General features: G+C 41.2%; 4 protein-coding genes and 2 non-coding genes across 17 annotated transcripts in view; 2 read left to right on the top strand and 4 right to left on the bottom strand.

The window, feature by feature from the left end:
- LIPM (lipase family member M) overlaps positions 1-10,419 on the top strand; it is a 29,622-nt gene extending 19,203 nt beyond the window's left edge. For 3 of the 6 annotated variants that reach the window (XM_032491368.1, XM_032491374.1, XM_032491373.1), the window contains 7 exons: positions 271-469; positions 1,323-1,432; positions 2,866-3,002; positions 3,687-3,833; positions 5,155-5,226; positions 6,524-6,595; positions 9,492-10,419. In XM_032491368.1, coding sequence (XP_032347259.1) covers positions 271-469; positions 1,323-1,432; positions 2,866-3,002; positions 3,687-3,833; positions 5,155-5,226; positions 6,524-6,595; positions 9,492-9,761 — 1,007 coding nt within the window. In that variant the 3' untranslated portion in view covers positions 9,762-10,419. The remainder of the gene's footprint in view (positions 1-270; positions 470-1,322; positions 1,433-2,865; positions 3,003-3,686; positions 3,834-5,154; positions 5,227-6,523; positions 6,596-9,491) is intronic. The other 3 variants (XM_032491370.1, XM_032491371.1, XM_032491369.1) reach the window with 1 other exon arrangement.
- An 846-nt stretch (positions 10,420-11,265) lies between these two features.
- On the bottom strand, positions 11,266-35,525 carry ANKRD22 (ankyrin repeat domain 22). Of its 2 annotated transcripts, XM_014562024.2 has the most exons (7): positions 35,510-35,525; positions 34,198-34,386; positions 21,767-21,958; positions 18,213-18,320; positions 15,623-15,700; positions 12,378-12,476; positions 11,266-12,100 (listed from the first exon to the last, which is right to left on the bottom strand). In XM_014562024.2, the coding sequence occupies exons 2-7, from the start codon at positions 34,216-34,218 to the stop codon at positions 12,023-12,025; spliced, it is 576 nt and encodes a 191-aa protein (XP_014417510.1). In that variant the 5' UTR covers positions 34,219-34,386; positions 35,510-35,525; the 3' UTR covers positions 11,266-12,022. The 2 variants fall into 2 exon arrangements, with proteins under 2 accessions (XP_014417510.1, XP_006188050.1); XM_006187988.3 differs by lacking the exon at positions 35,510-35,525 and having other exon boundaries at positions 34,198-34,422.
- A 12,533-nt stretch (positions 35,526-48,058) lies between these two features.
- Positions 48,059-105,357, top strand: STAMBPL1 (STAM binding protein like 1). 5 transcript variants are annotated; one of them, XM_032491364.1, is made up of 11 exons: positions 48,059-48,696; positions 69,062-69,144; positions 72,995-73,212; positions 74,534-74,609; positions 76,355-76,450; positions 78,531-78,888; positions 79,933-80,057; positions 81,977-82,114; positions 86,220-86,332; positions 87,703-87,802; positions 89,093-89,412. In XM_032491364.1, the coding sequence occupies exons 2-11, from the start codon at positions 69,115-69,117 to the stop codon at positions 89,147-89,149; spliced, it is 1,311 nt and encodes a 436-aa protein (XP_032347255.1). In that variant the 5' UTR covers positions 48,059-48,696; positions 69,062-69,114; the 3' UTR covers positions 89,150-89,412. The 5 variants fall into 5 exon arrangements, with proteins under 5 accessions (XP_032347255.1, XP_032347253.1, XP_032347254.1 ...); XM_032491362.1 differs by lacking the exon at positions 48,059-48,696 and adding an exon at positions 48,996-49,039; XM_032491363.1 differs by lacking the exons at positions 48,059-48,696; positions 89,093-89,412 and adding exons at positions 49,021-49,039; positions 105,259-105,357.
- LOC116667410 lies at positions 58,328-58,433 on the bottom strand. The gene has a single exon (XR_004324292.1). It is a non-coding gene; the product is annotated as a U6 spliceosomal RNA (small nuclear RNA).
- Positions 98,282-115,411, bottom strand: ACTA2 (actin alpha 2, smooth muscle). Of its 2 annotated transcripts, XM_006187990.3 has the most exons (9): positions 115,124-115,411; positions 111,310-111,464; positions 109,438-109,566; positions 106,782-106,892; positions 104,843-104,927; positions 104,315-104,476; positions 102,637-102,828; positions 101,243-101,424; positions 98,282-98,574 (listed from the first exon to the last, which is right to left on the bottom strand). In XM_006187990.3, the coding sequence occupies exons 2-9, from the start codon at positions 111,436-111,438 to the stop codon at positions 98,431-98,433; spliced, it is 1,134 nt and encodes a 377-aa protein (XP_006188052.1). In that variant the 5' UTR covers positions 111,439-111,464; positions 115,124-115,411; the 3' UTR covers positions 98,282-98,430. The 2 variants fall into 2 exon arrangements, with proteins under 2 accessions (XP_006188052.1, XP_032347258.1); XM_032491367.1 differs by lacking the exon at positions 109,438-109,566 and having other exon boundaries at positions 98,294-98,574; positions 115,124-115,262.
- TRNAT-AGU lies at positions 110,245-110,316 on the bottom strand. Its single transcript has one exon. It is a non-coding gene; the product is annotated as a tRNA-Thr (tRNA).
- Positions 115,412-144,179: the final 28,768 nt, after the last annotated feature.

Raw genomic sequence — 144,179 nt, 5'->3', positions numbered from 1 at the left:
TAAAAATAACTACACAAAAGCAACAAGGAAAGCTCAGCTTTATTGATTCTTTCTCTGTGCCAGGCCTTGTGCCACCTGGTCCTTGTGGGCCATTTTATTTAACAAAAATCCCATTTTTCTCACAAGGAAATCAAGACACAGAAAGGCACAGGCTAGAAAGCAGCTGAATCAAGATTTGAACACTCAGTTGTCTCACTTGAAAGCTTTTGCACATTAGGGGATAATAAAGGTGCAGGACATTTCACACCTTTGAAATTCACTGTTTCGTAGGTTCCAGGCCGGTGGTGTTACTGCAGCACGGCCTGCTTGGAGATGCTGGCAACTGGATTTTCAACCTGCCCAACAACAGCCTGGGCTTCATGCTGGCGGATGCTGGTTTTGATGTGTGGCTGGGGAACAGCAGGGGAAACACCTGGTCTCGGAAGCACAAGACCCTCTCCGTAGACCAGGATGAGTTCTGGGCTTTCAGGTACACGAACGTCTTGGGTGGAGGTGGACATGACGTCTCTGGGAGAATGGAGTAAAGAATATGGCTTCTGGTATGTAGATAACTTACTTTAGTTGGCTTCTCAGTAACCTAACATATTATCCCACAATTGTCTTCATTAGCTAGTGATTCTCTGGGGGAAGTAAACTGGGTTCCCCAAGTAGAAGGCTGGGTCTGGCAAATGGGGTGAGGATGGCGTTGGTGTCAGGTGATCGAGACTGGAACAGGAGAAGTGTAGGTCCACTTCTTTGTAGGTGGATCCTGGGATTAGCTCTTCCGTGAGTGATGACAAGGGCTTGTACCCCCAGGAAGAGATAAGACCAGGCCGTATTAACACTATCAGTGGAACTAATAAGCCTTAGGGACCATCCATTTGATTAATACATCTCTCGCACTCATACAAAAGCTTTTAATGTTTTTATTTAAATTACCTATTGAATTCCACCTGCTCTTTATGAATTTCATCAGAGAAGGGCTCCTGCAGCATCTTTGACACTTTTTATATAAATGAATCTGCATGGCCCTGTGCCATTCTGCTAATAGAGTTACAGGACATGTCCACCAGGAGGTGGAGCGTGTGCTCAGTAAATGTTCACTGAAGATGGTTATTGCTCTATGGTAACATCCAGAGAAAACAGCAGTTTGCTAACAGCCTGGGACCCCAGAGGCATCCAGGCGTCACAGGTTTGAAACAAGTCCGTTCTGAGTGTTGTGAGGGCCACAGTCACCAGCTGTTGGGGCTGACAGCTTAAGGGCATGTTTGTAAACCCCGGGGGCTGCTTTTGCTTGTTTCTGATTATAATTTTTCATACAATCTTGCCTTTTCTTCTCCTAGTTATGATGAGATGGCGAGGTTTGATCTTCCTGCAGTCATAAACTTTATTTTGCGGAAAACAGGTCAAGAAAAGATCTATTATGTCGGCTATTCACAGGGCACCACCATGGGTAGGTTTAAAAAAGAAAAGCAGTTGGTATACTCAGAAGAAAGATTAGTATATGGCGCAGAGCTGTGCCTGGGAGCAGCCTTTGTACACTTCTCTCAGATCTGGCCTTATCCTCTTCAGGGCCACGAAATTCTAGTTTTTCTCTGCTTCCCTTTCTCCCTTACAACCTGCAAATGTCAGCCTAGACAGAGAGTGTACAGGCTGTTTTGAAATAGTCATATAGTATTTTAAATACAATGACCATGCCCTGGTCATTGTATGATAGCTTTTTTCCCCCAAAATCTCCAAAGAGATCGTCCCTGTACAGTGGAAATTCAGGGAATTAGTCTCTATTTTATAGATATAGAAATGGAGGCACAGACTGACTTAACCAGGGTCCCAAAACTAGTCTATGGCAAAAATAAGAGTTGGATTCCAGTTCACTGGACAACTTGCCTACTAGATTACACTGCTGTTTGGGTTCCTGAAAAGGTAGAGATCAAGGAAAACCAGCAGAACCCTGCTATCTCAATACCCATTATGTTACAGAACATGCTTGTTGTCAATAAACAAGATAATTTCTCTAATTCTTGATTTCTTGCACTGTAGAATTTTATTAAAATTATCCCATAAGAGTCTCAGAATTAAATGAGGTAAGAACCACGAAAGTCTTTAGCGAAGTGTCTTAACATATAGTTACCTCTCAATATGTATTTTCTTAAAGTCCATATTGTTGGACTGAATAATTAATTCAATAATTCTATCAGGAAATACTCATGCCAAGGCTCCACCCAAGACCTACTGAAGCAGAACATCCAGGAATGGATCTAAGTCACGTGCATTTGGAAAAGGACCCCGGGGTGATTCTGATGCTCTTGTGTAGCTAAGAATCACTGTCCTATGTGGGAGTGAGAATTGCTCAACCCACAGATCATGGCCCCCCATTCTTGATTTAGTCCTACTTCAATAAAATGTCATAGTGTCGACAGAACTGCTCCTGAAGTTCCTTCATCCATCAGAAAAATGAAACTTTTCACCTGACTAGGAAACCTTCAAGGTGGGCAATACATTGTTATGGGTTTTCCATTTCTCCGCTGGGGCATGGAAAGAGGTCCTAGGAAGTGCCTCTGCTAAGTTCAGCTACGTTTTGTAAAATTTCAGTTTCTGACTCTCTTAAGTTTTTCAGTTTAACCAGGGTGAAAAGGGTGATACACACACACACACACACACACACAAATTCAGTGAGAACCTAGTACTGGGCAGTAAATACACCAGATGTCAGAGGGAACGGAGAGGAGGTTTGCTGATACTGTTTTTCCCTGACAAGGAGCTAGTAATTTCACAGGAGAATTAAAACACAAGCACACATCATTACTGAACTATTTTGATAAAAGTAAGCATTGTATTAGTTCTAGGATATTCGATGTCCACACTGACATATTTCTTCTCTTGCAGGCTTTATTGCATTTTCCACCATGCCAGAGCTGGCTCAGAAAATAAAAATAAATTTTGCTTTAGCACCCATAGCTACTGTTAAACATGCAAAAAGTCCTGGGACCAAATTTTTGTTGCTGCCTGATATGATGATCAAGGTATGTGACTCCTCAGAAAATTCCTGTCTCTGCACAGAGTCTTCCAGCCCTATTTGCTAAGACATATACTTAAATTAGAGCCACTGCTTTTAAAAATTTTTTTTCTGTTTTTTTCTTTCTTTCTTTCTTTCTTTCTTTCTTTCTTTCTTTCTTTCTTTCTTTCTTTCTTTCTTTCTTTCTTTCTTTCTTTCTTTCTTTCTTTCTTTCTTTCTTTTTAAGTGAAACTAGTTTGTTTAGAGAGATATACACTCCATAGAGAGTGTGGTCTGTCACACTTGGAAAGGAGAGCAGCTTAGGAGATACACACTCCATAGGCAAAATGCAGGCTGTCTCAAAAGTGTGAGAGGGAGAGAGACAGAGAGCTGTGGGGTGTTTAGTTTAAAGTAAAAGCAGATACACACTCCATAGACAGTGTGGGATGTCTCAGAAGTAAGAGAAAGAGAGCAAACCCCAATGCAGGCTTGTTAGTTTTTATGGGCTTGGTAATTTCATATGCTAATGAGTAGGAGGATTATTCCACCTACTAAGCAGAAGGGGCAGGGATTTCCAGGAATTGGGCCCCGCCCACTTTTTGACCTTTTATTGTCAGCCTAGGAATTGTCATGGCGCCTGTGGGTGGACCATGCATAGAGCCACTTCTTTCTGACTATAATGTAATGATGCTTCCTTTTCACATTTTTACAGGGATTATTTGGCAAAAAAGAATTTCTGTACCAGACCAGATTTTTCAGACAGGTTTTTACTTACCTTTGTGGCCAGATAGTTATTGACCAGATTTGCAGCCGTGTCATGTTACTCCTGGGAGGATTTAACTTGAACAATATGAACATGGTAAGTGGGAGCTTCGTAAATCCTCAGGGTCCCAAAGCAAAGCTACCAGTTATTAGTCTCACTCCTTGAGGGCGAGCTAATGCCAGAGAAGACTTAGAGAAATGATGTACTCCAAGTAGTTCAGTTTTCTTCAAATCATAGTAATGTGTGGAAAATGCTTCAACGTGGGCTGAGTGAAGGTTACCATAAGGGCATTGCTCCATATTAACTTCATAGATTAGAGATGGAAGAGGTCTGAAAGCAGTTTTGCTACAGTGAGTTAACAGATGGAAAAACCTGAGTGGAACCCAGAAGTCAAAAGAGAAGAGCCATGCATCATCCATCTCTTGTTTCTACTTGGGTCCTCCTGGTTTGTAGTTCAAGTCCTTTGATGTGCTGTCTGGGAGTTTCAGTTTAGCTTAGACGTAGCTACCAGTTAGTGGGTATCCCAGTGGGTTCCACAGGAAGCAGACTCTGAGATGGAGATTCGCGTGCACTATGACTGGGAGTAATCCCCTTGGGATAACACCCAGAGAAGGGAAGGACACAGGATGGGGTAGATTAAAAATCCAGCTGTGCTGTGGTCTCAAAGGGAGCCTCCGAAGATCCAGTAGGGGTCTGTGCAGATGGGATGACCCTTCGGAACTGTCCCACACTACAGCGGGAGGGCTGGGGCTTTACACCCTCATATCAGCCAGTCAGGTAATGCAGACAACACTAGTAATGGAGGTGGGGGGTGGACAGGGCAGCTCTCTGCACCTGAGACAGTTCCCCCAGGGAGGCCAGACAGCAGAGGGCTATCTGCCAGCAGCTGGAGGGACACGTTTTTAACTCCTGGAGACTTTTTTTCCTTTTTTATTAATAATATGATTAATAGCTACATTTGATAAGCATTTTATTATATGCCAGGCTAAATTATTCCCTATAACAGCCCTATGAGACAAGTATTATCAATATTTCCACTTTACAGATTACCATTCTGAGACATAGTGGATAAAGTAATGCTCCCTATGTCACCTAAACATTAAATAACAGAGGTGAGATTTGAGTTCAGGTCCAGTTCTAGAGTCCTCATCCTTAATTAATCAAGGAAAGTTTTTTGAAAGAAGAAATCAGATGTCTCACGAGAAGATTTTCTCAGATGAAGGACATGGATACTCAGGGATACAGTCAGTGGCATGTTTTACTTCTGCCTGTGTATCTGTTACTGTTTCATGGACAACTGCTGATACTTTAATTATCTTCCTGTTTCTTCGTCTGACACCCTGGAGATGTGATCTTCACAAGGTGCACATCTTGTGAGTTTTCCCCTGTCCCACAAACTGCTCATGCTTTGTTACAGAGCCGGGCAAACGTGTATGTTGCTCACAGTCTTGCCGGAACATCTGTGCAGAACATCCTGCACTGGAGCCAGGTAAGCATGCTGAGCCCGTCGTCTTTGCTAAGGGTCTTGGTGCACCTTGTCTGGAATAGCCGAAGGATGCCCTTTTGACAGCCCAGTGTTACGTCACGCTTATTCCAAGGTGAAATGTGAGCCTGTCAGTATGGTTTCATCTGTGCATTTGATTTAGAACATTGAAACCTGAAACCCTTCAGGAGACCCGAGCAAAGGACTGGCCCTAGAACCTCTTTAGTGGACCTTAAAAGTGTGAATTCAGAAGGTTCAGGTGAGACCTTTCTCAGTCTCTAGCCACCTCAAAGGTGAGGCTGGAGATCATGTTTCTGAATTTTCCTTTCGGCTCTTCCAGCAATACAGTGTGGTCAAGTAGTAATAAAAATGCAGAGATGGACCTAACTACCCAAAGTTTTCCCAGGAGTTCTCTGGGCTGCAGACTTCACCTGCAGTCACAGGAGAGAAGGTCCTGATTACCTGTCACAGGAACTGTCTCTCGGTGCAGTGTGGTGTGTCTGAGGTAAAATATGCAGAGTTAGTTCAAGGACAACGTGAATGCTAATTATTCTCTCACATATGAAGAAGCACTGAACCTAATATTGCTCATTATAGATGATACTATACAGTGACCCCCAACTGGCTGTAGAGATAAGGATGAATATAAGAACAGAGAGCTGGAACATAACTAACCTCAGATTCTCACCTACTAAAAATACCACTTTGCTAAAAAAAAAAAAAAAAAAAAAAAAGGGAAGGGGGTTCTTAAGCCAAGCAGAAAGTTTTAATAGTGATGATGACATCTGTAAATCATAAATATTGATCCTCTTTTTCTAACAATTTTGCGCCTAGTCAAATTGTTCTTTGAAGGTAATTTTTACATTTTAGTAAACGGGTATGTGTGTGTGTGAGTGAGAGAGAGAGAGAGAGATTTTATGATCAAAAACAAACAAGAATTCTAAACTGGATTAAATGTTGCACTGGATTAAATTGCACTGGACTAAATAAGTGCACTGCACAACCCTAGGGGGCGCTCTCCCATCGTAGCCTATGGAGTTGTGCAGGATACCCATTTACATAGACTGCAATGGGGATACACATTCTGGAGTTACATAACATGATGGGCCAGTTTTTCTGTAGTACGTTTTTCTCCCTGAAAGGACCTCATTCCTGTGTTTATACTCTCCTGAAGATTATCCTAACACCGAATGGAGGAGCAGCCTCCGCCTTTGCTCTCTGCCTCTCTCACAATTTTCACTCCCGCCCCCACCTTTATCCAGTGATGCATTTGAACGCCATGTCAATTTCTGTTTCCTTGTAGGCAGTGAACTCTGGGGAACTCCGGGCATTTGACTGGGGCAGCGAGACCAAAAATCTGGAGAAAGGTAATCAGGTAAGAAAATCGAATACCATCTGCCGAAAATATATCCTGTCGAAATGCGTGAGAGGGAGGTTAAAAGTGGCGGTTTATTCTCAAAACGGGAATAAAATACAAGAATTCAAGTAGAAAGTAATTAGTTCTGGTTTGACTCCATTTGAAAATGGAAAAAGTTCAAAGCTTGGCCAAGAATGGGGAAAAAAAAGGCTTTTATAATGCAGTTGGAAAACCTTTTTTTTAATGAGACTGCCTCCATGAACAAGGCACTGGGCTTCTTAGGAAGAAGATGGGGTAGATTTAGTGAAGGGAAGGGTTGTAGTCTGTGGTGGGTACTAGAAGGATCTTTTTAAGATCCAGAAAATAAAATCAGAAAACAAACCAAAAAAGAACACCCACGAATGAGGATGGCAAGGATGAGGTTGGATCATCGCACAGTAGAAAGAGCACTGAGTGACAAGTGACAATTACTGTGCTAGCCCTGGCTCTGCGCTGCTTGTGTGATCATGGCTCGGCTGCTTTGATCCTTCAGGCCTCTATTTCTTTCTCTTTAAAATAAAAATTATTGGACTAGATAACCCTTAAGTGTTCTCCCTGGTCACACTTTTAATGGATTTGTAACTTGCCAGTGAAAATATGAAAAAAAAAAAAAGAATATTACCCAAGAAAATGTGTATGTGTAATCAATCCTTCAGAATAAAATTAAAAATAGAAGTTGTGGAGAATTAAAAGTGGATATTATGCCTTCCCGGGCATAAAACCTTCACTGAAGATGATCGGTTAGCTTGTGTGTGAATGTAAACAAATATTGACCACATAAAGCTGGAGGGAGCAGTGTACACACACAGACTGATCTCTGAGCATCTCATCTCATACTTAACCTCCACTTCTGTACGTCAGTCCAGATATAAAAGGCTAGGAGATTGGACAGACGATGTAAGGCCACTGAATAGCAAACTCTCCGTCACGGATATCAGCTAGTTTTTTGGGATCCTTTTTCATTGTCTCCTAAAATATGTCTTTAGAGAAAGTATTCCATTTCCAAGATTCATTTAATTTGTCAACATTTAACACCATGTGTTAAAGAGAAAGTGATGCATACACAGCAGGTGCCAGAAAATGGTCCTGGAAAGAAAGAGAAAACACATAGACAAAAAAGTGTCATTAGACTCACAGAGCCTTAGAGCTCTGTGACATTCAATTCAATCCCCCCCCCCTTCTCCCAGTTAGATGAGAAAAGCGTGTGACTGGCTCCTTAGAATATTCCAACCTTTCATATCTAAATGACTCTACAAAAGATGGGTCTGATCACCAAATTCCAATTATGGATAGGGTGGTGAGGGGGGAGTTTCCCCACACCAACAAGCAATTCTCCAACACCAGCGGGGTGGCCTACAATTTAGCTCAGTTCTGACACTGTCTACCCAGAGCTGGCATCAGATCCCACAAGTTGAGGGCTCAATGCCACAAGACTGTCCTCCAATTCAGATGCCAATCACAAGCCGCGGTTGTCATCAATTGGCCATAAGTAAGAGGTTTCCATGCCACCCTCCTCAGATTTGATTAATTTGCTAGATCGGCTCATAGAACTCAGAAAAGCGCACTGGATTATCAGTTTATTATATCAGGATATAACTCAGAAACTGCCAAGAAGAAAAGATACACATTCAAGGGAAAGGATGCTGAACCCCCATGCCCTCTCCATGTGTGCCATTCTCCCCACATTTTCACGTGTTCACTAACCTGGAAGCTCCAACTCCAGTCCTCTTGAGTTTTTATGGAGACTTAATTACACACGCCTGATTGATTAAATCATTGGCCATTAGTGATTGAACTCAATCTCTAGCCCATTTCCTCTCCCTGGAGGTCAGGGGTGGGACTGAAAGTGTCAACCCTCTAACCACTTGCTTGAATCCACTTCTGGAGCCAATGCCCCACATCTTGTTCCAAATGTTACCTCATTAATATAACAAAAGACACCTTTATGGCTCTGTTGCTTAGGAAATTCTGAGGGTTTTAGGAGCTCTGCACTAAAAACATGGATGAAGATCACACACATGTGTCTTATTATAGCTCATAATAAAACACATGATAATTCCAAATTCTTAAAAGCTATATAGAGAAATAAGGGCTGCTGGGATTGGAACCCCAGCTCCAGGGTGAGTGAGAAGTGGGCTTTGACATTTCTGCTGAAAGTTCTGGGTGCTGGTTAACGTCAAGAGCTCTCAGCCAGCCAGCTTGATCTAATAGTTCTGTTTGAATCAGGGAAGTTCTCAAGAACTAGGAATCCTAGAATCCTTCTTTGGGTGATGGCGGACTGGATCAGGGATCAAATCTCCCCTTGGTTCAAACTACCTGAGATCCAGTGCCACTGACTTCCCCATTTGGAGACTAAGTCAAGCTGGATGTGCCCCCAGGGCTTTCTTTAGGACAGAAAGTCCCTGTGAACACCCAAGTCTTTCTCAGTAGTTTCCATCCACTTGCCTTTCTCTGTAGAATATCTCCAACTCTGGCCTCATGAAGCTTTGTGAAATCATCTCTTAAAAGGACAGGAACATTATCTTTTAAAGACAATTTATGAGTTAAATATTTATTAATGGGAGGGAAAAGAATTGAACAAGTAATGCCTAAAGTGCTAGGCAATTGACATGTTTTCTCATTTAAACTAGTAAGTTCTTATAGATAGAATCCCCATTTCACAGATGAAGAAACTGAGGTTCAATGAGGTTAAGTAATTTTTCACCTTCAAGGAGAAGCTGGAGCAGAAACTCTTAATGGAGTTCTAGATGGCTCTAGTCTCCATGCACCTTTCATTCACAACACAGGACATATTTACCATGTTTATTTGAAAAGTAAACTATGAGTTTGGAAGTCCAAATGTTATCTGCAATTAAAAACTATTCCTTTTCTCTAGCCAACTCCCATAAGGTACAAAGTGAGAGACATGACGGTCCCCACAGCCATGTGGACTGGAGGTCAGGACTGGCTTTCAAATCCAGAAGATGTGAGAACACTCCTCTCTGAGGTGACCAACCTCATCTACCATAAGAACATTCCTGAATGGGCTCATGTGGATTTCATCCTGGGCTTGGATGCTCCTCACCGTATGTACAATGAAATCATACATCTGATGAAGCAGGAAGAGACCAGTCTTTCCCAGGGAACTTTTAGTGTCAGCTTGTGAAGCATCTGATACTAACCAGTCTTAGGAAAAAAATCTCATGGAAGATGGGGCTTGAGTCCATGAATGGAGGATTTTAAAGATTTCCGCCATTGGAAACCTACAGTATGAGTAGGAGGGAGGTGGAGGAGGGAGAGCAGAGATGCAATGTACATTCCTTCAGGTTTTCTGTATTTGGCACTAAAACTGACATTCAAATTTTTTTCAGTTAATTAAACTACTCATTGGGTGAACAGAGTTTTCATGTGTTATTATGTATTCTGCCATCTTGAAAGGTAGGTTTTACCTGACAACTAGAAAAATTATCTAGACATTCTTTATATTATTCAACTAAAGGTTCTTAAAACATTTATTTTTATTCCATGAGCTTTATTTTTGGAGTGATCAAGTAAAATTCCACACTGGGACACAGTCAGGGGTCTTGAATCTCTGGACTGTTGTTGTTGAGTTTGACAAAATAAGCTAGCTGTTTCCACCTTATTGCCATGGAGACATAACCCCACCTCAGGAAGCCAAGCTACTTTAACCAAAAAAGAAAAAGAAAAAGAAAAATCGATGTACAGTATAGATGAAAAGGCCAAGTTTCAGAGTTGAGTGTCAGACAAGATATTTTTGTAGGATATTAATGAGTTTTCTAATAAATGCACTATGCATTGCATAACGTGTGTATGTGTATTTCTGTACCTAGAGTCTAGGCCATGCCCGTCTGAGAGTTTACAGCTTGTTGCTAGGAGACCTAATGGCTGCTAATGTCTGCCTTCAAAAATTAAAAGCTGGGAAGAAAGTTTTATAATGTCATGAATATAATGAAATAAACTATGTATTTTATCCTAAGATCTTGACAAAGTTACTGTTAGACAATCACCCCAACTCATTCACAAATCTGGATTTAGTTCTTCAGAAAACTGTTCAATTTTCACACAATTTCAAAGACAACAGTTATAAATTACATGAGTTACTAGTATGTTAATTTTGCAAAACTCTGACACCAAATCGAAGGTATCCTGGCACCGTGTTGAAGGTAAACTGATGTGTGAAGTTTCACTTGCTTTTTTTTTCCCAGTGTCCAGAGTCACTTGGTAACACAGTTCAATGTGAATGGATGTCAAATAATGTAGTAAGAGAGCTTTAAGGGCTTTGGAATCTGTATCTACATGCTACTGCTCCCCTCACAAAATATGTGCCTTAAGGCCCTATACATAGTTCAATAAATATTCCTGGATTTGATTTTTGTTAGACCTCTGTTCTGTTCACGGAAGGTAAATCTCTCATTCTTAGACTGTATATCTTACCACACATAGAGCAGCTTAGTCCATGTCTAAAGATATTGAAGATTCAGTCTTGCTTTGCAGAATCCAGTCATTTTTAAATGTGTTTATTTCCTCTGTCTCCCTGACAAAGGACTTAAGACAGATATTTTGATATTCACAATCTCTCCTCTTTACATATCATCCAGACACCACCCCATCATATATTTCTATTTCTTATAAAGAAATCCATTATCCAAAACATTCACAGTAATATTTTTAATTTTATCAATAAAAAATAACAGTACAAACAAGATAAGTAACTCACATTCACAAGAGAATTGCAAAGATAGTTTTGAAACAACAACTTGATAGTTGCACAATCTTGTACAAAACCAAGAGAGCTCTTATTTGTAAATCAATAGCAAAATACCTCGAGGTATGCTTGGTACACCAGCTCTCTGGAAAGAAAAACAGAGTCCTGGCTGGTAGCATTTGTAAATTTCTGTGGGGACAACCAATGGACGATTTTGTTTAAGTTGTTTCACCAAAGGAATATTTACATATGAGTCTCTAAGCCCTGACTCATACATGCACCACTCTATACAAATATCTGTGCTCTGATTCTTCCTCTTACTACACAAAGGGGCCTGAGAGGAACCGCTTGCCTCCTGGGGCAGAAAATGGATGGGACAGCATCTTTATAACAGCGACACAGCTGGAAAGAGAGAACGTGGATAACACCAATCCCCTCCTTTAGGAGAGACTGAGTTTGAAACATCACCTTTTCTTGAGTGAAGTGAAGAATCCAACAGCATTAGCGTTTCCCCTGAAAAGACCACGACTGTGGTAAACATTATAAACACAAAGCTCTTCAAAATCGTCACCCATGGCAACCATCATTATCCCCACAACATGGTGGCCTTCAGGTCGAGTGGTCCACAGACCGGTACTTCAAGATGGAGACGGAATCCAGTTCTTTAACTTTTTCTGCTTCTTCATAAGAGGCCACAAAGACTACAATGCTTTCCTTAGCATCAGTTCAATCTGGGAAAATTTTAATCTCCGAGCAATATCCAGGGAACTCTCACCGTGCTGAGAAAAGAAAGAAATGATAGTTATCTATCTCCAGTAAAGTCAGATGTCAGTGCAGAAGGTCTAGTAAACAATTTAGACTGTTTGACCCACAGGCTTCGCAAGGGCTTTAAATGTCATTCAGTTCTAGCAGTAATAGGGTAACTTAATTTCTTAAGGAGGACAATTACTTTTGCGGTTAACAACATCAGAGGCACTTAATTTACTTCAGCCCAACGCGGACGTTAGAAGGTTATGCTGCTGGAAGGACCTCAGACCACGGTCCACAGATCCTTACCTTATTCTTTATCGTGGGGTCTGCATGGGCTTCCAGGAGCAGAGGGATGAGAGTCTGGTTTTTCATTTCACAGGCGTAGTGCAGCGCCGTGCAGCCGTACTGAAACACAGGGGACCGACACTGCAGCTCATCCTTGCACATCATCGCGTGTGGCTTCTTTAGCAAGCACTGTCCACGTTCTGTAGTGTACAGCTAAGCAAAAAGTCTGCACACCAACTACGTGCAACTGTGTGATCAGTGCCGTTCCACACAGCTGTCCCCTGTGCTCGCTTTGTTGTAGCTTACACTGTGTATTGTACAAGAGTGGATCTCCTCTGTGGGTCTAATTTAAAACACCAACTCCTGGTCAAAAGAAATTTACAGCTGGGGTATTTGTGCCCCAAATTTTGCCTTTCAAGAAGTGGAAAAATAATATCCTTGCCTCTCAAGATTAACAGAATTAACTCTGGATTTTATTCCTCAGAAATTCTTCTAAGATCATAGGAAATAATGCTGCAATCACTTATTTTTACTAAGTGATAACATGATAAATACAGATCTGGCTCTGCATTTTTCCATGTGAAATGAAGAGTCTAATTACCTAAAAATAGAATATACTGCATTACTTGGAGTTGGAAAATGGATCTTAATATTCAGATAGTTTTTGAAAAATAGTGGGGGAAAAAGGGTGTCTGTGTGTGCATGCATGTGTCCCTGTGTGTGCACAGGAATTAATTCTCTATCTAGATATGGACATAGACATGGATAACTAGGAAAAACTCTAGAGAAATTTTGGTCTCAGGCAAAGTTTTAAACCTTTTGAATTTAAATAAAAAGACCAAGAAATACCTTCAACAAACCTTTTACTTAGTTTTTAAAAACATCTTACTTAATATATGTCAAGGTTATCTAAGGAAATGATGATGCAGTTCATCCAAATTAATCCAAAAATCATTGTAACAGTGTGATAAATAACTTGCCCACAGGCCCCATGACAATCCCAAGGCTAGCCTCAAAAGACCAAGAACGGGCGGTGGCCTGATTCCTGGGAATCCCAGCCTCTTCCCCAGGGTAGTTGGAAGGGTCCCACCTGTAGGCATGTGAAGCTAAAGAGCCCATAAGAACTGGCAACATCATGCCTAGCGGCCTTTTTCACTCCCTCCTCTTTGGAGACGGCCCGCACTCTGTCTATGGAGTGTGTGTCCACTTTTACTTTAACCTGAGCACCCAATTCCCACACCTCTTTCCTTGCCGTTCTCTTGCCTTACACTCTATGCAGTGTGTATCTCTCTAAATAAATCTACTTTTACTCAAAAAAAGAAAGAAAGAAAGAAAGGAAGGAAGGGAGGAAAGAAGGAAAAACGTACATTTCATAAACATATTCTCTTTTTAAAAACTTTTTTTATTGGAATGTGTTTGACTTGCAATGTTTCAGGTGTACAGCAAAATGATTCAGGTATACATGTACATACATAGTTATATTTTCTCTTCATATTCTTTTCCATTATATATTATTACAAGAAATTGAATATAGTTCCCTGTGCTCTATAGTAGGTCCTTGTTTTTTGTGTACTCTTTCTCACGCGGGCACGCGCGTGCACACACACACACACACACACACACAGAGCTACCTCCATTTAAACGATGATGTCTATATAACCAAAACTAAACTGATGTAAATAATTCATAGAAATAGGATGGGGACATTTGCTCTATCACAGAACAGTGGTAATGCACACACACACACACACATACAGGTACACAACAAATCAGGGATCACAGAATATTGGTTTTCTTAGAATCAAATTTCAACTTGTCTGCTTTTTCAATAAAGAACTGGGAATACGAATTTTCATTTCGCCAATATAAGCAAATAAAATTTCCCGCAATGAAATTCTTGATCCCTTTGTGATCATTCAAGAGAGGAAGATGGGTGCAAGGATGTGGGGTAAAAGGTGAAAACAAGACCTTATATTTATAAACAGGAAGAATTTAGCTGATGCTGCCCTGTTGCCACTGCTCTTACTGTCATGTGGATTTCTCGATGATCTTTGTCCTTATCTTTCCTTAGTTTACAGATGGGGACCTTGTCACCTGTGCATTGGGATCTTGGCAGCAGAAGCCGCTGTTAGCATTCATTGAGCACTTACTATGTGCCAGAGATTTTGCTCAGTGCTTTACATGAAGTGCCCTGTGAGTGCATGCTAGTGATATCCTCATTTTATAGATGAGGAACTGAGAGTCAAGTTTAAAATTCGCCAAAACTCACATAGGTATAAAGTAGCCTAAGTTCACACACAGGCCTTCTGACACCAGCTTAACTACTGAGGATGAAATTTTGTAATCAGAGCCTACATTTTTCTTAACTGCTCTCCAGTGGTGGAGAAGTTCTTTTTAAAATGTCCTATATTCATCTAATTTGAAAAGATACATGCACCCCAGTGTTCATAGCAGCACAATTTATAATAGCCAAGACATGGAAACAATGTAAATGTTCATCAACAGATGACTGGATAAAGAAGTTGTGATGTATATACATATACATATATATACACACACACACACATACAATGAATACTACTCAGCCATAAAAAAGAACAAAATAATGCCATTTGCTACAACATGAATGGACCTGGAGATTGTCATTCTAAGTGAAGTGAGCCAGAAAGAGGAAGAAAAATACCATATGATATCACTCTTATGTGTCATCTTAAAAAAAGACACAAATGAACTTATTTACAAAACAGAAACAGACTCACAGACATAGAGAACAAACTCACAGTTACCAGATGGAAGAGAGCTGGGAAGGGATAAATTGGAAGTTCAAGATTTACAGATACTATTATATATAAAATCAATAAATGACAAGTTTATACTGTATAACACCAGGAACTATATGCAATATCTCATAGTAACCTATAATGAAAAAGAATATGAAACGAATATATGTATGTATATGCATGACTGAACTATTATGCTGCACACCAGAAATTGACACAACATTGTAAACTGACTATACTTCAATAATTAATTAAGATGTTATATATTCCATAAAGATGTTATTCTTATGAGTTTAGTGGCAGTATATAAACATTCTTGAGGTCACCTGACCAGCAGTGGAAAGAAAGAAAGGGAGGGAGGGAGGGAGGAAAGAAGGAAGGAGAAAGTGAAGCACAAGTGTCTTGGAAAACAAAGCTAGCAACTTCATACATCACAAGTATGATACTTTTGAATGTCATTTCAAAAGATTAAAAATAAAAACTTACACAGTCTGCAGCGTTAACTTCGGCACCAGCATTAAGCAGCATTCGTACAAGAACCTCATTCTGCTTTGTCTTTGACACCTGTTCCAACCAGCAAGCACAAGCACAGGAGAGGTTTATTTACAAACACTGTCTCCACCTATGCCTGGACTATTCTAATCAGTGGGTTTCTTTTTCATCCCAACACCCCTATGCGTCTGTGCATCTTTCTTAAACTCTGCCCCATGTCCTCACCACCCTCAAGTATCGATTAGATGAAGCTATGGTTGTCAGAATGTGGACCTGGGGTAGCAGCGTCAGCACCTGGGAACTTAGAAATGCAAAACCTGGGCCCCACCCTAGACCCGTCAAATTCTACTGAGGATGGGGTCCAGTGACCTGTTTTTCCCTCTATAACATCCCACTGCTTCGGGGGCAAAAGCAAAGTCTTCAGCCTGGCCAACAAGGCCCCATGTATTTCAGCCTCCACTTACAGCCCCACCCCCAGCTCACCGTGCTCCAGCCACACTGGTCTTTGTTAGTCTTTCATTCCCACCAGCCTCCCTCCTGCCATAGAAGAGTTAAACTGAATGTTTCTTCTCTCTAGAAGCCTCTTTTCTCTCTTCTCTGCCTGGTAAATTCATCTTTAATAGCTCATTCAAAGCCCCTCTTCCTCCAGGAGCCTTCCCGATCTACCTGGCCAGGCGAAATCCCTGTTCTGGGCTCTCCCAACCCTGAGCACCTCTCTGTACCACCTACCTCGTGGTAATTTCACATGTGTTTCTGTCATTATTTGATTAATGACTCATTTTCACCACCCTCTAAGTCTCACGAGGACACGGACTACACCTGTTTTGTTCATCATTGTATCCCTAACACAGTGTATGGCACATAGTAGGTCTAAAATAAATATGTGTTGAATGATTGAACAAGTGAGTGGAATTAACTAGGCTCCGCAGAAGTCCATTTTTCCTGCCTCGTCCCTGAGATTCTGACCATAGGACACTTGAGCTTCCCCTCCACCACCCCATTGTTGAGGGAGCACAGCTGTCCCTGCTCAGGTAGGCATGTCCTGGGGTTCAGCCCCTTTACCATTTAGGAAGCTCCACTCAGTTGTCTTCTCTCTTTGTGTTTCCTCCTGTGACAACGTCTAAACCTCCTTTCTCCCTATCCTCCTCTGATATAACACAATCCTTTCTGGTCCCTTCCCCTCTCATGTCACTTATCCCTTGCGTGTCACAAACTGACAATTTCAGGCCCCCTGAATAAATAGGATACATGTGCAATCAGAGTTGAGTTACTCATTACAATGAGCATTTTTGCCTAGGTCTCGAGCTTTAAACACTGGACTTAGAGACCAAGGCTGTGTGTCAACAAATTCTGAATCAGCTTTGCTAATCACAGTTGTAATTTTCTTCTTCATAATCTCTAAAAAGGTTTGGAAATGAACAACAGAACTCCCTACCCCAAAACTACAAATATTCAAATGCTCTGTACTAAAACAAGAGTATTTAAAGAACTTTTTCAAGGGTATAAACAGATTATGTGTTTATCAATAAATTATAATTTTTCTCTCCTAAATCCAAGCATCAAAATCAATGTTATCATACTTAATTATCGTTCTTCAACGTCTATAACATTTAATTACCTGAGGAGATAATAACATTACTTACTGGCAGACTGTTCTGAAGCTTATATGAACAGGTATAACTAACACCCACGACCTATTAGCAACAGCGAGAAGGGTCATTTAACTGGAGGAAATTACACATCTGTTGAGTCATCTCTCAGAGGCGGAACTGACCACGAGAGGAGCCAGATGGGAAAAAGGGAATGAGTCACTGCAAACCTGTCACTCTATTTGAAAAAACAAAAACAACTTAAGCTTCGTCTTCTACTAATATGACTAATATGCATTCCTATACCACTGATATCTTTCTGTATGTAAGCAAATGACTGCATGTCAAAGATTCCTTTAAGCATGAATAAATCTACCCAGGTGAAAGGTGGGCTTCAAATTCTCTACAAAGATCTCCCATGTTTGCCAGCTTCTGGATGCAAAGTTCCTGAGATCTGTTTTTTTCACTTACACTAGGGTGGGTCCTTAAAAATCAGAAACTTAGAAAGATATGTACAAAACTTAAAGTCTTTTTACAAAAAAAAGGAAGAGAGAGAGAGAGAAAAGAAACAGTATGAAAGGGATTTTTTAAAATTATTTTATTTTATTTTATTTTAATGGAGGTACTGGGGACTGAACCCAGGACCTTGTCCATGCTAAGCCTGCACTCTGCCACTGAGCCATCACCATCCCTGATTTTTTAAGAATATTTTTTAATATTCAGGATTTTTTGCTTTTCCTTCAGATGATTCTTAATATAGGTAAATTTATTTTTCTAAATAAAACGTTGCACAGATTATTTTACCACTAATTAATTTATCTTTCTTCTTTACTTCAATCACAGCATTGCCTGTGTGTTGGCAATGTCATTTACAGACTACAAACCCAGAGCTTATTTTACTGTTTCTTTGCATCTCACCAACTTGGCAAAACTTACTGAGTCATGCTGTGATCTCCTACCCATTTACCTTTTGCTTTCGCCAGTGTTGTACTCACCATGAGGAAATAGCCAATAAGCAGGACAGGCATTAAGAGGATAATGAGTAGATAATCAAAGAAGGTAAATCTTTTCTTCACGGCATAATGCAAGCAGGTTCTCTGCTTCTGAAAATTAAGAAAAGGACTTTTATCAATAAAATATGACACTTCAAATTGCATATTTTTGGATTACCATATCAAAAATTTATTCGGTGCTTTTTCTTCTTGTGGTCCCCACGGCACCTCTTTCTGTGGAGTATGTCGAATTAATAAACCCAAATTTCCATTGACCAGGGCATTGAACCCAGAAAAGTCTAAAGAAAAAGTTGGCACAGAAAGACAACAGGTGAAATGTACATTTTACAAATCATCAAAAGATGGATTCTCAAACTCATCTTAGTTTGGGGGAAAAAACACATTGGGATAAAAACAGAGGACTGAATTCAGTATGAAAAGCTATAGTTACTCTTTAATCATCTATGGTTAAATTCATAACCATAATTATTCATTTTGTAGTTTGTTTATGGGAAAATTTAACCACATGACAATTTTTCCATGTTCCTACATGCACACAGGCAGTGCCGGAAGAATGGAAATGACTCAATTTAATTCTTTAAATATGTGAATTATTTATCAGGTGATAGAATTAACGCTTTTAGGAATTGTGGGGCTTATAAAGCCTCAGGGCCTCATAATCAAACAGCAGTAGACAGGAAGTTGCACAAATAAGTATGATACAAAAGAGGCCATGGTGAGTGGAATGCGAGGAGAGGGGGAGAGTCAGAGAGAACAGAGAACATTTCCACTGTTCTTAAATAAGAGTATTTTTGTTTTTCTAATACCAAGGTATATATGCTCTCTGTAAAAATTCTGTAAGCCGACAGGAGTATAATGATAGAATTTAAAATCACCCATATCAAACAGCCCAGGGTTAATTATTGCTATTTTGCTTATTTTCATCCAGTCATGCATATATGTGGAATTTTAAAATATAGGGTCATACTACATGCAAAATGTCATACTACACATGCAAAATCATATCTGCTTTCTTTAAGTTAATATTTAGAATATGTGCATTTTCTGATGCCATTTAATATTTTTAAATATGTAACTAATGGCTGCATGGCTTATCATTGAATGGAGTTATTCTGATTTATTTAGCCATACCCTACCTGTTGAACATTTCAAGTTTTTAACTTTTCATTTTCATAAATAACACTGCTTGAACATCCTCATTCACAAAGCTTTGTCAACATTTCTAAATTTGTCCTTAGCATCAGTTTTGAAAATTATAATTCCTGGCATAAAAGGCATTAATGCTTTCCCTATTGTGATGCTAATTTGTCCAGTAAAATAATAATGATTCAGACTTCCTTCCTGTGAAGGCCTGGTGGGGAGGCAGGGAGAAGGAGAGTGTAGCTTGTGTGCCTAGCATGCAAGAGGTTCTGGGTTTAATCCCTAGTTCCTAAGTCCCTTCATTTAAATAAATAAATATCTAATTACCTCCCCAAAATATAAATAATTTTTTAAAATAATAAAATAAAATAAGTTTCCTTCCTGATCAACACTTGATTTTCTGTTTTAATCCTGGTCAATTTGACAGACCAAAAAACAGACAAACAAACAAAATAAAACAAAGGTATCTTTATATTTTAATTTAATTTGGTTTCCATGAAATCCATCCTCTATTTGGCACATGCATCTGTACCAGTAATGGAGCTTTCTGTTTGTTTTTAAGGTCTTGATTTCTTTAGTGCTTTGGAAGATGACTCATAGATTTAAGAAATGAAAAGGTACGGTTCAAGTTATTAATGTGCAAAAATTAGTATTTGGGAAAAATGGAGACGATTAAACATTTTAAAACCTTTAAAACTATTTTAAAAATAGAAAATCGCAAATCCAATGCTGCTTTTGATAAAATCTCTACTAAAGTATCCGCTAAAGTCCTGTCCTTACTTCCATGAGCAGGCTGGCTCAGATTGTCTGCAAAACGGAGACAAGAGTGCCTCGTCAACCCCATCCCTGTGTTCACAGACGTCTCCCTCCCTCAGCTTCCTAGTGCCCAGTCTCCAGAGAGGGTGTGAATGCAGAGACCTCTGTCTTTGCCACCCCCTCCCACCACAGCACCACCCACCTGGTTCCTCAGCTGTGTGCTGGGGCAATCATGTCCCGCCACTAAGCTGTACATCAGTTAGAGTCAGCACTGCCATGATTTGCTTTTAAATCCCACGACACAAGAAATAGGAAGCACAAACAAAAAAGGCCAGAAGTGATCCATTTTCTGATGATACATTATTACTCCAACTGAGCTGCTCTCTAAGCTGATCTGGAAGGGGCAAGTGGGACCTACAGGCTGTCTTTCCTCATTGAACGTACTTGAGTGCGTACAGGGTGTTCATAGCCATCACAAAAAGTGACTTTTTATATTTGCTCAGTGTACTTCAGATGTTGCCTTTACTGTGATACAGACTCTAGATTTCTGGGCAGGTTCTGAATGGATATTCTCAGCAGTACACAACGTGTCTCGCTCTTCCTTAATCCTCAAGACCCCAAGTCAGCTAATAATGCATCTTTAAGTATATCCTTTATGCCTTTCTGTCTGGCTTCATGAGCATATTTGTTCCTGGCAAATTACTCACTGAAATGCTTTCATTCTGTAAGCAAATTATAGGATTTTCTGGAGATCAGAACATTAACATAGTAGGTAAAAATCTAACTAATGAAATAACACCACCGGGTTAATACTTTTTTCCTAGGAAATCTTTCCCATTACTTCTGTAACAGTGAGGAAGAGAAACAGGAGGAGAGGAGGGGCAAGAAAAAGCACAGGGAGGAGGAGGAGGGAAAAAAGGAAGAAGCTCTATCCAGACAACTGAGTGAATCGTTCCTTTTTTAAAATTTTTTTCAGAAATACAAGGACATAACAACAAAACCCACAAAATATGCCTGCTCATTGAATTACGTTTTATTTTGCTTCTTAAACTGATAATATGGCCTCAATATATATCAGTCTCTCTAAAGTAAGGCAAAAAAAAAAAAAAAGTATTAGGAGCTGCAAACAATAAGAAAATTAAGAAGAATGAAATAATGCCATTTGCAGCAACATAGATGGATCTAGAGATCATCATACTCAGTGCAGTCAGTCAGACAAAGACAAATATATGATATCACTTGTATGTGGAAACTAAAAAATGATGCAAATGAACTTATTTACAAAACAGAAGGAGACTCAGACATAGAAAACGAACTTATGGTCACCAAAGGGGAAAGGGGGGAGGGATAAATTAGGAGTTTAGATACACACTACTATATATAAAATAAAAAACAAGGACCTACTATATAGCACAGGGAACGATGTTCATTACCTTGTAATAAAAAAGAATATATATATATATATACACACACACACACACACACATATATATACATGTATGACTGAATCACTATGCTGTACACTAGAAACACAGCATTGTAAATCAACTATACCTCAATGAAAAAGAAAAAACAAAGAGAAAATGACATTTGCTGCCTCCATTGCTGAGAGGAAAGAAGTACCCCGGTCACGGCCTCACCTGGTTTTTGAGATTCACATCAGCATTTCTTCTTAGGAGGAAGGAAATGATTCTCAGGTGCCCTCGCCTGCAAGCACAGATCAGGGGGGTGTCTCCGTTAAAGCCATCTTGAACATTGATACAGTTGCTGTCTTCCTTTATCCACCGCCACACTTGACCCAAGTCATTCTGATAGGCCGCCTGGCAGATGGGCTGCGGAGAGGAAAAGAAAAGCAGGTTTTGTTAAACCACACTAAGAAAAATCATCTAATACTTTATAATTCAGTGTTTCCAGTTTGTAATATACTGCTTTGTAGATGAGACATGGGATCTCAATTATGTCTAGCCTTAAGTCTAGAACAAGCAAAAGTCCACCAGGAACCTCTTACGATTTCCTAAGTTGCTTGGTAGACAAAAAAATTCATGGAATGGACAAATGAGTGAATAGATGGAAGCAATATCGTAGATTCGACTCAGTAAGGGAATTGTGCATTGGGTTCACAGATAGATGATGCCTGTCAGAAAAGCAGGTTTTTACTCAAGATAAAATCAGCATACCAGAGTTTAGGGCAACACTAGGAGACAGGAACAAAGATGTGTGGTCCCTTGTTCAAGGAACTCTGTACAGTGTACTTGGCACCTATTTTAGACAAATAACGTAACAGGTAATTAACTGCAATTAGATGCTTTTTTATTTTAGAAGGCACTATAAGGAGCTTCTCAAAGTACCATGGGAGTTTAACAGCAAGACCTGAGCAGACCTCATCTTGCCTGCCTTAACATCTCTGCTCTCCCACTGGACTTCTCTCCTTTTTTCAATATCCTGTGGTTAGTTTCTTCCATCTGGGCCTCAGCCCTTACTGCTCCCTCTACAAAAACAAAACAAAACAAACAAAACAAAACACTTTTTCACCTCTCTCTTCACCTAGCTAACTGCTAACTCATCCTTCGTATCATAACTTAATTTTCATTTTATCTGAGTCTTTCCTGACTCCAGCATTCCTTCAGAGCAACTGGTGCAACTATAACTCTTTTCTTAATTAATTATAATTGTGTGTTTCAGGCTAGTGTGAATCAGGAGGGGCTGAGACCACAGTGAGTGAGGGAAGGCACTGAAATTCAGGCTATAAATTCCATGTGGATAAAGACCACCTCATTCCATTCACCACCATATTTCCAGCTTATAACTCAGCACTGGGCACATAATGGGCAAACACTAAGTATTTTCAGATTTATTTTAATTAGACAGTGTAAAAAAAGTGCTTACAATGCCTATCACATGAATGATGCTCAACTTATGGAAGTTATTATTTCTGCTTATTAAGTATTAATTAAATTAATTAGCAATATTTGCCAGGAGATAAAGAAGTAGTGGTCAGAGAGGTTGTAGGAGAAACCAGAAAAAAGATATGGCCCAAATGCAAAGGAGGGAATTTATTTAAAACTTAGAAAGTTAAATTAAATTGTGATGTCTGATTTTTAATTAGACATCACATACAAACGATTTGTTACATGAGACATACAAGCCACTGAAAGGATTCTACGCTGTTATAAACTCAGTCTCCACCAGGGAGCAGCTCAGGGTCATAAAAGCACGGACATCAGACAAGTCGGCACAGCCAGAGGGAAAAAACAGTCCGTTACGCTACACAGATTTAGCTGTGTGAAAAAAACTGTTCCAGTTTTTTTAAATTTTGTTTTTCATTGAAGTGCAGGTGATTTACATGTTAGGTTCAGGTTTAAAGCAAAATGATTCAGTTATGCATATACATACCCATGTTTTCAGATTCTTTCCTATGACATATTATTACAAGATATTGAATATTGTTCCCTGTGCTATACAGTAGGTCCTGTTGTTATATATTTTATATATAATAATGTGTATCTATTAATCCCAAACTCCTAATTTATCCCTCCTTGCTTTTTCCCCTTTGGTAACCAGAGTTTGTTTTCTATGTCCAACACTGCTTTTATTTCCCCTTAATTTCAGCATACACCAGTGAAAATTTGCCACTGATCACTACAGCTTACAGACTAGCACTTGGGAACTGACGGGCTTCTGTGCAGAATTGAAAACAGGTGGCTATAGTGTTAATTTTTCTGCTAAAAAGCAAAGTATCTTCCTGACTCAGACATCATATACAAACTGTTCATTTTTCTTTTCTTAAAATTTTAAATTACAACATTAAAAAGACTGGAATTTGTCATGTAGTAATCTGGTTTTCCAGCTTCTCTTAAAAAAATTGAAAGACTTGACAACGCTGGGCCCGCATTCCCACAGGACGTCACGTACAGCTCCTGCTTGGGCTGCTCGAAGTCTTTACTGAGAGTTAACTATAAAGAGGGAAGGAAAAGGTGGGCAGTCTTCCTGCAAGAGTCCAAAGTGCCTTGGAGTGCCTTCTCAATCCCAGGTCCAGCCAAGGTTCTGCACATCGGGAGGCAAAGTGGTGACATCAAGTGGTTGTAAGTACGGGAGCTGGAGGCAAACTTCCTGGGTTCCAATCTCAACTTCGCCATGAGGCAGTTGTGTTATTTGGATATGCTGTTTAAACAATTTGTGTTCAGTGTCTTTCTCCATTTAAGATGCACATCCTCTTCATGAGGTTACAGGAAGGATTAAACGTGACCATATAGATGAAGCGCCCAGCTCGAGAACGACTCATAGTTCACCGATTCATGTAAGCTACCCTTACAGTTACTTATTAAGGAAAAAAAAAAAAAAAAGGAAGCCACTGAAGACTGGCAGAGGGGGTTATGGAAGGATAAATAATTACTGAAAGAGACTCACAGACATAGAAAACAAACTTACAGTTACCAGGGGGAAAGGAAGTGGGAAGGGATAAACTCGGAGTTCGAGATGTGCAAATATTAATTACTATACATATAATAGATTAAAAAAACAAACTTCTTCTGTATAGCACAGGGAACTATATTCAATACCTTGTAATAACCTATAATGAAAAAGAGTATGAAAACAAAAATATGTGTGCATATGTGTGAGTGGGACATTCTGCTGTACACCAGAAATGGACACGTTGTATCTGACTATACTTCAATTTAAAACAATAAACAAATAATTACTGAAAGAGAATGAATGATAGGATAGAGAACAAATGTGGAAGTATTACCTTGCCAAACAGAATGACAATGTGGTTCTGAGGCCAAAGCAAGGGAGGAAAGATAACTATTTGGGACAGAGAGAACTTTACATTAGCTGACTTTTTTTGGCCAGAAAGCCTGAGATTTGGATCTTCATCCTCTATGCTAATATGTATTTATCATAAGTAAACTGATAAGCATAGGTAACTCAGTAAACAGTAATTATATTTAAATATAATGGGAGTGTGCTAATGATGTAGAGGAGCAAAATTTGCCACCCAAAAATGTGTCTCTTTGGCATGAGGATTAATTTAGCCTGATTATTTTTAAGAAACTGAAGACTCAGAAAGTCTTTCTTTTTACCTCCCCCTTAGCTGCCTAAAGAATTGAGATAAAAGGGTCTTTTCTGGAACAGAGCTATCACCAGAGATGGCCACAAAGAACAGAGGGGAAACTCGGCAGAGCCTCGAGATCAGAGTCCACTCTGTGTCCCATTGTCTCTGCACGGCCCAGCAAACATTTAATTACCAAATATTTGCTTTTCCATCTTTATATGAAATGCCTTCCTTCCCTTTGAAGTCCCAAACCACTACCCCCAACATCCTCTTTGTCTTTAGCTGAAGATGGTATTTAAGGCGAGGGTTTCAGCCATGTTGTCAGTTTACTCCATTTTCCTGGGTCTTTTCTGTGTTTACATGGTACTGAATTTTTGTTTGATTTTCTCTGGTTAATCTGCCTCATGTCAGTTTAATTCATAGACCAGCCAGAAGAACCTAGAAGGGTAGAGGGAAATTTCTTCTTCCCCAGCAATGGCATAGGAGACTGGATTGAAACAGAGGTGGAAGAGGCTCTTGCGCCTGGTGGGGAAGGTCTGGGAGAGCTACAATGAAAAGTGCCACAGGAGACGAACAAAAATATGAAACCGCTTAAAGCATCAGGTGGAGGAAACACGATAAGGCGCTGCAGTGGCTGAGACTGCAATAGGAGTTCATGATGTTCTTCAGCAAACCTACCGTCAAGGGTGGAGACAGTCAAGGGGACAAAGAGCAAAGATTAGGAAACACGTGTCAGGCAAGGGGTGTGAAAGGAGAGTAGTTCACCGTGGGATTGGGGTTGACTGGGCAACGTATGTAAACCAAGTGGAGACTAAAGGACTTGATGGAAAGAGAGAGAGAAGCAGACAGAAACATGAAAAAGGATCAGTACTTGTGATCCAGTGGGAAATGCGACTGGCTAAGAAGTTATGATAGGAGCTAGAGGTAGCAAATTCTAAATGTCATGGTAGAACTTTGTCCAGGATGAGAAGTCATGAGTGGTCTTGCTGGGTGGCTGATTTGAACTAAAGACAGAGGCCAACAGAAGAGACAAAAGGCTTGTGGATACTGAGGTCACCGAGGATGACCTCAGAGAACAGAAAGAAAGGGAAGCTGTGCTTCAGTAATCAAGGAAGGTGGAAGTGATGCTGGAGGATGCTGGGCAGCAGTGAAAAGATAAAGGGACATAAGACTTCAAGGAAGAAACAGTCATGGGCATAAAGCAACAATGGTGAACAAGGAAGAAAATAGACTGAAGTGGAGACTAACATGAGACTTCAGTGAAGATGCAGAGGAAGACAGCGAGGAGATTGAAGAGAAGGAATGTTCACCAACAGCAAACACAAATCCACATGGATTAAACTGTGAATGATGCTCCCTAGGGCTGTGCTCTGCACAATCTGAAAAACTAAGGCACAAGATCAATCGAGCGCACAGGTGCACTCTTCTCTCCAGTCTCATCTATTACCCTCGTCTTTGCTCACGACAGTCTAGCTCTTTCTGGAGAATGCCATGTTCATTTCTTCTTTCTTTTAATTTTTTTTTATTAAAGTATAGTCAGTTTACAGTGTTGTGTTGATTCCTGGTGTACAGCATAGTGTTTCAGTCATACATAAACATATACACATATATTCCTTTTCATATTCTTTTTCATTATAAATTACTATAAGAAATTGAATATAGTTCCCTGTGCTGTACAGTAGGTCCTTGTTGTTTATCTATTTTATATATAGTAGTAAGTATCTGCAAATCTCTAACTCCCTGTTTATCCCTTCCCATTCCCTTCCCACTGTGGTAACCATAAGTTTATTTTCTATGTCTGTGAGACTGTTTCTGTTTTGTAAATAAGTTTGTTTGTGTCTTTTATTTTTTATTTTTGGAGGGGGGAAATTAGGTTTATTTATTCTTATTGGAGGTACTTTTTGCAGGGGGCAGGTAACTAGGTTTATTTATTTTTTTTAATGGAGGTACTGGGGATTGAACCCAGGACCTCTTGCATGCTAAGCCTGTGCTCTACCACTGAGCTATACCCTTCCCGCTTGTGTTTTCTTTTAGATTCCACATATGAGTGATATCATGTGGTATTTTTCTTTCTCTTTCTGGCTTAACTTCACTTAGAATGGCGATCTCCCCATGTTTATTTCTGTCTTCGGGGTCTTTGCACTGGCTCGTTAGCTATATGTCTGGCTTTCTTCTAGGTCAAATTGTGTATCAGCCCACATGTCACCTCTGAGAGGCCCGGTGTGGCTGGATTATAAGGAGTAGTAGCAGTGAAGGGGAAATCAAGGCAAGGCACACATTCATCTGTTTTCTATTCTTTCTCCAACAAAGTCTTCTTGAGAATGTGCTGTTGTCCTCACTGTCAGGAAACTAAAGGAGCCTCATTGCCACACTTCAGACCTGAGAAGCTCTGAGGTCAGTGATGAGGAGGACCAGGAGTGGGCGAGAAGGCCTTTGCCTCCAATCATGAGGAGCGAGGGCAGAGGAAGGCTGGGTTCTAGGTGCTGGACCTAGCCAATTGGAAGCCCTGAACTCTCCCTACTACCTCCGACCACCTGAGGTAAACGCAGGGCCGAAAGGAAGCAGTAGGGTCACTCTCATTGCCTCCCAGGCTCCCAGACTTCTGTCAAACAATGGCTGCCCAAGGGTGGGAGGACCGTGTTAAACTGACATTATTTAAAAATCACTGGAGCACGGTGATGGAAAAAAGCAAATCAACCTTTAGTCAGTTTTATTATTCTCTAAATTCTGACTGGACAATAAACTTCCTTATTACCTGCTCTTAGATGAACTGCTCTCACCGCTCAGTTATTCCAACACGCCCAGCTTCCCATGCCTCAGGCCCCCCACAGCACATCCCCTGTCTGCGACACTCTCCCCAAGCTTCTCAAGACTAGATCCGTATTCCTCAGACCTCAGCTCGAATGTCACTATCTCAGAGGAGCCTTTCAGGTCAAATCTAAAGACATACATACTCCCCTCTTGTATACGCTCTCTTTATCCGGTAGCTGCCTTGATTCCTGTTTTCACTATTCATAATTATTTTAACTTGTATATTCATTTCACATAAGTAGCTCCAAGAGGTCAAGATCCCCTTTTATTTATTTATCACTGTATACCAGGAGCTAGCCTGTGCCTGGAATGTAGTATGTGATCAATAAAAGTTGTTGATTAAATAAAAGGATGAGTGAATGAATGAATAAATATTTACAAATGTTTAGTGCCAGTTTCTGTTCATAAACTGACACGATCATTTTCTTTTTGAAACGTGATTTAGTACCACGTTATCATTTGTCAAATCCTTAAAATGTACAAGGAAAGAATCAAGAAACCAATTGGGGTGGAAGCCCTTTGGTGCTCTTATTAAGTCTACACTGCCAAAATTTTGCTAGGGGTTCAAACATACAAACAACGTAGACAGAGCGAGCCGGTAAGATTGTGAGGGAGGCTTTTTTCTTCCAATTGCCTTTGCCTTTCCTTCTCCCTTGTTATGGAATGACACAATATTTAGTGCTGAACCCAGCCCAGCCCTCTTGTTTTACAGATATCAAAACTGTGGCCTGGAGAGGTTAAATGATTTCTCCTATCTGCCCCAAGTTCCTGGCCCAATGGGGACTGAATTCCAGGTTTTCTTCCAGTCCAAAAGCCTTCCCATTATTTACAGCTCTATTCCTGTCTCCCTGGAGCTCTCCTCAAGGGTGCCAGTTCTCCCATAAGCCCTGCTCAGCCTACACTGCTTTCTCCGGACGCTGAATATTTTAATACCATCCCTTCTTCTGTAAACCACGTGCTCTTCTCTACAGTAACATCTGCCTCTCTGAAAACAGGTCCATTCCCAAAGGAGTAATATTAAGAGTGTGTGTGTATATGTGTGTGTGTGTGTGTGTGTGTGTGTGCATCTCTGTTCATAGATAATCTTAACATTAGACCTTCCCAAGTTTTAAAGGGCTGCATCGTTTTAATACGATATTCCTCTTAGAGCCTGTTTCCCCAGCTGACAGGTCAGGAGTCTGAAGATTCTACAAGTCTCCTAGGCACAAATTCCTGAGCTCTTTTAAGTCCTTAAACATCTTCTTTCTAATTTTGGTAATTCTAATTCTAACTTTGCAGTGAAACACTTCTCTTCCGGTGGGAGTAGGATGTACTTCATCAGAACCTGGATCTAATTTATCCTATTCTTTTAACTAAGGGCAAAGGGCAATAGTGTATCCCAGTGGGGAAGAATATTGGCAGAAGGGCAGCGTGGTTCAGACTGACTTGCTCGTGGAGTGTGTGTGACATCTCTGCGGAGGAGCGGGGTGAAAGGAACGTAGCATGTCCATCAGGGACGTAAGCAGGATTTCCCTGAAGGTACAAACACAGGTCTGTAGCCAGCAAGCACTTTTTAGCTGCCTAACTCTGGGCAAGTTACGGAAACTTTGCCTCAGTTTTTTTCATTTGTAAGATAAGGATAATGATGGTGTCTCTCTCATATAGTTATGGTGAGTATCACATGAGTTAACACACATAAAATGTTTAGAGCACAGCCAGGCATATAATAAGCCCTAACTGAATGTTTGTTTTTATTGTAAATGGTATGAACAAATACAAGCGACAAGGGTTCAAATGAATCAGCCCTGTTGAAAAGTCGGGCTTACATAGCTGATGGTGATTACCCCAAGCTAGGTTCTCTCCCTGAGTTCTAAGCACTTCTTCTACTGCAGACATGAGGTCCAACTCTGGGATGTTCCCTCATTCTCTCCTGTGTTCTTAAAAATATATTAGAAACAACCTAAATGTCCATTGATGGATGAATGGATAAAGAGGTGGTATATATTTATAATGGAGCATTATTCAGCCATAAAAAGAATGAAATTTTGCCATTTGCAACAATGCAGCTGGACCATAAGGGCATTATCCTGAGTGAAATAAGTCAGAAAAAGATAAATGCCATATGCTCTCACTTATATGTAGAATCTGAATAACAATAACAAGAAAAAAAAAACAAAGGAAAAATGAGCACAGGTTTAGAGAGAAGAGATGGTGGTTGCCTGGGGCAGGGGGCAGAGGGTGGGAGGTGTGCAAAGCGAGTGAAGAGAATCAAAAGGTATAAATTTCTCGGTATAAAATGAATAAGTCATTGGGATGTAATGCACAGCATGGGGACTATAGTTAATAATACTGTATTGCATGTTTGAAAGCAGCCAGGAGAGCAGATCTTGAAAGCTATCATCAAAAGATAACTATGTATGGTGACAGATGTTCACTGGGCTTATTGTGGTGACCGTTTTGCAATATATACAAATATTGACCCACTATTTTGTACACCTGAAACTAATATAATGTTATGTCAATTATACCTCAGTAAATATATATGTGCTCTCTCTATATAATGGCATAACTGTTAGCAATGCAAGGATCCAAAGGGTAGCAGAATATGCAACCCAAAATACACTTCTTAGCTTAACAATTATTTTGGTCTAAAGGCAATTGAGAAGAAAATGATAACAAGAACATTCTCTGACTTCCTCCTATTTAGCTAAACGCAGGACATAAATTCGTGAAGGTGTTCCCCTCCTCCCTCTCCTCCAGGAATGACAAAAGTTACCCTTGGCAGCCCAGAGAAGGGACCAAAGTAATCTACATAATAAAATTTACTAACTGGCCCTTATCTTCCATTAGCTCCCCTACATATTTGCCTTCCCACAATGTGCTGCCTTAGAAATCCAAAGTCCTTTTCCTTTGTCTTGCCACTCCTCTAAACATTTATTGCTCTTTTCGTTAAGATGCTGTAAGAGGGGAGGAGGGTAGAGTGTGGGCTTAGCATGCACAAGGTCCCAGGTTCAATACCCTGTACCTCCATTAAAAACAAATACAGAAAAATTTAAGAAAAATAAAGAGGTGCTATGAGAGCTCAAGTTCCAACTATACTTTTCGCTGGATACTACCCTGTATGTGCTCGACACATGTGTTAATATACTTCCATGAGTTTTTCTCTTGCTATCTTTCCACTGTCAGTCTAATTTACAATGAACCTAAGATGAATAAAGGGAAAAGGAATTTTTTTCCTCCCCTACAGCTCTAAGGAAAAATGATAAAATTTATGTCCCCAGTCTAGAGAAGCATGCCACACTCAAAGTGGGAAGTAGAACTTGATTGAAAATTTAAACAGAAAGAGATGCTTCAAGGCAGTGCCAGACCAGGAAGTCGGGCAGGACACTGGCTTTGGCTCTGTTCTTACTTAGTGGTTCATGTTCTTCATACCTGGGAAATGCCAGCGACTGATACAGGACAAATGAGAGACTGGTGCGTGACAGATGAGTAGGTTATGTTTACATATTTGAGACAATACTCCAGAGCTTCTTAACCTCTTTAAAATTATAGATAGGAGAGTCTCACAGAGGGTCCCACCACAGACCGTCTGCATCAGAATATCAGAGAGTGGGACTAAGCTTTTTTTTCCCAATCCATTCACATGTAACTCCCAAATGCAACTTAAGCTTTCTTCCAATCTAAAAGGACCCATCTGGGGGGTAGGGTATAGCTCAAGTGGTAGAGTGTGTGCCTAGTATGTATGAGGCCCTGGGTTCAATCCCCAGTACCTTCATTAAAGAAGTAATTAAATAGATAAATCTAATTACCTCCAACTCTCGCCAAAAAAAGAAAGGAAAAAAAAAATAAACTAAAAGAGCCCATCTTTCTTCAGCATTTTTTCATCCATTGCTGAAGTCACATTGTCCTAATCCTGGCCATTTATTAGCACAGTGTTAGTCCAGGTATCGAGAAGTTGATATATGGGGATACTGAGGATCTTTAAAACCTCTGGCAGCATCCAGAGTGTAGCTCTAGCATCCACTGCCCTGGGACACCATCAAATTCATCAGCTGAAAATGAGAAGTGTCTAAACCCAGCAACCAAACCAGAAAATCTCGCCACAGAGCTCACCACTCACACCAGGCAAGCAGAGCTCCTGGTTTCAGGGTGACTGGAGAGTAACGAGACAGCATCATAAACACACCCAGACTCTTCCATCCCCAAAACAGCATCTTCACTGCAGTTTTCACTCTGGGAGATCAAAGCCTCATGCCTTGCACAAACCTGCCTAGTCAAACTACTTTTTACGTATGCTCAGTGGTGGCTACTTTTACCTAAGAAAAAAGGAAGTTGATATCAAGAGAGATTTCTGCAGACTGAGAAATTATTTCCCATGCAGGTGGACAATCATCTTTTTTATGGAGGTGACTAAGACTTTCGAGGTGTTTACTGCTGATGCAAGCGTGAAGTGGACAAGTGAGCAGAGTCAAGTGGAAGGGCCTAGAGTCTTCCTCCACTTGGGACACTGAGTTGCCTGGCAACAATCATAGACTGTCTTTGATTCAATATGAATTATATCCTTTGAATGATTACCTCTGCGTTTCTAGGTAAGTGAGGGTTTTCTAAGGGTACGTGTATATGTGTGTGTTTGTGTTTGTTTTTAAATATCATAGCAAGTCCCACATTGCTTTGTCTTCCATATATCTGAAAAGTGAAACAGTCATCCCACTTCTGGGGATATTCTCATTGATATATTGTAATTATTGACTGGCTTATTGAATTATAATTCAACACGACTTACCTTGCCTTAATTCAACTACTTGCCAAATCAACACCCCAACAACAAACAATTATACTGTTCATGCAGAGACTATTTGAAGTAATTATTCCCAGGGCCTAGATGACAGTCTGGCTTCTCACAGCGTGGTCCTAGACAGATGGCTTCTCCAGGAGATGATATGCATAATCTTAGACCCTGCCCAGATTACAGAATAATAAACTGCATTTGAAGAAAATCTTTGGGTGGTGATCTGTATGCACATTAAAATTTGAAAAGCACTAGCCTGGAGCAGTGTTTCTGTCTCATGGGTAGCAAGCTGATCACCTACATCAGAATCACCTCTAAAAACCAGGTTTTTGGACCCTACCCAGACTGAGTGAAACTGACTTTCTGGAGTGGGGGCCCTTGAAACTGCATTTTTAGTAAGTTCCTCTCCCTGGCACTTAGGCAATCCAAGGTTTAAGAAAAGCCAGAGCAGTGTTTTAGAACATAACATGTGTTGACATTTTCATATATGTGAGTTCTTCACCAGCCCAAAGTCACTGAGCAAAACATACCTAGAATTACAAGCTAATCAAAGAGCAAGTTGACTACAGGAAGGCGTACACACACACACACACACACACACACACACACCCTAGCATTAGACATAACTGCAAATACAGAGACATTGCCTTTAACATTAGAAGAACCACCCAAAGAGGTTCTGTTGAGCATCTGTAATGAAATGCAGACTGACCGGTTATTTGTGTTAAGGAGGAGAGGGAGTAAATAGTGAATAACAATGTCATTACATCTCTTGGACTCCTGTTTAAATACTACTCTCTTGCCTCCTTTGAAACATGATTAAAAATCCATTTGATTATAATAGGTTACTCTCAATACTGGAAAAAGCATTTCTGTTTCCATCAGCTGTGAAAAGAAAAAATTCAAACTATCAAAACCATATTCAGTTTTTATCCCTCTTCTGTACAGGGATGGTCTTTATTAGTAATTGCTAGAGGTGAATTTCTTTTCAAATATCAAGCTGAAAGATGTTACTCTGTACATGTGGTTCCATAAAAGAATCAGTCTATCTTTTGTCTGTTTAGAAAATCCAGTTGAGGACAATTTACACTTGTCCTCTGGAGATTTGACATCAGAAAACACAACTCCATTAACTCCATTTTCATGAACTTCATTCTTTGAGATCCAGTTACCCTCGCAAACATCTGAACATCACGACATATATGTGATATCTCTATCTGCTTACATCTAGCTGAAGTTCTGGGATTGCAAAATAATTTGCCTTCAAATATTAAAAATATCAAAAAGATTAACATGCAGGACTTTGTTTTGACTTAATATTCTTACAGAACGTTAGACGGAAGAAAAGGAGACATACTAACAGGGATAGGAAATTCCATTTGAAAGACATGAGCAATTTTTAACACCTTTGGAATCTTATTTCGAGAGCAGTTACATACCTCAGAGTATAGGATTCCCATGCTGGTCCTTCACAGACTTTTTCCACCTCAACAGCTTCTTGAATCGTCTCCAATTAACATCAAAATCCTTCCCAGCCGAGAGAAAGTTCGCTAGAAGCTCAGGTCGGTGGCAAGTCCTTTCTTTCCACACCTGGGAGTGCTCCTCCAGCAACCCAGACAGCCACGTACCTTCCAGAGAACCCAACCCAATGAAACAAGGGCATTAGTGTACTACGTAATGAATGACCCCAGCGGTGTATCATCTAATGTTACAGCCTGGAGGAACCGGTTTCTGAGTCATATCTACTCTGCCAGTGGTAACAAGAGGAAAGAAGGAAGCAAAGTTGAGGGGGAAGGAAAGGTCTCACATGGGCAGGAAGGACTTGGGGTTCAAAATGGAGTATTGTGTGTAGGACATTTCCTAACTGAAATCTGTTTTTCAGTGGCTACTGAGAAAGGCTAGATGCAACCAAACTCGCGTCTTAAAACCACGTATGTCTGCATAGGACTTGACCTTCGTGAAAAATCATCTTTAAAACTGTCACTATGGACTACTGCTATCTTTAAGCACAGATATGTTTGTTTACTATTCCTTAATGGTTTTGTTTGAATAAACTAATTAAAATAATAAATTAAGCTCAATTTATAAGCTATATTATTTTATGTGCATAAATGGGCTCATAATCATTTTCAAGGGCATCTTCGAGTAAAGTTTAAACAATTCAAATTGAAAAAGCTAAACTCTGAAGAATCAGTCCCATTTACATCCTAGTTAATTAAATTATCTTAAAGATTTATGCTATATTTATAGTATTACTATATTTGAATTTTCTTTATGAGCACTTCAATTCTTTTTTTTTTTTAATGGAGGTGCTGGGGATTGAACCCAGGACACTGTGCATGCTAAGCATGTGCTCTCCACTGAGCTATACCCTCCCCTCAGTGCTTCAGTTCTGAGCCTAATAAGTAATACTTTCCCAGCCAAACAGTCTTGTAAATCTAATAAACTAAACTTACTAATATAATAAACATTAAGTTGTCTTAAACATTCTAATACCATTTACAAATGTAGCCAAATTATTTTATAATATTCAATTTTAAAATCATGAGTCTAAAATCAGTTACTCTATTACACATTTTAAATGGATTACCAGGCCACTTGGTCAAAAACACGCTAATTTGTCAAATCTCTTAAACATTGTAAACATTTTATATACCAAATATAATACCAAATAGTCACACATTTTTTCTGAACTTAACACAATCACAGCAAAGAGCTAAACTTTTCCAGAATTAAAACACTCAAACATACCTGTGAAAGAAAGAATTCAACCAGCCAGAGCAAATTGTCCTCTGAACAGTTCAGGATCTTTGTGGCCAAGATGAGGGGGTAAGATCCAAGGTCTGAGCCTATATATATTCAGGGAAATTCTTCCTACTCTGCTGAGAAGCACAGTGAGCTATTCTTGTAACTGTTATAACAAGAATTAGATACTTTATTCTAGACTTGACTTTGGGGCCAACCTCCCAGGAGTTTTAAGAATTAGCTAATTCTCCTGTTGGAGACGGAAGTCTGCAATACATACTAAGGTTGCAGCTGACTTCCCCTTTGGTTTAGTTTGATTTTGCATTTCTTTATTCTGTAAGACATGTATATGTCTTTCCTACTGACTTAAACATTAATGGTATTTCCAATGGGTGCTTCATTCTCTTATGTAAATCTTGTAACCCCCTTTTAGCTTTCTCTGTAACCTCTTTTAACTAATTTGTGTGGACAGAATTTTCCTCTCTTACTACCTCTCTGCTGAGGTTGTCGCTAGCTTCTCCAAGCTCTTTGCTCCCTGACTGAACTTGAAAGCGTTCTGTAATTTCCAGCAGGACTAAAGCTCATCTACTTGGATTCTGCCTCGCTCCCTGGACTGCATCTTGAAGGTGTAAGGGTTCAGGACAAGCTTCCCATGGACCCCTCATGCTGAAGCACTGTCATAATGAGGTCTGAGAAACACATCATTTTTTAAAGAAGTGTTTAGGATTCACTCTCTAGCAAACTGAGTCCATAATTACAAAAATGGAAAAGAAAAAGAAGTTCTAGGAAATAACTCATATATACAAATGTCTTCTGTTAAGAAATAATGTTTCAGTCAGACACTGCAGGCTTAGAATTAAAGGAGCCCACTTGATACCAGTTGAGGATGTAGCCAGCCTCTGCTGACCAGCACCTAACAGCATGGAAGGAAAAATGAGGCTCCTTCAAGGTGTATCCTGAAGACGTGACCCCCTCCAAGAGAGGTTCAGGAGAACATACCTAGGGAGTTCTACTCTGAGATCTTGACTCACTAACAGTGTCTAATGGCTGGCACTGGAGGGACTTAATTAAAGGAGTGTCACGATCAGAATTTCATGTGTGTAATAAAGCCATCACTCTGGCCATTGTGTGGAGAGTGGAGTTGAGGCAGACAAGAGAGAAATCAGCAAGACCAGTTAGGAGGCTACTGCATGAAGTCAACCGAGAGATCGTGGTACCAAAGGCAGAAGAGCAGTAGCAGGGATGGAGAGAAAAGGAGGAACTCTGTAGGACAGAGGGTGCCCTGTCAGAGCAAACCAAAACTTACATAACTTCCATGTTCTTGTAAGTACTCTGCTTTACCAGAAACACAGTATTTCCAGCCAGCCAGTCCTCAAATACCAAGAATCTGTTCTGATATCCTTGTTCTAAATAAAGTCAGATAGGCAACCCCAGGCCAATCAATTTAAACCAGTTACATTTTCTTTATTCCCTGATTAAGCTGCTAGCCTAATGAAGAAGTCTCCAACCTCCTGACCAGTCACACCCTGTTTCTGCATTTCTGCTTCGAACAACCTATAAAACTCACTCTTGCCCAAACATCCCACTGTTTCCAGGACACGGTACTCCCCCAGTCCATGGGTTGTTTCTCCTTGAATAAAGGACTTCAAACTAAATTGTTTTATTTTTATCATTTGACTGTCACCGTCTCCTGGTGCTAAATACACTTCTTTATCTCTTGTTCTGTGATGTTGACACTAGCACCCTGTGAACTGCATTTCTTTTCTCCCCGCTGGCCTCCTGTTAGGTTCTCCCAATAGGGAGCACTCAAGAGGGACCACAAGGCTAAGGAGGAAGAAAGAGACCGGCTCATTCCTGTGTATTTGCTGATCCTATCAGCTTAAGCCCAGCAATAGCCTGTCATCCTAGAGACAGTAATTGGTCCAGCTTTGTTTCACAGTCCCTCTCATTACAACCAGTCTAATCATACTCTTCAGAGGTACCAGCACCAGCTGTCTCCCTCTCACAGCCCAATGGGATGAAATGCCTCCCCTGAGCCCCTGCAGGATTAGCAACAACCAGACAACGGCCCCTCTTCAAGTCTGGGTCCCAAGAATTTCAGGGTGCTTCCCCCAAGCTGCTAAATTCTGATAACCCCAACCTCTGCTCCTTGTTCCCTCCATCTGAGAGGTGGCAGCTAGCTAGCTGCTCCTGTAATCCTCTCTATTAGTTGCCTTAGGGTTCCCTCTTTGCCTTTTCAGCCCTCCAAGATCCACTTAACTGATTCCTTTTATGAAATCTTTCTGTTGAAATATCTAGTAGGGTTCCTTACTGGACTCTGACAGATACTCTGAATAATACTCTAGAGATGTTTAGAAGCTAAAAAAAAAAATTAGCAGGAATTCTCAATCTGATATAAGATACATGGGGGAAATAGCAGATCCGGGATGACATGCATGTGTCCTACTTGGGAAATTTGGTAGACTTTCGTACCTTCCACCAAAACTCAAAACACTGGAAGAGAAGTAAGATTAGGGAAAGGTTGGAGAGAGATGATCTGTTCCAGTCTGCATAATTTGTGAATTAGGCACTTGTGTGTAGCACATCTAGCGGGAGATATTCAAAGGGAAGTTTATTATACGGTTTTTGAGCTTTGGAGTAAGAGTTGTTCTAGAGGTAAAGATTTTGAAAGTCATTAGCATATCACCCAGTAGGTTTCAAATGTAAGAGTGAAAGAGTTTAGCTATCTTATCATAGTCTTTTTTTTTTTTCCCCAATCTACAACTTGGATAAATTCCTTGGCTGTATTATTTCCTCTTTAAGTAACACAAGGATTTTTCTTTTCATTCGAGCACCTTTTAATGCTAAGAATTGCTATCTAATCAGATAACAATAACAATAAAATAATAAATTAAAAAATAATAACTTTTGCTACTCAGAATGTTTGTGTTTCTGAGTTTTACACATTGAAACTCTGCCATCTCTTTCCGCAATTCTCTTGTTTGTCAACCAGTGCTTTTTCTATCATTTGTTCACTTAAAGTCCAGGATTCAGAAGGCAAATTGCAGTAATGCTTATTGTTCTGTCCTAATATAGTGTCTTTACTCCAAGACCTAAAAAAATCTTGTCAAACTTGAAATCACTTTTGAATTTCCCAATAAATAAGCAATGTATGGTAATGGAGAAAGAAATCGGGTCAGCCAGCCCTTAAAATAAAAAAATATATACTGGCTTTGCAAGTTTAAATTTAAAATAGATCATTTCATTGTTTAGCTCTTACAAGACACTTAATTCCAAGTTGTGTTCTATTTCTGCAACATCCTCTACCACGTACTCACAGAATTACTTATTACCATGTGCTTGAATGGAAGCATAAAGAGTAAACATCACGCCCCTGGTCCCATAGTCAGTGGAATGCTGAGATGTGTGCTTCCTGATTTTTTAGATCATTTAACATATCTGAGACAAGAGAAATTATTTTTATTTCTTGGTAAAAACAGAAAAGAAAACAAGGAAGTAACCATATTGCTAACAAATCCTGTTACACTGGATGGCTGTTCCAAGATACAGCTGCCTACTTCTGCAAACTTTCCACTGTTTCTCCACTGACTCAAGAATCTGCTGAATGACTTAAATTATAAGTCTCTTTCAGTTTTGCAGTAAAGCCAGATTCACAGTATGAGACAAGCTGTGCACTCTAGGGCGTGAGTTTACTACTCTGACCCAGGATGGAGGAGGTCGCCTATGTTACACTTTGACCTACAGTTTACTTTTACTACTGATCCCGATCCGAGGGGTTTTAAAAAAAGATGATTTATGTCTACTTCCTTAGGAGGCCTTAAGGTTCTTTGAATTACACCCCATTCCATGCCTGTGCAGTGCAGCCTCCAGTTTTTATGGGATTTTGTTTGTTTGGTTCTAGTTTATAATAAAGTGTTGTTTGAGGCATATATCCCTCCAGTCTTCTTCTTATGGATACGCACACACAATATGTTTACTTATTTATTTTTAAAAAATGAGATTTTTTGGCACAAATTTTTGCTCTCATGTTTGCCCTTCAGCAGTACATAGTGACGTTTTCCATGTTACAAAATAGTCTTTAATATCATTTCTAAGGGGAAGGTATAGCTCATTGGTAGAGTGCATGCTTAGCATGCAGGAGGGCCTGGGTTCAATCCCCAGTACCTCCACTAAAATAAGTAAATAAACAAATAAACCTAATTACCTCCCCCACAAAGACAAACAAACAAAAGGGACCAAATGACTTAGAGGCAAGTAGACATCTTGCTATTATAATAGTATCTTGGGTTCCAGACCTGGCTCTGTTCAGCTCCCCAGACACCCCTAGACCACGGAAACTCCATATTGCTAATTGTGAGCTTGGATTCCCTGACCTTTTGAAAATCCTACTGGACCAGCTACTGTCCTGTCGCACGACAACACCGGCATTATTAACTCCGACCAGACGAGCGGCACAGAAGATAAATCCACAATTATTCCACTGCTCTCCTCCCAGAGAGGCCCTCCTGACACAAGCTCAGAGGCAAACAGCATCATTTGCAGGTGGTCAAACAAGAAGGCCCAGTTAGCTAGGAGCTAGGGTCAGGTTTCCTGCACAGTTTCCCAGCCCCTCACCTCAAGACTCTTCTCCCTGTAGCTCCTGGTCACATAGGACAGGGGTAAAAAATGCTTGTTGGTTCACCTCAGCCTCCTGGATGACGGAGCACACCCGAGGGGGCCAGCAGGGGGCAGGTCCTGACACTCCGAGGAGAGAAGGAGAAATGCAGCTGGCACAGCTGGGTTGTTTGGTGAGCTCACACAGCAGGTGAGCTGGGCTCCCAACGCCTAAGGCTAGTGCTGGACCTTGGCGTGGACTATGGTATAAAACGTTAGCACGCCAGATTTCTAATTTCTGCTCCGACTTCCCATGTCAATTTGATCCTATGTAGACTTCATTTTCCTTATCCATGAGATGAAGGGGCTGGACAAGATTATTGCTAGTCTTTGAGCTCAGAATTGTTTAAATCTATACCTAAGTGGCGTTCTAACCAAATATTGCAAAAATAAAAGATGCTGTGGCATAACTGAAATGAACACAGGTTTTCGAATCTGAGAGACAGCAATAGGGTATTGGCAATGTTCTATTTCTTGATCTGGGTTATGATTTCACAGATCTGTTCCCTTTAGGATAATTATTTGAGCTACTGATCTGTCCATGTTTCTATATGTAAGCTACTCTAAAATTGAAAAATAAAACACACACACACAAAGGTCAAGGCTTCTACATGATGAAGGGCCTGGAACCTCCAACGAATATGATTTTCTAGGGCCCTCTCCCCTCAGTGATTCTTCCCCACTCCCAACTACTCACCCTTCTTTTAGAGAATCTTCCCATCTTCAGTCTTGCTCCTTTCCTTGTCCTTCTGAATGGTGGTGATTGTGTACCACCTATGGTAATGGCAGTCCTTGGGCACCTGCAACTTGCCTCATCCCAGCCCTGAATCATCCCAGGCTCCATAGGAAACCACTTTCTTTAGAAATATGACAGGAAACACTGGAATCTGGCCACATCTCTCTTCTTTTCCTGGAAGGAGTCTGGTGTGCCCTGACTTGCCTTTCTATCAACAAACCATAAAACAAACAAACGTACAAATCCCTCTTAAAATCATTCAATGCAGTTAGAAGAAAGCAGAAACATAATTACCACTTAGAGTGCCATCTGGTGTTTTTTTGTTTTGTTTTGTTTTTGCCAAGTGGCATAACCATCTCTGCTAAGAACCCTTTGGAATTTAAAGCCTTTCCCTGAGGGATATTATGAACCTCTGTCTTTGCATCTGAACTTTGATAAAGTTCTAAGAATTCCTGTCACATATGTATCAATTTGAGAAATATAGAATGCCTACTGATGCAGTGAACATTTGTCTGTATGTTTAGAGATTTTCCCACCGTGAAAACGGTAGGAAACCAAATATTGGATTTCCCAGACTCCTTTCACCTCAGATCTGGGCACATGACCTAGGGTCCATCAATTAGAAACAACTGCCACCCGGGCTTAGAGTTGGAAGTTCAGAAGAGAAAAGGAACTGAGTGCCATTTCCATTCTAATAACTTCCTCCCATTTCTTAAGACAGCTATGGGAGTGACTAAAGTAGCAAAATGCAAGAACTGAAAGGTCTGAGATTTTGCCCTACTTGCTCATAGGTTCACCTGCCATGGTGGAGTGGATGTAGTAGAAGACATAGACCCTTGGGTCAAAGACCAAAGACTTTGCTAATCATGGCACGCGAAGATGCATGAGTGTCAGTGTGGGCACCAGTACTCATTTTTTTGTGCTCGACTATCTGCCACTTCATACCCGACTCTCACAAATTCCTTTATCCTTTATAATATGTAACGGACACTCATTTGTTTCCACGCAGCACTTGAGCTCCACTTTAATTCTGACATTTATTGTCGCATGTTTTGCAGATTTGCGGTCTTCTCCCCTCGTTCCTTTCTGGGTCCCATTTGTGGAAGCACAGCCCTTCACCCTTTGGCGTCTCAGGGCCTTTCTGATTCACAGGGTTAAGACAACCGACTGACATCATGTGTGTGAAAGTAACGTACAATCAGTAAAGGTGAAATCTAGCAGTACAGGCTAGTGGGGGAGCTAAGCAAGTTTCCTGACTGTAATGGAACAGACACGAGACCAGGCTGTGGTGCGGTCTACAGGGCCCTTGACAAGTCACTGCCACTTTCAAGATCTCAGTCTCCTCTTCTTGAAGTAAGGAAGTTGGACTAGATGTTATCTGTGGCAACTTCTGATTATCTAACTAGAAAATACTGCTTATTCAGGAAAAGGTACCTTGTTTTCCACTTCAAAGCGTGATCAAGATTCTTCTGACTGAAAAAGAAAATGATTAAGTCAAAGAAAAGCAATAACAACCACCTCCCAGAATTTCCCCCTTCTCTTTTTGGAGGGCACAGTGTATATGTGTTTGAGTCTCTGAAAACATAAGTAGTGTATTTTGACAGAGTGACCTATGATGACAAAGTTGGACATTTAGTCAGAGAAATGGAAGAAATTAGTGAAGAACAATGACAGATGCATGATTATTTTGTGCCTCAGAGTCGAAGAATCCTGCAGTTTCTAAGCAACTTGTATGAAACTATGTGATTTCATTTGAGATCAATTTTGTACTCATTTCAAATGGCAAGTAAGTTGCTAGAGATTGAATTGGGTCCCTCCCAAGATTCAAATGTTGATGGTTTAACCTCTAACATGAACTGTATTTTAGAGAAGGGACTTTTAGGAAGTAACTAAGGTTAAATGAAGTCATAAGGCTGGGGTCCCAAACCTATAGGATTGGTGGCCTTACAAGAAGAGAAAGAGAGAGATCTCTTTCTCCCCTTCCTTTCGTGTGAGGATACAGTGAGAAGGTGGGTGTCTGCAAGCCAGGAGCCCAGTCCACCAGCACCTTGAACTAGAGCCTCCCAGACTAGGAGAAAAATTTCTGTTGTGTAAGCCACCCAATCTGTGGTATTTTGTGGCAGCAGCCGGAGCAGACAAAGACAGAAGTGTTATCTATATTACGAGCCTGAGCGTTAAGCCCAGCAAGCAGCACATGCCTGAATGTGTATTTAGGGATCTGCTATTTTTACTATTCGTCCTTGGAAAAGGTCATGTCTTTGCTTATACAGTCACAGACAAATTTAAGAGTTATGTTTTCAGATGGTACCATTCACTCCAGTAAAAACTTCTGCGGGCCCGTTTTTTCCTATAAATGGAAGATATTCTTTTCCTGTTGACCAAAGAAATTCTAAATTTAAATAACAAATATAATGCCCTCTTGTGTGTTTTATACTTTTTCTGCTCCAACCTACTGCATAGCTGTTAAATAACAGTCGAAGCTTACCACGGAGGGATTGCTAGAGCACTGAAGGAGTCCTAGGAGCCATGAGACTGTTTCAGGATATATTTTGACAGTGAGGGTCAGATGTTTTCTACCACCTCCCCTCTCTCTCTCCCTCCACCTTTCTGTCCTTCACACACATCCTTTGTATCTGTAAACAAGCCCAAAGAGAAGCTCTTTAAGAAAAAAACATATTGCTCCAAACACTAGTAATATTTGTTCCATGTTTATCAAAATCTTCTGCTCCTAAATTCAAGAGATCAGACCATATCAGCCGAGGAGAGAATTTACATTTTCAGCCAATGTCTGCCTGTATGATGAACTGTTTAGTAAGCCTTATATCTGCAAAGCACATTTTCATTTCAAAAATGCTTTGATGATCATCAGCTTCACAACTACTTCAAGAGCTGTCTAGAGCCATCATTCTCCTGTTTCTGATGGAAAAAGCTAGGCTCAGAGGGACGAGGCCCAGGGCAGTGGTAAATGGTCAGAGAGGACAAGGTTCCAGGAATTCTGAAACCTCATCCAGTATCTAGTGTCCTGGATATGAAATTGGACATGAAATGGACACAGTGGACATGAAATTCTCGAAGCCTCACTAACAGGAAGAGAGCACCAAAATAAATCTCCTGAGTGGAAAAAGTCAAACGTGCCTGCGGTTTCCATTTTTGGAGCAGTTGCTTCCTGCATTTACTGATACAGGCTAGTTGCCATGGTTATGATATTCCTCAAACCAGGTCTGAAGGGAAAAATAGGTTATTCAAAATTTATTAGCTCCTTAATAGCATAGACCAGTGGTTTGCAAACTTTGTGGCCTCAGGACTCTCCACACTCAGACAATCTTAAAAACTATCAAGGACCCTAAAGAGCTTTCATTTACATGAGTGATATCTATCCTTTTTTTTTTTTTTTTTACTATATTAGAAAATAAAATGGAAGCATTTAAAATAATATCAACTTATTAAAAATAATAAACTGATTACATGTTAAATTAAATATCTCATTTTCATGACAGTACAATGCTATTTTTCCCACACAAAACAAAAATTAGTGAGAAAATTGGCACTGTCTTCTATTATTACAAACCTCCTTCATTCACATGTAGCTTTGTAGGCGATAACTGGCTTTTCCTATCTGCGCCTGCATTCTAGATGTGGTGACACATACACGTAGCTCTGGAAAACTCCGCTGCCAACTCATGAGAGAATGAGGGCGAAAAAGTCAAAGAATGGATTTGTGTTTTCACGAAAATAGTTTTGACCTTGCTGAACAAACTGGGTAGCTTTGACTGCCTGAAAAGATTTCAAGGGTCACTTCCATACTTTGAGAACCACTGGCATAAACAATAGCACACCCTAGAGTTTTAAGAATACATGTTTTTAAGAATGTAATCGTTTCTGAAGTACATGCTCAGTACAGGCTTAAGTACATAATCTCTGAGATGAAGTTTTCTTCCAATAGAATCAGTTGGATATTTTAAGTCTTTCTTTCCCTTGACTTTAAGGATGACCCAGAGCCAGGAAATTGTAAATCTGTGAAACAAAGAACCAGGAGTCCAGTCCATCCATCTGGTCTCAGCAAGGACCTCCAGTGAGGTTGGTTATTACCCCAGGGACCACCATTTTATGTGCACACACCAAACAACTACAGGAGTACGCAAATGCAATTTTGGTTTCTCTATTAATGTAAATTCAACCCTGCCCACTTTCTCCTTGTACTGCCAGTTCCAACAAATAAGATCCTACTAGGACGTCTACAGATGGGGAGAATCCAGACAACGCCACACTCATGGACTTGTGGGTGCCCCAGTGAGAGTGGCAGACCTCCGGCCAATCAGAGACAAGGGGTTGCCTCTGTGTCCAGGTTACCAACAACCTGTGCTCATCCAGTTTCTCAGAACAGACCCTATCTCCAATGTTGTAGGACAGGAAAAACGCTGAGTGCTGACTCCCTGGTACTCATCCAGTGAGAAAGGTCTTGATGTTTTGTCACTTGTCACAGTTGGGAAATTCTCAAATGCAGCATAACTTAATAAAGAATTTAGAATGTAATGTCTTGTTTCTATATACGCTATCAACTAAGCAAATGACAGGGGAGTCCCAATCCCTTAATTCATCACTCTTCTTTGTGAAATAGTTTGACCTCCCTACCTCCCTCCCTCCCTCCCTTCTTTATTCCCACCTTTGTCCTTTCCCCAAACATTTATTCTGCACCTATTATGAGTGAGGCACTGTGATGGATACTACTTTATATTTTTCTGGCTACCAATAGTGTTCAATTTTTAACTATTAAACATTTTTTTCCTAAATAAAATGAAAGCATTCCCATTATAGAAATTTTAAATTATAGTGAAATATAAAGACAGCAATTATAACTGCCCATAACTAATCTCTAGGAAGTAATTTTCATACAATCTCCTAGATTTTTTCCTGTGTTTTCATGTACTTGAGATGATATGTATATGCAGTTTTGTATCCTTCTTATTTATTTAACATTGTATCATAAGCAGCTTCAATGTTATTTAAAACTCATCGTACACATTACTTTAGTGTCCAAAGTTGGTGATAAATAGTTCAAAGGAAAAATTTTTTTCCTCACATTTTCTTCAGAAAAATTATTTCCTGGGGGTGGAATTGCTGGGAGTAAAGGGACATGTATATTTTACTGCTTCTGTGAACATACTGACAAATTCCTTTTCCTGGAAGTGTATTAAAATTCCACCACCAGATGAGGGCCTCCTTTCATTGCATTCTCACCAGTATGGAGGGCAACTTTAATTTCGACACAATCTTTGTGAATATAATTGGTAAAGACAAAAAAAGTCCTATCTTAAAAAGTATGCATTTGGAGATTAATATTGAAATAGAATCTTTATAAGTGCAAGCAAAATTAGAGAACACTTTAAAATTCTCTAAGACAAAAGTTGTCTAAGTATACCTGTGCCCACTTTTCATTAATTCAATTAATGAAAGGGAGGCAGAAGTTGGATCAATCCAATGTCACGATGTCAGAGTTCTCATGACATACACTGCAATCAGTTCTGGTTAACTTAAATAGAAGACAAATGTCTTGAAAGGCCATTAGGTAGCATATCAAAGAAAAAGGAAGGCTGGGGAATCAGGCTCATCAAACAGGCAGGGTAGTTCGGTAGGTAGCTGGAGCAGAAAGCTCACACCACCCAAACAGCCCACTTAGGACACCACAGGTACTGCCATTGGGTAGTCCCACCTCTCACCTCTGACACTGCTGCCTATAGGCACAAAAGCCACTTCACAGATATTGGAATTATTTCTAAAATGTCTTTTCTTCTTTGAACCAGACTCCAGATTCAGAGATTGGGTGGCAGCCTTTGATGGGCTGAACTTAGGTCACATGATGGTGCTCTAGCTGCTAGAGGGTGGAGACAGTGAGTACTGAACCATTTTGGCTTTTATAAGACTTTGGGTTCTAGGCAGCAAGACCATGATCAAGGACCACTATAAATATTTATCTGGAATTCGTTGCTGCATGATACTTTTTAGGAATTTGAATTAATCTTAATTATCACTGAATTTTTGACTATCTAGTAGGTTATGAGATTATCTGGTTCAGAACTAGAAACTCACTTATCTGCCATATTCTCAATGTCAGCAGGTGGGACGTATGGGAGTGGTGGGGACTATGGAAAACTGAGGAGCATCTCCCCAGGATGCTAAAGGATACACCTGCTTCATTCCAGCTGATAATTGCTAGAACCCACCATGAACCAAAGGTTGCCAGTTCTTCCAATTTTCCAGAACACGCCCCAAATCTAAATTTTTGTAAAATGTCCTGATTTTAAAATATAGACTGAAATTCAAAATTAGAAAAAAGCAATGGCACCATTGTTTTTTTTTGTTTGTTTGTTTGTTTGTTTTTAAATCAAGGCTGCAGGCTCTCTCCAATAATCAGACCACTTCATTTCAAAAACCAGTGCAGGGAGATGAGGCCTAAGAAGGTGAAACGCCTGAGGCCGAATAGCTCAGTTGGTGGCAGAGTCTCAGCTAGACATTTAATTAGAAAAAGCCCATATTCCATTACCCCTCTCTGTGATAACTTCCCTCTCTGGGAAGTAACCTCCCAACCAAACTCAGAAAAAGTGACAAAGTATCTGTGTTTCATCCAGCAGTAGCAGTGTTTGTATATCCATAGATTTATAAGCCAATAAGAATAGCTTTTGGTGTCTTTTCAGAATTTAAATCTTAACTTCTACAACGTTCTAGGTGAGTAACCTGGGACAAATTACCTTGCTCCTCCGTCTCTCAGTGATAGGGAAAGTAAGAGTACCTTTTATAAAGCTGCAGAAAGGATAAAATAAGATTTCACGTATAGAGTGCCTGGCTCAGTGCCGGGACCATATTAAAAAACACTACACATGATAATAATGTAATAATACAATATCCAGATGATATCATAATAGCTTGCATTCCCCAAGTGCACGAAGTGGGGAGAGGGGAAGAGGACTAACGTGTTTCATGGTGGCGGTGGGTTATGCATAAATCTCAAGGTGGATTTCCTAATGAGAGGTATCAGCGGGATTGTCACCAAAACCCTATCCTGCCTCCGACTCCGATGAGAGTCCACGGCCCAATCCAGGCACGTGTACACTGCAGTCTCAATAGGCACCCACTCTGGTCCACCTCAGTGAAATCGATGGTGGAGAAAACGAAAGTCCGCGTGGTTCTGGGCTGAGGAAGGGCGTGCAGGGCTTCAGATGAGAGTCGCACCCAGTCGTTTCATACTCGCTCTAGGTCAGCCGCGTGGACCCGCTTCCACCCGCGAGCTTTTCGCGAGGAACCTGGGAGGCCGCGGCCGCGGCGGAGGAGGAGGGGGCGGAGGCAGGGGTGGAGGCGGCACCCAGGGGCCGGGGCCGGGGCCGGGGCTGCCGGGACCATCGCAGCGATAGTTTGTTTTCGTGCGGCGGCGGCGGCGGCGGCGGCGGTGGCAGCAGGGAAGGCTGCTGCAGGCTCAGGATCGCCAGGCCTGCGCGTGGGTTTTCGCGGGAGCTCTTCGTCCCGGGCGCCGGGGAGCCACGGCAGCGAAGGGGAGGAGGAGGAGGAGAGGAACGCACGGAGCCCGAGCGAGTGGAACTAGCAAAGCTCCATCGGTCGGCAGAGAAGCGGAGGAGGGTCGGCCGAGGGAAGCCAGCGGGCGCCTGCTCAGCGGGTGCCTTATCACCCGGCTGCAGTGCCTTCTAGCAAAAGCCACCGCGGCGGCCAGACGGATGCCAAGGCCACACGGCAGGCGCGGGGACAGCCTCTGCAGTCGCCGTCCCACGCGGGCCCCGGACATCAGGGGCTGCTGGTGAGTAGGCGCCCGCGCGCGTGAGTGTGTGTGTGTGTGTGTGTGTGTGTGTGTGTGTGTGTGTGTGTGTGTGTGTGTGTGTGTGTGTGTGTGTGTGTGTTTGTCTGTGTCTGTGTCTGTGTCTGTGCGCGCACTGGCACGGGCGAGTGTGCACGCCAGCTGTGTGTGCCCGGTGGCCTGGCGCGCGCCGGCCCCTCTTCCGCTGGCGACGTCCATCCGTGCCTGGGCTTGCTCGGCGGGCAAAAAATGCACTTTGCTGGCTGCTCACTTCCTCCCTGCCAGTCCTGCGATCGGCTGCCTCCGCCTGCGCCGCCTCTGTCCGCCCCACAGCGGGCCCCCGGGGGTTAGTTCCACCTTGCTGGGGAAGGCTGGAAGCTGTGGCTCCTGAGGGTAGGGCGGGACGCTGGCCGGGATCTATCTACACGCGTGTGTTTCTGGTTCGGACTTGGAATGTGGCCTCGGAGATGGTGTCGGCTTTCAGAGAACACACCGTCCGGTCTTTGGGGGTGCGTGATGTGGGGAAAGAAGGGGCAAGGGGCGGAAAAACAGGCGTCCCTCTAGGACATGTGTCATGCGTTTCTAGATGATGCTTACTGTTACGCTGTTTAAGAGCCACTCTTAAGACATTTTCCTTCACCTGAATAATTTGTAAGCCTTAACTGAGAGCCTTTACTGAAATGTACAAAGAAGTGGAATGTCACCAAAACACAATCTTCCAGAACTTTCTGAAACAACCCACACCACTGATAGCCAGGAGCCTAAGGTGCTGTAATTACTGAAATTCAAAAATAAATAAATAATAAGTAATTCAGGAAACAGAACGTGATCGGAAGGATTGAAAAAAAAAATCTTAAGTGTTTGCATGGCGTGGTTGTGGCTTTCTGGAAACCTGTGTTTGGTAGTAAGTAAAACAGAAACCTTTCAAAGTAAGCTCCAGGGAGCACACTGCTTTCCACACATCCTGCTAATCACCCAGAATGAAATAAGTCCTAGGTTTTAAGGCATTTCAGATTTATAATGGATATCACCAGGATGCTGATCTATGATCTCATGATTCAAGGCCCTGTCAAGGTCAATATGGCAGATTGGTCCTAGCAGATGAATTACACCTGAATGCTTGAAACAGGAATGTTTCAAGTTTTGGGGAGGTAGTTTTCTATGGTTGTTTTACACAGAGATTAAGCCACTGTGTTCTGTGTTTTTGCAGACCTTGTTTCAATTGGCAGTCTTGTGTTTGTAGAATGGATGCTAAACTGAACTTCAGAAATGTTGCTCTGTGACTCTATTAGGGTAGGCATTTTGCAGCTACGCTGTAAATATCTGTATGTTTCTTTTTAATATGGAGTTAATGCCTTTGAGAAATAGGCTCCTCTTGTTTACTATTTGCTCCATTACAGCTTCTTCTTTCAAAGGTATGAAATTTTACTGGAATCTCCCTGGAAAATGAACTGGCTGCTTGTTTTCTGTTCAAGCATGTATACAGCAAATTGCTTGCCTCTGTGGAATCTGCCCTTGAATATACCACTCCAACTGTAATTTACGTGTCAGCTGGTTCTTGGGAATTTTAAGAAGAAACTTGTTTTCTTATACTCTTTTGTACAACAAGCATCCTTTAAATCAGCTGGTAGAGAGTACTAGTCCGTTGCCCATAGTTCGGTCTTTTGGGCCAGTTTCTTGCATCCTTTTGCTGTGTTTCATAGGACTCATAGCCTGTGAGAGGCTTGGAGGGAGAAATGGGAGCATCATTGTCCCAAGAGTGTCTTCAAACAGAGAGATTTGCTCCTGGAGAGGAGACTGTTTCTGGGGTTGGCTTCTGAGAAGGACTGATAACAATAAAGAATTGTCAATAATAGTTACCTCTATTTACTTTCAGCACGCAGGACTTAACTAAACACCGTTAGATCACTTTCCTCCTTCATGGACTCCTTCCTAAGCCTACTTACAACTACAATCCAGGGAGTGAGGTTGAATTTTACAGAGAAGAAAAGCCTGGTGATTTTTGCTCAAGGTGGGAGAGGAAGAAAAAATACCAAGTGCTGCCCATGAAATGCCAGGTGCCTTCCTGGATGATACACTTACCAATTGGACACATTTTAAACCATTGGATTTGTGATTCTATCTAATCCTAGCATTTTTTTCTCAGTCCTGTGAAAGAAGTATAAGTAACTTCAACTGAAACTGCAAGAAACGATTCATGGTCATCTCTGAAAATATGAGAGCTTTCTGTCCCAGAAGGCTCATGAATCTTAGCTGCACCATAAATATTTGTTAGATGAATACCACTTCTAGAATTTTCTTACCTTTACTACATCACCTCTTCTACTATCGATTGTTTTTAGCCGTAACTTCATGTGAATCATCCAACATTTCATTACATTGAACGCAAATGATATATGAACTAAGATCAATTTCCTCATCTAAAGGAATAATAACAATCCCTCCAAAACAAAACAAACCACTGGACTGGTACTTACTGACTTGCTTATTTCAGCTCTGTGAACATGTGAATTGTTCAGTTGGATGTGTTGAGTGTACATTTAGAAATCCTGAGTTGACATCAGAATGTTGATGTCAACTCAGGAATGATCTGGATGGAGCTACATCTGGATGTGCCTTTTGTCAGAAGTTAGTTGCATTTCTAAGCAAATCAGATGAACTTCTAGTACAATCCTGCATCTCCTCATGCTTAGTGGAAAAGCCAATTAAACATTTGGCAGATTGTAAAGTCTTCAAAGCATACCTTTGATTTTCTTACTAAATTTTAAAGTAAATCCATGTTATGTTGGTCCATTGATGTGGTTGGCTTACAGACATTAATTCAGACTGGTGATTATGTAGTAACTTGTGTTTATTAAAAGCAGCCTCTTGTTATAAGTGCTGGTGATTAGTATTTGATATGCTCTAGTTAGCCTTTCAAGTTACTCTTGGCAATGGGTGCATTGCATGATCTTGAATATAAAGGGTGTTATGTCTTTTTTTTTTAATTGAAGTATAGTTGTTTTACAATGTTGTGTTAGTTTCTGGTATACAGCAAAATGATTCAGTTATATATATATATATATATATTCTTTTTCAGATTCTTTTCTATTATTATTTATTATAAGATACTGAATATAGTTCCCTGTGCTTACAGTAGGTCCTTGCTGTTTATCTATTTTATATATAGTAGTTTATATATGCTAATCCTAAACTCCTAATTTATCCTTCCTTCTCTTTCCCCTTTGGTAACTATCATTTTATTTTCTATGTCTGTGAGTCTATTTCTGTTCTGTAAGTAAGTTCATTTGTATTGTGTTTGTAGATTCCACATATAAGTGATATCATATGATATTTGTCTTTCTCTGTCTGACTTACTTCACTTAGTATGATCATCTTCAGGTCCATCCATGTTGCTACAAATGACTTTATTTGATTCTTTTTTATGGCTGAATAGTATGCCATTGTATGTATACATTATAAATATACTACATCTTCTTTATCCATTCATCCATTGATGGACATTTAGGTTGCTTCCACGACTTGGCTATTGTACATAGTGCTGCTATGAACATTGGAGTGCATGTATCTTTTCAAACTAGAGTCTACTCTTGATACTATGCCCAGGAGTGGGATTGCTGGATCATCTGGTAACTCTGTTTTTAGCTTTTTAAGGAACTCATACTGTTCTCCATAGTTTTTAGTTCTTCATACTGGCTGCACCAAATTATATTCCCACCAGCAGTGTAGGAGGGTTGCCTTTTCTCCACACCCTCTTCAGTATTTATTATTTGTAGACTTTTGGTAATGGCCATTCTGACTGGTGTGAGTTGATACCTCCTTATAGTTTTGACTTGCATTTTTCTAATAGTAATGTTGAGCATCTTTTATGTGCTGTTTGGCCATCTGTGTATTTTATTTGGAGAAATATCTATTTAGGTCTTCTGCCCATTTTTTGATTGGGTTTTTTTTTTTTTTAATATTGAGCTGTATGAGCTGTTTGTATATTTTGGAAAGTAAGCCCTTGTTGGTTGCATCATTTACAAATATTTTCTCCCATTCTGTAGGTTGTTTTTTCATTTTGTTTAATATTTCCTTTACTGTGTAAAAGCTTTTAAGTTTGGTTAGGTCCCATTTGTTTATTTTTGCTTTTATTTCTTTTGCCTTGGGAAACACCTAAGAAAACATTGCTGTGATTTATGTCAGAGAATGTTTTGCGTATGTTTTCTTCTAGGAGATTTATGGTGTCCTGTCTTATATTTAAGTCTTTAAGCCATTTTGAGTTTATTTTTGTGTATGGTGTAAGAGGGTGTTCTAACTTCATTGATTTATGTGTGATGTCTTCCTTTTTTTTTTTTTTTTTTTTTTTGATAGTTCTAACTTTCCATCCACAGTCATTAGAAGTTTACGTTATGATTCATGATCTAATTTCAGGATGGAAGATTCGAAAGCTGACTAAATTTGCCTAGACATTAACATTATAGTGTATAGTAATAATGCACATTTTCTTTCTGATATTCTTCCCTTTTTGTGCTCTAGTCAAGCTTGTTTCATTCTGAATAAAAATCAAATAAGATCCTTAAACATTTAAATTTTTTTCTATTGGGCTGTGTCCAAAATAAATAAATAAAATTTAAAAATTGCTTATCACTGTGTTGAAGTAACACAAACACTGCTATTCTCTGTGTAATGAAGCACGGCCATTCTTATCAAGTATTCATTTGATAAGCAGGCACCTGATCACTTGAACTAGAGTTAAAGGCATGTTTCTTCCATGTCTGATTGAGGCCCTTGAACGCAATGGGGTGGAATTTTGGTTTCAGTGAGTAGCCAATTCAAAGCAGTTTCCTGAAAGGAGTAAGTGATGAAAGCACCTTTTTGGAAAAGCACTTTGGCAGGTGGTTAGGGGATAGATTAGTAGGAGAGACTGGAGGTAGGAATCTGGTGTCAGATAATGACAGCTTGATGTAAGATCCTAGCAACACTGAGATTAAGATGGGAAACCTTCAGACAGACATCAAGATTTTTTGTTTTATGTGGAAGAGGAATAGTAAACCTGGGGAACAGTGTGACCACGCCAATAATCCACATCTGGGGAGCGCACCACCAGCTGATTACAGCATTCTTCTCTCCCGAGCCCTGGTGTAACCTCAGAATCTTGCAAACATTTGACAAATACTTATTAATAAATATTAGGTATTAAATATGTGCTATATGCCAGGCACAGTACTCCCCTTATATGTTATCTCAAGGATGATGGAGTGGTTAGGAACATGAATTCTTTTTGCCATTTACAAGCTGTGTGTCCTTGGGTAAGGTCCTAACTTCTCTGAACCTCAGTTTCTTCATCTTTCAATGGGGATGTTAGTTTCTATTTCATAAGGTTTTGAGGAGGATTAAATGAATAAAAAGATATAAAAGAAAAGTGCTGAGAAGTGCTAACAAGATTAATTGCTATATGTGTTTGTTATTGTTTATTGTTACTAATTTATGAAACAATCTTATGCAAAGGTACTATTTTAAAAAATTGAGGCAGGAAGAGGCTAGGTAAATTACTGAGGGTCAGAGGCTAGGATGCAGTGGTAGAGCTGAGTGTCGAACACAGACAATCCAGCTCCAAAGTCTGTTTTCCTAACTTGTGTATATCCCAGTGCTAGGGACACTGATTGGAACAAGAAAAGTGAGGATTGTCCTCATGGAGATCTGGGACCCTAATCATTTCTATTGTAGGATTTGTCATCTCCTACATAGAGTTAGTACCCAGATTGTTGTACAAAATTTTTGTTATTTTTTCCTTGATGTTTTGGTATTTTGTAAATGGTGTTTTTTTTTATTAACTTCTTTATTAGGAAGTGTTCCAATTTGTGTTTTCACATATGATTTAAAAATAGGATTTGTTTTGTTTTTGCCTAACACTTGACATATGCAATAATATTATATTCATTTGTGGTAGCTCTCCTTATACCTAGTGATTCCTTTGCTGGAGGCGAGAGAATATGTCTCCCTAATATAATGCATAATATATATGTTATATACATAAAACGTATAATGTAATACTATTTAACTATGTAATATATACTTTTTATACAGTGTATGTAGTGTATTTATAATATAATGTATTCATTATATACAATGTATATGTTGTACTTTATGTTATATGTAATACATATTATACTATATAATATGTTATATTAGGGAGACATTTGCATTATATATAAAGAATCTCTGGATAAGGAGAGATGTTGCAAATGAGTATGTTTACATTTTATTATTGGATACATATCAGTATTCTGAAAAACTTCTAAGCCATCCACCTTTGTCCATACTCCCAGAGTCTCATATTATCTCCCATTCATGAGCCACAGTGAAGTTATGACATTTCATAACCATTTTTATTCAGAATACTTTATAGAGTAAAAGCAGAGTAAATTTTAGCTGTTCTTTGACTTGTTGAAATAATTATGTCTAATTATGAGGCTAGTTTTTTTTATTATTGGACCTACAACAAAATTCATATTGTATTTCAACTATACTTCAATTAAAAAAAAAAAAGAAGCCAGACTTTAATTATAGATACGAAGACTGCTGTAGCAACAAAATAAAAAATTCTAAATTACTCCACAACTTGTTTAGGCAGGAATATGCCATCACTGATTTCAATATTTCACCATTACGTTAGTCCTTATAATTCTTTTTTCTCATAAATAATTTTCAGAAATCTACAACTAGTATTGTTTTTTCTAAGGAGAGAAAAGCTTTTCTTGGGCTTGTATAAGGTTCATGAGTACTATTTAGCTGAGGAACATTTTTTAAATCTCATCTTTAAAAATATAGTCTGCATTGTTTGTTTTACCCTCTTGTGTAAATTATACGTAATTATTTAACTAGAGTTTCTTTTAAAGGAATTATTTTAAAATTTTGTGAGTTTAAACTTGATTAAGGATGAAAGAATTTGAGTTTTGGTGAATCTGTTTTTTTTTCTAAATTTGGTGCTCTTAAACTTTCGCTCTACTTATGTTTCTGTGGTGTCACAGTAACTGAACCAAAGATTCAGCACAGGCTCATACAAGAGACAGTTACTCAGGGACCCCGTCACAAATTACTCATTTTGATTGTTTGACTTGATTTGATTCTGGGTTATTTGGAAACAGGAGGCCAAGGATGACTCATTTTTAACCCTTCCAGCCTCCAGGTGAACACTGCCTGCCCTTTTACCTTTGCCGGTTCTCAGAGGGAAACTCCAGTGTGGGTCTTTTTTGAGGGTGTCTCATTTCAAACTTGAATGGCTAGGGCAATATTCAACTGTGCACCTTTTAATTAAAGGCATAAAAAACCCTGCAGTTAGTAATGGCGATCATGGTTAAACTCAGCTCATCTCAGGACCCCGTAATTTTATTTATCCTGTTGCTAGAACCGTGTCCTTTAACACTGGAAATGTGCATTTGGACCACTGAGAAGCTATCTGGACAGGCCTTTACGCCTGTGGGTTCGTGCTTCCATCTTCTGGTGGATTAATTCCAGTTCTTTTTCCAATCTATTTTGTCCTTGAAGTGCTGGTTTATAAACTGTTCCACAAGGTAAATTTTCTTCACCAGGAGAAGCAATCAGACGTGGTGGATGGAATGAGATTAGAAAAGAGAAGCCTGGAAAAAGTCCTTCATACATTGTGTTTTTGTAAAAATGGGACAGAGAAACAGCTTACAGCATCAATATACTACTTTAAGGGGAAAAAAGATAAAAATCACTTGGAATCATTAGTGGACGTGGGACTTTTTTGGTCCAATTATTGAAAACCTCAAGAAATTAAAGTATGGCATTTGAAGGAAATGGAGATGACCACATTCATATGGCGTAAGGGTTATTTTGTCAAATGTAACGTTACTGAAAGACTCAGAAAGGTAGCTCCGGCAGGTGCATCTCAAACTGGTCTCAAAAAACCAAAATGACCTCCATGCCACCCCCATAGGTAATTTTTTAGTAAGTTAGGGCAAGGCCTGGGAGCCTTCTTTTAACAACCTTTTCAGAGGATTCTGATGCAGGTGGTCAAGAAAGCACATTTAGAGAAAAACCTATTTAAGAACTAAGTCTAATTTTATATTCACATTTGTGTTTCTGTTTTTAAGTTTTTTCTATCTCTCTCTCTTTCTCTTTTTTTAATGGCAGTATTGGGGATTGAACCCAGGAACTTGTGCATGCTAAGCATGCACTCTACCGTGGAATTCTACCTACCTCTTGTTTTCAAGTTTCACGCATTTCTTCCTCCTGAATTCTATATACATTTTTGTGTAATAACCTATACATGAAGGCTGCCTGGGAGTTTTTATAGTGGCACCCTATCCTGTGTTTAATTTTCTCATTAATACCTGTTATTAGGTGGATGACATCAGAAAAACACAAAGTTGGTGAGAATTTTTAGAGAGATTGTTGCACTGCCTTCCAAATAGATGTTGGGATGCGATAGGGCAGGGGGAATTTGATCCAACAGTGAAGTAGAGGGAGACTTACAGATTGGGGTGCAATGGAAAACAAAGCCTATAATCACAAGAAGGTGTTCAGACCTTTTCCGGTAGGCACTAGGTTACCAGTTGCTTTTCTGAGCAGGGGCCCAGCCTGACGCAAACCTAGCTCAGGTGTAAGGACACACAGTACTTGGTCAAAAACAGAGGATTAAGCGTCAGGCGGGCAACACTGTCTCATTTGTCACCAGAAAGGCAGAAGGGAACGGGGTGAGCCCTTGGGACCTCGAATTTGCATGGCTGACTGAAGGGTCCACACAGCAGAGTTCCCCGCTCTGTGTTCCTGAAGGTCTGTACCCAGTGAACTGCTCTCTCCGGCAGCTGCACGTCAGGGTGTGTAACACCAAGGCCACCCAGGCCAGTCATCTGGCCAGAGGGCCTCTCTGGGTTTAGAAAGCCCTTGAATAACCATTTCAACTACGACTATCTTCATGATACCGTGAGGCAAGGAGGGCACAGTTATTCTCACCTTAGACCAGAGAAACAAACCGAGAGAGTAGTTGCTCAGAATCCACCCATCTGGAAACTGGCAGGGCTAGGCTTCCAACCTGGAACTACCTCCTCACCATCTACAGGCTTAAAAAAAATTTATAATTTTTCTGATTACGATGTGATTCATACTTGTAACAAAGTGTACCGAAATGAATGAATTGAACGTGAAATCCTTCACGAGTCCCCTCTTGAGAGGGCAGCTGAGGAAAATCTAGTGTGCGCTGTGCAGACTTTTGGCTTGCAAACACCAACGTGCATTTAAATGCGTATGCATTGATGCTGCAAGGGTGGAGCCATGCTTTACATGTCCTTCTACAAACTGTGTGTGTTTTTTTTTAACTTAATGCTTTAACTTGGACAACTTCTTGGTTCAGTGCATATAGATGTGAATCTTTTCTATCGGTTTCATCTACTATAGAGATTCTTCATTTCAAATAACCCCTTTTGGATGGCTACTTGTTTCCATTTCCAAAATTTTAATATTTTTAAGCCATGCTGCAGTGGGAGAGTGTGTATGTGTGTGTGTGTGTGTCTGTGTGTGTGTATGTGTTATTTGGGTGGAAGAGTCTATGGGAAAATCTTTTTGTTTTAAGTGAAGTATAGTTGTTAGAATAGATTAGTTTCAGGTGTACAACATAGAGATTTTAAAAAATATGGAACGCTTCATGAATTTGCATGTCATCTTGCTCAGGAGCCATACTAATCTTCTCTGTATCATTGCAATTTTAGTATTTGTGCTGCTGAAGTGGGCACTATGGGGAAATCTGAGAATTGGAATTGCTCTCTCAGTAGGAATGCATATCACACACATACACACACACACACACACACACACCCCACACATAAATTGTCAATTTTTCCTCCAGTTCTCATCGATATTGAGTATGATCAGTCGTGTGAATTCTATCAATCAAATAAATGAAAATACCTGTTCAAATTAATAGTTTCTTATCTCCTAGTGAAATTAAACATTGCCACGTGTTACTTAGCTTCTTATATTTCTCTTATGACTTGTTCATTTCACTGGCCCATTTTTATTCAGCTCTTTATCTCTTTCTTACTGTTCTGCAGATATAGAGGTAGTAGATATTACACCTGTCGCATATGATGCAAACTTTTTTCCTTTTGTTGTCCTACTTGTTGAAGGGATTTAAAGACACTAATTAAACATTCTAAAATATTTTATTTTAAAATAATTACAAATTTCCAAAGAATTGCAAAAATAGTACACAGAATTTCTGTATGTGCTTTACTCATTTTCCCCAAATAGTAACACCTTACATAATCACAGTAGTTATTAAAAGCAGGAAGTTAACATCATTACAGTACCACTGTCTAATTTACAGATTTTATCCACATTTCACCAGTGTCCTTCTTCTGGTCCAGGATCCTGTCCGGGATCACACACTGCAGTTGGCTGTCATGTCTCCATAGTCGCTTTTAATCAGAAACAGCCCCTCAGTCTTTCTCTGTATTTCATCATCTTGACACTTATTAAGAGCACAGGCCAGTTGTTTTGTAGAAAATCCCTCAATTTGGGTTTTTCTGATATCTCTTCATGCATGCATGATTAGGAGTGTGACTTTGTCTGGATGTGGTCAAAAATATGTTGCCTGAGGAAGAGACGCTTAACCTGGCTCTGGTAAGATGCAGAAGAAGTAGAAGTGTGAAATGAGGGTGGGGTACATCTGCATAGACCATCTTAGAGACAAAAAGATGCCAGTGTGGAGAGGAGGAGGTGCGAAAGAAGGCTGATGAGTTGGCAGCTGGGTCAGACCCAGTTTTGTGGGACCTATTAAGGATATAAGATACTGACAGTAATGGAAAGCTCTTAAAGGGTTTTAAGGGAAGGAATGACAATACCTGAATGGCATACCTGTTGCATGTAGAATTACACAAAGGGGAGCATGACGGAAACAAATAGACCAATGAGAAGGTTATTCTAGTGCTGCAGACAGAGAAAAGGGTGACAGATTAGGGTACTGTGAGGAAGGATGGTGAGGAAATGCAGATTGCAGGCATTATTTTGGCAGGTGACTCTGCAGATGTAAGTGGTAGATTGGATGGGGAGTTGAGGGACGGAGGAGATGCAGGGTGGCTGTTTCCAGGTTTTGCCAGGTTTTGTGTAATTGATTGGATGTTGATACATTCACCGAGATGGGGGAGAAGTCAGAGCACTGCCATCTCCACATCCTTAGATGCCAACATTTACAATATCTTTGCCTGCTTATTCTCCTGTATCCCAGTTTAGCCACTTAACTTCCCAGTTCTGGGTTTTTTTCTTAGAATTTCTCCCAATAGCCATTTACCCTTCTACATTTTTTTTAATCACTCTCGGTCCAGTCCTGGGGTACCTCACCCATATTGCACACTTGCCTCCTCTCTGAATTGCCAATACCTTTACTGAGGTATGATTAACAGAAACTATTTCAATTGAATAAATATGTACTAAATGCCTAAGTACCTAAGTACTAAGTGGGCAGATCACCTCATTGTGCAGAGTTGAGAATTAAATAAGAAGCTAAGCAAAACTGAAGAGACTCGGGGCCATTTTGCCTGATGGTAAAAAGAAACTGTATCCTTGTCATACTCCTTATGTAGAAATAAATTCCACAGAGATCAAAGATACTTACCCAAAATTATCTAACCATAAAATTACTGGAAGGAAAGACTGGTAGACCTATTTTTAAAAATTTTTTTATCATCAGTAAGTTTGAAGACCTTTTAAGGAATGATGAAAAACCCAGTTACCATAAAAGAAAGTACAGATTCATTTGACAGTGTGAAATTTTTAAATTTTGTACAAAAATTAAACAACCTTCAACCAAAAACTCCAACTAAACTAATAAAAATAGAAAGAAAACTAGAAGCAGAAAATTTACTATTTTCAAACACCACAGTAGTAATTGCTTCAGGTAAGAATCATCTTTGGATGCTAAAATGAGTGGGCAAAAGTATATTTGAGTATTCTCAAAGTAACTCCCTGTAAGATATTTTTAATTACAAAAGAAAAAATAGCATTTTTATAGGGAAGAAACTTGACAGACATAAAACAAATGATCAAAGTTAACATCACACATAATAGAGCAAGTCCATGTCTCCTGATGCACTGAGGACACACCATCACTCCTCAGGTATTTTTGCCAAAAAATGCCTAACTTTCTCTGTTTCTTATATTTTTGTCTTTGTAGCAGTTACCATAGTTTTAATGATCTATTTGTGCAGATAATTGTTTAGTATCTTTGTACCTCTGCTCCCAGCAGAGGGTAAGTTTCGTAAGCTCAATATTGGCTGTCTCTTTGCTCACGAGTTCCTAGCAGGAAGTAGGAGCTTCATAAATAATGTTGAGTAAATAAATGAATGAATGAATTTATTTGGAGCTAATCCTTATGGGAAAGATGTATCTAGCCTTGGAACTATTGAGTGAGAAATCACAGTTGGATGTCCTGGTGGAAGTGGGTGGACTGAAGACACAGTGCTCAGGTTAAGCCTTAACTGAAGCCTTGAAAGAAATGTGTCCCATGGAATAAAGGTATGTTAAGAGAAAAGACAGAAGACTAATAGTTTAGCTGCAAGGTGAGGGAAGAGGGAGGAGAAAGGAAATACCTCTACTTCATTTAGAACAAGGCAGGAGTTTGTTCTAAAGTAGCGCTATTTGGCTGATCAAGGTCAGGCACCCAGGAGGTTATTTGTAACTGTCTTAGAGCAGTTTTATCCAATGCAGTGAGGCTCACATTTCATTGTGCCTAAAGATCTCTTGGGCTGCCTGATAAAAATAGAGATCCGAGGGGCACCCTTCCCAGAAATTCTGACTCGGTGAGGCTTAGAAATCTGTTTTTTGTTAACAACCAGTCTCCTCCCCAACAGAGTAATTATGGTGCAGGTGGCCCAGGAAACACACTCAGAGGAAACTTTACATCAGAGTAGAGGGATGTCAGCTACAGAGAAGGAAAATCAGAAGGAAGTGAGTGTGGTGAGCAAAGAGGAACTGCGGACTGCCACTTGCTAACGACTTTGGCAGTATATGGGGCTCTTGAAGCATTTAACAGCAACCTGCCATGTTGCTGCAAATGACATTATCTCATTCATTTTTAAGGCTGAGTGTTCCATGTCTTCTTTATTCAGTGACCTGTTGATGGACATTTAGATTGCTTCTATGTCTTAGTTATTGTAAATAGTGCTGCTATAAACATTGGGGTGCATGTATCTTTTTGAATTAGAGTTCCCTCTGGATATGCCCAGGAGTGGGATGTCTGGATCGTAAGATCCTACTGTATAGCACAGGGAACTACATTCAATATCTTATAATTATGTATAATAAAAAAGGATATGAAAAAGAATATATATTATGTATGTATAATGGAATCACTATGCTATACACCAGAAACTAACATAATATTGTAAGTCAAATATACTTCAATTTAAAAAAATAAAAAAATAAAATAAAATAAAAGTAACCAGCCAGGGAAAGTTATGGAGGGACACAGCCTATTTTGATTTTGTCCCCTGCATTGAAGAGATTGTCTAATGCAAAACCAAAAATGTGACTGCAGCTGTCTACTGGAACAGATTGAACAGTTAGATTCCTGTGGCTAAGGAACATTGGAGAAGCAGTGGGTGAAGTATTCTAGTCCAGAACTTTGCTATTGAAGGTAGTGCTGGACTAAACTCATCTTGTTGAAAGTACTGCCGTTAGGAAATTTATGAAAATTAAATAAAATTGATTAAGAATGCGTAAGGACTGACTTCATCTCTGAGCTTCAGGCAACTGGCTGGCAACAAAATGATATTATTTTAAAAATGTGTTTCTGATTCATTTTGCTTCATTGAATTAAATAATTTCTGGATAGTATTTTCTTAAAAGCAAATTGCAATAAAAAGGGAAGTATGTTAAAGTGTATATTAAAGGTTAGTGGCTTTTGAGTGGCTTATCTTTAGAATACATTATTTCCAGGAAATTTTGATATTTCAACAAGATAACACGTTTAAGCTCATATGGATTTATGATAACAAATTAACTGTGTCCAAATATGAATTTCTCCCTGAGACTTCAAATTCACTTTCCAAATGTTTAATGAATATTTAAATGCTTTATGAAGATATTAATTGAACCATTTAAAAATACAACAGAATACTAAATTAGTACATTTATAAGCATATGAAATGCCTTTTGAATACCACAATTTATTTTTGATTGAAGTATGCTTAATTTATAATATTGTGTTATTTTGAGTTTGTAGAGCAAAGTGATTTTAGTTATATGTACATATATTTTTCTGATTCATTTCCATTATAGGTTTTTACAAAATATTCAGTATAGTTCCCTGTGCTCTACAGTAGGTCCTTGTTGTTTATCTGTTTTATATATAGTGGTGTGTATCTGTTAATCTCTTACTGCTAATTTATCCCCTCCCCCTCACCCCTCTTTGACAACCATAAGTTTGTTTTCTATGTCTGTGAGTCTGTTTCTGTTTTGTAGATAAGTTCACTTATATATTTTTCAGATTCCATATGTAAATGATATCATGTAATATTTGTCTTTCTCTGTCTGGCTTACTCCACTCAGTATGATAATACCGAGGTCCATCGATGTTGCTGCAAATGGCATTATTTCCTTTGTTTTTTGTGGCCGAGTAATCTGAATATCACAATTTAGAATTTATATTAAAAACCAGCAAATTTTTGAATTGAACTGTCTTGGTAGAATAATTATGCATTTGAATTTCTTAACTATCTATTTCAGGTGCTCAGTCCACAGACATGAAATCATTCTGCCTAAGAAACAAGTGGGAGGGAATGGATGCCCTTTTCTGTCTTTGGCAGGGAGAAGACTGTGAGTCAGATATTTGTAATGCTGAGCTGAAATTTCATTTCTGCAATAAATCCTGCCACTCTTGTCCAAAGCCCAGGGATTTGACCCTCCCCTGATTTCACCATTAACTGTTAAATGTTAATTACCAGGATCGCTGTGTGACTATGAGTATGAGCTCTGGGATCTTACACACCTACTTCTGAGTCCCTGTTCCACCCTTTACTTAAGTCTCTTACCAGTTCTAGGCTCTGGCGAGGTTGAGCCCTGCTGGCAGGAAGGAGTCGGGGCGGGGGGAGTGGGCAGCTGCTGGACAGACAGCTGGCAGCGTCTGTCAAAAACGAATTTCAGTGAAGCAACCAGTTAAACATCAGTCATCTCTGATATTTATAATGAAGTCTACATAACCTTACTCCTCTAACCATTTGATGTGAGAAGGGACCGATTTTCTTTGAGTTTAGATTCTACTGTAACAGAGTGTTGGGTTTTTTTTAACCCCATATAAGCTTTCATTGAGTTCTTCTGGAAAGGTGTTATTTCCTCCCATTTAATAGATGAAGATAAAGTATACAAAAAGGTTAAATAAGATGTCATAGTACTCCCAACTCACAAGTGGTGGAAGCTGGATTCTCTTACAGGTGTATATGGTCCCCAAGCCTGGGCATTTGGTGCTAAGGGTGCCACCTCATCATAGGGTCAGGATAAAAATTGTACTACACTATGAGAAATAATTCTTTTATGACCCAAAGGGGGCTTGATTGCCCTCAGGGTAGCCTGGACTTACCTCAAAGTAATTTAAAACATACACTGGGTGTGGTGATTTATTTAATCTTTTTTGTAGCAACTGCTTTCTTGCTGATTGATTTAATGTAAACAATACCACCGAGGTATGTTTAACCTGGGGTATCCCTCTAGGGGGATAAGAGACAGACACCTGACACCTAGTAGGTCTTCGCATGTAGTACTTACAAGTATTTTAAAAAAGGCAGTAAAAGCTATTTCTAGTATTTGGATCAAGTTTTATATTTATCTTATCAATATTTTTGTACAAATAAAGTAACATCTGGGTCCCAGCATATTCCTGATTAACAGATATTATATAAAAAAATCATCTTTTGAGTATAAAAAATAATCTTTGGTTTTAATGTTTGAATCTTCCCAAATGAACAGCAAGGATGGGCTTAGGTCATTTTTTTTTTTTTCCAAAGCAGGTTCCAGTGTGTAAGAATGTGACTCAGGAGATCCTTCTTTCTGCCTCTGTCATTCAGGGTGTGGGAGTGACCCTTTACCTCCTTTTATCTAAGTCAGATTAGGTCACTGCAGCCCACAGTCCAGGTTCTGATGATTTTGTTTATTTATCTCCAACTGAGTAAATTGGCACCATGTTCTTCCTAGAAAACATGAACTCTTACCTAGTGGGGAGAAGAAAGGCTGTGGGTTTGGCCAATGAGAAACGAGACTCTAGGAGGTGGCTTGAGGTGTTCCAGCCTCACCTGCCGGAAGTCTCCACCTGCTCGTCCAGTTCCTGACAGCGTTCAGCCGGAAAGGGGCACAGAGAGAAAATGGCACGTTTGGGCGATGGTTTCCCTGGCTCTTCTCTGTGTGCCTAGTCTCTAAGGAGACTGTTCACTGCCTGGTTAGTCTCCTCTCTGTATTCTGGAAAATCTGGCTCTGTATATACAAGTAGGTCAGCATCCTGAGCTTACTTCAAAAAAAAAATATTTTTTTAAATGAATAGGAAAATTAAGGGCAGTAAGTTAGAGTTAAGGCTTAAAAGGTCACAACATAAACACTGCTGGTCAGATATTTTCCTCTTTTGTTCTCGGCATGACTTGCTGCTGGTTTTAAAGGGCAGAATCGGAGAGCTGCTGCCACATTTCCTTGGGAGCAGTTGGGACATGGAGATATCCAACTGGGACCCGAAACCCAGAAGGATCCTGCTTTTGGGCTGTTAACAGTGTGAGCGCGGAGAAAGAGTGAACTGTTCAAAGTCAGAGCTGAGAAATGTCAGTTTGGAGAGGGTCCTGACCCCTCCCAGGCCACTCTCGGATGAGATTTGATTTTTGCCGCACCCGCTCTGGGCGCAGTCTGGAACTGCTCCACTGGGTCCAGTAGCTGCTTGTTAGCTGCTCCGCTGGAATGGGATGCGCTTCCATGTGATCTTTGTGAATATATGGCTTTGATACCTCTTCTGTGTCCGGTTCCCCGATGCCCTTGTGTTCGAAGATTAACAGAAAGCAGACACTCTCCCTACTCCTCTTTAAAAGGTCGGTTTGAGGAGGAAAATGGTTGTGTCTCTGGAATTTACAGTGAGGAAAAGGGTCCAGAGGTACAGGCAGGACAACCGGAGCTCTAAAGCAAAAGGAGCTTTCCAGGAGTATACTGCACGTTAACGGTGTCTCAGGGCTGTAGTTCCCATGTGGGCTCCACGGGGGGCGGAGATTAAGAAGCAGGTTGAGAGTAAACCAGGCATTCCCAGGGAATGTTTTCAGTTAGTTGTCAACCACTCTGAATCAATGAAGTGAGGCTGTGGTGATAAGCCCGGTTGTGAATGAGGAAACTGAGCCTGGGAGGGTCCAGTTAGGGTGACTAGCAAGTAGCAAGGAGCCAGGACTCACATCCAAGCTGTTGACAGCTACTGGTCTTGAGAACATAACCTGTTTGTGCTGGCTTTCGTAATTGTTTATATTGCAACAGATAAGTACTAGGACTGAAGATTAAACAATAAAGGAATTAAGACAGGACCTGAGGGAGGGTAATAGCTCAGTGGTAGAGCATGTGCTTGGCATGCACAAGATCCTGGGTTCAATCCCCAGTACTGCCATTAAAAAAAAAAAAAAAATACAGGACTACTGCCATTGAGTTGTCAATGGTCCAAAAGAAGCATTTGACCAACCAGTCTACCAACTTTCATCTTAGATTTGAGGGGAGTTGGTTTCCATTTCTGAATTAGAAATAAATTTATGTGGGAGTTGACAGTGGTTGATTTTCATCTGTAGCAATTTAGTAAATTCCTGTGTTTAAGATATATTGAACTAAACATTTGAGACATTTAGAAGTTCATTACAGAGAAGTTTGATTTTTGCACACACTTAACCATTTTTGGGGGCACCCAGCCCTGAATCTACTTTTTCTCACTGGGCACATCCCACTCTTGATTCCTCTGGAAATGTAAAATGCTAGATAATTGAGTTTTTAACCACTTTTGCAGCCTGACTATGGGCATGTGACCTCGGCTGTGTTCTGCCAGTCAGGCACCTCCATCTTGTATTTTGAAATAGACACTAGTGACATAAAAAAATGCGGTGGCTCCCCAGGTGGTTTCCAGGACGGCAGCTGGTGTTGGTGGTGGAAGATGCAGGCCCCCCACCTGTCAGTGACAGGCAGCAGAACAGTAGGATTTGGGGTGATGATCCTGAGTATGTAGCCTCCAAGCCCAATTTCTCTGACCTTCTTGGAAATTTGTGATCTTGCCATGATCATTCTATGAATTTGAGAGTCAGTGCCTTTGCTTGCAGCTAAGAATCTTGATGATCCATTCTCCAATGCAGTGTCTCTCAAAGCGTTGTCTGAAAGTCTCATGCATCAGAACCATCTGGATCACATCCTAATAACCATGGATTCAGAATCCTTTTGTGTTCCAGGAATCTGCATTTTAAACAAGCCTCAGGTGTATACAATTTTTAGAACCACTGTTCTAATGTTACTAACTTTTAAAATTATTTGTTCTCTGTTTACAGATCTGAGTAACCCCTAAAAGAATTAATTCTTGGCTTTTAGGAGACCCTAATCAATGACTCATGGGTATTTCCCTGGCTCATTCTCTCCCCACCCTGCCTCAAATTTTCCATAAGCCTCTGTTCTGTCTCTTCAACTCTTTGAATTTTTTTTTTCCTGGTTTCTTCTCACTGAGACATGATAATTTCTCAAATGGAATTGCCTGCCTTCAGAGGTTCCAGCATGAATTTGGGTTTTAAACTATACTGTGACTGGGGCTCTCTGCAGGTCATTTCTTTCTTGGACATTTCTACAGCCTGCAGGCCTCAAGCTCGGTGTTTACTCCAGGCATCACTAGAGAGGAGGAAGGGAAAACATTTAAAAGATTAGAACACACTAAGTGACTTTCTTTGAAAAGTTCTTCAGCCATGGATTCAGGCCAGAAAACAGCAAAGAAGGATTGAATGATCTTCTGAGATTCCTAGAATCACAGAATGTTGTAACTTTAAAGAAGATAGCATAACCTCCTCATTTCGTAAATGGGGAACTGAGGAGAATGGGTGTCCAGCGTCACCCAAGTGATAAGTGGAGTTTAAAGGCCAAGATAAATTTAGAAGCGGAAAGTGATCATGCAGAGCTTGACCTAAACTAGCATGAAAAAGAAGGAGACTAACATTAATTGAGGGGTTATCTGAACTTGGGTACATTCGTTTAACATCTCTGAGCCTTAATTTCCTCAATTGTGAAATCAAGATTCTAATAATAGCTGATATTGATATGATATTTACTATAGGCTCAAAACTGTTCTGAGCACTTTATATGCTAAGTCATTCAATCCTTATCACAACTACATGACATAGGTCCTGTGATTTCCCCCCTTTTTCAGATGCACAGAAAGTCTATAGATTTGCCTGCAGTCACACAGCTAGAGTGATTGTTCGTACACTTATGATCTCACAGTTCTGTGGGTCGAAGGTCTAGACACAGCGTAATTAGGTCCTCCGCTCAGGGTCCCACAAGGCAGCAGTGGCAGTGTCGACCAGGGTAAGGATCTGATATGAGGCTTGGGATCCTCTTCCAAGTACATGTCATTCTTGGCAGAATTCATCTTGCTGCAGCTGTGGAACTCATGGTAGTTGAGTCTTAAAGGCCCACAGGAGAGTGTCCCTTTCTTTGAAAGGCCTCACCTGATTAAGTCAGGCCCACTCAGGATAATCTTGTCCTGATTAATTTAATGTCAAATGATGAGGGACCTCAATATAGCTGCAAAATCTCTTCATCTTTGCCATGTGACAGAATATAAGCATGGGAGTAATATCTCCTCACCTTTGCTATGTTCTGCTGAGAGTAGAAGCCAGTTACAGGTCTTGTCCACACTCAAGGGGAGGGGATTCCATAAACCCATGAACACGAAGGGGCAGAAATCACAGCGCCATCTTAGAATTCCACCTTCCCAGGTACTAGGACTTACTTTAAACCCAGACTGTCTCCAGGTCGAAGAGTCCATGCTTTCAATCAAAATGGTCTTTCTCCTTTTGAAGAAACTAAACCCACTGTATTACCTTGCATAGTGTTCTAAGTAAGATAACACTCAGCAGGTTCATACTGGCTACTAGGAAATAATTAATTCCCTTGACACCTCCACCTTTAAAAGTCTGCTTCAGGAAACCTTATAACCACCTGCAGTTTTGTATTTTCGGGAAGAGATTTCCATTAGTCTCTCTAAAAACTCAGATTGTGTAAGTTGTTTCAATTTGTTCATATTTTTCTGGGGCAGAACTAACCCTGGGGTTTGGGATTTGAGACTTGAGTTTTCAAGAAATAACCTTCCTTCTGCTTTTTGTCTTGGAAACAGATGAAGTGATTGAGAAGGAGCAGCGAACACCTTCATCTTGGAGACAGGACAACATGGATCAGCCACTAACTGTGAATTCTCTGGTAGGTGACACCAACCGATATTTTACATATGGTTCAAAAACCCCAAAAGAAGAACAGAAACACCGAACGTGAAATGTGTCACAATTACTTCGTGAAGTTGAGCCTTTGCCGTTTTCATCCATCTGTGTGGTCCCCTCCTTTGAGGAAGTGACTAATAAAACCATCTTTGCTAGAATTAAAAATAGTTCTTTTTTTTCCCCGTACATGTGTTAAAATTTTAATTCATCTGGTTCCAGGAGTGTAGTCCTTTAGCACAACACCAGAGAAGAGAATTTCAGAGCTGATATTGTAGCAGGTCCTTCAACTTCTTTGTGCGTCAGCTGCTTTACGGACAGAAATTGGAGGCTTACCTTGTGTGGTAATGACGGAGGAAAACATTTTATATTCAACATCTAGGTATTGCTTTGGGACCCTTGTGTAAATGTCTGCACACTTGAAACTCTTGTCTTTCTCATCTTTTCCCCTCGCAGCCCAGAATGGTACCCATGTTCTCCAGCTACATCTTAGAAGAATGAATGTGCTGGAGAGGAAATAACAGGGGCCTTGGGATCCCATGGGCTTATTCTGTGTCCCAGATCTGTCTTTTTGAATACAGGAACATTATGTAATCTCCATGGCCCTGTTTTTATACTCTGTGTCTTAAGACTTTTGGAAACTATACTTTTAAGGTTCCCAGCCTATTGCTGGGGCTTGGTAAACAAAAGCTGTCATCACCATTCCTCTCATCCTGACAACCCTCCCAGCCCCACTCACTGCAGCCTGGAGGGGCAGCCCAGGGAGCAGCAGTATACTGGATACCCTATATGCACAACGCTGAGCACCAGCACATAAAGAAATGGAGGGCCTGGTCTTGCTCTGAAACAGGTTATGACTCAGTGTTCACTCTCTTCTGAGAAAGTTCTTCACAGATGCTCAGTTGTTTTGAGGGTATGTTTGAGGAACCAAAAATTGTCAGAACTTTTCACTTTCTGACCCCCTGTTGTCAAGGCACTGGGATAATAAAGGCTGTCCTATTGCCATCTCTGCAGAGGAAGAGAGGATCCTTATGGAGTGCCTTGTGTGGTTTACTAGAATGCTATGTAGGAATAATTAAAATTTTCATGGGCATGTCATTGTATAAAGGAACACTAAGGCTTTTTCATCTGGAAAATTTTATTTACATGCAAGAAGCTCTTATGCAAATAAAACATTACAGATCGATGAAGACTTTAGGCTGTTTCCCAGTGTAGCTCTGAAATCAATTTTAAATTTAGAAAGGGTAGCACCATTCCTGTAAAGGGAAAAGAAATCTTATTTTTATCTTCAGGTCAAAAGATAATCTAATTATAATCGTGTTGCTCCCTTCCTCATTTATTTGATACGTTTCCTGATTACCATTTGTGTTGCAGGGAATATACTAGAATATACTACACTCCAGAGGACAGAGATGAATGTAAAATGATTCCTTTCCCTCATAGAGTTCACAAGGAATCAAAAATACTTGTACACAAGTAATTATAACTCAGTGTAGACTCTATAGTAATACAAAGTGGACTAGTTACTTTTGTGCACATAGGAGGCTGGGAATCCATCCCTTTAGAAAATACCCTAATTTCCACAGAATTTTTTCCAGTCACTCTCTGATGTCTTTGAAGCATTTATCTGTGGCCAAATAACAGTATTTTTCATTTAGTGCCGTCCAGCTCTACAGCTGAGTGTGCCTGGACAATGTGGCTGTATTGCTGTGGTGTCGGAGGCTTCTCAGTAGGAAAAGACGGTGTGTACTCAGGCTTGAGGTGCAGCGTTCACAAGCTCTGAGGGGAAGCTTCCAACAGCTTCTCTAAAATTAGAAAGGCTTTCAGGGAATTTGAAGAGCAGCACAACAGGATTTGGATAGAAGGAAGTGTGCTTGACTTTAAGATGAAATCACTTAGGAAGAATCTGAGTGTTGGTGTTGCCACCAGTCACACCTGTCTGATCTCAGAATTCGGGACCAAGTGGAAATAGGTTTAAGATGCCAGAGAAGGATCAAAATCAAGGATGCCCTTATTCCTTTTAACTTGGACCTAGAGAACGTGGGTGACTGGTAAGTCTTCTTATCCCTTCTGCTCTAAACTGAACGGACTTCCTCATCCAAGCAGAAGAGGAATAGCTGGAGACCTTCAGCATGAGGAAGCCCAGGCCCTGAGAGCTTCCTTGGGGAGAAAGAGACAGGGAGGAGGACTCACCCACATGGCTCCAGGCCAGAGCAAAACAGTAATAGACGGTACAAGAGGGATGGCCTGCTTCTGACTTCATGGGGCCTTGAGAACCATGTGAATGGCTCCCTGGTTCTATATTAAACCTTCAGAAACAAAAATCATGCCAGGTCTCTAGAGTTCTGCCTGCTATAAAATTACCATCAACGTCGACCAAATGGCATTGGAAAAATGGCACATGTTTAATTCACCACATTCTGTCTCTGAAGGTTGGTCCAGCAATTCATGGCCTGACAAAAATTATGTCTACCTGGATTTCTTTTTGACCTTTCTGCTGATCTTACTCAAATGTTCCACCCATACTCTGGTCAAACTTGCAACCTGCCCTTGAGTGACTGAGGGGTCCTTGGGAAGCTGAATTTGCTCTGTCTGGATCATCAGAGGATGGCAGACTGGTCAGAGCCATGGTTCTCAAACTGTCAAAGGCAAAGGTGCCTCGGGGAGCCCTAGTTAAAACATTGGTTCTCCAAGCCCACATCTAGGAATCCTGGGCCTGTAGATCTGAGCTGACGTCTGTCAGGAATTTGCATTTTTAAGGAATTTCTGCTTGCTGCCAATGTTGCTGGTACAGAGACCATCCTGTGAGAAGCACTGGTCGAAAGCAGCGCTCAGCAAACTATGGTCTGAGGACCACATTCACTGGTTTGTTTTTGTAAACAAAGATTTGGGGAACACAGCCAGGACTGTTTAAGTGTTGTTTATGGCTGTGTTCACACCAGCAGAGCTGAGTCCTGACACAGAGACTCTGTCCCACAGAGCCTAAGATACTTGCTGTATGGCCTTTAACAGAAAAAAAAAAAAAAAAAAAAAGTTGACTTTTTGGCTTCTTAGAAACACTGACTTTTAATTGAATAATTGAATAATTATCCTGAATGTATACATTCTGTGTTTTTCTGAATGTGCATAGATGCTGTTTTTTTTTTAAATAAAATACAGACGTAGTAATTAATATCATTGGCTTTTTCTTAGTAATTATTATCATTATTTTCTCAGTCAGGGACTAATTAAAAGTGTAATCACTGTTATGCGGGGAGCCAAGAGTCTCTTTACGTTAAAAAAAGCAAAAAGTAGGAGGTGTCTATATGCTTCAAAAGGCTGCTCCAGGACTTCCTGGTGGGGTTTTATTCACTTGATAAAGATGCAGGGAGGCCCTGAAAGCTTATTTTAAACCAGATGTATTCCAGAATAGGATTGAATCCTTATAGTAACTTGGAATCCAGATCATCTCTTGGAGACCCTTCAAGTACAATGACATGATTCCTACCCTGGCAGGAATCCATCTCTTGGCCTGCTTTCATGAGAATGTAGGGTCAAATGATATTTGATCTAAAATGACCTAAAACATGTACATGCCCAGGACCTGCCACATGATTGTAGCTGAAACCTACAAGAAGTCCTATTCCAGTAAAAGGGTATGTTTACCCTGGAGATGTGTGTCTTTTTGGTGTGTAGACTACATGTTTAAGCAAAAAGACATCACTTTTTATCACATTAACTCTTACGAAAATTTTTCCTTAGGTATTGATGTCTGGTATTTAATACAGAAAATACATCTTTAATTTCAATCATGTTCATTTCCTATTAAAACCAGAGTTTCAAATTTTGCTCTGCAGAAAAAGCTGGCTGCAATGCCTGACCATACAGATGTTTCCCTCAGTCCGGAAGAGCGAGTCCGCGCCCTAAGCAAGCTGGGTTGTAACATTACCATCAGTGAAGATATCACTCCACGCCGCTACTTTCGATCCGGAGTAGAAATGGAGAGGATGGCGTCCGTGTATATGGAAGAAGGAAACTTGGAAAATGCCTATGTTCTTTATAATAAATTTATAACGTAAGTGTTTTACTTTGGAGGACTTGGAGAAAATTGGAAAAAAAATATTTACAGGGTATTTTGGTGAGACAGCTTGGACGCCAGGCATGTTTTCTTATTCAGACCGATTTCGCAGGTTCCAAAAGCGTCAAACGTCCAGGTTTTTAAGTTACCAAGCAATGTCCTCAAAGGCATCCTTAAACCATCTCTGAGGCTTAGGGATGGAAGAAGATCAGGGACCAGGTTAAGGCTCGTGTATATCAAACGCCTCTCAACAGGCCAACCCAGTAACCTGTGCCCCCTTCTCTCTCTTCACAAAAAAAATTTCTTGTTTTGTGTCATTCTCTTTCCACAATGCAAGCTTTATGAGGGCAGAAGTCATATTGTAGCTCCATCTGAAGAACTTGGGACATGCCATTTACAGTTTTAAAATTTGATTTGATGGGTTGAGACTAGGAGATAAGTTGGTGATCACAGGAAAGAACTATTCGTGGGTCGTGTGTAGTAGTCGGTTTCACATTGTAGTTAGTATTTTTTTAACGCAAATATTCAGCTGTGTGAGAATTGCACGTATAGAAGAGCTTCCAAAATGTTGAGTGAAAGTCATTACACCAAAATAGCCATGTAAAAATACCACATTTCACATTAGCTAGATATTTGTTAATAACATATCCTGGTTTGAGATAACAGAAATGGGATTGGATTTTCCCTACCAATTTGCCAGCTTACTGATTGAGAGAATCTCCTGTTACCAAAAATTACTTCATCTGAGCCAAACCCCTTATTTTTGTTTTAATTGAAAAAATCACATTGATTAATCAAAAGGTAATGAAAAATAATTAACTCTGAATTATCACCTCCTAATGCGTTAGGGGTTCTGGCTGTCGTTTCTCTTAGTTATGAATTTTCATGCAAGAATGTTTAATGTATGTACCCCGTCACTACTGATTCATCAGTGGTCCTTCAAGTCTGTTTCAGTGGTGAGAAGGGATTACATCTGTCCTTCCAAGCTCTTACGTTTCACATGCTCATCAGTGTTGCCAGCAGTACATGTAAGGAAAATGGTGCTCTCATGGGATTAAGTGCCCAGGACCAGAGAAAAACCAAAGTGAAGTGGTCTATTCAGGTAGCAACCTGACCTTAACTCTCTTAACCTCAGTGCTTAGTTTGCTGAGCTTAACTATCCTATAATGCCAACCTTTGATGGCAATGCAGATGGAAAGAATATAGGTTAAACAATGTCATTAACCATGTCCTTCTTGCAAAGGAGGTTCATTCTCAGAAATCCTCACTGAGCTTTTTCTGTCGTATAATACTAAGGATATGTTTTCTCTTTCTCTAGTTTGTTTGTAGAAAAGCTTCCCAACCATCGAGATTACCAGCAGTGTGCAGTACCCGAAAAGCAGGATATTATGAAGGTACTGTGGGATCGACTCTCCCCTGGAGGGACCAAATGCTCCATGAGTATCCATTATTGATCCACTCCCTTCCTTTCCCCTCTGTCTCATCCTCTCAAGAATTTGAGAGCAAAAAAATTCATTCCATTAGCTATGATGTTTCAATCGCTTCTTAGACCTTTAATCACCATTACTGTGGGAGGTCTGCTTGAACCTGGGGGAAAAAAGAAAAGAAAAAAAATTAAGAAAGTACTCAATACATATGAAGGAGGAATTATCTCATAATGCCTCCCAGATGGAGAGAATGGCTGTCTACCTCCCCATATGTATTCAAGACAGTCTTTTTGGCTGATTTTGATTATTCCATACAGTCCTGAACCCAGCACCTGTTTGAAAATCAGTGTTGATTATGAAGGTAGCCACAAAGTTCTAATTACTTGCTTCTCATAGTACTAGCCTAAGAGACAATGAAGTGTTTAGTGGGTGGCCTGAAATATTCCAAAGGAAAAGGAAGGTTGTTGAAATACATTTATTTATCATCAACCTTTGCTACATATATAGTATCAAATATTGTTAACTAAGAATATATTTTTAAAAATAATATTGAAAAGATGTTTTCCATTTACTTGTCTTAAATACTTTGGGTTGATTTTATGTGATGGAAGCAAAAACAGTATATGCAAAGCCAATCACAGCATGAAATTTTAAATAACTCTCAAAATGTACTTCACCACAAAATAGAATAAAGGCTTTTTTACCACTCGTATCAGACCTGAGGCTGCCTGTAAGTGGGACACACATTTTGTCGAGTGGTCATCTACATTTCTTAATTTCCATACACCATCTGATGGGTCATTCACTGTCAGGTCTTTTGGTAGCATTTCCCTTCAGTTCTCTCATTCACTTACTCTCAGAAAGTTCTGTATGGAAACCAAAGGTCTTAGGCTACCAAGGTGTCTCTTTTACTCTAATTTAGGGTTATTCTTATTTTTACTTGTAGGGGAGGGGAAAAATCCTCCAAAACCATAGACATTTTCTCTGTGCTTGTTGAATAAATGGATAAATTGATGGATGGATGACAAAAGATGAAGAGCAGAGAAATTTTAGTGGAAGAGCTTGGCCAAAGTTAGGAGATCTGGGTTTTAGTCTTTTACAGGGGGACTAGCTAGGTGTATGACACCGGGCAAGCCTTTCGGGCTCTCTCAGCCTTTGCTTCCTCATCTCTGCAGAAGGGGATGGTGCTTCCTGTGTCAGATTCTCCTCCACTAAGAATCACTGGGAAGTTGTTTGAGATCCAGATTCCCCAGTCCCTTCTCTAAACATGTTGATTCAGTAGATCTGGGATTAGGCTTGGAAAGCTACATTTTTATGAAAGGTGCCTCAGCTGCTTTTTACAGTCTGTCAAGCCTGGGATTTCCACCTACCCTGTTCTCCGATGTCCTTTCTAACTCTAATGCCATATAATTTACATGGATGTGCAGTTGCAAACCCACTACCTAACACGGAGGTACCGCCCTAATCAAAATGCGTATCTAACCAGTGGAGTTAATAAAGGTTTTACGAAGGGGATACTTTTTTCTCTCCTCTACTGAAAAGTTATATTTTGGAGCACCAGAAAAGGCTGATTTTTTTTTCACCATCATTTTTGGTTACACGTGTCTTGATTTCTGACACACATAGCAGCTATTTTTCTTTTTCAGCTGACGATCTGAAAGACTATACTGACCATCCCACTAATCACTATGTATATATGTATTTTTTTAAAGAAACTGAAGGAGGTTGCATTCCCAAGAACAGATGAATTGAAAAAGGACCTTTTAAAGAAATACAATGTAGAATACCAAGAATATCTGCAAAGCAAAGTAAGTTCAGTTTGTACATCTATTTCATGACCGTTTTCTATGCAAATATTTTTTGAATTTCATTTTCTTGTGTTTTTCAAATGTTAAATGCATTAACTAAAAAAAATTAAAGATATAGTGATGTGAAACCCATAAAAAACTCTTGTCAATGTCCAGGTTAAGCACTTGTACCAAAGATGTGGTATTTTCATTTCCCTCCAACAAATTATAAAGTGAAACATTAGAGGGTAGACTTCTTATAGTGATTTAAACAGAGCTTTTTTGACCAGATCTTGCCAGTGTAACCTTAAGCCAGATGGCTGTTCTCTAGTAATGAACAGAGGCAGTAGGAGAGGTGGGGAGAATAGTATATGGTTTCTAATGTGTCTAATTATGCAGGCCTTGGAAATGTGAATTAGATTCTTAAATATTATAGTCAATACTGCATTGAGATGAAGCAATAGCTAATCATACGAGTGAAATATAATCACTTCACCAAGGAGTGGTGACTTCTGGATTCTTATTAAATGAAGAGTGAGAATGATAATGATGTCTAAGAGACTGAAGGGTGTTGAAAGAGGAAACTGACCACTCAGTCTAGAGGCTCTCTAGCTTCAACACCGAAACTCTTAATGTTTATAGCGTTGTGATAAAGGTTGTTTGCTGTTTGGTTTGAGTATGTCTCTGTGTGCTTTGGAAGGTGTCACTTTTACTGCCTTGCAGTTCAGTGCAATCTTGTTACCTCTGAACACGGTCACAGTCCTTCCCTACTTCTTTGGTGTAGCGAGAAGGCAGGTTGGAGGGAGGTGTGTTGACTAAGTGACAGAAGGAATGTTGAAATCAGAAGCTTTCTTCCAGTGAGGATGCCAATGATTTGACTTGAACTATGAAAGTCAAAAACGATTTTGGCGGCTCATACAGGGCAATAGGAATGGAGGGAAAAGCCCACTTAGGTCTCCCTTCCATGCTCAGCAGTGTGTACGGTCAGCCCCTCGGGGTCTCTCTGGGAGGAAGGCCCTCAGGAACTGTTACACGGTCAGCCTTTGGTTACCTGTCACTTCACAGTCCACAGTGGTACCCAAATATACAACAGGTAGACATCTTTCAGGGGATAGAATGGCAGCCTTTATGCCTTGGAGAGATGAACAGACACATGGGTAAAGCCTTGGCTACAGGCAACACTCACATCATCTGGGAGCCTGTGAGAATGCAGATTCCCAGGCCCCACCCCAGTGTGCCCTATAATAAGACCCAGGGGGGTCCATGTGCACATTAAAGGGCTGCTGTAAACTGTGTCCCCCACCCAACTCCTGCCCTATCGTAGCTCCCAAAGTCTAGTTTTCATCAGAATCACTTGGGAAGCTTATTAAAGATGTATCCTCTGACCTAATAATAGCTGGATATCTTTGTTAAGATTGGGGAGCTTGGAGATTTTCACTTTTAACCAAACTCCTAGTTTGTTCTGGTAGAGATGATTGGACCACATTCTGAGAACCACGTCTCAGTGATTTCCCCCTCCTCCATAAAGTTCCAGCACTGTGAGTTCTAGAGGCAAATGCAGAAGGTTCCAGGGCGGCACTGACCCAAAAACTTCCTGTGAGAATGGAAATGTTCTGTTTGGCACTGTTTGAGATGGGAGCCACTAGCCAGTGGTACTTAAAATGAGGAAGTGAATTTCTAATTTCATTTAATTTTAACTAGTTTAAATTTAAATAGGCACGTGTAGCTAGTGGCCACTATATTGGACAGTGTGGTCTAGGGTGATACAACCATTTCTGAGATATGATCTGGTCATTCAGGCTGGGCAGACAATCCTGGTCTTGATTTTCTAATATTTAAAAGCACAGGAGAATGGAGGGAACTTGACTGTCCTGACCTGTCTCTGGTAAAATATGAATGGGTTTAGAACTGCCCCCGTAATCAAGTTAAGGGGCTTTCACCACGATGTCACACGTTTCCTCATGGTCTCGGGAGTGTCCCTGCGGGCATATCACAGTGGCTTCCTGTGTCTCTGTCTGCTGGAAGGTTGAAAGTGTCTAATCCCAGTGCGATATTTTTGCCTTAGAAACTAACCTTTCGTTCTGGCAACCACATTTTTTAGAACAAATATAAAGCTGAAATTCTCAAAAAACTGGAACATCAGAGACTGATAGAGGCGGAAAGGAAGCGGATCGCTCAGATGCGCCAGCAGCAGCTGGAATCCGAGCAGTTTTTGTTTTTTGAAGATCAGCTCAAGAAGCAAGAATTAGCCCGGGGTCAGATGCGCAGCCAGGAAACCCCAGCGCTGTCGGAGCAGATTGATGGGAGTGCTTTGTCCTGCTTCTCCACACACCAGAACAATTCCCTGCTGAACGTGTTTGCAGATCAGCCTAATAAGAGTGATGCAACCAATTACGCTGGCCACTCTCCTCCCGTAAACAGGGCCTTAAAGCCAGCTGCGACTCTAAGTGCTGTGCAGAGTAAGTGAGGAAATACACTCCCACAAGACGGGGGAGCTGTTCTGCTGGGACCACATTACTGCGACCTCTGGGCGGGGCCTCCTCATTTTATTACTGCTCCCCATATGATGGGCTGTGAATGAGAGAGCTCGTCTTCAGTACCATCTAGCTTTTGTTCTAGGTAACCTTAACATTTAGGAAATGTGATCTCTGCCCCCTTCCAATAGAGCAGAGACTCTATAATAAACAGGACTATATTTGGTCGTGATACAGAGATTTTAAGAGAAGAATTTCCAGCACTTTTTTTTTCTTTCACGTATTTTAACCAAGAAACGCGTGAATCCGAAAGGTAAACATTTAACATTGGAGAGGAAAGAAGATGAAGCAAAATTTGTTTGTCTAGAACTTTGCTCAGTCACTAAATTTAAATATTTAGCATATCCCTGGCCCAGGAGGATCTGTACACATGGGTAGTTAACCTCCAAATGGATTATGTGTTTCTGCCAAAAATGAGTGCTGCTTGGGACTGTTGCATCAGTGCTGGCAGGTTTCCAAAATCAAATAGGGAATTCTTCCCGGCAGACACTGTCAGATGGAGTTTGTGTTTCCATTTATTTTGAAGAAGTGATGAGAGACAACCACTTTATAAATGACTCTACTGCCAATTATTTCTGAAAGCATGGTGCTTTTACTTAACGATCACCAACTTTCATAAGATATAAGGAACACATGGTAAACACACAAACAAAAGAATATTTATCCTGTGCCTTACAGAGAGTATGAAATGTATTCTATGCAGCCTATGCGCTTTGTGCTGAAAGAAAACACACTCATTTACATACGTGTGAAGGGTTGACCTAGGCACAAAGATGCACCTTCCCACTTGTATATAAATAATTTGTATGCAAAGTATAATTTTACCCTCCTTCTAGTCAGTGTTCACTTTTAAGAGTTTTAAAATAGAACCCAGAGAATGGATTTACTTGCAGTCACTTGAAAAAACAATTATGATGGATGGGATGTAAGATTTGTTTTTTAGGTTTTTCTTCCTTTTCTGTTTCTTAGATTTAGTGGTCGAAGGACTGCGATTTGTTGTTTTATCAAGAGATCTTTGCCACAAATTTCTGATGCTGGCAGAATCTAATACAGTGAGAGGAATAGAAACGTGTGGAATACTCTGTGGAAAACTGGTAATGTCTTTGTTTCATATCTTCTCTGCACAGGATACTCAGTAGAACTGACTTTCTGATAAGCTGAGCAGAGTAAAAGCATCTTAAGTGTCAGAAACATTAACTTTACATAGATTAATTTCATAAAACTGCTGTCATTATTAATGGAATTATCCTTCTAGCAAATGGATTTTAAAACTTTAGGGATGCTATAAAAGCTTCTTGTAAAGAACTAATCTAACCATAAATTAAATTTTGTTTAGAAAAATGGTGGGTTTCAGATTTCCAGAGCCATCCAGTTTTCTAAATCAAATTTCCATTGCAATTGTTAGTTTCACATACATTCATCTAATTAACTCTACCTGCTTTTTGCCACCCTTTTTCAGATACATGCAAAAAAAACCCTAGAGTTTTGTGGGGTTTTTTAAGGGCAGTAGTTTCAACATGATGAAATCTTATAACACGGATCATATTTAAGGAAGATTTTAATCAGAAGTAAGTGATGAAAGACAATGTCAATAGAAGGAGATAAAAGAGAAGTGCATTTAATTTCTGCTTCAAGAAAGGAACCGTGTTTATTTGGAAGGTGCTCCTGGGTACTCTCCTTTCAGTATCAGTGCCTATTTCCGAGTCCAGGCACATTTTCACTCCTAAACATTTACTTGGGAACTGCCATTTAATTAAATGTTTCATTCAACACACATTGTCCTACTACATTCCACGCTTCCTCCAGGTGGGAGGAGGCTTAGAAGACAAGCCCAGGGGAATGAGCAGCCGTCTCCTGCCCACAGCCACCTTGTTTGCCCTGCAGGGGGCAGTGTGCTATGGGTGCCTCCTCCCCAAGACCACACATTGTACTTAGTTGGAGTCATTCATTCATTAATTCATTCTTCATTCATTTCTTCATCAGAGAAACATTTACAGGCACTGGGCTAGGTATTGGCATTCAGCAGGCTACAACAGCCGCAGTCTTTGCCACAGGACGCCTACATGATGCTTATAAAGAACTAGGCAGATGATTAGTTATAAGCAGGGCTGCGTGCGCTCAGTGGAGGTGCAAGGTATCATGGGAAAGTGTAAACGGGAAACCTTGTCTGGAAGGACCAAGAAGGGCTTCTTTGAAAGGTGCTGTCCGTGCTGGGCCTGCAGAATACGTACAGTTAGCCATGAAAGGAGAGGGGAGGGGGAGAAGGGTTGTACTCAAGGCCGAAAGAATAGCGCCCAGTTTGCGGAAAATCCTAAGATGGGGGAAAAGATGGCGCTGTGGAGAGATGGACGGCTCCTCATGGCATAAACATCTCTTATCTGAGGATCCTATTATTAGTTTACAAGCCTCTTCCTTTCAACTCTTATCTTTACCTGAGGGGGTCAGTTTACTTTTCCTTTCTCTCGATCTAATCGCAAATCTAAAACATTACCTTAATTATGGAAAATCTCAATGACCTCTCCCCATAATAGAAGAATGTCACAAGTCTTCACGTGAAATTAAATAATAATTAATAAAATAAAAACAAGACCATCAACCTTCACAAACCTTAGAAATGTCCTTCAGTAAAACCACGAAATTCTCAGTATCTCCGCCTCCAAATAAACTTCCTGTTGGCTTTGTTCTGATTTTTCCACTGCAGATGTAACATAGCACAACATTATTTATTAACTAAACTTCCAGGGACCAGCTGGGATGCTAACTCTTATTTATGACACATTTTCTATTGTGAAAATGGGTTTCAAGCTCCAAACAACTGACTCTCAAATTTTGGCCAAATAATCCATTTTCAGATCTGGGGCTTTGGTTTTGAATTGTGAGGGGAGTGGGAGGAGGGTGACCTAAGTGGTGGGGTACTTTCTAGGCTTATCAAAGCATTGCAGTTCCTACTCAGGCTTTTTGTTTTTTTCTTCCTATCAGACTCTTACTATTCTTTTCGCTCTTCATTTTTCAGACATATAATGAGTTTACTATTACCCACTTAATTGTGCCAAAGCAGTCTGCAGGACCAGACTATTGTGACGTGGAGAATGTAGAAGAATTATTCAGTGTTCAGGACCAACACGATCTCCTCACTCTGGGCTGGATCCATGTACGTTTGACCTTTGGGTTTCAGTTTGTTTGTGTATTTATTTATTTATTTAGGTGGCGGGCTGTTTTCCTCCTGGAGGAAATTAGACTTAGTTTAAATTGTTTAATTTTTTCAAGCGTAATAAATGTCATCGTCTTAAAGCATTTTCTTCAATCCAGATTTGGGGACCGCTATGGTATACTTTTTTCCACCATCCAAAGTTAAAAGAGAGGGAAACATTTGGAAATTAGGTGACTTGTTTTGATGACTTTACATAGTTTAATGGAGACCTGGTCAGATTTAAAATTGTCTAATATGATCAGACAATTATTAATTTTTTCTTTTCTCTTTGCTGTGGGCCTAATGTAGATTATTTTTTAAAAAATGTCTGGGGGGAGGGTATAGCTCAGTGATAAGAGCGTGTGCTTAGCATGCACGAGGTCCTGGGTTCAATCCCCAGTGCCTCCATTAAATAAATAATAAATAAATAAATAAACAAACTTAAATAAACCTCCTGCCCCCAAAAATGAAAAAAAAATTTCCAAAAATGTTTCTTTTAAACAGGTGTTTGTATATTAGATAGGGACCTCTGCACCTCCCCTACAGATCAAGAATATACACTACAGCCACAGTATACGACCAAAGGGATGGGGCCAAAAACACTGGGTTCCAACATCCACCAGGCTATCATAGGGGCAGGAAAGGGCTTACACATCAAAGACACCAGTTTAGATCTCAGCTCTGTTCAGAATTCACTGTAGGAATGTTGGCAGGTTATCTAAGCAATCTTAGTACTAACTTTATCATCCATAAAATGGGGATCATAATAATGGACTTCGTGTGATGGTGAGGATTAAATAAAATAATGTCAGTGAGTTTCCCGGCACATTTTTCTAGGGACTCAGAAAATTGTGGCTATTGTCAAAAGTGATGATATTCTACATTTCCATCTATGGCTTAATCTGTCGAGGGGACATTTTTCTGTTCGGTCTCACACATCTGGGCCTGGAGTAAGGACAAGTCATCTCACTACATGGATGCTGGCCAAGATTTCCAGAGCACATCCTGGGGCCCTGAAGAGTGATAAGTGGCCATTATTTATTTTACTTGCTTTTAGAGAAGTAGGGGCAGGACACACATTCACATCCACACCTGCACACACGATCACCAAGCATCTGGTGCTCTGTAATTCAAGAGGGCAAGGAAGATACAGTCCTGGCCTCACCTGGAAATTACTGTGTGCCCTTGGGCAGGACTCCTAACCTTCTTGTATCTAGGTGCCCTCATTGATTAAGTAGGGCTAATGAATGCCTTCTCTCCCTCACTGGGTTTGTGTGAGCTGTAAACTAGATACCAGCTTTACATAAAAGCCCTTTGAAAAGTATAAACCACCTCTCAAATACAGGAAGTTATAATGAAGAGTTTGCAGAAACTTTCTATGTCTGTTTGTTTTCCTTAACAGGAAGTAATGTACCTTACTGTTTGCTTAGAAATAGCTGAATTTTAAAGGCATTATTTAGTTTAATGTAATTTTCTGTAAGAAGAAATGTGCTTTGAAGCAAAACAAATTATAGCAAAGAATTGTAACATAAATTGAGAAAGAATGACAGTCAAATTACACTTATGCTGAAAACTCAATGTTAGTTTATCTTACAAAATATTTCCCACATTATAAACAAAGGTTTTTCCTTTATGACCTGTGCATATAATGTATGCAACAATGAAGTTGACATTTAGATAATAAATTTGGCATAATCTTAGAATCCTATGACTTGGCTTTTTGTTTATTTCACCGTTGTCGTTCAATGAAAACACTAAGATGCAATTCTAAATTAGAGTGGTTGTGATGACTTTTTGTGATGATTTTTATTGGCATAAGGATAGCAACAAATTCTAGAGCTAATTTTTTTTAGTTATGGATTAATCATAGGAATTGTCAGAAAAGAATCAGACGGATCTGGGTGTGAATTGAGACTTAGCTAGCTCCGAGTCCTTCAGCGTGTTGTTTACTCTTCTGCTTGGCTCAGTTTCTTCATCTGTAAAGTGGGAATAATGGTAGCACTTACCTACTCTTCTTGTTGCAAGAATTAAATGAGATAATTCATGGAAAGTGATTAGTTCAGTGCCTGGCACAATATTCAGTTGCAATAAATGGCATTTGCTGCTGTTGACAACGTCATCATCATCATCACCATCATCATTTTTATTTCCGTAGAATGTGGCATGGGGTTGAAGCACCATTCTTCCATGGTAGAGCGGTCCTTATTGCAGTGGGAATGATTCCTCTTGGCAGAAATGAAGGGCTCAGAAAGTCTTAAGGTGCAACACAAAACCACAAAACAAAAGCAATAAAAACAAACAAAAGAATGTCTTATGGTGAGCTTTCAGTCTGGAAATAAATTGACAGGAGAGTGATTTGTCTGTTTCACAGTCTGCTGGCTGCCTCTTCAGCACTAGAATTTCTTTGAACACTTCTTACTTTTTCATCAAGGCATCGAAGGCTCTATATATGAATAGAAGGTTTTCAGTGAATCAGGTGGCAGGCAGTCAGACTCTCCCACGTGTGCCCTCACTAAAAGTCTGGGTTTCAAAAGTTAAGAGAATTTCTATTCTTCAGTTGATCTAGGTCTTTGCAGACCAATAGTTATTTTCTTCCTTGCAGAACATGTATCTTTCTGTGAATAGGTATCAGTGGTTTTACCTTCGTTCTATTAGAGTATAAAGGAGTTTTAAAATCTTGCATATCTTTCTCACTTATTTATTCTTTTAATCTTTTTTTAATGTAATTACTGGGGATTGAACCCAGGACCTTGTGCATGCTAAGTCTGAGCTCTACCACTGAGCTATTTCCCTCCCCCAACATTTCTTCAACAGATCATAGTTACATGTAAAAACATGAAGTGATTTCTATGAATCTATGCCCTTTAGTTAATGACAACATTAAAATAACAACAGCAGCAATCACGATAGTTAATGGTTTTGATTCCTTTCTGTGTGCTAGGCACTGTTCTAAGACTTTTACATGGATTGTCTTATTTAATTTTCATTACGATCCTATGAAGAAAATGATTGTATCCTTATTTTACAATGGACGAAATAATCATGAGGAGATAAGGAATTTCCAAGGTGTCGCACAACTAGTAAGTGATGGAGCCAGGACCCAGCATGACTAAGACCTTGATTCATGATTTAAATGGTCACATTCCTTTTTTCAGGGGTAGTTGGGGCTTATTGTGAATTTAAAAATCATTATGGATGCATGTATTTTACATACTCAAATAGGAACCTTTGATCTGTCTCTCATAAACACAAGTTTGCATGTAGCCAAAGACCTGGAAGATAGTTCTTTTAATTTATAATCTCCCCTTCCATTTTTTATTTGTTTGTTTGTTTGTTTGCTTTTCTTTTTTTTTAATTGAAGTGTAGTCAGTTTACAATGTTGTGTCAATTTCTGGTGTACAACATAATGTTTCAGCCACACATTTACATACACATAATTGCTTTTGTATTCTTTTCCACTATAGGTTACTACAGGATATTGCATATAGTCCCCTTCCTTCTTATCATGCAAGATGAGTCCCAAACACCTTCACCATCGCAGAGTTCTGTTCCTCCATTTGCAGGCAGTGACAGTCCACAAAAGGATACCAGCAAAGTGTGGTATATTTAGTGCAAACTTTCCGTTCGTGCCCATAGTTTTGTATAGAAATATCTCTGGGTTTCCAGTCACGACTCTGCTCCTTACCAGCTGTGTGATCACAGGCAAGTCACTTAAAGGAGCCTCAGGATCCTTGTGCATAAAACCGAGATAATACCATAATTATCTCCCAGATGCATTGTAGTGATTAAATGAGGATCTATTTAAATCCGCTGGCAAATTTCCAGTTTTATCTTTCCCAATGCGCAGAAAGTACATGACCCCTCCCAAGAGCGTCTTCCCAAAGTCATAGTTATTCCACAGATGCACAAAGGGAAGGGTTATATCAGCAAGATGTCAGAATCCTGACTTGATCAATGATGGTAAAAAGGAAAAAGTACCTGACTTGAGTTCTTTTTCTTAGAGTCGGCTATGGCTTCAGCTAAGACTCAGCTCACCCAATGAGATCGTCCCCTTTTCTTTTTATAGACACATCCGACGCAAACTGCATTCTTATCCAGCGTTGATCTTCACACGCACTGTTCCTATCAGCTCATGCTGCCGGAGGCCATCGCCATTGTCTGTTCACCGAGGCATAAAGAGTAAGTGAGGTTCAAGTATGGCTTTGTCTGGGGCTGCTGGGTTCAAGGGTGTCCCCACACCAGGTTGTGGCACTTGGATGAGCAGGCACACTGCACCCTTGGGAAAAAGAGATCAGGGCCCGCTGGCTCCCACATCCCTGTAGCCGTGCAGTCACTAAGGTCCTTCGCATGGAGGAATGACTGGTTCTCTTTCTTCAGTGGGCACAACCTGGAAGTGGATGCTATTCCAGTTTGCCATTTGAGGTCTTAGTTCTGTAATATTAATTCTGTTGTGAGACAATGTCTAGCCTTAGTGTAATTACCTCCAAAATCTTCTTAGGTTTGGGGGACAGTGACTGTTGTAGCATGATTACGAGCAGAGGAGTCAGACAAACTGATACTGGAATCCCGGCTCCAGCCTCAAGGGGTGTGTTTAGCAGGATACCTGACCACTGTGAGCCTCAGCCTCTGCCTCCCTGATACCTGCCCCTCACGGACTGATGTGAAGGTGAAACTAGACAATAGTTTACTATGTAAAGGGCTTAGCACAATGCCTGGCGCCACCGCCAGCACTCGGTAAATGCTCCCTGCTGCCATATACACCATCTAGACCTCAGAATTACTGCGGGCTCGGTTGTAGACCAGCAAATACTGCAATGAAGCGAGGCACACAGATGTTTCGGTTTCCCAGTGGATGTAAAAGTTATGTTTATGTTCTAGTCTATTAAGTGTGCAGTGGCATTATGTCAAAAAAAAATACATGCCTTAATTTTTAAAAACTTCATTGCTCGCAAATGCTAACCAAGCATCTGAACCTTCAGCGAGTCAGAGTAATAACATCAGAGATCACTGGTCACTCATTATCATAACAAATATAAGAGCGAAAACCTCTGAAATATTGTGAGAATGACCAAACTGTGACACAGAGACATGAAGCAAGCGAATGCTGTTGGAAAAATGGCACCAGTAGATTTGCTCAATGCAGGGTTGCCACCAACCTTCAATTTGTAAGAAGTGCAGTATCTTTGAAATACAGCAGAGAGCCATAAAACGAGTTATTCCTGTATTAGAAAAATTGGACATATCTTCCACCTGTAATTTCCTCCCCCAGGGTCTCAGCTTTCTCTCCGTGGTCTCTCACAGCAGTTAGCTGCCCCTTCCCCATTACCGCCCTGCAGGCGCTGGGCAGTGGCACTGGTCTCTCCAGTGTTTCTTTCTCTAGGTCAGTCAGTGCAAGATTGGTTTAAAAAAAATCACTGAAATTTTTCATTTGTGATTTCTTTCTCCATCCCATTTGCGGAATATGTCTGCTTGTGCCATTCAAATGAATCGTATGGAAAGCCCAAATGATCCTTGGTTTTCGTACCTTTTTTTTTAACCCTGAAACTTAGCACTGGCATCTTCAGGCTCACCGATGCTGGCATGCTTGAAGTCTCCGCTTGTAAAAAGAAGGGCTTTCATCCGCACACCAAGGACCCCAGGCTGTTCAGCGTGAGTACACAACGTTGGTTATCCTTTGCACGTAGGATTTATTTTTCACCTCCTCCTTTTTTTTCTCTGATTGAAATAGAGCTGACTACAATATTATGTTCGTTTCAGCTGTCGTATATAGTGATGGTTTTTTACATTATGAATGATCACCAGGATGAGTCTAGTAACCATCCATCCCCATACTAAGTTATTACAATATTATTGACCATATTTCTTGTGCTGTACATTACATCCCTGCGGCTTAAAGGAGATGTACTATGTGTATATATATATATATATATATATATATATATATATATATATATATATTCACACATATATATATACATTTCATATATATATATATATACATATACATACAATGAAATGTTACTCAGCCTTAAAAAAGAATGAAATCTTGCCATTTGCAACAACATGGGTGGATCTAGAGAGCGTTAGTTTAAGTGAAATAAGTCAAAGACAAATACCATGTGATCTCACTTATATGTGGAACCTAAAAGCAAAACCAAACCAAACCAAACAAATATGGGGTCATAAATACAGAGAGCAAATGGGCGGCCACCAGAGGGCCCTCCTCCTGGGTCTGTGGGGCAAAATAAGTGAAGCGTTAAAAGAGGCACAACCTCCATTATAAAAATAAATGTGCCTTTATTTTTTTAAGGAGAGAAATAGTAGCAGCGCAATATGGGATAAAACTTTACTGCTTAGTTTGGAATTTTCTTATCTCAGAAAATTAATCAGTCTTTGTATTTTCTTCTGATCTCTTCTCATGACTGTCTTGTTTACTAAGGGACGATGGTATTTCTGTAGCAGAGTTCATTATGCATACAGTTGCTTTTCTGTTTATGTGTCTCTGTGATACTTAAATACAGTCTTCTTCAGAGTCCAAGTAAGCAAGCAGTTATTAAAGAAAATCATATTCAATGTCATGAACTATGTCGGCTTGATATGGCCCAAATAGTTCAGTGAAAACTGTTAACCTGCTTCCTGATGAGCTTTGGATGGCCCCAAAGTCACATTATAGGACCGCATCTTTTTCTGTTTGCTTGGCTGTTCTCTGGCTGTGACATCAGAGAAACATTGTTTTCAAGTTAGAATTTATTTAAAGTGAAAATTACTTGGCACCGTTTGTAAACATTTTCTTGTCGAAAATGAATAAATATGATTGCATGTGTTCTGAGCAGAAATTGTTTTTAATTAGAAATAGTTTTAATTTAGGAAATTCTAGGTCCCTCCCTAAAGAGAATCACGTTAAACATCATGATGTGAAGCCAGTTTTTTCTTTCGTAGATATGCAAACATGTGTTGGTAAAAGACATAAAAATAATCGTGCTGGATCTGAGGTGATACGTTCCGAAGATTAGCACTGTCAACACCAGACACCTACCCGTGGACATGTGGTTGCTGGATTTTCTTAAGATGTTTCCAGAAATGACTGATATTTTATATTTATACATTTTAGATCAGAACGTTTGATATTTATTAATTTTGCACATTTTGAAGCTTTCTTTGGGGGTTGCTTTGTCTCAAGAAAGGTCACAATGGTGTTCAGTCAATACCTATAATGTACCTAAGTACCATGACCTGATAATAAATTGTGCCGCAAACAATAACATGTCTGGTATTTTTTTTAACTTTTCTTTTGATTGAGGTATAGTTGATATACAATATTATATAAGTTTCAGGTATGCAACATGGGGATTCACAATTTTTAAAAGTTATACTGTCTGGTATATATAGAGGGCTCTGCATACATTTCCGGAACTTTAGCTGTTTCACTGTATTTTTTTTTATTCCTGTACAGTGTAGTTCCAGACAAGAAATTCTGAGTACCAGGTGGTCTCTAACGTCCATCTGTTTCTGCAGCTTTTCTCTGTGGGTGGTTGAAGAAGGTGAACAGTTTCCACATGTGAGAAGAAACACAGCTGCAGACAGTCAAGCCCACCCTGTGTGTTCCGTGTCATGGAATCCTGGCTGGGAGCTGTGTCTGCGGTCAGTCTTAGTGTAGGATACCAGAGCCCTGAGCTACTCAGGGATCAGGCATCCGAGGGCCTGAGCTGGCAGGTGATTCATTACCTTGGTTTAGAGGACTAAAAGCAGAGCCACTGGAGAGAGGAAGACAGAAAGCTCCGATGAAAGTCAGCAGGGATGGCGGGGAGAAGAAATGAGGCAGAGGAAATACTGCTCATTCTGAGCCAAAAAGAATAAATAAGAAAATAATTTGGAAAGAATATTCAAAATTAAAGGGACCTATTTAAACCAAGACACAGAGAATAGGACGAAAACCATGTTTAAACGGAATCGGGTAATGTGACTCCAACGTTATGGTGTTACCACGGCTTGGAACGGGATTTGTGACTTGCACCTAGATAATAAAAGTATTTACCTGGATCAAAAGATAGTGGGTTAAACAGAAAGAATGAGGGACTTACAGAGTATGTTGGCAAGCTGAGTTGGTAGGAAAAAAACCTGAGGGTGGAGACATGATGAAGAAAATTTATCCCAAATGAAAGGAGAGAGTCAAGCCGATCTGATCCAACCTCTCTTCCCAACGCCTGTTGTGCCAGCCACAGCCTTCCCAGACGCTGCTTTCCTCCTGGCACTGTATCTGGGTTGCCTAGATGATCTCGTCTGCACATATGAGCATCCACTTTTTAGTCCAAGGGTTTCTGTTTTCCAGGAGGGATATTCCCTGTGCTCTGCTTGGACAAGATGACATTCCTCCCCTGACCTGTCTCTCCCCTAATGCAGGTGTCGAGCCACCCAGACTCTACTCTAGTTCTCATTCATGAAGAGCCTCCTGTGGGCAGCTCAGTGGCTCGTTTCTGCCTATGACAACTTACAGGCTTGGGAAGTTCAGGTCCCAGATGCTGGAAGCAGAGCTTGGCTGGCCCAATGCATAGGTACTTTAGTCTGCAGTCGCTGCCGACTAAGGGCAAATTAACTCTGCAAGCCTGGCTGCGCAGACAGCCCTCTTCTCCCCGAGTGATGCTGTCTGTCCTCAACATCTTATTCTTTAAGGACACCATGATATTCTAGCATACTCGATCAAAGGAAAAGATTATGTAATTTATTCAAAATTAAAAATGACTATTGGGACTAGAGAGAGTTGAGAAATCAGTGGTATCCTCCGCATAGAAATCAAAGATACAGTAGTAGACCAAGAGGGTGTAAAATGAGAGGTACCTGATGGAAAAGCTATAGCCACTGAATGGTGCCCAGAGATAGAAAGGACTCGGTTGGAAGCTGAGAACCTTGAGCATCTTCAGTTTCTGAAGAGACTAGGCAGAGCTGCTCTGAGGATGCAGAGCCAATTATAGCCCTTCTGAAGAGCAAATTAGGAGAGAACCCATTTTTCATTAAAAAGATACATTACATGCTCTAAAGAAGTGGGGCATTCTTGGCCTTTTCATTCCCCTGCAAGAAGCAGCAAAATCTCGGGCCTGAGATGAATTGTAACATGACAGGTTGCTCTTGAGGGGATGTGGCCTTTTTTTTTTTTGCCACGTGCAAACCCAGTTAACCAGACTTGCCTGGAGGACCTCGTCACGGAGCTGACGACTCTGGGCGGCAGCGAACCTGTGACCGGCTTCTTTGGGAAGAAAGCCTTTCTCAGGCGCCAGGTCTAAAAGAGGAACCTTCAAGAAATGCGGCCACACCACCAAGGGATGGGCCGGCCAGGAGGCCGCGCCCATCGAGTCACCCTGGAGGCCCACGTGGGCATGAGTGTGCGGGCACGCGAGGGTGAGTGGGTGACCACGGGCGTTCCCTGGAAGAGCTGGTTCACAGCAGCCGGTCATTCTTTTGAAAATGAATCCGTTCCAGAGCCCCATTTGCCAACTTCCCTCACCTAAGGCAAAGACAGCTCATTACTTTTCAGATGTGGGCTTCCGAAGAAGATGGACCAGTTAAGCCTGAGCTTCCTTTGGTTGTGAACACTAGTCTGCTGGGACTCAGTGAACACTAGTCTGCTTGTTACCGAGTTGTGCCCCCCCAAATTCCATGTTGAAGTCCTAACCCCCAGCGCCTCAGAAGGTGACTGTATTTGGAGAGAAGCTTTAAAAGATAAAATGAGGCCACTAGAGGGGGCCCTAACCCAGTATGACCCGTGTCCTTAAAGGAGGAAGAGATTAGGACGCAGACACAGGAAGACCCTGTGAAGACTCGGGGAGAAGATGGCTGTCGACAAGGAGCCATCTTCTGACACCTCCAGCTCTGACGCCCCGCCTCCAGAGCTGTGAGAAATTAGATTTCTGCTGTTCAAACCGCCCGGTCTGTGGTGATTTGCTATGGCAGCCCTAGCAAATTAATACAGGCTTAATAGAGATTTGCTGAAGTTGTTCGTTTTCTTTTTGCTCAGAGATGGGACGGAAGTGAGCTTCCTGGCGGTCATGCAGGGATCACCCTCTTCTCCGCAGACCTTGTCGAGTGTGGAGGAGCAAAGCAGAGCGTCTGTGGGTTATTCTCAGAGGCCGAAGTTGTTCCTGGTTTCTTTTTAGTAGAATTTTGCTGGCAGAAAAGTTGGCATTAGGTCGAGATGCAGTGTCGATTAAGGCCACGTCCTGCACTTGGTTCAGTATCCTCCCCCCGAATGCCTCCCCTGCTGCAGTCACTTCGGTCGTGCTTATTACAATGATTCGGACTTAAACTGAAATTTTTCTGTTGCAAAACCAGCTACAGTTGTCCCAAATGTGGAAAACAGATGTTTCTCTTCTAGCATGTCTTGCAACATTATCTAGCAAGAGAATGTCTTTTGTGAAAAGGGATGCTTGAGAAATGTCATGTATTTGGCAAAGATGAAGGAAGAAAAGTAAACTGTCAGCTCCTTGTTCTTGGAAGACTTTAGCTGGTTATTTATTGTGATTGCAACAAACATGCAAAGGACTCTTTCCGTTGTTTTTGTTTTTCTAAGAAACGTGTTTCCTTTTCTAGTATCTTGGCTCTTCCAAGGGCAAGAATATACTCTCCTTGGGGGCAGCTGACAAAAACATTTTAGGTTCGTTAGGCTGGGAAAATGCAGAAGATGAGGGAGAGAAAAGATACAGAGAAGGACTCCGGGGAGGGAGAGCAGATGAAAGGTATTGCAGACTGGCTGTAATTTGTTGGAAGTAAATGTCTTGGGCATCATCTAGACAAAAAGACATTCTAAAACCAAATGGAAATAATCCATTTTGTTTTACTTCCATCAAGGAGGATTAACCAGACACCTGCATCAGGTAAACAAGTGAACAATTAAAAACTGTTCACTCACATTAGTCTTTGTCTGGGTGGGTCCCAGATGGACCAAGGTCACGAGTGGTGAATCTGTATTCTTGAGTCTGAAGAGGATGTTTAAAATTCCTCTCTTCAGTTCTTCCAGGAGAAAAAGCATTAGTAGGTTGTTCACAAAATAAACTCCATTATGTTTGCTTCTAATATAAAGGCAGCTAAACAAGGAAAGCAAACAACTAGAAGACACTTACTCTATTCCTGACTTCAGGCAAGGTTTCCTGACCTACAGAAATGAGGCGTGTGAATTAACCGATCTCACAGGTTTCTTGCAGCAGTGAAGTTTTGTACTTTTCCATGTTTTTCAAAGGGCAATCCATTAGTTTTACTTTTTTTTTTTTTATTAAAAAGTAATTTATTGAGGTGAAATTCACATAACACAAAATCAACCGTTTTAAAGTGAACAATTCAGTGACACTGAGTACATCCACAGTATGTACCATCATCACCTCTAATTCCAAAATGCTTCCATCTTTCCAAAGTGAAACCCCTTACCCATGAAGCCCCTTATCCTCGTTCCCTGCCCCTAGCCCCTGCATTCTGTCTCTATGGATTCTGCCTCTTCTGGAGATTTCATGTAGTTGGAATCAACCTATGTAAACTTTTGTGTCTGGCTTCTTTCACTGAGCATGACATTTTGAACGTCCGTCCATGTTGTAACATGTATGTCAGTGCATTCCTTTTATCCAGTGTGTGTAGACCACAGTTTGTCGATCCATTCATCTAGTGGCGGACATCTGGGTGGTCTCCACCTTTTGGCTGTTGTGAAAAGTGCTGCTACAAACATGCATGTTCTTGTTTCAGTATCTGTTTTCAATTCTTTGGGGTACAGCTAGCAGTGGCATTCCAGGGTCACATAGGAGTTCTGTGCTTAACTCTCCCACGGCAGCGGAACCATTTTACATTTCCATCAACAACCTGTAAGGGTTCCAATTTCTTCACATCTTTGCCAACATTTATTATTTTTCATTATTATAGCCGTCCTAGTAGGCGTGAAGTGGTATCTCATTGCGGCTTTGACAGAGCAATACGTTAATGAGTTAATTCTTTTCAAGTCAACTTTTAATCATAAAATCAGCATCAGTGGTGGAAGCACCTGAGGCTTCTAGACCTTCGCTCACCACACTCTTGTGGTTGCAGGATATCCGTCCCAGGCCTTTGTCCAGTTTGCCAGAAGGCCAGGTTCAGAAGAAGAATGTTGTTTTATCAAGGATGGGCAGCTCCTTCGGCCGGGGAGGGTTGCAAACGGAAGAGAGAACACCCACTTAGAACCGCAGTAACAGCGCTCTAAAATGCTGCTTTCGTTTTTCATTAAATGAGAAGGTTTATGCATTCCTGAGAGAGAAGACTACATCAGAACATCCGTCTGGAATCACAGACTTTTCCTGTTTTTAAGAATAAGGGCTGGTTCTAAATTTGGAGGATACGGCTCACCTGCTCAGTATATTTTTGTCTGAGTAGGTGACGCCATTTGGTAAGGGAAGGTTCAGTGATTTTAGGCCGTTTCTTAAGGAGTTTCAGGTCAAAGCAACCTGCAAAATATCTAGAGGTGGGAGGAAAGAAGTGATCCCATGAAAGGACAGAGGAATAAGGTTCAGAACGAAATGTGGAAGGAACGTCTTTGATTTGGTGTCTGGGATGCTTTTTCTCCAAGGATAGGAAAGCTACTTGAGGTCCGCTTAGCCTTAGGCCTCTGAAAACTGTCATTAACCACACTACATAGGAGCCTATTTAATGATCTGTTTTCCTTTAAAATAATATATGTTATAAAAGCAGTCAGGCAAATTGTGATCATTTCTATTCCCTTCAGTCTCCAAGGGGCATGAAGTTCCCATAAGAAGAACAGTCAGGAACAAATCGGACTAAAAGGCCGTAGTTTCAGAGCGTTTATTTCCCAGATACATTTGTGAAACTGAGATGAAGAATTGAATTAACCTGCAAAAGGAAATGCTCAGGAATGGCCAATGAATCGGAGATACCTGTTTCTCACTCAAAATTGCCTTAATGGCTTGTAATGGCTTTTAATGGCTGTCTGATTTCAAAACACACATTTCACAGAGAAAATATGAACTCTCCTTTGGAAAACTGTAGTCAAGTCATAGTCGTCCTTCTAAAGTCTGTGTGGTCCAGCTCTTTAGGGTTCCCTTTTCTACACATACAGCACCCCCTCCCATCTCCAGGCCTCTGCCTGGAGCACGTTCCCTGTACGTGCTCATACCCCCTATACTTCCACTTTCATAATCCTCACAATGCACCCTAGCTACTTGCTAATGCCCATTTTCCTCATAGGCTGTAAGTTCCAGCCTTGTTCTTTGTATATCCGGTAAGTGCCCTTCAAACTTGAATTGACTGGACTCTCCAAGGAATAAACATTACATAAGCATCTGGTTTTCACACTCTGATGCAGATGAACCACGTCCCCTGCTGTCCCATCCTTTTCTCTTTTTTCCTCTTGTATTTTTGAATGAGCTTATTTGCAGCAATGGCTTTTGGTCAGACTGTAAGTGTGTGTGCTGGCTGGACAGCCTCTTCCCTCACAGGAGTCACAAATTCTCCAGGCTGTTCCTTTGAAATCCTGCTAGAAATACTCAAGCTCAGCCTGACTACACAAATGAATGCTGGACTGACAACAGAGAATTATTCATTAAAAAAATAATAAACAATGCTTCCTCCCGCTCATAGGCTCACAGCAAAGGTGGCACTCTGTGGGTCAGTGTTATTAACAATCCACGGTAGGGGAGGGATAAATTAGGAGTTTGGGATTAACAGATACACATTACTATACATAAAATAGATAAACAAAAAGACCTACTATATAGCACAGGGAACTATATTTAATATCTTATAATAACCTATAATGGGAAAGAATCTGAGAAAATAGGATTTTATATATATACACATATACGTGTGTATATATATAAACTGTGATACATATATGTGTGTACATATAACTGACTCACTTTGCTGTACACTTGAAACTAACACGACATTGTAAATCAACTAATTCAATTAAAAACAACAACAACAACAAAAACCTATGTCATCTTCAGGGGCTGCATGATCCCGTTGTGAGAAAATTAGTGGCCCTAGAAGAAGCGCTTTAGAAGTTTGGTTTGCTATTGTTAGGGGAGAGGAGACACTCAGGACTGCTGAAGAGGCAGCCAAACCTATGAGTTGCTGGATTTATAGCCTCCGGGGATTCACGTGATGCTGATCAAGGAGGCTCTGCCCCCCATCCAGCCCTTCAGGGCATGGGCATCGCGGGGGGTCGGGGTGAGGCGTTACTGATCTACGCTGGGAGAAGGTGCTTAGGCCCTGCGGCTGAGTGCTCACAAGAAAGAACATTTCAGTAATGCACATTCAATGGGCGGCTCTGGTTTTCCTGATTTTTGCCTCTGGTCTTGCCAGTTTCCGGATTCATTGTTCTAAACGCCCTTTCCTTTACCGGAGAGCTCGCGCCCTCTGGTGGTGAAAGTGAAGTACAACAGTACAGCCAAGTTGTTTTGCTTTACCTAAATCCTGCAGTGACTGCGGAATCCTTGGTGATGTTTGCCTAAATTATCAGTGATCTGTTTCCTAGCATCTGTACACTAACCCTTCAGTTTCAATCTAGTGGGTATGGAGTGCCTTGCCTGGTAATCATACATTTGCAACTGGAAAATTTTGACCATAGCACATTACCGTGGTTCTCAAATATTGAGGTGCAAAAGAATCACCAGAGAAACCTGCCTGATTAAAAACTTGAGTTCCCAGCCACAGCTCCCGACGTTCTAGTTCAGCAGGCTTTGGGTTTCCCAGAAACCTGCCCATTTAAAATGAGCACCCCATGAGGCTGACCCGTACGGCTTTTCTTTGAGAAATGCTCGCCCAAAGTCTAGAGTGTGGATTTTGAACCAAGCTCAAGTCCCACCTCTGCTGTAGTGTGACACTGAGTACATTCCTTAACCACCAGTAGCCTCGGTTACTCCATCTGCAAAAAGGCAGTGGGACTATCAACACCACAGGGATGTTGTAGGATAAAATGAAATCCTAATATAAAGGGCTTGGCCTGGGATCTGGCCATGATGGGTACCCAGCACATGCTAGCTCTTATTATTTGTAGTATTAATCCTAATTTGCTCAAGCTACAGGGCAGAGAAGACCAGGGGAAGCTTGGGTTTTCTGGACCCAACAGGCATTAAATCTTGGGCGCTGAGGTCTCTGTAGTGAGATGCTGCCACAGAGTCCCTCACTCCAAGGACAACCAGGGGCCACTGACCCCACTCAGATGTTTATGCTCAGCAGATAAATGACACCCACCCCACTAGAGAGCTGCTGAGGATGCTAGAGTCTGGACAGAAAAGTGCTTTGAGATTAAGACGCTTAAGGGCACGGAAGGTGTTCTTACACATCTTTGTACCTTCCGGGCCAGATGGGTGAAAGAGAAATAGAAGTCAGCAGTTCTATATAATGATACTAAGGGAACGACTTCTGTTTCTTCATCTCTAAAATGGGCACGATAGTAATATTTTCCCCACATAGTTCTGAAGAACAAATGATACGTGTAAAACCTTTGGTGTGATGACTAATACCAGGTGTCCTTGGAGAGCACTGTTACCTGTACCCCTCCTGGTTGTGAGTGTATATGTGGGCTCATTTTCAGAGGCAGATATTGATCAGGAGAAGGGAAACCGGTGGTCTAGATGTGTAGTGAGATTTTAGAATAGTGTTTCTTCCTGTTTTTAAAAAATCTGTTTCCCTTGAGAAACCTAAATGTCATACCTTCTTTTAATATATATTTATTAAGTTTAATATATGTGATATATATTAAAAATTATATGCATATATATATATAATATATGTATGTATGTATATACACACACACATAGTTATTGTGGTTTGTTTTCATGTATCGGGCTAATAGTATTGAGGTTATAATAGAGCAAAGTTATATAATGACTCATCAAATTGTGAAGTCAGTGTGGATTATCCTGTTGATACATTTTAATCCATGTTTATGTTCATCTCCTGTGTATTTTCAAATTCTTCCAACTGACATCATTTAGCTGGTACTTCCCATGTTAATGTGAAGCTACCCTTTTCCGGGAAACAGAAGCATCCCGGCGTGGCATGTCCTCGGCTGCACCACTAGATGGAGCAACTGTGTAATGGGTGAGGTCGACCTAACAGAAACACCGTTATCAGGTGCTGATCAGAGGCCAAGGCTACAGGTTACAGGGAACATATTTCAGATTTATTAAAAAATACATAGGAGACGAGTCATAGCTTTGGCTAGGAATGATTTGGAAAAGAATAGAAGGCATTATTCCACAAAACATTCACAGTGTGTGCTCGAGACAGATGGAGAGCAGGGAAGTGTTTTAGAAGCATTTGCGGTGGACAATGGATGGGCCGGCTTCGTCGTACTCCTGTTTGCTGATCCACATCTGCTGGAAGGTGGACAGAGAGGCCAGGATGGAGCCGCCGATCCAGACAGAGTACTTGCGCTCGGGAGGGGCAATGATCTGTTGTGCAGGACAAGAAAGAAGGGCCATGAGTGCACTAGGACAGGTCTGGGCATTCTACCCTGGTCCAGATCTGGTGGACAGCAAGGACAGTCCTGGCTGTTGGATGCCTGACCCTGACCCTGACCCCGACCCCGACCCTGACCCTGACCCGTGAGGTGTGAATAGGTTGTGGGTTTAGAGATCTTCCATAAGCACATTTGTTTCTCTGGCTTCCTCTTACACAGTCTGTTCCAAAGCATCTGTGACCCCTCTGCTGCATTCGGTCTACTCTTGGGCAAATTGAAAGTTGGCCCCACATCCTGCCTGACCTCCACTTAAGCCCTGACGACGTCCCTGATTTCCGTAAGCTGTTCCTCGGAACTCAGCATGACACATAACTCTGTAGGCATGAACGTCAGCCATCTTCCAAGAAGTTTTGATTGTGCCAGAATTTATTATACAAGAACTTACTAGATGCCTGAGTAGGTCCACCAGGATGCACTGTTTACCACTTAGGGGCTCAGAGTCCCCCACTGGGGTGAACATCCCCTTGGGATAGGTCCCAGTTAGGCTGCACTGGCTGGCCCAACCCACTGCAAGGGCATGCTGACGTTCCCTAAATAAATGAATGGGTGTGGTCCAGAGAGCAATGAATCAGGCCAAGGGTCTTGTCTTGGCCTGTGACTCTAAAAATAGCTACAATGATTAAGAATATGAAAAAGAATTCAGTATATAAAATACACATGTCTGTATAATTCAATCACTCTGCTGTACACCAGAAACTAACACAGCATTGTAAATCAACTATGCTTCCACTTAGAAAGGATATATAAATGAAAAGTCAATAAAATAAAAAATAAATAAATAAAAATAGCTATAGTTGAGCAATTCCAAATTCCACTCCAGACCTGGATACCTGGGTAGAAATGAATATGGACACTTGGGCCAACAGATAAGGTATTTTCTGAAACTGGAGTGAAAGGGTTTAATTTCTGTTTGTTCCCCAAGCTCTGGTTGCACATTTATTTTTAATCCAAGGAGCTGACATTCACTGAGCACTTCCGAGCACTCTGCTAGCATTTTACATTTAATTCTCATAACCACTTGGAAGAGTAAGTGCTGAATTACTCCCGAATTCCACAGGAGGAAACAGAGACTGGGAGACGTTTAAGTAACTGAGCTTCGTCACACTAGTCGTGCACACATCAGACCCAACATGCAAACCCGGACCTGTCCCAGGTGTTTTTTTGTTTGTTTGTTTGTTTGTTTTTATTTGTTTTAGAGTAGCTTCCCATTTCCAGATCATTTTAGATTTGTAGAAAAATTGTAAAGACAATACAGAGAATTTCTCTAGACTGCCCCCCAATCCAGTTTCCGTTTCCCCTGATGTCATCATCTTACTGTCCGTCCCAGGGTTTGGATGGTTTTCTCTCTCCACACTGGAGCTCAAAGTGCTACATTCGTTCCTATTCAAGACGCCGAGTTTGGAGACCTAGAACTACCCGACTCTAGCCACAACCTAGGTGTCTGTCATATGCCCCCACCGAGGCTGGCTTTGTCAGCGAGCCCAGCAGCTGGCTTCATTTCCCTCCCTCCAGGGTGGGAGGAAGATGGGGTAAGAGCCGATCAGAGGGGCATCCAAGAAACACAAATCCTCAGAAAACAGTCTCTCTCCTCTAATAGAGCCCTAATGTGGAGAGGAAGGGAGCTTCAAGTCTAGCACAAAGACTGCAGACCCTTTCCCAAAAAAGAGAATGGAGTGCAAATGACAGAGAACTTGCCTGAATACCTTCCTGCTCCCTGGGACATGGATCAGAGGGTCCCAGCCTGCCTTCTGGTGTCAGAGAGTGATAATAGCCTTCGAGAAGTCACCAGCCACATGTAGGGTTGCCTCTAAAGAATGATCTTTTCATCTGAGTTCCTTTGACTGTGACTCGGAACTCACACAATGTAAGGGTCCTGGTGACCCAGGGACTAAGCTTGGTCATCCTGCAGTCATGCTGTGCTTTTGAGCACTTGTATCAAAAGATGTGCCAAACAGAGAGAGGAAGATAAAAACTAACCCCTGGCCGCTGAGACGTAGTCATATTTAATATTGGCAGAAGAGTATACGCTATTGAATCTACAGGGTTCAAACCTCTGCTGAAATAAATCTGGCTCATCTGTAATATTTTTGATGTTCTACATGTGAGATGCACTATTTTTGTGATGAGGAAAAACAACAAAATGTGTATTTTAAAGAGATGAAGTTGGGGGTGGGGGATGGCTCAGTGGTGGAGCATGTGCTTAGCATGCAGGAGGTCCTGGGTTCAATCCCCAGTACTACCATTAGAAAAACAGATAGATAGATAGATAGTTAGATAGATAGATAAACAAACCTAATTACCCCCAAAAATAAAAATTAAAGAGATGGGGCACATGGGCAGCTCTATTGACCTTCCCAGCAGCTGCTGAAAGTAGCTGACTGACACAGGTAAGTACAGATTAAATTTTGTACAAGGTAATTCAACTTCTGTATGAAGCTGACCTAGAGCCTCCTAAGCATGAGACCTGCGGACTTGGACTCACTGCCTCGCTCTAAAACCCCTGCGCACAAGTGACCTAGAGGGGGCCTCTGAAGGGTCCTTCCCGTCTGGCTGTAGGTGGGCACCGCCAGCAGCACGCCCGGGCTGTCACTGAGCCGTACCTTGATCTTCATGGTGCTGGGTGCGAGGGCCGTGATCTCCTTCTGCATGCGGTCGGCGATGCCGGGGTACATGGTGGTGCCCCCAGAGAGGACGTTGTTAGCGTAGAGGTCCTTCCTGATGTCGATGTCGCATTTCATGATGCTGTTGTAGGTGGTTTCATGGATGCCAGCGGACTCCATCCCTGGAAGAGAGACACAGGCCATGGTCCTCGGGTGGTGAGCGAAACCCAGCTTGACATGGAAGACTAGACGTGAGCAACTGGACGATCATACACTGGGCTGGAGCGAGGCAGGCATGATGCTCTAAGGACTGCCCATCTCAGGGACCAATAGGTCCTCGTAATGTCCCCATCCTCCTACTCTAGGGAGGAAGCCCTACTACAGCAGCTCTCGGAGGGTGGGGGGCTACAACATCACAGCCCCCATTTTTAATAGACTCCCTTCGATATATGGTTCATATAAGAATCAAAGCTGGCAGACTCCCTGCAGAAGATCCCACGCTGAGCCAACATCTCAGCCGTTGCTCAGGAGTCTGCCAGGTCTCTCTCTGGCTGTCTTGCTCTCACCCTTTCAAAGTTACATGGTGCCGAATCATCCAAAAATGCTTCATTTTATTTGGACAAAGACTCAGTTTTCTTCAATCTTGATAATGTTTTTTGGTCTGAACTTCTTGTTAATTTCTGACCTGGGCCTTTGGAAAAGAACCTGCAGCTGGCCCTTCACCTTTTGCCGTTTTGTGATGTAATCGTCATAATGCTTAGTGATTAGTTACCGCCAACACACAATAATTGCTGAGTGCCCGCCTCGGCCAGGTACAGGGCTAGCCGCCCCACACATCTCAGGTAACCCTCACAGCCGCCTATTCGTAGATGCTCTGACAGTCCTCGTGGTTTAGATGAGGACACTGGGGTTTCAGGAGCCGGGATCACAAAAGGACTCAAGCCCAGCGTCACCCATCCCAGAGCCGGCGCTCTGTAAATAACCATGCTGACCTGCCTCCCAAGGTCAGTGCTAACGCAGGGACGGGCATTTCCATCTTCCTCTCCCCCACGCTCTCCACACTCAGCATCAATCACCCTTCCCATCCATCCACTGTGTCCTAAACACGGACGAAGTCTGATTCCTCCACCGTCTACCAGACACCAAGGATGCTTCTGGCTCGACTACAGCATAGATAATGTCTTCTTACAAAGAAAACTCCTTTTCTGGTCTCCTTAAGTCTTCTCCCCTGAAAAGTGAAACATTCTTTCTCTTCCCCTGGCGTAGACATGCTGTGGTTTTGTGGCCCCTGTCACGTGTCCCCACAGGCAGAAGGGCACTGGTGGCCGAGGGCTGGCTGGGTCCAGCAGGAGAGGGCACTATCCCGGACCCAGGGGCAGGGCGTGGCCGCCTACCGATGAAGGAGGGCTGGAACAGGGTCTCAGGGCAGCGGAAACGCTCGTTCCCGATGGTGATCACCTGCCCGTCAGGCAGCTCGTAGCTCTTCTCGAGGGAGGAGGAGGATGCGGCAGTGGCCATCTCGTTTTCAAAGTCCAGAGCTACATAGCACAGTTTCTCCTTGATGTCTCGGACAATCTCACGCTCAGCTGTCAACGAGAAACAAACATGGCAAGCCTTAGGGTTGGCACAGGCGGTCAAAATCCACCTGCCTTACATCACCGTCTCCTACGATACGGATTCCCTCCAAAAAGGGTACAAGTTGGATATTCTGCAACTCCCAACTCAGGAAGGCAATTAAATTATAGATCCACGAGGGAACCACTTCTGTTCCTAGCAGAATGCCTCACACATAGAAGGTTCTTAGCAAAGATTGTCTGGAAAGTGCACAAAGCAAAGAAAATGAGCTAGCTAGAGCCAGGCAAAGAGCAGGAAATACTTTTGTCCGCTAACTTTTTTGCACAATGAACTAAACAATCCCTGTTATAATTGCTTTATAACAGTTTGTTATGTTGGATTTTCAGTTGACCAGGGAGAGTCACACTGAAGCAGCCCCATAGCGGCCTTGACGGCTTTCCAAAGGCTCCAGAGAACCGTGTGGTCTGGCCCAGGTAGATTCCAGCTCAAACCCTTGGCAAATCCATCACCTTCCAGAAAGAGGCAGACCTTGGCTCTGGACCAGTCCTAATCTAGAAGGCTCCAGTGGTACGTGGAAGAAGTGGGCAGGCAGACTCCTCTCAGACCCCTGTCCTCTGAAGTTCTAAGCTATTGTTTCCATCTGGGCCCCTGGGGACCTTTTGGAGATGTCTGGGAATTCTTCATAGGGAGCAGAGGATGAATAGAATGCATTCAACTCCCTACTCCAAAAAGGAGATTTTAACATCTTCAGGGTTCAAACTTGAAGTCTAGAGTAAGCCTCAGGCATGTCCAGAAACCTAAACACCTGGATAAGGCCAAATCGGTGAGGGCAGGGCAGGCAGGTAAAGCCAAGGGCACTGAGGACGTCCCGATGTCCCCAGTAACATCTGCCTCTGCCTCTTGTAGACAGAGACCAGGTGGCACCATTTTATAGCTTGAAGACAAACATCTCTGCCTGCTGAGTTGTTACTAATATTCACTGACAAGCACTGCCTGCTTCCTCGGTTCCAGGAATTCCACAGGCATGGTCTCACTACTCGCAACATTTTTGCAAGAGGCTCTGCGATTACTTGTTTTCCAGATGAAGAAGCTATGGATTAGTGAGTTTGGGCATCTTGTCAAGGTCACATAGCTGATGAGTGGCAGAATTGGGACCCCAGCCCTCTACCAATCTCTACTGCCGGAGACCACCAATCACCTCCCTATACGAACTTCAGCCTCTGCACTCTCTTGTGTGTGTACACGGAAGGGATTAGAAAATGTTCGAGTAATACAACTCTGACCAACCCATAATACTAGATGGTTCTAACTGTTCTTCTCAAGGAAACTGTGTAATTGTTTTGCAATTTCACCTAGCAAAATATGCCGCAACTTGCCCTGGGCATTAAAGTCAGGTCTTGCCATCTGCAAGACTCCTTCCCGCTGTTTCCTGAGAGAGTCCTGTAAATTACTGGGAGAACACCCCACCCCCCACCCTTCATCTCCCATTGGCCTCACCAGTGGTCACGAAGGAATAGCCACGCTCGGTCAGGATCTTCATGAGGTAGTCAGTGAGGTCTCGGCCAGCCAGGTCCAGACGCATGATGGCATGGGGCAGGGCATAGCCCTCATAGATGGGGACATTGTGGGTGACACCATCTCCAGAGTCCAGCACAATGCCTAGGGGACAATTGGACACAGTAAACAGCTGGTGTGTGGTCACTCACTGGTCTAGTAGAAGAAGAATTTCTAAGCCTCTTACTCGAAAGGAAGGAGGAAGGCATTTGATAGGATAGGAAAGGTGGGGCAGGTCTGGATAAAGAAAAAAAAAAAAGAACAGGAAGAGGGAAACAATAGCACAAGTCCTGCTGGAAACAAGCTCAAGGGCTTATTTTTAGAAGTAAGAAGAAGACTTCCTAGGGCTGGGGTTAGCCCTGTCAATTCCAGCAAACTCCTAGTGCATCACCACCCACATGCTTATAAACCATGAAAGCCTGCCACTGATGGTGTGTTCAAGTGAGGCCCTCATCCCTCCCAGCCACCTACCAGTTGTACGTCCAGAGGCGTAGAGGGACAGCACCGCCTGGATGGCCACATACATGGCTGGGACATTGAAGGTCTCAAACATAATCTGCAAAGTAATCCAAAGAGCTGCGTTAGTGATGCTGCCAGTCTTACCAAGAAGGCTCAAGAGAGCACACCATGTTGATGAAGGCAGGTGGGCCTGCCTGGTTCTGGGTAGCGGAGGGCCAGGACAGCCTTGGTCCCTGGTGGAGGAGAAATGAAGGTATAAGTAGAGACCATTGTACGGGTGACCTAGTGGCATGGGGAGGGGCAGGGGCAGTGTGCACATATGCTCGCCGGGACTAAGGAGGGTCTAGCTTCTGGCCCTGGCCCTGACTTGAATGTGACCTGGGAGAATTCACCAAACTAACAGCTGACTCATGTGGGCTTCATTCCAGGTCCCTTGACTGCAGATGGAGGAGGAGTTTGGACCAGATGAGTTTGAAGGCTCCTCCAGCATGAACCATCTGGGACTTACTACTGTTATCGAAGCCAAAAGAAACGGAAAAGCGAGCATCCAGGTGTAAAAAGACAGGCCTTTTAAACCTGAAGCTCAGACTGGCTGGGACCGACCCAGCTCTGTGGGCTGAATGAGGCTCCAGTTCATCTGTCCCACTTTTTTATGTAGTTGCTGGGTCCACGCCAGCCTGAGAATCTGAGGCCACCCTGGCTGCAGTGAAGGAGCCCTGATTCCTGGAAGGGAACTGCCTGCGGGTAACAGAGAACCAAGTATGAATGTCAATGTGGCCGCTCACGTGGCCCAGGGACACAATTAGAATCAGAGCCCCTCCCACACTAGGTCCCGCACTAGAAATCTGTGCACGCTGAGATGCCTACAGGCCTCCATTTCGCCATCTGCAAAACCCTCCCTGGTCTATTAACCCGGTTATCTAACATCACTTTCTGCATGGTCATCATTCCCAACTATTTTTCACCATTTCACAGGAACAGTAGCACCCATCAGAAACGCATCTTGCTGTGTGAGCACTTCCCAGGCACACAGATGGTCCCCTGTAGGGGTGTAGACACCCAGAGCTCTTCCGAGGAGAAGGCCCTGCAACACGTACACTGATTATTCCCCAAGATCAAAAGATCAGGGGCCAGGGCCAGGCTCAGCCACATCTAGCTGTGTGACCTTGGAACAATCACCTCATGTACTCGAGTCCTGATTTCTTAATTTATTTATCAAGATAATACTAGCTCCTGCTTCATGGTGTTACGATTGAAAGAGACAATGCATGTAAAATACTTGGCCTGGTGCTTAACCACAGCAAGCACGGAATTGACACTACATGTATTTATTTGGCAGCTCATCCAAACTGGAGACCTTGTCTGGCTGGTGGAATGGATGGTCTCCTGCTCCAAAGTCTTATAGCTTCAGACAGGTCACAATAATGACAATAATAACTATTCGTTGAAAATTTATTATACCAGGTACCAGGAAATACATTTAGCATTTGCCTCTTTAATCTTTACGTCAATTCTTTGAAAAATGATAGTACTAATATTACTCCCAACATATGGACAAGGAAACTGAGGCTCTGAGAAATGAAGTGGATTTTCTTTTTTCAAGTCACATAGCTGATAAGTGACAGATCGCGTTTTCAAACCTCCAGAACCCAAATTCCCCATTTTATGTAATCCAGCATTTTGAAATGACTTCTCCTTAGATGATTTTAGCCTAAACATGTCACCTTTTCAATTAAATCTTGAAAACGTCCTATGGCTCTTGGAGCTAAGGGGCTAGTTCCTACAGTAAGGATGTCAATGCCATCAAGATGTCCCTATCCTTGGGAATCCTGGAAAGCTGTCAGCCTGTGAGTGGACTGTCAGTGGCCTTTTCTCTGCTGTCCTGCACAGCCCCTTTCAAACAGGACTCCCGCCAGGACCCAAAGTGCTGGGTCTTGGAGTAGATATTTACCTGAGTCATCTTCTCCCGGTTGGCCTTGGGGTTCAGGGGCGCCTCGGTGAGCAGGGTTGGATGCTCCTCAGGGGCAACGCGAAGCTCATTGTAGAAAGAATGGTGCCAGATCTAACGTGGGCAGAAGAGAACACAGGTGATGTGATGCAGTGGGGCACTGCCGTCCTCCAAGAGGGACCACACTGAGCTCATGAAGCCAAGACCCAAGAAAGTGCTACGAATACCCTTATGTGTCCACGTTTTTAAAGACGCGGAGACTGAAGCTCAAAGGCTGTAGGTAATTTACCAGAGGAGTCACACCCGGGGACTGAATGAGCAAACCCAAACCCGGGTCTAGGAGGCAGGATGGGGCAGTGGTTAAGGGCAGAGGCTCCGGGTTCAAATCCCAGATCAGCCACTTCTTGGTTTTGTGCACTTAGGCAAATTTTAACCCTCCCCAGTGCCAGTCTCCCTATGGGGAATATAAAAATAATTTGTATGTCTTTGTGAGAATTAAGAGTTACTATTCAGCCCAGTGCCTGTTATTATTCTTCAACTGTATCTTCCCTACTCCCTACTTCCACTTCAGTTAATATTCATTGGCAAATGATTTAGTTTAGCAAGTAAAAGGGCAAATGAATAAATACGTGAGTGGATGAATAAAGCTACTTGAAAACCTTGTTGCCCTTTTTAATATTTAAGGGAAATTTCCCTGCCCTCCACTCGCTCTTTGTTCTCCAGGACTCGGGGGAGCCTGCCTCCGTTGGTACACTTTGGACCTTCCATTCATGGGCTGACATTTGGCCTTCAGGGGTTTCCAAAAAACCCGGTGCCTATTTACAGCATGTCTGTGTGCTATACTTTAGACCTACGTGTGCCTGCTTCCTGTTTGAGCATGCTCTTTAATCCCTGGATGCCACAAAGGAAAAAAGCATGTGAAAAGGGCTCAGTGAATTAATTATTCTTAAAAGCTTGATAATAACATATAATGGAAAAGAATCTGGAAAGAAAATATGTATATGTATGTATGTTTACGTATAATTGAATCACTTTGCTGTACACCTGAAACTAACATTGTAAATCAACTACACTTCAATTTAAAAAAAAGAAACCGTGAAAAGTCTCCACTAGCACCAGAAATGTTAAATTCATCCAGAGTGAAAACAAAACCAAAGAAGAACTGCTCATGAAAGTTTATTCATGAACAAAGGCTACATCGACTTTAAAGACTCTTTATCTTGTTCCAGTTTCTTTGGTTTTGAATTTGTGGTTTCTAGAAAGGAAATGAGACTCCTGAAAGTTCTACTCCTTCGATGGGGTAAAAGCAGCACAGTGCTCAAGAAATTTTTTTAAAAGTGAAGAAAAGAAAAGCAATTCTGTCAGCCGCATCATATACTGTGGGTACCCTGAAACATCATTTAAAAACAACCAATCGATCTCTCTCTCTCTCTCTCTCCCCTTCTCTCTCTAACACTTTAAATGATAGAATGCTTTTATTTGTTCCAAGGATCTTTCTCCAGGCACATTCCTTCTGAGATGCTGCCAGCTCCAGGGAGAAACTCTTGAAAGAGTATTTTCCCACTGCTATTAATATCTTCTCCTCAGTGCAAACTGCAGTCCTTTTTTTTTTTTTAATGGAAATACCAGGGATTGAACCCACGACCTCATGCATGCTAAGCATCAACTCTACCACTGAGCTATACCCCAGACCCCCCAACTGCAGTTTTAACCAAATCCAGAATCTTAGACTAAGTAAACCTAATGAAACAATTTTTGTGGAGAAGCAGAGGTTTCAGCATTATTACTGATAATAAATAGCAACACTGCTTTCTTTTAAACTAGTGTGTGTGTGTGTGTGTGTGTGTGTGTAGCTGATAGATATATAAAAGTCCAGATATTCTGGTTCTAATATATTTTAATGCATTTTTAAAATTTTATGCCACTTTCTCATTATTCCTTCTGCTTACTCTGATCACCTATGTTCCTATGAAGCCTAACAACAAACATCAAAACCCTCGGATTTAGCTCTTCTCCTCATTAGCTCTTTGATATGGGTCTGGGAGATAAAGACTTAATGCAACCCAGGGAGATTTTTTTTTTTTAAGATTTATTTAAAACTTTCGTCAGTTGCTTGTGCGTCAGTATGTTGAGGGACCTTCAGGAATGTACCACATCCACAATGTCACAGCCCCATTTCTATAATGAAAACTAAAAACATATATATATATTTTTTTTTTTTTCTTCTTCTTCAGGTGAGTTAATGGAAAACTTTCAAGAGCTGGTGGGTTAGGGTTCCTCCTAACCAGTTAGCTTGAGCCCCTTGGGCTCCTGGCTGTTGCTCATACAAGGTCCTAGGGGGCAATCCCACTGGCTGAGCAATAGACTTAATTCCCACCACTGTCTAAGGACTGCTGTTCTCATCTGCAGAACCATCTCCCTCTAATTGGTTTATAAATCCTGTTAGGCAAGTTTTGTTTTGTTTTTGTCTTTTTTTTTTAAGAAACGGTTCAGGATTTCTTTTTTTTAGTTAGTAATAATGTAGAATAAACATCAACAAATAAAAGTACAACTGGGCAAAGTGGGGCAGCTCCTTTATGCAGACTGACAAGATGTTCAGAGTTGGGAGCCACAGGAATGGCGCCCCCTGTGGCCTCAGCCTGCAGAGAAGCCCTGGTACCTTCTCCATGTCGTCCCAGTTGGTGATGATGCCGTGCTCTATCGGGTACTTCAGGGTCAGGATGCCTCTTTTGCTTTGTGCTTCATCGCCCACGTAGCTGTCTTTTTGTCCCATTCCCACCATCACCCCCTAAAAACGGTTCAACACATTAGGAGTCAGTCTCCCTCCCTTGTGAACTGATCAGAATCCAAGCACAGAGGGTTAAATCACCACAACAGAAACCAGTCAACAGTGTGCGGAGTTCTACTGCCACTAGGCTCTTAAGTAACATCCCTTGGTTGATTAGAAACAAGCCCAAATTTGCAGATACTGACTACTATATATAAAACAGACAAACAACAAGTTTCTACCAAATAGCACAGGGAATGATATTCAGTATCTTGCAGTAATCTATAACGAAAAAGAATGTGAAAACAAATATGTGTATGTATATGTATGACTGAAACATTATACTGTATATGAGAAATTGACACAACATTGTAAACTGACTATACTTCAATTAAAAAAAAAAAAAGGAAAGAAACAAGCCTGAATAGGCCTCCAAGTAGCAGAGCAGCCTGTGGATAAAGCAACTCTACATTGTGTCTTTTATCTTCTATATTCCTTGATGTGCTCTCTTAGGGCAAAGATAGTGTTTGTCTCATTTCACTATAACAGATTGCCTGGCACATACCCCACATTCAATCATTTGTTTGTTGAATGAACGTATGAAGTTTCACATATTAGCTAAATGGCATTTTGCCTCTTTTAAAAAACTCTTTTAAATTAGTTTTTGGGGGGAGTTGTTTTTTTCCCCTATTTATTTAATGGAGGTACTAGGAGTTGAACCCAGGACCTCATGCATACTAGGCATGCACCCTACCACTGAGCTATACCTTCCTCACCATTTTGCCTCTTATAAATCCTTTAAATTGTACCTCTAAAGTAACCACCTATCCAAGAGTTTATCTGTTATAAGCAAAAGCATTATTTCTGCAAATGACCACTCAGTGCTTGATTTCTAATGGATAAATCCATACCAAGCAACATTAAGCCATCTGCTTAAACTAGCTGGATGTATTTTTCAATCATTAAGGTGAAGCTTTAAAAAAAGAGAGAATTCTCATTACTAAAATCTAAAATTGCACTCCAGTGACTTAGAATTGCCAAACAGTCATGGCTACTATAGTTCCATCAGTAGTGGTTTGTGCAAAATATCTCCATTGCACAAGTTCGACAAAGAGACAGAGTTCATTTGTTCCTACTACTTTGTTCCTGTGAATATATGACAAACTGAAAGCTTAAATATCAATCAGATAGGTTCAATGTGCAAAATACATTTCTGATGTGAAGGAGACTTCTGAGATGAAACTCTGTTTTTACCCTGTGGCTGCCACCAACATTTTGTTTCTACACAATGTTATGTAAAATTACCACGTGGCTATCCACATATATTTTGTTGACAGCCAGCAGGTGTAAAATTACATTTGGTAATGATACTTTCTTTCATCTAACAGCGAGCTCTTTGAGAGGGAGTGACTTGGGCTTTTATTTCACTTTCTTCCCAAAGAGTAGCTATGGAGTATGTCAGGTTAACACAGAAGTATTTCTGATACCGGTGATGATGACAATGATTACATTTAGACCAAAAGGACTTATGAAAAAGAGTCAGATTTTGTATCTGATAGACACCCACCAGATAGCCTGTTAACACTGTGTATGAAATTGGCACTAATTTCTAGACATCAGCCATCAGAGGTGTATTTTTAACAGGGTTCCATAATTTTTGGGCAGAGAGTAACAGACAATCTATGGATACCCATGGACACAGAGACATAGAGGGACAAGATCTGTAGCCCTGTTTCTCCCTGTTCCAAAGAGAATTTTGCTCACCTGATGTCTGGGACGTCCCACAATAGATGGGAAAACAGCCCTGGGAGCATCGTCCCCGGCAAAGCCCGCCTTACAGAGCCCAGAGCCATTGTCACACACCAGGGCGGTGCTGTCCTCTTCTTCACACATCTTAGCTGGAGCTACTTCACCGGGTCCTATGGGGAACAGGGAGGAAACCACCCCAGCTGTAATCCAGCAGTCTTGGCACTTACCTGACCACTCCACCTTCCCGGCTGGGTGGAGACCCTTCCTCTGCACTCCTAGAGCGCCCTCTGCTGATTCGTATCTAACACAGCATTTATCTCAAAGTACTTTCATTAGACTGTTAAGCTTTTTATAAGCCAAAACTCTGACTTCCACGTTCACACCACTGGTCTTTAGCACAGTGGCCAGCACATTACATGTGCTCATAAGTACTTTAGAGATTGACTAAGCGAATGAATGAATGAACTATTGCAGAGCACAGATGGAATGTCAGACCAGGAGACCAGATCTTCACAGGGACAAGTCACCTGTCATTTGTTAAAGACATATCTGGAATTTGCTGTCTGTATCCACCCATACTCACATGTTTTTCTAGATATGTTATAACTTTAATTTTGTTTCAGAAAGGTAGATTTTGAGTAATGGGCAGCCTATGAAAATTTGGAAATATTGAAACATCTAATGGAAAATGTTTAAAAGATAAAGAGCTTTTGGATCCTGAGGACTTCAGTTTTACCCTTGGGAAAACATTAGAACCAATCAAAACTTTCTAAGAAATTTCTTTAAATTTTAGGGGCTGCAGTTATTCCATTAATAAAAATCACTGCCAACCCAAAAGTCCAACAAGCCAGGGTGACTCCGAAAAAGTGACACATCGTGCAGTAGAATGCTCTGTGGCCATTAAGGAAGAGAAATAAAAGGACAAGCAAGCTACAGGTATATCCTTATGTAATAACAGATTAAAGAAAGTAACATTGTATGAGCCCATTAAAATATTTTTTATGCACTGGAAAAAGATTAATCATATTTACCGAGATGTTGATGGGGGTTATTTTTGAAGTTGTGGGCTTTCTAGATGTTTTTAATTATCAACCCTGGGTTCTGTAATATTTTCTAATTTTTCTAAATAAATTGAGCTTGCATTTTTAATAATAAAACAATATTTTAAATATCCCTCTCTTAAGCTTGGATCTTAACAACAAAATTTGGAAGGCTGGAGCAAAATAACAACTTAAGAGATTTGAGAAATTGAAAGCTTATTAGAGAACATTTTCATCCAATACCCTCAATTCTTCAAATGAGAAAACCCAGGGAAGTGCACACAAGGCGTTGGAGGCAAAGATGAGGCCACCCTTCAGCTTTCAGTCCAGATCCTTTCATTTTCCAAGCAGAACTAGGAGGGAATAATCTACACAGAGGGACATCCAGAGTTCTCTGCCTGACTTTGAGATTGTAGGATTTCAAGTTGAGGAAGATTCTTCTAAGTTAGTGAACTATTGCACCCCCAGACCTAGATATAAAAGCCAACACTTTTTAAAGGAAATTTCTGTGAAGAAAAAAAAAATAGTCTGAGTTCTGCCAGACTGTTCCCATGAAACCAATGCTGCACCTTTCCAGCTGCCTAGAACTTCTATAGCACTGCCCCGAGTAACCTAACCCTTTGTGAAGGACATGGACCTCGATTGAGAGGATGTATTTGAAAAGCCAGGGCATGCACTATTATCTCCCACAGACAAACAAGGACATCGAGACTCAAGGAATTGGAGGGACTCGTCTAAGACCCCAAAACAGATAAAGTTAGGAAAGCAAAGATGACGGCACATGGTGACAATGGGCTTGGACTCTGGAGTCAGACTGCCAGGATTTGAGTGTGGGTTTCATGACTTAGAAGCTGTGTTACTTAGTAAGTTATTTAACATATCTAAATCAGTTTCTTTATCTATAAGACAGCAATAATATCAGTACACAGCACATAGAATTCTTATGAGGATTAGATTTTTTTTAAGGCATTTAAAATAATTTATTGTGGCATATACATTATGAGTTCCAATAAATACCATTTGAAATGATATGATTAACATCATTATGTGGTCATGATCACATGATCGTTATCCAGGTCTTTTTATTTCTAGTCTTTGCTTTTGTTCCACACTGCCTCCAGGCTTAGCACAGAAACCTTCAACTTGTGAATCCACTTGTAAGAATGGAAAATGCAAATGGCTGGATCTTTCCTTTCCCACCCTTCTCTTCCCTTTCCAGACACTGAATCATGTTTGGCATTCATGTGATTTGGCTTCCTTCGTAGCAGATTAAAAAGCTAGAAGAGAGGTGAGAAATGAGGGGAGACAAGACAGAAGCAGCAGTGGGAGTCCGAGGCCTGTGACAAGGCAGCCAGCACCAGACAGGTCAGCGGGCTCTCCGAATGCGTGAAGCAAACTTTCCAAAGCAAAAATAGGAGCTGAAAATAGGATGAAATATTTGAAATTAGGAGGCTCTAAAAATGTGACGGTGTGGTCACTATGAATACCCATGTCCTTAATAACCTTTTCGTTGGGGTGGGAGTGTGAGACTGAACTGCAGAAAAAGTAGGCTTGACCCTCAACATCAGCAAGCATGTAGGAAAAAAAAAATCTCAAAATTTAGTAAATGCATTTTTATTTGGCAAAAAATGTCCAGGAAGTATTGTAAAATCTCTAAAACGAGCACCGTCAGTAGAAAAATCCATGTCCCCGGAAAGGAGCTGGTGCTGTGGTTTACAACTCTTATCTTAACCTGATGAGCAGCTGGGTTTGGAGCAAAGTATTTCCTAATTAGGTAAAACACAGTCGAATGTCTGCTTTTGGAACGGCACCCGGGTCAGGGGGTTTGTTCCAACCGACTCAAGTGCATCTTGTGCCAAAAAATGAAGAGTTAGTGGGAGGGGAACGCTCCAGTTCCCGGCTCGATGGTCTTGAAACCCAAACCATATTTAGGCATGAATCACAAAAAAATGGAAGGAAAACCTCAGCGTGAAAACTAGTCTGGGCTGAAGCTGCCAAACCCTAATTTACAGCGGAGATCAACCCATTAGCCCAGGGTGGCAGGGCTGGCTCCACAGTCCTGCCTGCCTCGCCTGGCTGAGAAATGCAAAGCAGACATCCCGTAGGCTGAAATGCAAACAGCTGTCAGATGCACACCTGGCTCCCATCCTCTTTACTCACAAAGATTCAGCTGGGCTCCTGCCACGTTCTGCTTCAAATGACCAACCAACCGTGACGCATAGCACATCCTGCAGTGTACGCTCACAGTCCTGCTTCAGGAGACTTTCCCACAGAAGACACTAGCAATTAGAGCCAAGGGAACCCAGATGCAAATACACAAACAGCCAGTCTCAAAGGCTAGGCACCTAACTTCTCTTCACTTCTAAAATCCACTTCTAGACACCTCAGCTGCACCAGAAGTACGGTCCAAGGGAAAATCCCCACACCAAATCTGAAGCACAGATACTGGAGTTTCCAGTGCCTGACTATAAATCATCACATAACGTACTGCAAACAGCTAGACCGCGTCTCTGAAGTGCCCAGCAAGACCTGGGCGGCTGGTTTAGTATGATTTTGCAGGTGACACACAGATTTCATTCCGTCTTCTTCTCCCCCTCCTCCCCGTCACCAGGCTGCAGCTTAGTTTTGATTTTAAGGTTCGATCATTAGAGCTAAAAGCTATAATCGTTTTAGGAGTTCCACCTTCATTCAAAAATCGCAGAGTGCGTGACCCTGGCCAAATCCCTACAGATGCGACGTCTGAATATCAGAGCCGCTGGAATCATGATCCCTGGGCTGCTGCCACTTACCCTGATCGTGCTGGGCTGGGCTTCTCTGCTCTGGGTGGTGTTCAGGGAAGCTGAACGCTGAAGGGTTATATAGCCCCTTGGCCTGCTCCCCTCCCACTTGCTTCCCAAACAAGGAACACAGACAGACTTGAGCCCTGCATCCAGTCTAACACGACCATATAGGGACGTCAGCACAAAACTCTCTAATCTGGGTGGCCGGAGGCCTGGGTCTCTTCCACTGCATTCCACTGCTCTTCTCATGAAACGGGAGGCAGCTCAGCTGCCTGTGGGAGACAAACACCCCTCCCCCAGCCTCCAGAACAGCTGCTGAAATGCCCGGAGATGCGGAGCAAGTGTCACAGGCAGATGCAGGCACGGGTGGCACCTTCCTCAGGGGATGCCCGCCTGCGTCACCCACACATCGTGGGGTGTTTCATCACGAACCGAGCACAGAAACAAGCAGCCTCAGAGGAGAAGGGACTTTAAAAAATTCCCCTCCAAAGGTGGCCTGCCATGAAGAAAGAGATGCTTCCATTGTCCAGAAGTATATAGAGGGCGTGATGATTTGGTGGGAGTCAATGCTTTGTTTATTAACCCAGTCTGTGGCGGGTGTGAATGGAAGTAGGAACTGAATTGGAGACAGGGTTAAGGGCCCGTGTTTCACAGAGGCGCTCGGAAGTCAGCACTACCTTAACTTAACCACTTTAGTCCCCTGGCGCGTCGGACGGACGTGTCTCCTACTTTGTCCTGAGCAATTTAGCAGCATGACAGGGGCCGGCCTTGGAGCAGAGTCCATGCAGGGACCTGTCAGAGAAGCAATGAGAGAGAAAGGCAGTGTTTACGGGAAGGCTCTCTGAGCCTCCTCTCTTCCCTCTGACCCATTTGACAGGTGACAGAGACACCAGGCATTTCTCAAAGGGAGGCAGTGAATCAACGCAAATATAGCCTTAAGCTCTCATTCCCCAGTGGCGATGGATAACTTCAATGGGTTTACATTTGCCTGCTCCCCTCCTCCAAGCCAAGGTTCTAACTAAATTCAAGATAGAAATACTCTGAAGGCTACCATGAGTATTTCTGCTGACATGTGAGAAAATCCCAGGATGAATGTCTCTATTTTACAGCTGTGGCCAGCTCTTCCCTCATGTGACCATCTCTGAGCTGTTTGATTTACGGAATACACACCACACCCATCTCTCTCTCTCTCTCTCTCTCTCACACACACACACACACACACACTTATCTTTGAGAAATTGCACTAATAATTATTATATAATTTTATATAGCTTAAGACTAAATGATAACAGATTTCACTGTATTTTTCAAGCATCTGTCAAGTGTGTCTAGCTTTTGTGAACCAGGAAACACAACTGTCTGCATGCTCAAACATGACGCCTATGCAGTAGAACAGAACGCTGGGCGCTGGGGATTCACCAGTGGTCTCTGTCACAGGGATCATGTGAAGCAAAGCTGCCATCTTCTCTTGACTGAGAGGGCAGTTTGAGCAGAGGTAGCACCCCCCCCCCCCTTCTGTCTCAAGCAGTGTCTGTGTAGTCCTTGATAGCTTTAGGAAGTAAATGTTTCTTTAAATACCAAAAATAAGAGTTTTAGTGGTCACCTTTTTGATTCTTAAGTCATTTTCCCCCCTTGATTATAGTGGTGTACAGCCATGGGCCTGAGAGCGATCAGAATATGATGACATAAAGAGAAATACAAGAAGATGGTTTAAGATTTAGTTTTTCTTACAAGTTTTTTTTTTTTTTCTCCTCCTTCTACCCTTCCTTTCTTCCTTCCTTCCTTTGTTAATTTTATAACCAGGGAGGACTTGCAACTGAAAATAAATTTCTGAGCAGGTGATTAAATGGTCTCCCTGTCTGGGTTGAGATTTATACTTTCTTATCCCATCCAAGTCTCTTTGGTGAGAGAAAGCAGCACTGGGTAAGCTTGTATGTGTACAAAGAACTCCCCAGTCCAGTGGCCAGACATCTTCTGCGGCTCTCAGCCATGTATCCAAGGAGTCGTGGGGCAATTAGAAAAACAGTAGTGTCTGATGACTTGGTTGCAGTTCAAGAAAACTGTAAAATAAGTTCCTGGCTGTAAGCACAGTCAAGAATCATCTCCAGACGTGTCGTTCTACAAACAGCACACTCCATCTTGGTAACATCATCCAGCAATGAGTTATTGTAAATTCCTCGAGATCTGGGACAATTTTGATCCTCTCTGGGGCCCAGTCCAGAACTGAGTAAGCAGTGAGTGCTCAATAATTGCCTAAGGATTTCTTGATTCTCCTTGACCCCCAGCACCCTGTAGATTTAAGTCAGGCCATGTCGATACCAGCAAACATCCATATAGGGTGCCTGGCTAGGAAAATGATTTTTCTGCTACTGTAGAAAATCTGGGCTATAGTAATTTTTTTCTCTAGACAAATCACACTCACTGGCCATTTTGCTCAGCTCACAAATATATTTTGTCTGAGAAGACTCAATGAGAACAAGGCAGCCTTTCCATCTCTCATTCTCAGAATTCTCCAGGTTCTGGAATTCTCATAGCCAAGGGCTGAGTTCTACCAAGACAGCCCAAGCCGACAAACCCGTCCAGACCATGCTGGCACAACGACCAGTCTAATCGCATCTGCAGGGATTCGCCAGGTTCTGTTGTGTTCTTCACGTGAACAAAATCAGGAATTTTGTTGATGGCAAATTTGATTTGACGCCTCCCGTGGGAAGGTAAAGGCTGGTATTTGGGGATATGTTAATACTCCGTAGATGGTGCTTATTTTCGTAGTGTTCTTGTTTACTTAAACATCTGAGACGTTCAAAGAATCTCCCATAAGAGAAGACACTTGTAACACTAAATGTGAGAAGCAACCTGCAGCATAAGGAAGGAAGGCAGTGATAGCCCCTCCGACTTGGTCTTTGTATAAAGGCAGAAATTTCTGGAGCAATATACAAGGGATTTTTGACTCAGAGTTCAAGTTCTAGATCCATCGCTTACTAGCTCTGTGTCCTCTCTCTGCCTTAGCTTTCTTGTATGAAAAATAGGGTTAACAATCATATCTTATCACAGGGTGTTAATGAGATGTGAAAGGTTAATAAATGAGAAGTGCCTGGAATACTGCCTAGATCGTGAAGGACACTATGGAATTATTAGCTATTATTTTCATTGAGTATTCCATAGAAGAAATTAGATCTAGAGGCGAGAGAGACACTGTCTCAGACAAAAAAATGGGGCAGAGGTAAATTCTTAATCAGAAGAATGTGACGCCCTGTGTTAGTTTCTTGTTGTTGCTTTAACAAACTACAACAAAATTGCTTCAAACAACAAATATTTATTTTATTACAGTTCTTGAAATCCAAAACAGGTTTCACTGGGCTTAGAAGCTCTGCGGGACAATGTATTTTCCTGTCTTGTCTAGTTTCTGGAGGCCACTGCATTTCTTGGCTTATGGTCCCTTGCTCTGTCTTCAAATCTCTCTCTCTCTGACTCTGACCGCCCTGCCTCCCTCTTAGAAGGATCCTTGTGATTCCTCTGGGCCCTGCAAATAATCCAAGATAATCTTCCTATTTTAAGGCCATTAACTTAATCACATCTGCAAAGTTGGTTCTGTTTTTGTTTTGATTTGTTTTGTTTTACCATATCTGATAACATATTGACAGGTTTTGGGGATTAGGATGTGGACGTGTTGGGGAGACCATTCGTCTGCCTACCACATACAAATGTTTTGTTTTATTTTATTTTAATTTAATTTAATATACACATGTGGCTGATGGCTACCATATTGAACAGCACAGTATGGTAAGTAGTTTTTAAACATAACTAAATCAGGAAGGGGCTTTACAAACTCCCAATGTCCAGATCAATTAAATTCGGGTGTGGTTCAGGCATCCAAAGTGCAGCTAAGGATGAGAAACTTCAGAATAAACCAGGATTCTCAAAGCATGGCCTGTGAATTGATTTCATCGGAATCAACATGGGAGTGTGTTAATAGTACACAAACCTGAACTGTCTCCCACCCAGACATGCTGCTTAAATCTAAACCCGTGGAAAAGATCCCAGAATAATGTTTTTAAAATAAAATTTTAATTTTAGAATAGATTTAAATTTATAGAAAAGTTGTCAGAATAGTATAGACCCATCCCATGTACCCCACACCCAGTTTCCCCCCGTTATTAACTTCTTACATTAATATGGCCCATTAGTAATTTATCACTATTAGTGAACCGATAGTGATATTGTGTTCTTAACTAAAGTCCATACTTTATTCAGATTTCCTTAGTTTTTATCTAATTCCCCTGTTTTGTTCCAGGATGCCACCCAGGACACCACATTACCTTTAACTGTCGTATCTCTTTAGATTCCTCTTGCCTGTAATGGTTCCTTGGACTTTGTTTTTAAAGACTTTGACAGTTTTGAGGAGAACTAATCAGGCATTTTGTACAATGTCCGTCAATTGGGAATCGTCTGAAGTTTTTGTCCTAATTAGACTGAGATTATATGTCAGGGAGGAAGAGCCCGAGGTAAAGGGCCGTTCTCATCACTTCATGTCAAAGCACATGCTGTCAAGGTCACTTATCACCATTGATGTTAATCTTAATCTCCTGGCTGAGGCTGGTCAGGTTCCTCTACTGTAAAGTTACTCTTCTTCCAACCCCTCCACACTATCCACTTTGGAAGAAAGTCACTATGCACAGCCCACACTTCTTAAAGAAAGAGGAGCTACCTGCCATCTACAGAGGGCAGAGTATCAACATAATTTATCCAGCGTGACATCTACTTGTGATAGACTCCCCAGTGATTCTTATCCGTACCAAAATTTGGGACTCACTGGGCTGAAGGCCAAGATCCACATGATGTCCTGGAGTTCCTTCCAATTTGATGACTCTCTGATTGTCTGAGTGTGGATGACATGGGGAATGGGTGGATTCGCTGGACTTCCTTGGAGACTAACTGATAGGCACTTATTTAGTCTAGAAACCAAGTCTTGGGTCCTCTAGACACACAACAGTGGATAAATAAAGAATTGTTGATATTATCACCAAGGAGTGTTTTGAAATTGGAACCCAGCATGTTGCAGGGGACCGAAAACAAACAAAACAAAACAAAACAAAACAAAAAACCATACCAAGGAGAATATATATCATGCTTTGGACTGGAGTCTTACACACCATTGAGCAGTCAGCTAAAAAGGAGAAAGGATCAGCCATGTCAACTAGAGAAAAGGTGTCATGGTGGAGCCAAGGACCCTGTGGCACATAAGGTCGTATGGAGAAGGTTACATGGCACAGGAACAGTACAGGGCACTTCAGAACTATGACAGCATTATCAACAACCAAAACCACTTATCAAGCCATTAGCTTGTACCAGGCATTAATTGTACTATTAATCTATCCATTCTTTATTTTTTATTTATCTATTTGTTTCAGTTATATATTCTTTTTCATTATAGTTTATTACAAGATATAAATAGTTCCCTGTGCTGTATATTAGGACCTTGTTGTTTAATATATCCATTCCTAAATTAAGAACTGTATTCTTAGAGGAACGAGACATTCCCAAAGCTCTCAGAATGACATAGTACACATACAATAGGAGAAACGCAACCATGTTCCTACTCAGGAAGGTGGAAAAAGGAAGCACTTTTACGAAAGTCACCAAATTCAGGGAAATAATACAGGAAAGGCAAGCTGAAGATGGGACCATCAGCAAGCGTTTGGGCACAAGGACTGTTGGGAGAGTTTATGGTGTGACTAGTAATCCATAGACTCACTCGTCACAAATGGAAGCCTTGAACTGGTAACAAACAGTCACACTGAGGGGAGAGTCTGCTGCTGCTGTGTGTAAGCCACAGAAAGTCTCTGCCATCTGGATCCCAGTTTGGCTTTAGCAAATTTGCAGTTAGAGGCTTAACCTGTTGGTTTCTCAAGGCATCAATCAGCAAAGTGCTTCATTTTAATGATCCAGGAAATGGGCAGTGAGGAGCCTCATGGTGGTGAGGACTGTGAGAGGCCCAGAAGCCTGGCCACATGGAGAGGAAGTGCTCTGAGAAACTGAGAAGGCTTAGGACCCCAGGGAGTCCGAGGAAAGGACCCTGGGGAGGCGTGCAGGATGCCTGACGCACTGAACTGATGTGACAGAGGAGAGTGGCTGTCTTCATGTTCCTTGTGAAAGTATAACTAACACCCGTGGTTACATATACAAGAAAACAGACTTCTTTCCCCCTCACCCAGAAACTTGGGTTAACGTTTCTAACACCCCAATAACACTGAGGACAAATTACCATATGAAGTGGAGAATGCCTATCCACTGAATTAATTAATTGGAAGCAAGACGGTTTCAGAGCTATTGTAGAATGGATTCCTGTATTATGTGGGAAATTTGAAGAGACTTTTAGGTACCCTTTAACTGTTTGACTCTCCAATCTTTTGATACAATATGAGTGATAGTGTACTAAGTATCTTGGATGAATGTTACTGCCTGTCTCTGTTCCTTAAAACAAATGAGAAAGATCAATACATACTCACTGTTACAAATACGCAATACACAGCTGTAACCACGGGACGCTTTTCCCCAACCTGGCTGATTTACACACATCAGAGGAAAACTTCGTGCAGGCGAGCAAAGAATAGCCACAGTGTAAAAGAAAGACTCCTGGTGTAAGGATTGCCCAGTCCCAAATCTTTCACCAAGAAGCTGTTATGACTTGGGACTTCAGATCTGTACATCACCAAATCTCAATAACTTATTTCTGAAATGAAAGTTTGAAGCTATTCTGTCTCTCAGTTTTCTCCTAGTTCTGACATTCTCTGTCAGACAGTGACAGAGATGCTTATCTTCAGACTGTGTTTGCAAAATCTCAACGAGAAAGTCCTAGGCATTACCAGTCAATGAACTTCACAAGCCTGGAGACGAGGCTTTGCTGATGGTGCTCTAGAAAATATTAACAGCAGAATTATTACCACCACATTGGTTGATCTTTCTACTTCCTAATTTCTTTAAGTATGCACCATATGCAAAATATGCATGCACATTTCTTTAAGTATGCAAAATATGACATTTTTGCCACGTGTCAGTCATCTACATCCCAAACTCGAGAGCAAGTTTTGCAAAGCTAAATGCCTATAGAGGCAACAATGACTGAAAAGGCCAAATGGTAACTTTGATGAACAGGGGACCCAGGTATCCTGTAAAGGGCTCAGCCACCACTCAGCTCCCATCCATTGTTGGTATGCTTGTTCAGAGAGGCTAGATTTTCCGCTTTTTAAGAGAAAGCAAATTGCAATTTTTAGGGGCACTCCCCAGATTTTTAAGTGATGACAATTAATTCACACACACACACACACAAATTAAAGAAGGCTAAATCAATCCTTTCTGGGGGACTTCAGTTTGTAAACTGAGGTACAAATGATAATAACGACCAGTCCAAACAACCCCAGTGCTCTCAGGGACTCCACCCTCCAGCATTTTTCAATGGATTATTAATTTTAAAAAGGGAGAAGCAGAAGTATGCATTACTCTCAAGGGTTAGTTTAAAACAATGCTTTACAAGATACACAGAATAGGGGGCAAAAGGGCAACAAATCTAGTTGGGGGATGGTCTCAATTAAGAACATTTTAGATATGCCTATAGTGTCTACATATTTTGTACCAACTGGCCTCTTTCTCGCTATGTAGCTGCAAGAATTCAACTCTCAAGAGAATAAGAACATTCAAAGGAGGCTTCTTTCCAGGCCTCCCTGTCTGCTGCCCCCTTGCAATCTCCACTTCAAGCTTTACAAACATTTTTAATGTCCTAAGTTTCCTCTTTCCCCAAACTTCCTACCATGCAGCCTCTGAGCCTTCATGTGCCCCTTTTCCAGAGCCTGAGGTACCTTCCTGCTTCTTATCCTGCTAAATCAGGCTCCTGCCTTCTTTCAAAAGCCCGCTTAAATAAAGCTTCTTAGATTAATTTTTCCACATGGAGAATATTCTATCACTCCAGTGATCCCCTCGGCACATTTCCTCATTACAAGCTCTGATGTACTCTCAAGTGGGCCCCGCACCCATTAGGTTGCAAACTTTCGTGGGCGGCCTGAGTGTTGGTTATTCCCCGAGGGCACAGGGCACTTCCACACAGAGTAGGAACTCAGGAATGCAGTCAAGCAACTTCCTATTTCTCCCCAAACCTTAAAAGAGCTGCAATGACCATCTCAGACATTGTTATTTTCAGAACATTTTCCTAATACGTTTTAAGAAAAGAACAGTTAAGATGCATACGATAAGGCAGCCCCACGGCTCTAGGCTTTCTTTAGCACATTTCAGGATTATTGCAACATGACAGCATCACCCTCTTTCCCTTAAACAGAGTGTGGCTGTCTAGTATCCCGGCCTTAGGAGGTCACACACACTAGATGTATCAGTAGACATCCACTTCTGAAAACCAGTACTCGGAACAGAGCCCTCGGCCAAGCAGGCTGGACCACAGTGTGGGATGTCAGATCACTCGGCAAAGCAGTCAAGCAGGGCCATTAGGCTTCTCTTTCCACTTCCACAAGGGGCAGATTTTCCCAGGAGGAGCGCCTTACTCAAGGAACAGCAGACTCATTGGAAGAATCTCTATTTTATGATACGCCACTGGTTTGGGCTGATTTGCTGCTGACCAGTTGTAACTGGTCTCTGGGACAGCCTGACAAAAAGCAAGTTGTCCTTTAAATGTAGTTAACCAACATTTTTCCCATCCCAGTCCTTGAAAATAGTGAATTAAAGCAGAGTTTCTTAAAGCATGCCTTAAACTTAGAGAGCCTTAGCTGTCAGAATCACTTGTTAAGTTTGTCAAAACGTACATTCCTGGGGCTCACCTGAGCCAGACTCTCTGGCATGAGGCCTGGAGGTGTGCATACAAACAAGCCGCCCAGAAGCACTGGGGGCAGAGAGTCGAGGGCTAATGTGACATAGAACTCTAAAAGTGCAGGAAAATAGTGTAGATCAGTTCATCATTATCATTATCATCTCTCGTTAGGTTACGGGTACCACATACTTGTCCTCAGAGAGCAGATCCACAGACGGGAAGGCAACTGGGCAAGACTGGAAGCCTTTGTTCTATTTTAGGCTCTGTCACTAATTACTTGTGTGGCTTTGAACAGTTCACTAACCCCTGTGGCCTTGGTTTTGTCATCCATAACTCTAAGTACATGGGCCTACATATTGTAATGTCCTTTTTTACGTCTACTTCTCTCTCACTGAAAAACTAAATTTGAAAATATGAATATAAAGGATAAACTCATCTGCTGACATCTATGCAGTAATAGGCCAAGGAGGTTGGTAGTTTTCACAAGAGGGAAAGTGTGACTCAGATACGGTGGCTGAAATTCTGCCCTGGGAGCCGGTACCTTATTGTCCACCGGCTGCGTGTGTGATGTGTGCCTCAGTTTCCTCATTTGCAGAATGACAATGACACCTGCTCAAACACTGCACAGGTTCCTGAGCTGATGGAATTTATAGAAAGACATTAACTGTTCAAGTGTTTTGAAAACTAGAAAGGGCCAATCAAGGGGGCATAGGATCAGTGGTCACCTAAATGAGGATTAATTGAGCTGAGTATCAGGTGTCGGAGACACTTAACTGCGTGTTTTCCAGAATGCCATGGGAAGCACTGGGAACTCAGGGCTCCATTAGAGGATCCTGAGGCTTGAATGAGAAAATCCCATAAAGAGCAAAGTGGCCTGATCGGCGCTGAGGGAGGGAGGGCAGGCTGAGTGCCAAGGTCGACCCGGAGTTTACACAACACTCTGGTTTTAGCATCAGGCATACTTTAGCCCCTAGAAAAGAAAGCGAACAGGAAGGGCCCTGCAAGATATCTTTGGATGCTTCAAGAATTCTAAGAGCTGCAATTTGGAATTTGAGGCATTCGCTTCCTTTTGCAACAAAATTGAGACCCTATAGGGTAATTTCCTACTGAGGAACTCCCACTTCTTTAAAGCCTGCTCGGAATCTGAGGTAGATGGAACAGGCCGAGACTTCCCCTCTCTATGATGAAAAGCACCACGAAGTAGGAGAAAGTGTATGGGCCTTGGAATTAAGCTGGATTCCAATGCCAGGTTTTCCTCCAACAACCTAATCTGAGTCATTGGGCAAACCATCCAGCATCTCAGCTCCTCAGTTTTCTCATCTGTAAAACCGAAATAATCTGGTTGTCGTGAGGACTGACGAGAGAACACGGTGGAATACTGAATCCTGGTGACTCTCGGGAGAACGTTCCTCAGCCCAGTTCCATGCTCACCTGCCTTTGATCACAGTCCACGTTGTCTGCACCCAAAGTGCAAATCGGGGCAACCTTCAAACTACACAAACAAGCCTAAGAACTTTTATCTTAAACTTCCAAAGATGAAAGATGACCATATACAGTAGAACAAATTGTTTCATTGTTTTCTTACCCTAGGGCAGAGTCTTGTAAAGGGCAGAGTCTTGTAAAGGCCAATAAAAGAAAAACAAGCTGAATCTCTGTGAATTATTTCAGCCAGTCCAGAAGCCATGAAGGTTCACGCCCCTGAGCCCAGATTATTTATTTTTTTTTTCTGGGTGATATATCTGATTTCTCTAGGCATTTATTCTTTTTCTTTTATTGAAGTACAGTCAATATACGGTATTAGACAAGTTACAGGGCTACAACATAGTGATTCACAGTTTTTAAAGGTTATCCTCTGAATCCATTTTAATCAGCACTAAATTAAAAATAAGAAGAGGGTTGACCAGTCTTCCCCTACCCCCACCCCCGCCCCCACCTTGGGACTCTACTCAGCATAAATATAAATTTGAGTTTTTTAAGTGAATCTCAAGATTTTGTTGGTATTATCATCATACCGCAAGCTTATATTTTATCCAGAAGTCAAACAATGACAGTGTCCAGATAACAAGTGCTTTTTTACTGTAACATATCACAATAATTGAGATTTTTCCAGTTGTGCCTTGAAGGTGTAACATGGTCCTGACATTTCTTTAGAAGTATTCAATTCAGTAAGGTTGTATATATAATTATTTGTGTACAACTTGTATGTGGTATATTAAATGTGTATGTAAGTCTTTGAAAACTTCTAACTCAGATATGTTAGAGTTAGAAACTCTCATTTATCCAGAATATCTGACTAATTACAATATTTAATTATGTTTCCGTATGGCCCCATCTATGCATTAATGAACTTCCTTATTTTGCAGCAATTTTTTTATATGTCAGGCATGGGAACCCAGGAAGTCAGCATGCAGGATCTTGGGTCATTTGGGTTTAAAATTCATAATAGAGCAATGAAACATGTCTGTTTTCCTGAATCCATGACAACGAGAACTTTATCCAAAACCCAGCTGGTGGATGCTGGTAACACGGGCACTTAGCTGACCTGAAAGAACGCAGGCAAGGTTTGTGTTATGCGCACATATTTGTGGATGGAGTACTTTTTTGGTAGAGAGGAACAGAAAATTCTGGCTTCTTCAGAGAACTGGATGCAGGCAACCCCTCCTCCCAAAGCAGTCAAAATACCACTCCAGAGAACCTTGACTTTATAAGGGAAGGCAGCTTCTGAGTCACAGAAAGTCTTTTCCTGCTTAATTCTCACTGGCTGGCCTGGAATGAGGCTCTGCTAAAAATGTTTCAGGCAACTGTTGATTTAGGAATTTCTGTCCTCTTTTCTAGTAACAGAGTGAGTATGTGCTGTGGAAATCCTGCAGCTCCCTGTTCCTCATTCACCCCTTTTAAAGCCTTCTTGGAAAGTGGATGTGGGTGGAAGTTTTCTCATATTTACAGAAGGAAAAGTTTCTGTCCATCAGAAATTTGTATGGGTTTGGCATTTGGGGGTAAAACATGACATTATTTTATTTTGTTCCCAGACTACATACAAACGGAAAATGTGTCTGGGTAGATCCTTCTGAATAAGAAGAAACATCCCAGGAAACATAAAGGGTTAAGGGTTTGGAAAGCTATTATCTGTGTTGTATCAGGGTTTTCTATTTTTGCCCTCACATTGAATAGTACTCAAGACAATTTGGAGGTACGATCTTGATTGTTGAACCAACAAGTATAATCCTAAGTGATGGGAGTGGGGGAAATTGGAATACATTGTTTCCATCAGATTAAAATAGATTTTTCTAATGCCCTTTCATTCCTCATATCCCCAAAAAAACTTTCTTGACTTTAGTGTCAATACTCCATCTTAAAAAAAACTGCTTTGTTCGAGACGTACAAGTACTAACTCCTATATATAAAATAGATTAAAAGGCAAATTTCTTCTGTATATAGCACAGGGAACTATATTCAATATCTTGTAGTCACTTATAATGAAAAAGAATGTGAAAACATATGTATGCATATGTATGACTGAAACATTATGCTGTATGCCAGAAATTGATACATTGTAACTGACTATACTTCAATTTTTAAAAAACTGCTTTGGAAGAAATGAAGAAATGAATATTTTCACATCCTGGAATAAACAGAGCACTCTGAGAAAAAAAAAAGGTTGGGGGCATCAGTTGTGCCTAAACCCATGTTGTAACCTGATCATTCTGTGTCGACGTAACTTTGATGTCTCTACTTGAAAAGAAACAACCCGCCCAGAATGCCACATTTTCTATCGTACAAAGGAGACTTCCAGAGCCTAGGACTTCATCTCTCATCCTCCTTTTTTGGGTGGTTTATTCCTATTCAGATTTTTCAGATCTCTGAGATGATCAGCTTCTCAGAACCCTTCCCTGACCACCATACTCCCTCCTGACTAGATCTTGTTATGGGCCTTAAGAGCACTAAACCTTTACCTTCTAATATATCTCAGTGTTTGTAATAGTTTATTATGATGATTATTTCATCCATACCCGCCTTTCTCACTCGGTTAGGGCAGGGACTCTGACCCTTCCCCATGGCATCGCCAGTGTCTATCAAATGCCAAGGGCATAGCAGGTGCTCAGTAAGTGTCTCTCATGTGGATGTTGGTAAATTTTCAACTCCACCTGGGCCTTGATGATGAATGAATGCCTCTAATCCTTTAGGAAATAGGCACTTTTTGAAAATATGCTGATGGCAGACCACACTGATAATAAAAGAAGATGAATTTAGATGCATTTTCAGAGATCGAACAGTGTTTTCAGTTTTCAGCCAATCCATAAATCCCTTATGTTGATTGTGAAAATGCAGGATATGATGCTCAAGAAAAAGTTTTGCTTTTGTGTACTTGGACCAAGTTGCTTATTAGCTCTTTCTTCACTCACAAGCAAAGTCACCACTCCATTCAAGTAGATCTATTTCTCCAAGAAGCCTCCCTCCAATCTTCACTTCCTACTTCCACTCTCCAGAAACTCTCTGAAGTCCCAGAAAAGTCTTGCTGACCTGACGGTCCTCTCCACTGATTTTGAAGGCAGCAAACTGCTTCATGTTCTCCGACTTCCATCACCATTTTTATCCCAAGTCTTCCTTGGAGCTCCAGCCCTGCTCGTCAGAGAGGGCAATCAGTTAGCAATGCTGGCACTGTCTGAACAAGTCTAGTTCTAGCTAAGCACAACTCAGCCTGCAGTGATACTAAGTGGTGCCAAGAAGGTCATCATATCAGATTATTAAGCTTGCATTTGGATAGTCCCCAAATTAGACAGTCTGCACAGCTCTAGAATTTTCCATTTGAGATTTCTGAATCCAAAATCTGAAAAGAGATAGGTCTGAGTTTGCGTCTAACACTGGGATTCCACCACCAAAAGACAACAAAGTGTCACGACAAACTTTGTCTTTCCCTTGCCCTCCCCCATGAAGGGCACAAATAATAGCCACCCTCATGAGTGACGGAGACTGAGTTGCAAGCCCTTCTCAGACAACTGTGGATTTGGGCAGGAAAGGGTTTTCCAGAATGCCTTAGCTGGAGAAGGCAGGCTTTTCTTACTTTCACTTTTCATAAAGTTTACAACTTAAGCTGCTTAAATGGATCTCTCCCCTCCAACTTGGTAAAATAATAGTTGAACTATTTGGTTTTTTATCCTCAGATTGTTAATGTGGTGAAATAAGTACAACTAAGGACAAATACAAACACAAAATGAGCAAATCCCATATTGGATGTTCCGTAAAGGCTGTCCATGGGGTGGAGACAAAGGATTCTCTTTTCAGTCTTTGTCAACGTGGCCAGGTGTGTGTGGTATGTGTGAGGGCTGAGCTACTGAAATGAGCCATTGCAGGAGATTAAAGCAGACTGAACTCATATGGTGTTTGTGGTTGTTTTATTTTAAAAGCCAATTTTGTAAGTCCTAGATCTTTCCAAAAATAAATTTTTACTGTCAGGTTTCATTTTTCTATTTTCTTTTTGCTTGGACCTTCCCTTTCATCCCCAACCCCCCTTTCCCTCTGCGTGACCCACAGAGTCAGAAATCCCTCACTGGGATAATTGCAGGTGCTGCTGTGGAGACAGAGGCCATGAAATTGACCCTGGCAGTCCTGGCCTTGAACCAAATGGATTCCCATCCTCCGGGAGCTCCAGGGCCTCATCCCATCTGAACAGCTTTAGAGACAGGAAGTGAAATGTCCTGATGGGGAGAGGGAGTGGCAGTCCCAGAGACTGCCCCTTTCTAAAGAAAAATGTACAGCTTCATTCCAGTTCATCAGTGTAGCGAGCACTCATGGGTGTAAGACAGTGTGCCCTGTGGGTCCTGTTTGGGTTGCAAAGCTGTGATAATCCCCGTCCCCTGTGCCCAAAGCCTCTTCAACATGGGCCATTCTTTGTTTGAGTACAAAGTGCTTAAAATGAACAAACCCAAAATGGCCCTGATTAAAGACATTTGAGTGAAATCTATGTTCATTTCTGCAGCTGAACCACAGTCACCTCGCAAGCTAGTTTTTGTCAGATCAAATGCAAAAAAATATATATTCACGTATAAGTATCTGTGTGTTTTGCCAAAGAATGTACCTTCAGAGCTACAAATTTTTGTTAGATTTTAAAGCCAGGACTCAACCAGACAATGAGATGAACTCTAAATATAACCCGACTAAAGCGATATTTCATTTGGCTTGAATCTTTGGTAAAGAAACTAGGCGCTCAAGACCCCAATTTAGGAAACCAACAGCGAATAGAAAAATGTTCTTGATCTCTTTCCCAAAATAGATGTCCAAAGAGTTTGCACTTGAAATTGGATGCTTTATGTATTTAAAGGGAGACTGAGGCTAAAGCCCTACCCAATTAATTTGAAAATACAGAAAAAAGCAATTACCATAGCATGTAATGTATTAAATGTTGGTGGGCTTTTTCAAAATGGATTCCTCGGGGGAGACAGATAGATCAGTTAATGGTTATTAATTAATAAAAGTGTTTTTGTGAAATTCTACCTGACCATTGACCTTGGTATAGCTCATATAAGACTGCTTGGTAAAATAAATCTCTTTTCTTCTAATTAGGAAGCATTTGGGGAAACTTGACTAATGCTCTAAAGCTATGGGGTCAAAAAAGTATGTGGGATGTGGTCCTTTTTTAAAAGAATATTCTCAGTGATTGCCAGGAGCAGGTCAACCTTCTGGGACAAACAGCAGAGGGTTAGAGTGAGGGCTGGTTTCAAACCCCAATCAGCGACTTGCTGGCTTTGTGACCATGGGCAATTTACTTCAGCTCTCTAAATTGCATCTTCAAAGTGGGGGAAATGACACATTTATTCCGAAAGTACAATGAGATAATGGAAATTGTTTAGTGCGATGTCTAGCATGTAACTAGTGCTCACTGTCTTTAACTATTATCACAGGTTGCATTAGCATCCCATTAAATTAGAACCTGAAGTCAAAGTAAAATATTGTTTTAAGTTATCGGTTAACAAAAGAAGACAACTGTCTAAAGAGCAAACAATGATACTGCCTCTGCGTTTTCTAAATCTTTGAACATTTGGGTATTTTAAGACTTGTGAGGAAAATTGCTGAATCTATAATAAGAGAGGTGGCAAACTCAGGACGGAAGAAGATACTCGCAGGTCACCATCGACGCTTCAGTGAGGTACCAGCCCCGGGAGGGAAACCAGTTGAGAAGGAAGATAGGCTTGTGATTTTTTTTTCGGAAACCAAAAGTACTCATTGCTCATTACAGATTAGACATAACAAAAGCTTTCCTGTCATTCCTGGTTTCCCAGAGCCCTACGTCGAGAATCTCAGGGGGGAAGGCAGGGAGAATACAGGCAGCAGCCCAGAAAGGGAGAGAGGGAGCCTGCAGAAAACAGATCTGCGGGTTCCAGGCTCTCAGCGGGGGCCAGGCCTGCTTTCCCCCCCGGACTTTAAACTCCGTAAGAGTAGGAAATTTTCTTCAATTTTGCTCGCTACTGGCTGCATCTCCAGGACATGAAACAGTGCCTGGCACAGAGTGGACTCTCACTAATTATTCTACAATAAAAGCAAGGACACAAACTGCGAGAGACTAAACAGTTATGGCAGTACGAACCTGTCTTCTCCCCTCAGGTTTGGGTGCATCAGTACTGGGCAGTATTAGCAGCAGAATCAGTGCATTTGTAGCAACATTCGTGCGTACTTGTGCAAAGGACTGTTACCACAGCCCTAACACTACAGTGCCACATCACAGCACGGCACAGCTACGGCTCAGTTTAACTGAGAATCAGTGTTTGTGACAGAGACTTCATCTGGCTCCTCTTTGTTAAATTCCCAAATTAATTGTTGCCAACATCCAAGGTCCTTTTCAAGCTTGAGGCCAGGACCAGATGCCCCAGCCACGGATTCTTACGTCCTTTGTAGATTACAGGTTATTATCATGAATCATTCTTATTAATCATAGTAATTATATAATATGTAATAGATAACATCTAAGTAATATATTAATAAATAAGGTTTATATTATCACTAATGCCGGAGTAAAGATGAGAGGGAAGTGTTTAGTCTCAGAGAAGTTGATAAGGTCAAGGACAATATACTGGTTCATTTTGAAAGTCATGCAAAAGGTATGTGCATCCATCACACTGAAATAACCCTTCCACTGTACTGATGTGTTTCAGGTTTTTGGCCCTCAAATTCTGTAATTCTATAGCTAAACTACACTTCCTCTTCACTGACTTGAAAATAACTATCATATCTATAATGAATCTCAATTCATTACAATTCAGTGACATTGTATTTTATTGTTTAAAATATGTGCTATGTATTGAGACTGCCTGTAATTTTAAATTAATACAGTTGTGTTCTCTTGATATTTCAAAATGTGTATCCATAATTAAGAAGTTATGGTGGAAAAGTTACACAGAATTCCTTGAAAATGTTTCACTAAATAAAGCAAAATATAAATATCCAGACACTTGGGTAGAGTTGAGGTTTGAAAATTAAATAATTATTTCTTTTATCAAACGTTATTAGATCTTCTCAGAGGCTGAAACCAATACCAATGTTTGTAGAGGATGCTCACACTGTTTGAGATGCTGAGCTCTGGGTTAGGGACTTTTGTCTATGCCCCTCAGATTCCTTTGAATAAGCAGCAAAACGTCTTTCTCTGAATCCCAAAGGGGAAACTTATTCCTGGCATCTTTGGCATCGAATGAATTAACAGTTTTGCGGGCTGAATTATTTTTAAAATGCTAAAAGAAGTCCCTATTCTCCCTTTCACACAAACAGTTGAGGCTGAGAAAACACAACAGTCCACACACTTGTTGGCACTCAACAGATCTGCACAAGCCTGTTTTCTGTGGACACTGGGAGAGCCTGCGTCTCACCCGCGCTCATCCATCAGTGGTGGAAGACAATAGAAAAGACTCTGTTCTATTAGAACCTGGGAACCCAACTGCAAAGGAAAGAACAAAGCCTTTAGGCTCATGCTGAGAGCTGGGTCTAGTCATTAGTTAGGCTCGGTCTGTTCGCAGTAGAGCTCTGCTCACCCTACTGCCAGGGAACCTAGACATCAGGGTGTCTGGGGACCACCCTGTGAGGGGAACTTATTAAACTGAGTCTTCTTTCCAGCTAACCCACGGTAAGTTGTGCTCCTGTAGCAGCAGCTTCTCCGTAAAGCCTTCTATGGTACCTGAAGCTAGAGGCAAGCCTTTGCCCTCTTGGGTTTCCTAACAATTTTGCCTCTTCTAAGTTAATAACAAGGCTAACAGGAACGAGTATTCATCAAGAAATTACTGTGTGTCACATCCTTTCCATCAACACCCTACACCCTTACAATAAGCATATAAAGTACATTGTTGTTATCATCTTCTTTTTACAGATCAGAAAACTAAAAGCTCAGAAAAACTAAGGAACTGCTCCCTGCTCATATAATTAATAGTTGTGGGGCCAGAATTTGACTTTCAGAGTCCACGTTATTAGCCCATAGGTTATACTGGCTACCTGAATTATTCTAGGGGACAGAACCCGTGTCCTGTTCATCTCTGCATCCTAAATCTTCCTGTTCTCCTGACACTGCAAAGATAGAGACTTGCCCCAAATTCAAAACATAGCTTTGGAATTAAAGCCCAGAAGTGAATTGGCCTCCAGGTTCACTCCTGGGTGGGGACAGGCTGGTTGTCATTGCTTCCTCACTGAGGGACAGGAAAGTGGCAGGTAGCAATGTGTGCTATTGGGTACAGAACTGAAGATGAAAAAGTTGTCTCCATATACCTTCAGAATTATAAACCAAGTGAAAGCCAAACTGTGGTTGGTCATCAGGGTAACCTAGAAAGTTCCTTTTCTCCCTCACCCTGTTAAATAAGCCAAATCTGTGTTCACTTGGCCACCCCACTGTATACACCCAGAATCCTACCACTTTCTATATGATAGCAGTAGAGAAAGACCCTTTAATGCAAGTGAGCCTTTGAAGGCAGTAAGTATGGGAAAATGTGGCTCGTACAGACAGAAAGTTCATTCCTAAGAGGATGCTGGCCCCTCAGCCACCAGTCTCCCAGAACAGACCTGAGCACGTGGCACTTTCCCTGTCCTGAACTACATCTGCATTAAGCAAATGGTCCTCCTGTGTCCTCATTTACTGGAAGAAAACGCAGGATGACCAGAAGCAGAGAAAAGAGAAGAATAAATGTGCATCCAAAAATTGTCATTGGTGAGAAAAAACATTATTTTGTGAACATGTTATTTTAGGAACATGGTCCATTCCCTGAAACACCAGAAATTAAAATAAGTGTAATTCAAATTATAGATTCTTTACTGCTATTAAGCCAGTGCTTATGGGCCACACTGGCATGGGGGTGGGGAGGTGGAGATAGAGGGAGCGAGGTGAGAGCTGAGATAAAGAGAAGAAAAAAATGGGGTCAGTGAATTTCCAGGCTCTGCACAGGGAGCTTTGGCAGCCCTGGCACCTAAGGAAGCCAAGCCTTGTGATTCATCACAGACCAGATTCCTCCTGACTTCAAAGAGAGATGTTCACGAGGAGAAGATGCCAGCATTTAGGAGGGAGTAGAGTCTGGCCAAGAAATTGTCAGGAACCCTTAAAATGTAGGCTGCTCAACGTGGGATATTAAACTCTGGTTACTGTAGTAGCAATAACTCTAACAAAGAATGAGAAAGAGAACATGATGGTCTTAAGCTGAGGCATCTCTCTCCCTCTCTCATATAGATACTCACCTAAGTAAGGAAGACTGTTGGGATCCAGACTCAAGCTCAAAGCCTCCTCTCAGAGACAGTGGACAATGATGCTCTTCTGTGAAGCAACTTGCTTTCTGATTAGTAATGTGTCTGGTAACAAATAAAGTCAAGTCCAGCTACAAGGCCAAGATAAGTAAGAATGGGGTAGCTCAGTTCCAAGTTGATGTGGATTTATATGAAGTGTAAAGTTTTAAAAAGAAAGATAATTTTCTCAGACTTCAAATATGAAAGGCAGTCTCACTCACGTCTCAAATGTGCTGAGAAAGTTCTAAGTTTGGAAAGGTCGCAGTGGGGCGAAGCAAGTCAGGCAAGGCTACGAGTTTTCAGTCTTGCCTTGTGTGGGATGTGAGATCTGGACTGCCAACGTGGAGGGAGGGAATCCTTCCAGAGGGGTAATTTGGATGACAGGGTGGGGACAGTGTGAGAGGATGCCGACTGCCAATAAATTGGCGTAAACAAAGGGCTAAGACAATACACCATCAAACAGGGAGTGGAGTCAGTTGGGAGAGGGGTAAATCAGGAGCCTGGAGACCTGTGTCCCCACCCAGCTCTACCCCATACTGGGCAAGCTGCTTCAATTCACCAGGCCTAAGGTTCTTAATCTGTAAAATGAGGATCGTATTAAACATTAAGACAATGTTAGAATCAGATGAGATTAGGTGTGCGTGAAGCGCTCTCTAGTGCAGTTAAACTCCTGATAAATGTCAGTAACGTGTTTATCTTTGGGCTGCGAGAAGGAATGCTTGTTATTATTATTGTTGTTGTTGTTGTTGTTATTGTTATTATTATTTTTAATTGGCCAAGGCTTTATCCTTCATCATTGTGGTTTACGGACTTTCGCTATACTCACAACATAAAAAGAAGATAGTCAATTCTATTTTGCATGCAGTCTAGACTAGTATTGAAGGAAAAGAAAGCAGAATGAAGAGACGCGATCCCAGGGCATGGGGAAGCCGCGAGGGAAGGCAAGGGAGGGGCATTTTCCAATTCGAGCCAATGTCTACTTTGTTAATGAGGCCACAGAAAGGTAGATGGTCAGAGGTGACACAATGTCACAGGAAGAGGGAAATGGGAGGGAGGCAAGAAAGGTGAGGGGGTAAAAGGGTGGGAAAAAGTTAGGCAAGGTATTTTATACCCTACCAGAAAGATCCCCAGCACCAGAGAATATATATTCTAGTCTGTGCTCTGATGTATGCAAAGGATTTATATTGGCCCTATGTGGAAAAAAAAACAAAAGCAGGAGGCAAAAGCTCTCATTCACTAAAAAGGTGAGAGATATCGAGATATCATACAAAAAAAAAGCAGACTTTAGAGTCACACAGACAGGAGCCCCTTACTTGCCTCAGGGACTTAATTAAGGCCCCTGTTTACGTGAATAAGAAAAGTTAGTCTTTCCTTGTAGATGTGGGTCTGAGAATTAAATGAGATAATATATGTAAAAGGGTCCGACGCAGAGCAAATGCTCAATTAGCTAGTATGTGTTGGCTCAGGAAGAGGGCAGTGCACCATTAAATGCAAGAAGCAATTCACATCCCAGCTCTGCAATTTACTCGCTGTGTGACCAGTGCAAGATACTTAACCACTTGGGGCCTCACCTTACCCCACCTATAGAATGGGTATAAGAAGATCTACCTCACAGGATTTTTATGAGCATTAAATGACATATTTAATGAAGAGTACTTGGCTCATATTAAGTGTTCTAAATGTGTTAGGTATTATCCTTAAAAGGTAATCAAAAGCTGCATGTATACTAAGTTTAACATTAAAAAAAATTTTTTACACAAGCAATCTCACTGTGCTTTTTTTTTTTTTGAGGAGAAAGTAAGACATAAAAGGCAGAATATGTGACACAGAACTGTAAGATACATGTCCCCACGACAGAAATAAAGAAGGAGAGATCCACTGAGAGGGGAATTCATGGACATTTATGGTCGCATTACTCTGATTGGCTGAAGGAAACTACAGGCTTCTTGCCAGTTTTCTTTCTGTTCACAGAAATAAAAGCTCAGTGTGATTGAAAATGAACTAAGTTCACCCCCCCCCCTTTTCTTGGTAGGAAAGATTTATTTATGTAGTCGGGACAGACTTGTTTCTGCTAAGTGAAAATCTGGCCAAAGGAGTATAATAATACACTATATGGAAACTGGATGAAAATACATTTATTATAACATTATTTAGTTTATTGATTTCCCTACCTTTCCTTCCTAATACCATAAGAGATACTCAAATAATAATATAACTGGCCAAAATGTTAAAACTGGAGTCAGCTTGTTTTTATCTGAATGAGATCAGACGACTGGATGGATGGATGGTTTCCCTGAGCCGGCTACCTTGCCAGCTCAAGTGTCCTTTCCAGATGGGCCATCAACATCCCATGGGAGTTTATGAGAAATACAGAATCTCATGCTTCTCTCCGGACCTACTGAATCAGAATCTGAATTTCAATAATATCACCAGGTGATTTATCTCCAGATTAAGGTTTGGAAAGCACTGAGTTGGAGTGCGGCATTCTGGCCCCACAACCTTACTCATTACAGTCTTCATTTCAATCCAATTTACGTGAACAAGCGCTATGGTTCTTGGAAGGGGAGAACGGATACAGAAACAGCAAAATTTCTTACTTGATAGAATTGCTCAGGGCAATAAAGAGTTCCCTTAGGTCATGAAGTCTTAGTAGATAAAGCCTGAAATTTAAGAAATAAAATGATGAAAGTGCAACATTAGTCAACAGGAAACCACGTGTTCAACAGAACAACGAAACAATCAGGTTCTGTACTTCCTTAGAGAGTTTACATCTTGATCATAAGGCCATTATCTAACTTGTCTGAAGAGGAAATGGGTTCAGCACAGACTTCGGAGGTTCACCTCGGCCACCTAATAACCACATGACTTCGGGTAAGCTGCCACAAGTTTCTTGTCTATGAAATGGGATGGTAACAGGACCTAATCCATGGTGTAGTTATAGGGCTTAGATGACTTAATAGGAATGCAAAGAACACACAAATGTCTGTGTTAAACATCAGTTATTAAGTATTAGATATTATTATTAAATCTAATTCATATTATTAGATATTATTATTAATAATACCTTCATTTTGTTGGCTTCCACAATCCCTTTCTCCTTCAACAATTCTTCCCAACATATATATTAAGGTTTAAATAAAAATATATTTGAAAAAGATTTTTTAAGATTTTTGATATGCCCCTTGAATGACTTGGAAATTCCAAGGAGATTTCAAAGTCAGGTGAGCAGAGAGAGAATGCCTGCTTCTTGTCTTTCCTTAATGTGGAGGCTGCAGCAAAAGTCTCACTTTCCCCAACTTTATTGTGATCAGGGAGTCAGGTTGACTCGTTATCCTTGTTGCCTGGATTTGAAAAACTCTTAAGATGCAGGTGTGTGAACAGCTTGTAGGAAACTTAATGACTGCAAAAATTCCTCTTGCAACCTCGGTTTGCGGAGAGTCACTTCCACCCGTTTTTATACAAGGCTCTTCCAGTTCTTCTTACAAGTACGGGTTTTTTGCACAGTGGGTGTTGAGCAAACACTTAAACTACCGGAAGTTACAATGTCAGGAAGAATTTCTTACCATTGGAAAGTGTTCTAAAATGAAGTGCCCTGGGAATTGGGAGATGGTCATGTAGTAGGGAAGAACAAATCCGACTCTACATTAGATCTGTCCCTTGAGTGCTAGCCCTGTGCTGTTGTGTGTTTCCTATGCTTAGTCATGCTGGTTTTGCATCTTTTGTCAAAGTATACAGGATAGCTCATTCTCAGGGCTCTGACCTCTAGGGGTACAACACTTTTCCATTCATAGGGAGATAAAAAGTTGCAGAACAGAGAATAACATTTGTCTCCTTGGAGGTTTACAGGAACATCATGACCTGACCTACATGGACAGCTCCAAGATCAAAGGATTCTGACACCAAGAAGTTTGTACCAACCAAGCACACCCCCTTCCCTTTTTTAGTATAAAAGGAGCCTAAATTCTGACTTGGGGAATCTAGTTCTTCAGGACATTAGTCTGCCATCTTCTCGGTTTGCTGTCTTTCTGGATAAAGTCGTTATTCCTTGTCTGAACACCTTGTCTCCTGATTTATTAGCCTGTCATGCAGCAAGCAGAATGAGTTTGGACTCGGTAACAGTCGGACCCAGTGCTGGCAGGATTCCAGCTAAGCCCAGAGCTGTCATAAAGCAGAGTCTGGAATAAAGTAGGGGTATTAATCCGGTGGTCTCAAAGGTCTCTCTTACCCTAAGATTCTGAGAGTGTAGCTCAGAGGCAACAATGGCCCAGTCCTCACAGCCATGAAGGGCCTCAAATATACATTCTTGACACCAGTGCCCAATGAGATTCTGCACTGAAGTTTTACGTATTAAAAGCATCAATCTGCCAAATCAGAAAACTTAAGACATTCCACAGTTTTTGTCAACCCATTTTGATATTTGTGTTGGTTTTTGTTTGGCTTTATTTATTGTACTGTGAGAACCTCCAAAGGCAGATGTGGTCCAAGTTCTCTGAGCCAGGCCTCTCTTGAGCTCTGACAGGTCTTGCTCTAAGTGTACATAAATCTCTGGGGTCCACTGTCCACTTCTTCCATGCTTTTGTTTGGCCCCTTCACCCTTCCACAAGAAAAGCAGTCCAGATAAGCATATTGTGATTCTCCACAAAAAGACAGGACCTATCAAAACAGGGCCCAATGCAGAGCATTCCTTTGGGAAAAAAGATCCCATCAAACAAGTCTTTTCCTAAATTGTTCCTCCTGACCCCACATTGACATCACCCCCTGGCTCCTGCCTCAACGCAACCCTGCCCCACCCCAAGACCCTCACCCCTACTCGAAATCTCCCAACACTCTCCTATATGAGGCAGTTTTGCTCAGTCTCAGCCTCTCCAAACCAGCAGACTCATACCTACCTCCAGACAGTCTTCTAGAGAACCATCCTTCCTAGAGGCGGTGTGTATATAGAAGGAGGAGACGCTTAGAAATTTAAAATAATTTAAAATCATAAATCCTTGACACCCGTTTTTGGGGGCATTTCTCATTATGGTTTTGAATCACTTTATAATAATCGTTGAGGCACACCAGAAAGCAAGTTACTAAGATCTTTGTTCTTTGTCAAGACCCATTCAGTTCCACGGGACTGAACCAGCAAGTGAACCACAGACATAGCACAAACTGGGCATGCAGTTTGCATTTAGTTCCTCCTGAACCCTTTGAGCCTTTCTAAGTGGTCAAGACACCTACGAAGAGAGGGAGAGGTATCCTTTCACCTTTGGACTTGATCAGAGGCAACAATATATGATTATGCAAACAAACAGCCTGAGCCAATGATTTAGTTCTTTAGTTCTTTAGTTCTTTCCCAGAATGTTTAAAATATAGTTTAATTCTTTCCCAGAATGTTTAAAATATGCTATTTTCTCTGTGGAGAAGCCAAGGTGATGGGCTGCAGGAAATGCTTATACCCTCTAACCTAGAGGAGAAAGAGAGGGGTACCCATAACTGAAAGGGCACCTTGGGCTCGAGCCCACAAAAACTGTCACCTATAAAAGGTGCTGGTGATTCACATGGTCTTCAGAGGACCATCTGCACTTTGTAAAAATTAAAATTAAAGTATAAAATGCCAGACCACCTCCCTGGCAAATTGTATTGCTGAAAGGGCTTCTGTTTGGTAAGTAAGAAAATTGAGGCTGAGAGAGGTTAAATCATACACAAAGCTTCTCACAGCTAGTGAAGTAACTGAGCTATGATTGAAATCCATGGGGCTGTCCTTCTCACTGTTCTGTATTAGTTGACTAAGGCCACCTTCTGCAGGAAACCATCTACATCTCCCTGTGTCCAAGCGCTCTGGGCTCTAAATTAGCCTCCCGGTACCCTCCCCTCTCCCCTCCACATTCTCTCTCTAACTCTGCAGGATTCACTGCAGCCCTCTCCTCTTCCCTATCCATCATCTCCCTTGAGCTGTCACTCTGCCTGTTCTAACCGGGGAAGTCTGGTGCCCTGGCAGAGGGTTCCCCCCATTTGCATTCCTTCTAGCACTCAACGGGGCTTAAGAGGCAGTGGCTGCCCCTCACTCCATGCTCCTCTGGTATCTCTTGCTCTTGACATCACCTCTCTCCCACTCTCCTGGGGAGGGCCTGAGGTCCAAGTGTGCTGATCTTTTCACTGGCGATTATTTAGGGGCAGCGAGGAGGGCTAAAGCATAGAGACTTCCGTGTCTTAAGTCAACCTTTCTGGTTTGGGGAACATTTTTTAGTGGTATGCAGGCAAATATTTTGGTTCCATAGCTGTATATTTATTTTTATGGATTCCTTCTATCTTTGGTAAGGAATGCTGATTTTTCCATTTATGGTTATAATGTAATGTTTTATTTTAAAAATAGATTACTTAAGAAACAAAGTAAGTTGACTTAAAAAATATATATTTTTTAAATGAAAGTATAAATGGACCACCGAAATGGCAAAAGGTAGACTGAGGCTTAAGAAACATTGCCTTAAGCTGGGCTGTAAGTCTTATCTGCCCCAGATTAGCACTTCTTGAAAAGTGGTCCTGACCTTTTCATGTGTTGGTTCTGAACACCCGGGGGTGGGCCCACTTTTCATGTGTGGGTTCATAGAATATCTGTGCTTTCTGGGCACTCAGCGGGGGAGTGCCCAACTGGACTATAAAATCGGGGCTGTTTTCTCCAACTACCTGCTGTCCAGGATGTTCTCTGAGACCTAGCCACTAAAGTCTAAATGTTCTTTAATCCATTGTCTTTTTCCAGTTCTTGCTCAAGAGGTGGGTTAGTATACCAGTTTTCATAGTGGAAGAAATTGGGAGACTGAATAACTTGCTCCACATTCCAGTGGCCAAGCTTTCCAGCCCCGGTCAGCCAGGCTGCAAGCACTTTTCGTTGGGCTGCACGCACAGGTACGTGAACACACTCATACAGGAAGAAGTCCAGGAAAGCCATTGTAAGCTACTAAACTTGTCTTTCTTTCCACTAGAACTGTGACCCCCAATTAGCAGCCTGTTCTGTGAAGGCACTTCATTTAGGAAGAGCAGTGCCAAGGTAGTAACTAGGATTTGAGTGTGCTAGGTGTTTTGTCTACATCATTTCTTTAACCCTGTAAGAAATAAGATGTTCTCATGGAGATGAAAATATCTTATAAGATCAGGTTCTCTGATTATCCACCCATATCAAAGCACTCCCTCATCTTTCTTCCAGTTCTATTAATGGACATAGAAACAGTATTCCAGTTCCTTCTGTCACTTGGCTGATGTGGTTGGTACCTGGTGCCCTCTAGTGACAGAAAAATTCTTTGCTACAAGTGATGTCCCTAGATCTTTGGCCATCTCTACAAGGCTTGTTTAGGTGATTATCGTTACTTGCGCCTAAAACTATTAATGGTCAATTTGTAAGGACTAATTTTGATAACACAGAATTTCTGATGCTGATTATAAGCTCTGATGACATATTAGTTAAGATTCTTTTAGTTGTTAAGTCTCTGGCTTAAACCAACATTAAGAATTTATTGAGTTGGGTAAAAGGTTTTGATTTCAGGACTAAATCAATCCAGGACTCACTTGACACTACCGGGCTCCACCTCTCAGCATAGTTTCCTCTCCGCTTGGGTGGACTCTGCCTTCAGCTCTGGCCAGTACACAAGCTCTAGTCACAACCACATTAGTTCCACACCTCACATAAACCCACTTCAAACGCAGCAGAGAAAAAGAAGAGCTGTGTCCCACTGTTTCCAGCAAAGCTCACAACAGAACATGATGTGCTGGTTGCCTTAACCAAGTGGCAATCCTGTCCCCCTCTTTCCCTCCAATACACATACAGGCCCTGGATTGGTGTCTATATGCCACTGTGATGGTTAACATTCTATGTGTCAACTACAGGTCATAGTACCCAACATTTGGTACTATTCTAGATGTTTCTCAGTGTGTTTTGGGGGTGAGATTAATATTTAAATCAGTAGACTTTGAGTAAAGCAGTTGCCCTCCATAATGTGGGTGGGCCTCATCCAATCAGTTGAAGGCCTTAAGAAAAGAGATGACCTCTCTTGAGAGAGAGAGAGTTCTACCAGCAGATGGCCTTTGGGTGTGAACTGCAATTCTTCCCTGGCTCTCCAGCCTGCTAGCCTACCCTGCAGATTTTGGCTTGCCACTTACATAACCACACAAACCAATTCCTTAACATATGTCTTTCTCTCTATATATACACAGATCTATTGATAGATCTAGCTATACAGATCTCAATGTCTATAGCTATGTCTATAGACATCCTATTGGTTTTGTTTTTCTAGAGAACCCTGACTAATACAGCCATACACATCAAATAACTAAGAAGAGGACAGAGGAGAAAATTTTCCAAAGATAACTTCGAAGTGCTGTTACCAGGAAGAAAAGATGTAGGATAAACAATCATGAAGGTGCACTATAGGTGGGGATGATTAAAATCAGTTTGTTGCTATTTAGTACAGGCAACTTGGTTGACAACAATTTTTGAAACAGGTCCATGAGGAGAAAGATTAAGAGTAGTCTTGATGGTAAAAAGGTATTGAGGGTTTTTTTCCTCTCAGCTTTTTTTTTTTTCCAAATAGGTAGATATGTTTTAAATGTTATTCAGAATGAGATGTTCGATGGCATGAAGTAGAAGAAGCAAGCTCAACTTGTATGGTTTGATTTGAGTAAAATCAGGATGGTTGTCCAAAATATTGCCCACAACTGGTAGAATGCTTGAAATTCTATTATTAAAATTGTATTTCTTTGCTCTTGAAAGCTTGGAGGCCCTTAGGAATGTGTTGTTAAAATAAAAAATAACCTTTAGAGATGTCCGAACTGCTTTCCTCAGAACAGCAGCATTTACAAGGTGTTCATTCAATAGGTGCTCTTCGAAGGACTCCATAAAGAAGATAAAGAAGACTAGGGAACAATATATGTCATAGCCCCCTCTTGGACATTCACAACACATATTAGCATATTAAAGGCTCTGAGAAGTCTTGGATTAAGATACCTGTTTAAATTAACCCAAAATTTTCTAAAATCATTTGATCATGAAACACATTTCTCCCCACAAAGCACCTATTACTATTTCATTGAATTTGAGGATAATGAGGTGTATGTGTTGGGGGTTGGTGGAGGGAGGTTAGGAAGAGCAGGGCCTCAGGAGCAAGAATATCTTAAGTTTAATTCCTGAATCTGCTGTTTATTAACTAGCCAAATTGCCTATGTTGCTTAAACTTTTTTGGCTACAATTCTTTATTTAGAAAGTAAGTTTAATCATCACCTGCCTCACTGGGCTACAACGGTAAATATTAAGTAAGGAAAAGCCATTTGTAAAAGTTGTTGTAATTCACTTTTGTAATTCACACTCAAGAAGATGTTGATTTTGTCAATTGTCCTCTCTCTCTTTTTATTGAAATAATGGTCGATTTACAATGTTGTGCTAGTTTCTGCTGTACAGCATATTGATTCATATATATATAATATATATATAATCTTTTTCATATTCTTTTTCATTATAGATTATTAGCTCTCTTTTTCTCTCTC

Source organism: Camelus ferus, chromosome 11 (genome assembly GCF_009834535.1).
Source record: "Camelus ferus isolate YT-003-E chromosome 11, BCGSAC_Cfer_1.0, whole genome shotgun sequence".
Classification (NCBI taxonomy): Eukaryota; Metazoa; Chordata; class Mammalia; order Artiodactyla; family Camelidae; genus Camelus; species Camelus ferus.
Note: the sequence above shows the minus strand (reverse complement) of the source record. Positions and strands in the feature narration are given on the sequence as shown.

Excerpts from the sequence above, each read along its gene's own strand:
- ANKRD22 (XM_014562024.2), bottom strand. The coding sequence starts at position 34,218 with ATGGGAATCCTATACTCTGAG. Across the intron at positions 18,321-21,766 it reads ATGTGAATCTCAAAAACCAG|AAGCAGAGAACCTGCTTGCA; the intron begins GTGAGGCCGTGA and ends CTTAATTTTCAG. Across the intron at positions 15,701-18,212 it reads TTATTGGCTATTTCCTCATG|GTGTCAAAGACAAAGCAGAA; the intron begins GTGAGTACAACA and ends TGGTTGGAACAG.
- STAMBPL1 (XM_032491364.1), top strand. The coding sequence starts at position 69,115 with ATGGATCAGCCACTAACTGTGAATTCTCTG. Across the intron at positions 74,610-76,354 it reads AAAAGCAGGATATTATGAAG|AAACTGAAGGAGGTTGCATT; the intron begins GTACTGTGGGAT and ends ATTTTTTTAAAG. Across the intron at positions 78,889-79,932 it reads GACTCTAAGTGCTGTGCAGA|ATTTAGTGGTCGAAGGACTG; the intron begins GTAAGTGAGGAA and ends TCTGTTTCTTAG.
- ACTA2 (XM_006187990.3), bottom strand. The coding sequence starts at position 111,438 with ATGTGTGAAGAAGAGGACAGCACCGCCCTGGTGTGTGACAATGGCTCT. Across the intron at positions 104,928-106,781 it reads ACCGGGAGAAGATGACTCAG|ATTATGTTTGAGACCTTCAA; the intron begins GTAAATATCTAC and ends ATTACTTTGCAG. Across the intron at positions 98,575-101,242 it reads CCAGCACCATGAAGATCAAG|ATCATTGCCCCTCCCGAGCG; the intron begins GTACGGCTCAGT and ends CCTGCACAACAG.